This window comes from Mytilus edulis, chromosome 7 (assembly GCF_963676685.1).
Source record: "Mytilus edulis chromosome 7, xbMytEdul2.2, whole genome shotgun sequence".
NCBI classification, from domain to species: domain Eukaryota; kingdom Metazoa; phylum Mollusca; class Bivalvia; order Mytilida; family Mytilidae; genus Mytilus; species Mytilus edulis.
Window position 1 is genome coordinate 32503271 of NC_092350.1, and position 144179 is coordinate 32647449.

Consider the following 144179-nt stretch of genomic DNA (forward strand, 5'->3'; position numbering starts at 1 on the left):
CATGTATTACATGTATTAAGCGTGAAATGAATCTTTTATTGAAAATAATATCCTTGTCCTCCACAGGTGTATTCCTTGTGAATTTTAAACAAACATGAATATGACCTCTGTACTTTATACTTACTTGCTTAAGCTGGGGTCACACATTCACGATTTTTACTGTCGTCCTTGACAGGACCATTCCCGATTAAAATTTATCAAAAGTCTGATCAAGATCCTGTGAATCGTGGATGGAAATTCAAATTTTAATTAAAATTTGTAAAACAAATAATTTAATCAGGACAACAATTAGACAGTGTTCAGGAAGAGTCGATATTCAACCGTTTCCAAGCGAATTTATCCCGATAATCCCGTTCTCAATCCGCTTCTAATCCAATTTGTATCTTTCGCCAGGTAAATTTCGACCGAGTCTGTTACGACTGCGTCCCGATTCTACCAAATGTAATCCGACAGAGATCAGACAGTGACCAGACAGTGAACCGACGCTGACGGAAGTTATCCGTTCGAAAACTGTCGGCATAATCGGGATTAGCAGGTACTGTCGGAACGTAATCCTATCACGGACCGCTCTATCGCATTGCAAACGGCTTTGTCTGGTCTTAGTCGTATTGTATTCTGTAATTGTCGGGACTCTGACGTGGGTATTATTGACGAATTTCGTATTAATAACGGGACTGATCCGGAACGGTTTCGGCAAAAACGGTTTGCAATCGACAAGATCTGGAAGCAATCTGGACTCAATCGGCAGAAAAAAAGCAGCAATGAAAAACTTCCCCAGATCATTCCCGTTCCACAGGACACCGTCCAGAATACACAGAACATTTTTAGGATACAGCAGAATCTGTCACGACATAGGCACGATTGTAATCCGACTAGACTAAATCGGCTGAGTTTCCCCGAATGTTATGGGACGTACCTAACTGTCGGGGTACTTCGTCGAACTATTCGGACCCTTCCCGACCCGTAGGAATCTGTCACGAACTCAAACGACTGCGTTCAGACAATGATAGGACATTCCAGATAATTGAGGATAGTAATCCGACTTTTTCACTTTTCGTTTCGTATTGCTGTCTGATCTCAAACGGGTAAAATAATCGGCAATGTGTGAACCCCGCATTAAAGGTCCATTAAAACGTTGTTGTTTCTAAGACGAGATATGCTACAGCATATATCATAAAATAGCTGGTCTGCCAATTCTCACACGTCGTCGTGAGCGTAATAAAAAAAATATAGTCTTATCCTGTGGTGATGTGATTCAAATATTCAATTATAAAAAAACAACGATCTGTTGGAGTTATTCTAATTTTTGGCACTATTTTCGATATAAAAAGATATCCATAGCTATCTCTTGCATAGGTAAAATTATTCTTGGTTTTTCTTTATTCATTGATTGAAATAAACATTATAAAGTAACGAACTAAGAACCTTTGTATTTTCATTTTTGTTAAAGACAAAAAAAAAAAACCCAAAGAAAATGCTTGTTAAAGAAATGGATTGGTAACGTTATCAAAACAATCTGTTCGTATAGAGTGTAAAAACTAATCATGTTACAGAAACCATCATGGTTAAGTTGTAAAAGATTTAAAAGATAAATGGCAAAAAAATTGTTTTTCATTGATTGTAACCAAATTCCTTCACTTTCTTCTTAGATATCGATACTTTGTCGAAACTGACAAAGAATTAACTGCTCTCTATTCCAAAGTCAGCGAGTACATCTCTGTATTCATGTGTTTCGTATAATATATTTTTTTTATTTTCTATCTTAATTAAATTTCTCTTTTTTTTCATTTGTCTACTTTTAATATAGTTCTTAAACCATAATTTTGTTCAAGCTTCCTTGACCAATGTCAATTGGTACATTCTAATTTACATGTTGCATAATTCTTTATTCAAAACAAGATGCAACAGCTAGCTTCCTTGACCAATGTCAATTGGTACATTCTTAATAACATGTTGAACAATTTTTTGTTCAAAACCAGACGTAACAGCTTTAATAGCATACCACGCAATAAGTGGCTTGTGCATATAAATACACAGTTGACAATTAGTTTAATCCATTCATTCGAAAGGAGAAAAACTGAACATCATAAATTTTGATTTGAACAGAGGTAAGTAATTTTATGCATTGTTTGTTAAATTTTAACCGATTCGATTTAAAAAAATCTTCAATATTAAGTGCTAAAGATTAAATAGTTATCAAAGGTACCACGATTATAATTCTAATACGCCAGACGCGCGTTTCGTCTACATAAGACTAATCAGTGACGCTCAAATGTTTTGCTAAATGAATTGAAATACTCATGTATCTACAAAATTACTATGTGTCTTAGAATCATAAATGATTTATCAGATCATTTTTTTAATTTATTATCAAAACATTATGTTTTAATCGAACTGTCGTTCCGTTCTTTCTTTTAAAAAATCATTAAATATATTGGTTTTAAGTTCAACGAGTCAACATTGCGATTACACAGTCAAGCTCTAAAACATCTTCGAAATACCCTGTTACAATATTGATGATTTTTTTAAATAGTTTATGAGATTGTCAGTCTATTAGATTTCTTTCTGTATGACTGTTCCTTAAATATTTTGTTATCTCCTTTTCCTTTTTTTCTTTGGGGGGCTTTATTGTGCAAAGTCAGGAATATGGCAGTTGTTTAAAACTTGTTCCGTTGATTCTGTCTGTTTTGATTCTATTTCACACGCTAATATAATTGTTTAATTATCAAAAATAATTATGTCTTGATAATGAAAGATTTGTTATATCTGTTCTTCATCTAAAGGTGACAGACCTTGAACCCTGTTTCAGGAGGCCCTTATGTTCCATAGTAATATTTGCAATTTCCTAGTACCCAATATGCAATACAATACTGACAAGTACTGAATATTTTTGAAAATAAATGATCATTTGATTGAATGGCGAACAATTATAGAAAAAACATTGAGATATTTTTTGTTTTTGTTTTATTCACGCCTACCGTTTTTATTTCAGCTGTGTTTGGTTGCTTGTCGATAATTGTAAGATGCATCGAGTGCTCTGGTTGTGCGTATTTGTTGGTAAGTTCACATTATATGTTATTTACAAATTTTCTTATTGTTTGAAATAAGTAAACACTACAAAAATACCGAACTCTGCAGAAAAGATCTTTATCAAATCGCATCAAATATGTCGAACGAATGAAAAATAACTGTCATACTGACTTGGTACAAGACTTTTCTTATGATGATAATAGTTGAGTAAACCTGTTTTTAATTAGGCCTAACCTTTCACTTGTTTTACAGACGCATAGAATTTTCTATGCTATATTTTTGCATAAAATTTTGATTTTACTTAAAATAAAATATATTTTAAGTTTGGTAAATTGATTCATTGAAATATGAATTGTAAAGATTTATTAGTTTCAGCTAAACAATAACACCTTTTTTTATAATAATAGAAATATTTATAATAATTGCATATGTTTAATTATCTATAGTGTTCTGCATGACTGCAGTAAGTACAAAATTTTGTTATTAATGATGGGATAATAATAAAATTGTAATTTTCTTAACATTTTAAGCTTGTTGGTCATAATTTTGTTGATTCAACACATAATCGTTGTGGTCAATGTTGGATTCGTATAAAGTGCTTCGGGTGCTTTATGTTATATAATGTTATACTGGTAGTGATTGAATTACAGTATTTCATTGTTTAAAATCGAGAAACCTTGCAGGTTCTGTCTTTGTTGTAATCATATTACATTTTACTTAGCAAGCACTCGCTTTATATCAGAAATATGTTTATATTCTTATTGATAAAATATTGCATTTGTTTTATAACTGATTATTGAAAAGCTATTAAATGTTGTTAACTGCGGGTGTTATCAAATATTTGGAAAGGTGAATATAAGTCCACATAACATATGCTCTCAAATAGCCTTCGTCAGAAATGCTATCAACCTTTTTTTTTTAAATACGATATCGTTTTTATTGTTGTACGGTCAAGCGGAAGTTGATTAACTATGAGTGGTTGCCAAAAAATATCATTTGACCCGTTTCTTGCCATAATGTAAGGACTCCGCTAACAAATGTAAATAAATGAATACTGAATAAGTATCCTTGTATTCTTAAATTCACCTAGGATAATTAGGCAATATTACGGTCACAATGGTCTTATTTCAACTAGCAGTTAAACCCTTGCTAAAGTTGCCGTCCGTTTGGCTGTGAAGGATGTACCATGTACAAGTAAGCAACCACGTCTGGTCAGAATGGGGTCTTGAGAACCGATGCCTATTGGTGAGAGAGTGTTACTCGTAAGAACTCTTGCAACAACTCTTTGAGGGATCATTGGTGGCCTGTTGAAATGCAAAATATGCTCCCTTGTCCAATATACCCTAATTCTACAATGTCAGTCCCAATTTCAACGACTTTCGTCCCGAACGGACTCTATTCAAGGAATAAGCCGGTGTATTTATTGTTAGATTTGTTTCGTCCTCAGTACGCATAAAGTATTTGCTATACCGGAAGTTTTGAAACCAACAATCGATAAATTAATCCCTAATGTAAGTGACGAGCTTTAGTTTTTCAACTGTTATTGTTTTCTTATTAAATCTTTTGATATCTTGTCAACAATTGTGAAAAAATGTATGATATTTATGTTTATTTATACCTTTTTTTAACAAAAGTTAGAGTCTTCCCAAGACTATACTTTTTTAATAGAATATTTAATGTTCTGCTAACTTGTTTAGTTTCAAATAGTTTTCTGAAAATGATTTTAAGCATTTTTTAATTATTTTGTTGTGAATTATTGATATAGTGAGTACGGTTTGTATTTATTTTTCATTTTTTTTTGTTCGACGATTGTCAATGAGAAAAAGCCCATACTACATAGTCGAAAGAACAATTACAGTTGAACATGTTCAATTGGTTAATCTTTGTCAAGCAAAGGAGACAGCAATTGACAAGATGCATTTTGGCTTTTGATGTTTCAAAACTTTATGCACAGTGGTAATTTCAAATAAACTATACACAATAAAGAAGATTGAATATACAACAAAAGTATTTTATTCTGATTGAAATTAAAAGAAAAGATAACAAAATGTTCATCTTCCGAGTTGTTCATTCAAATTTGTTTGCACAAAAGATAAGTTAGTTGAAGTAGGGTCAAAGTTGCTTTAGTTGTGTTCTTTTATGTATGTGCATTGCGAATATCATTTGTTTACACGTTCGTTATTTTCAGTTAAACTTATTTATTGTACTCCAAATTACGCTCTGCTATACGTTTTAAAACAATTTTTTGGAATATTTAACAAAACGAATAACTTAATAACTGTACTTCCTTATACTGTTACATCATTCTCCAGGTTGGTAGAGCAGGTGATGTGAGTACTAAAATTTTTAATGGTGATAATGCTAACATAGAAGACTGTCCATGGCAAGTATCTGTTCAAGTGAAAGATGAAGGAAAATTTATTCATGACTGTGGGGGGTCAATTATTGACAACAGATGGATTCTTACAGCTGCACATTGTTTTAGAAAGACCCTACCGTAAGCTGTTTTATTTATATGTCTTTGATTTTTATCAACAGATAAATATTTTTTATTATTCAGGTTGTCTGTTATAATAACACATAATCATTTTCTTTCTATGAAATCAATCTTTTTAAATCATTAAAAATAAACTTTGAAAAACTGTTTTGTTGCAATTCATAAAACTTTATTATTCACCCCTTATGTTATTGATTTGTATTTACATTACATCATAGATCAAATTTATTCGATCAGTGCAAATTCACTTGTGTTAATATGTCTTTTGATTAAGTTAAGCCATTTCAATTGATATTTTACAATGTGTCTTTCTATGGTGTGATGTTACACTATTGTCTCAGATAAGGATAAAGGTTTGGTACCATTAAAACCAGTTTGACTTATTAATTATCTTTACTAAATTGAAACCTTTTGGACATTTCTCCTCATAACTCAATGTATTTCATATAAACCAGTCCACTTGTAACTCAGTTTTGTTTGGAAGAATAGTTTTGTTTTTGCAATATTCAATGTATATAAACTCATCATAGATTCTAGGATAACATTTTGCATTTTCGCCAGACGCTCGTTAACGTTTCGTGTACAAAAGACTCATCACTGACACTCGAATCAAAAAAGTTTTAAAAGCCAAGTAAAGTACGATGTTTCCCCTAAGACAATATGTTTTGTATATACGACAGCACTCTGCAAAATTCGACAAACTTGAAACAACTTGGAAATAAAACAAAATTTGATATTATCCCAAGTTTAACTAGAGATTTTATGATATCTAATATCAAATAAGAGCAGGAAAGTTGATACCGAGATTGTTAAAATATTTTATAGAATTAATCTTTAAAGTTTATTGTTTTTGTTTGTAAGACCCATTATGCTTACATTTAAGTTTCTTCCTATTGTATTTGAAACAACATCTTTCAATACTTAAGATTATTTTTTGGAAATTTACTCGAAGCAGCCAAAAAAAAAAGACTTTTTTGGTGATGTTAAAGATCTAATTATCAATATTTTCCCATCCTTTGTTAGTTTTCTTTTTTCCAATGTTTTAATTAAGGATTTTATGTTCACTATTTTATGTTCCCAATTTAACTTTTCCCGTTCGTGACTGGCATGACGAAAATAAATGCCTACATGTAAAGCTTTAATGAATGTGTCCGTCACGCGTTTAACCTCAGTTTTATCAAAATTTTTGTTCCATCTGTTCATTTGTTCAATAACATAGATATTGACGCTGCCATATTTGTTCAGCAAGTTAAATTGATAACCTTACACCAAAATTGATCAACGTTTTACGATCACAGATGTGGAATTTTAACATGACACTACTAAATTCAGAAAATAAACGGCATATAGTATACTAGTTTAAAAACAATTTACGAAAGACATTAACAAACGACCATCACTGAATTTCAGTATCTGACTTGGCACAGAAATATAGAGTTTGGTTGGGTTAAAATGTTTCTGAGCGCTGGGTGAGGAAATTGATAATTTCCTACAAAAATTCGTCTTGTTTGTCATAGATTCTGGTACTGAGAAGGATGGGGAGTTGTCTTATAATGGTGAATGTCTAGAAATAAGATTCAGGAAGCTGTGGGGTTTCTTCAATCCGTAGTTCAAGCAATATGTCAATGAGATAAAATCGGACGCAATCGGATCGTTAATGGAAAATTTAACGTCTTCAATAAATTTGTAAAGGAATTTAAATTATCATCTTGTTTGAAAGAAGTTATCAAAGGTACCAGGATTATGATTTAATACGGCAGACACGCGTTTCGTATCAGTGCCGCTCGGGTCAAAATATGTATAAAGCCAAACTTATACAAAGTTGAAGAGCATTGAGGGCCCAAAATTCCAAAAAGTTGTGCCAAATACGGCTAAGGTATAAAATTGAGAATGGAAATGGGGAATGTGCCAAAGAGACAACAACCCGACCATAGAAAAAACCACAACAGCAGAAGGTCACCAACAGGTCTTCAATGTAGCGAGAAATTCGCGCACTATTTTCTGGGATAAGAACTCAAATTATATGATTATAAGGGAAAGTATATACAATGTATTAAACTTAGTCTTGCGTGCACTTTTTTCTTTAAATGCACATATTTAACGAATTATCGACAAATATTATTCCATGCAGTGGTTGTTGATCGCAAGCTAATTTACTTTCGAGTTTTTGACGAACTTTACCGCATTGATAAACAATAAAACAGAGCACGTGAAAAAGATGCCAAACTAGTGAATTGAAAAAGCTATGACAATGTGTTCATATTTCCTTTTTGTTAATTAAACTATTCTTTGATTATTTGTTGTATAAAATCTGTTCTTTAATAATCTGTTGGTTCTATTTACCTTCAAGAGCAGGTTTATACTCTTTAATCCTGGCTTGTACCCACTCACTTGCGATGTGCGATAGCCGAAGTTATTACGTGAGGTCTAGTAGTTAAGGTCGCTGCGTGCAGGAAAATATCGGCGAATTGGAGTCTGGGAAGTCAATAATTCAATATCGGTACATTTCTATGAAGATTTTCATACCATAAAGGATTTTCTTTGAAAAAAGTTTACGTTCACTTTTTTAAAGTCAAATGAAACAAGTGAATGTTCAAAAATAATGTAAATCTATTCTGGAACTCGTGTTCTCATTGACCTTAGTCTGTGTTCTGTTAGTGTAACTCACACGTAAACTTAACACAATTAAAAACCAATTCTTCAAAGAACAATTGAAGGTCTTTCCACCTCGATAATAAGAATGAAATTTAAAAAAACGATGTTTGAAAATGTCACTCCTTGTTGATGTAATTTGGTTCTTCAAATTGATATAAAAAAATAAGATTAATAGGTATATGCAGAAAACTTAATTGTTTTATTATGAACAGAAACTAATTTTTAGCAAAGGTCAGATCTAGAATGTCAAATTGACCTTTGACCCTGACCTCAATTTAAAGGTCACATGTCAGTGATCTCAAATCAAAAGACCGCAGGTCAATCATTTGTATGGTTGTGGATAAATACTGATTTCAAATACATAAGGGGAGAAAACTCCTATAAGGGTTAACTAAAACACTTCGACTGAAATAGGTTGAAGTTGCGCCTTTTTGTAAACAGTAATTTGCCAAACAAATCATATCATTAACTGTTACAGTTTCTTTTGAATAACGATAACAAGCAAAATTCAAAATTTAGAACATGACCTTGACCTTCGACCTTGATCTCAATTTCAAGGTCATTGAACTCAAAACGAAAGACCGGAGGTCAATCACTTCTATGGTTGTTGATAAATACTGATTTGAAATACATAAGGGGAGAAAACTATTATAAGGGTTAACCAAAACACTTGACTGAAATAGGTTGAAGTTGCGCTTTATTGTAAACAGTAATTTGGCAAACAATTCATATCATTAACTGTAACAGTTTCTTTTAAATAACGATAACTAGCAAAATTCAAAATTTAGAACTTGACCTTGACCTTCGACCTTGATCTCAATTTCAAGTTCATAGGTCAGTGAACTCAAAACGCAAGACCCGAGGTCAATCACTTGTATGGTTGTGGAGAAATACTGATTTGAAATACATAAGGGGAAAAAACTCACATAAGGGTTAACCAAAACACTTTGACTGAAATAGGTTGAAGTTGCGCCTTATTGTAAACAGTTATTTGGCAAACACATCATATCATTTATTGTCAAAGTTTCAGTGGAATAACGATAACAATCAAAATTCAAAATTTAGAACATGACCTTGACCTTTGACCTTGACCTCAATTTCCTTCAAATGGACCAAGGACTTCATATCAAAAGACTGTAGGCCTCTACGACTTATAACGTATGAATTTATCCAACAAATCGCCTATCTTAAATTATCAAAGGGAAATAACTCTCATAAGCTGTCTTCCGATCACTCAAGTCAAAATGAACCAAATCATTCTCAAGAATAGACGAACAATTTGATGAAAACAGCTTGCTAAAATCTTTTACGGTTTTAGAGATATAACGATAACAAGAAAAAGGGGACGCGGGGAGATAACTCCTATAAGAATAAGTTTTCGGTCACACAGGGTGAGTTTTGAAACCCCCATTACTGTACAACATCATTGGCCAAAATATCGATTCGATATGCTGTAAGATAAAAAAAAAAGCAACTAAGACGACAAAAAAAAAAAAAAAAAAATAATAATCAGAAGAAAAACAAAAGGTCTTTCCACGAAAAGTGGAAAGACCTAATTACGTTCCCATTGATAAAACTCAATGTTTATGATTAGTTTAAATCATGTTTTGTCTACATGCAGTCGATAGTCAATGTAAGCCTTGTGTAGGTTTAGTGTACACAAAACTAGACATTTAGAACATTAATTGTACCATGTATATTTAAGGAAGAAACGAGTTTTGAATAAAATTGATATTTATAACAATAATTAATAAAGAAATAACTTTCAATCCAGGTGTTCTCATCGAAGTCCGCGTTCATTTTCCAATTCAATAAACAATATGAAGACCAGTACGGTAAAAAAAAAAACAATTTTAGACTCTACGATGTCCGATTAAACTAGAATTTAGAAAAATAACACTTTTACGATACTTCCAACACATCAAAAGTATCTATCTTTTTCGCCGGTGAAAATTATTACTATTTATTTTAGAGCAAGGATTTATATACTATGCAATTTATTGAAACAGTTACATTAATATATCTGTTCGCACCCTTTAATTCAAGGTAATTGAATCTAAATAACTAAATAAAATTAATTGTATATTTAATTAGGTAAACTAAAACAATTGCTTCGATATTTCTATTAATCTATCAATAAATTGCAGGACTAAATGGAATAGAACATAAATAAATTAAAAAAAAAAACCCACAGAAAACTAAAAGTATTCTTTAACAACATAATGCGGATGCATGAAATTTATAAAGTGTCGTTATGTTAGGGGATCGTGAATAATTTTTTTTTATATGTGCAATACTTCCGGCCTTCTGACTTTAGTGCATATGAATGTATGCGGAAAGTCTAGATTCAGAATGTATAAGGTGAAATTACTGTTGTTTTTATAAATAGATCGGACTAATGTTTGCTTATTATTAATCAACAAAGCGTATATAATGTTGATAAATAAATTCTCATTAATTCGGGACGTCAGGAGCGGTTTCGATGATTTATTATCCTCTGAACGGGTTTACAACAATCTTTCCAAGGCAGTCAAACTCACTCATGTGCAATCACCTGCAAATATGCGAAGCAATTTAATGGAAAGGAAGCTTTGCATAACCAAATGTATCTAAGGTCTACTTTAATAGAATTAAATAAAACGTTTCCTAAAATTTCTCATTTGTTTTAGAAATAATCTTATAGAGTTTTCTATGATACTTCTTATTAAATTGACCGTTTTCATTTTTGTTTTAGATTGAGTGATTTTAGAGTGGGAGCAGGAAATTCTAACTTAGATGAGCTAGAATTCAGAAGTGTAAAAAAGTTTTATCCGGTACGCAGTTTTATTTTTTATTTTTTCATTTGAATATCAGCGGTTTGTGGTGTAAAATTTTGAAAATTAAAAAAAAGATAAATTTTACACAGCTGAGCTATAAATCATAATTTTAGAGATATTATCTTAATACAAGATGATGAAATGCGAAAAACAACAAACGGTCATTCTGACTCATAGGTCGAAAATAAACAAAAACATGACTAAATAAATAAAAACAAAAGAATGATAAACAGTTTATAGTTTGATAAGAATTTAAACAATTGATAGTTTGATAAAAAGTCAAACAATTGATAGTTTGATAAAAAGTCAAACAAGTGATAGTTTGATAAAAAGTCAAACAATTGATAGTTTGATAAAAAGTCAAACAAGTGATAGTTTGATAAAAAGTCAAACAAGTGATAGTTTGATAAAAAGTCAAACAAGTGATAGTTTGATAGAAATTCAGACAATAAACAGTTTGATAAAAAGTTAACCAATTGAAAGTTTGATAAAACATTAAACAATTGACAGTTACATATGAAATATTACGAATTGTATCAAACAATCCTGATGTTGAGGAACAACAAACTGAAATTAAACTCAGTCAAACTACATTCAAACTGAAAATACAACGAAACAAATTAGAAAAACTGTGTCCAAACAGCAATTATCTGAAGACAGTCTCAGAAGGTAAACGTTAGACAGCAAACATATATATTTTTGCAAAGTAAAATGCATGCCATTCGTTGTGAGCCAAGACGACTTTTAATAGTTTTAGGTAACAAATTGTGACTCATATCAAATCTTCTAACATATATGAACAAATGCAAAGCAAATTTAAGGAAAAGATGAAAAGCAACTAAGAACAAAACATAATTAGAAATTATTCACGTTACTATATTAGAAAATACATACGCAACTCGCAACTGTTTCCCGCCATTTTTTTAATTTGACACATTCCCCATTTCCATTTTCCATTTTATATGATATGTAGTTACTCAATTTTATATGATAATTAGTTTCATGGACAATTGTATCGTCTAAAAGAGTAGCTGAGATGAAAATAGTAATCACAATTACCCTGCTGTGAAAGTAAAATAAATCTCTCCAATACAGTATTTATTCTTGTGTCCCTCAGAGTTTACAGTGTTCATACAAGATACATTTCGTAGTGATATATTAGCCCCTTAATGTATCATTAAAATCATTTCTACATAAACTAGTATCCAACAAAATTGGTTAGACTATTTTTTTTTTCAGCACGAAAACTACAATCAACAATTAGAAATCTCTGATATTATGTTGATCGAACTACGGAGACCGTTTAGGTTTGGGTCTACTATTAATAAGATCAGCATGGACACTAATGTAGACCAAGATTACACAGGAGAAAGTTGTAAAGTATCAGGTTGGGGGAATATAAATGGGACTGGTGGTATGTATAATTTAAGAATAAGATTAAATATTAAAAATTAATTTCAATAATTTCATAAATTGCATTAATTTAATTAATTACGTGCAATGGATATGAACTATACTACACAACAATTAGATACATCTTATTCATCTAAATAAGCTATGAATTAACCTTTCAGAAATTTGCCTACATCTTCCACTTTGTATTCAGCACTTTTGATTTGTTTCCATCATGCGTGAGCTAGATGATATCTGCAACACTTTACAATGATATTTTGGAAAAACACTTTTATAACTTTCATCATTGTTTGCCTCAAAGTCCACATGTACTTTTTTTGGCTGGAACCTGTAGCACCTTATGTCAAACTCGAGGTATAAATGCGTAGGAGAAAACCGTGTTTGTTTTATCATTAATTTCTAGTTATGGAGGATATTGTAACGGAACATTAACAGAAAACTTCGGTCAAATTGATCTGATTTTAACATGATTACATGTAAGATTTCTTATTTTAAATTTTGAATGTGATTTTTCTTAATTATCATAAATTTCAAAGTAAATTGCATATACTATATAATTATATAGAAGCAATGCGTTTTCCACTGTTGACTTATCGTCTAAGGAACAGATGTAAAATGAAATTCGGTTCCAGTTGACTCAACCAAAAAAGAAATTAGATTTAGACAAATGACTTCTTCCTTTTTGTTTAGATAAAGCAATTTGTGAAGTTAAATATATTATAACACCACATCGTAAGGGAGCGACTAATTTTCATTTTTATTTTTGCTGTCTACTTAACTTTATTTTATTTCAGGTATTACGAACACGAAACTTCTAAAATCTACAGAACTAACTGTTATCAGCAATGAATCCTGTTCGAAGCAGTGGGAAGAGCCAAACTTAAAAACTGACAACACAAAACTATGTGCTCAGGACTTAGGAAGAGATGTCTGTAATGTATGTTTTTCTACATTTTATGTATTCTAGAATATATTTGTTGTGTGTGCATGTGTTACTGTTTTAGTTCTGCAAGATTATCGGCTAACGAAAACCAGCTTACGTTGTTTGATTCCGATTTTATATATTGCAAATGTGCCTTATTTATTTCATTTTATATTTGCAGCAGTTTTCATACAGTGGTGCCCTGATCTTAGTTTATTGTCTAACTGAAGGATGTTCGCTACTCTGTTTCAAAATAAAAAGCTTTTTAAAACACTGTTATAGATTGATAGTATATAAATAAAGGAACTAAAAAGCATGAACAAATAAAGTGTCCGTGTGCTTGTTTTCAAGAAAATAGATATTGCAAAATTGGCGGGAATTATTCTCTCTAGACTTTTCTTATATTTAACACTGACACACTTTTCCTTAACAAATTATGATTTTTTTTTTCAATATAGCTTAATATACCAAAAATTTAGTCTGATCTGTAACTTAACCGATTGTGCACTTTGTCTAATTGTGAAATAATTGGAAAGTGTAAATTTACATCGTGGACGTTATTCATTCAAAACAGGAGATAAAACATTTTGGGATATGCTCCCATTATTTTGTTTCTCATATCTTCTTTAGAGTGTATCTTTTTTCAGGTTTAATGATATTTAAACATTTGTCAACTGGTAGTTACTCATATTTAGCATGCCCTTTTAAGAAAATGAATTTAAAGAAGAATACAAATGTATGTTAAGCTAGTTTAATATTATGTTGGTAAGCTGATAATTGTTTTTTTGTGTTTATGACTTGCATTAACAACTGATCATCAGGAATCCTATTTCGTTAAATAATGTGTTGGTGTAAACGTCATTAATTTGTCTTTAAAACATCGTTTAACTTTATCACGTAGAATTTTAATTGAACCTCTAGTTCATCTGCATGCTAATTAGCAGCAGGAATAAATTAATAAATCGAGATCTTAGGAACACATGCCACAATTTTGCGCCTGTCACAAGTAAAGAGCCCTTGGCCTTTGTTCGTATTGTATGATTTTAATTTCATTTATATGTAATGGAGTTCAGTATCGCGTTTATTTTCACTGAACTAGTACAATTTATGGTTCGGGGACATCTGAAACCCGCCCCTGGGTGCGAGATTGTCTTGCTGTGTTAAAGACCCGATGGGGGACTGTGGCTTTTTTCTACGTTTGTTCAAGTTGTAGTCTCTTTGAACCATTCACAATTTCCAATCTCAATCTTATGACACAACAGAATCAAACGAAACAAACATTTTTTAAAGAAATTTAAGTAAATACTTTCCACATATAAAGTGTCTATTCAGTTTGTTATATTCTTGCAACTTCAAACGGGGAAATAAGCACATTGTTCAGATCACAATCATCAATCAACAATAAAAAGTTATAAAGGAAAAACAAGACAACCAGGGGCGTTATCCTTGTACGCTTTTAAAACGACTTATTAAACAATCAGTGAAAGATCCTAAAACTATCTTTTGATTTAAAAAACGTTTTATTTATCTAGGGAGATAGTGGTGGAGCTTTAGCTTGTGGCAACGCTGATGATTCTGCATTAAAAGTTGTTGGTATAGTATCATATGGGGTGGCAGTTTGTAATGGAACAATGCCAGATATTTATGTCCGAGTTTCTGCATTCCAAGATTGGATTAAAAAGACGAAGAGTAAAAAAGGAAAAAACAATACGAAGGGGAAGAAAGATAAGAAAAACAACAAAAACAACAAGAACAAGAAGAATAAGAAGAACAATCGAAATAAATAAGTGATTGAAAATAAAATTCAGAGCATTTATTACCTTATGTCATGGTTATGAAGCCCACTTCCAGATACATCATAGTACAAAAAAAAACACAAAACAAATCAAATTTATATCACAATGTTTGGGCAGCATGTGTTCGCAAACGTTATCAGTCCTTAAAAGGATCTAATGTGTAACATGTTGATTCTGATACGCTAACCCTTCTCGTTTATAAGTTATAAGTGGCATTGAACTTCGAGTATTTTCAGATCTATACTTATGGTTTTTGTGTTGCTGGGATGTACAAGTACATTGTACCTGGCCACGTCCACTTGTTTTTGCAGTTTTTGTGTTTTTTTCATCTGATGAGTAAAGCCTTTTTTTTATAGTTCGTTCTTATGTTGTACTGTTACACCACTGGACAAGGTTAGGGGAATCCTGCTAACATGTTTGACTCCGACATGCATTCTGTATAGATGTTCCTGTACCAAGTCAGGATCCTGTATTTCAGTGGTTGTCGTTTGTTTATGTGTTACATATTTGTTTTGCGATCATTTTTTGAACATACATTAGGCCGTTAGTTTGCTCGTTTGAATTGTTTCATATTGTCATTCCGGGCCTTTTATAGCTGACTATGCGGTAGGGGTTTTGTGCATTGATGATGGCTGTACGGTGACCTATTATTGTTAATTACTGTGTCATTTGCTCTTTTGTGGGGAGTTGTCTTATTTGCAATTATACCAATTATAGCCTTAGCATTTGGTTCGTTTTTGTATATTAGTGACTCAATGAAAGATTAACTACAGCCAACTTACATAAAGATTATTTGATGAGCATTTTAAACTAAATTAATATATATTTGACAGAAGACAACTATGCTTATAGATAAAATATCGTAAGTGTTTAGAATGCTTGAACATTCTGTTAGATGTTTGTTATGTTCACAGATATCTTGGCTGCTGGATTCCAATTATTGTTACATTATCATTTAATGTTTATTTTGTTGCTTCCTCAATGTTGTCAATGTAACTGAACGGTAACAACAACTATTATACGAGTGGAAGGTAAAACAAGAAATTCACAAAAATAATGAAAATTCAAAAATGCAAAGTTCATATTCAAATGGCAAAATCAAAAGTTCAAACACATCAACCGAATAGATAACAACTGTCATATTTCTGACCAAGTAAAGGCATGTTCTTATGTAGAAAATTGTGGGTAAAAACTGGTTTTAAAGCTAACTTAACCTATGAACAAAGCGCCCTTTGATACCTTACGTAAAAGAAGCGACTGTATCTCCTCTTTAAGACGAATATAGTCATACCCCGTGACACCCCTCATTATTTTTCTCTAGCAGCCCTGGAATAGGCCGACCCTTTTTTTTTTTACCTTTTTTTTTTTTCAAATTCAGACCTCTAGTTTCCGATTTTTGAACATAACGCCCTTCGATACCTTGCGCAAAAGAAGCGCCTGTTTCTCCTCTACAAGAACTATGTAGTCATACCTCTTTACATTCCTCATTATTTTTCTCTAGAAGCCCTGGAATAGTACGACCCCCAATTTTTTTTAACATTTTGTTTTCAAATTTAGAGCTCTAGTTTCAGATTTTTGAACATAGCGCCCTTCGATACTATGCACAAACGAAGCGCCTGTTTCTCTTCTACCAGACCTACATAGTCATACGCCGTGACACCTCTCATTATTTTTCTCTAGAAGCCACTCCCTGTTTTTTACCTTTTTTTTCAAATTTTGTGCTCTAGTTTCAGATTTTTAAACATAACGCCCTTCGATACCTTGCGCAAAAGAAGCGCCTGTTTCTCCTCTACAAGAACTATGTAGTCATACCTCTTTACATTTCTCATTATTTTTCTCAACAGCCCTGGAATAGTACGACCCCCAATTTTTGTAACATTTTTTTTTCAAATTTATAGCTCTAGTTTCAGATTTTTGAACATAGCGCCCTTCGATACCTAGTGCAAAAGAAGCGTTGTTCTCTCTATAAAAACTATATAGTCAAACCCCGTGACACCCCTCATTGTTTTTCTCTAGAAGCCCTGGAATAGGCCAACCCCCCTGTTTTTTACCATTTTTTTTTTAACATAGCGCCTTTCGATACTATGCACAAACGAAGCGCCTGTTTCTCTTCTACAAGACCTACATAGTCATACGCCGTGACACCCCTCATTATTTTTCTGTAGAAGCCACTCCCTGTTTTTTACCTTTTTTTCAAATTTTGTGCTCTAGTTTCAGATTATTGAACATAGCATCCTTTGATACATTGCGCCAAAAAAGTGCCTGTTTCTCTTCGTGAAGACGTATATAGTCATACCCCGTGACACCCCTCATTATTTTTCTCTAGAAGCCCTGGAATAGGCCGACCCCCTTTTTTTACCATTTTTTTCAAATTTAAAGCTCTAGTTTCCGATTTTTGAACATAGCACCCTTCGATACCTAGCGCAAAAGAAGCGCATGTTTCTCCTCCACAAGACCTATATAGTCATAACCCGTGACACTCCTTATTCTTTTTCTCTAGAAGCCCTGCAATAGGCCGACCCCCTGTTTTGTACAATTTTTTTCAAATTTAAAGCTCTAGTTTCAGATTTTTTAGCATAGTGCCCTTCGATACCTTGCGCAAAAGAAGCGTTGTTCTCTCTATAAGAACTATATAGTCAAACCCCGTGACACCCCTCATTGTTTTTCTCTAGAAGCCCTGGAATAGGCCAACCCCCCTGTTTTTAACCATTTTTTTAAAATTTTGTGCTCTAGTTTCAGATTTTTAAACATAGCGCCCTTTGATGCCTTACGCAAAAGAAGCGACTGTTTCTCCTCTACAAGACCTATATAGTCATACCTCTTGACACTCCCCATTTTTGTTTCTCTAGAATCCATGGAATAGGCCAACCCCCCTATTTTTTACCATTTTTTTTCAAATTTTGTGCTTTAGTTTCAGATTTTTAACATAGCGCCCTTTGATACCTTGCGCAAAAGAAGCGACTGTTTTTATTCATCGAATTGGTTAATATTTACACTTCTTTTAACCAATATCTAAATTTATAAACTTGGTGTAGGGAAATCATTGCTGGCACTGCATGCAATAATCCTTAATCTATCAAACATCGAAATGCCAAATATGAGAGTACAAGGGGAAAGGCTTGTGGATTTTCTATAAAATTTCAATATGTTAGCATTAAATGAACACAAGGGTACATAACCCTTTACCACTATACATGTTTGAAACAAATAATTTACCGCCAAACACGAAGACAGCTACCTATAACATCAGTTGTATTGTCGAAACACTCTTGGAGATATTTTGTACATGCAAAACATTTCTTCATAGTTACGAAAATGTTTTAAATTGGTAGGAAAAAACAATTAATCGACAAGTGCAAATATCAATGACTAGCCTCAGCATACGGATACACGCTGCCGATTTCTAGTTTGGAAGCATTTTTTAAAAGTGTTTACATACAACATTAAATGTACGGTTGCACCACTGTCCCAGTGTAAGAAGGCAGCTGGGTGACCTCTATCATGTTTAACCCCACCATATTATGTATGTGCCTGTCCGATACCAGGTGCTTGCAATCAGTGGTTATATATTTTTATTTCGTTCACTATTTTGTGCATAAGTTAGGCTGTTAGTTTTCTCGTTTGAATTGTTTTACATTTGTCATTGCCTTTTATAGCTGAGGGTTTTACTGTCGATCAGGAGAAGACCAAAGGGACCATATTTATATTCCCAAGTTACCCTTGGTGTCATCGGTAAATTATTCGGTTGTGAGCAAAGCATAAATCATCTACCTAAAATTAGACATTTGCTTTGTTACATCTTTTATGTCTTTATAGTTAGCAAAACAAAAGTAAATGTTTAAAAGTTGGTACCCCTTTATTTGTTAAAGACACTCGCACGTAATTGCTGATTGTTGGTTGCCTAACGTTCACTTGCAAATGTTTCATGCATGTTCAGGATGAGCACAAAGTACCAACACATGCTACATGCAGGTCCTGGAAGGAGGAATCAAGTCAGGAAGGTTTGGACTGCCTCAGGATACAATGAGGTATACACAACGCATTGGATCTAATATTCTCCTTCTGACTGGACGTGACTGCGAACTTGTACACCTCACACAGCTTAATGGGTGACATATTTCAGCCAGGGTTTTACTTCCGGTCGGAAAAAGACCATATTGACCATATCTATATTTCCCAGTCGCCCTATACAAAATATTTCATAGTTTTTGGCTTTAATGTAGAAAGTTTTGCTGTTGAATTCTTACTGAAACGATATATCATATCAAAATTTTGACGGTGATGTTGTTTAAATAGCTATTGGTTGTCGTCTATTTATGTAGTTCATAAGTGTTTCTCTTTTCTCGTTTTTATATACTAGTAGACTTGACCGTTGGTTTTCCCTTTTGAATTGTTCACACTAGTAATTTTTTGGTGCTTTGTGGTTTCTGTTTGGTGTGAGCCATGTCTCCGTGTTGAAGGCCGTACCTTGACCTGAAATGGTTTACTTTTATAAACTGTTATTTGGATGTATGTCTTATTGGCACTCATAATACATCTTCATATATCTATTAAATTTGTTGTTGAAAAATCAAAACATCACTAAACATAATTACAATATATGCACACTTATCAGAACTTACGTTATGGTTATGGTTAGCCGCAAATCGGAGTCAACTCTAGGGATAAGTTTTTCTTTTCCAATTTTCTTGTGCATTAATTGCATTAACATTAACGGTATCAATTTTCCTGCACCAGATGCGCATTTCGTCAATACATGTCTCTTCAGTGATGCTCGTGGCCGAAATATTTGAAATCCAAAGCGTATATAAAAGATGAAGAGCTATAATCCAAAAAGTTCAACAAATAAAGCCAAATCCGTGAAAGAAATCAGAGCTTTGTATGAGGGAGATACATTTCTAAATTTATAATAATTTCTAACATTTGGTAACTGCAAATCTAAATAACCAAATAAATCCGTATTTTCATGCCAGTACCAAAGGACTGGCTACTGGGCTGATGATACCCTCGGGGACTAACAGTCCACCAGCAGAGGCATCGACCGAGTGGTAGTAATAACATTAACGGTAGCAATTTTCCTGCACCAGATGCGCATTTCGACAATACATGTCTCTTCAGTGATGCTCGTGGACAAAATATTTGAAACCCAAAGCTTAAAAGGTATATTTAAGCCAAGCCGCTGGTCTCAAACACATTAATCGTGAGTGTGTTGATATTGAAACTAAATTTAATACATAAAATCTTCCCAATTTTCGTAAAATAGTAATTTAAAAATTTGAGTATGATGCATGGTCGTAACTTTAAATATGTGATGGTAGTAACATCAACTATTACAGTATTTTGGTTGATGGTCGTAACCAACACGAGATGGTCGTAACTTTTGAAAGATGATCGTAACTCGAATATTTAGACGAACATTGATCAAAATATTGTAAAAGTACTGTGCAAATAACCATGTTAATAAACTAGAATGTCATACATGGTTTACTATTAACAATATCATTTGTCACTCTGATAATGGTATGCAGAAATGAAGTTAAAGAATTATTAAACATAAACATTTCTGATGTATTCCAAACGCCTATCATTAAGGAGTAACAGTGAAAACTGATCAACTCGCAGTAAAAAGTAAAAACACACAAAATACTGAACTCCGAGGAAAATTCAAAAAGGAAAGTCCAAAATCAAATGACAAAATCAAAAGTTCAAACACATCAAACGAATGGTAACAACTGTCATATTCCTGACTTGGTACAGGCATTTTCTTATGTAGAAAATGGTGGATTGAACCTGGTTTTATAGCTAGCTAAACCTCTCACTTGTATGACAGTCAACGATGTGTGAACAAAACAAACAGAGCCACATAGTTTGTTAGGGTCGAGTATTAATACACTGTACGTTAAGGCATACAATTGTTCACTCACGTGTATTCCCTCATATTTGTTTTTAAATTTTTTTTGTTTACAACTTTTTTATTATCTGCAATCATATCGGCAGATGAAATTATTGAACGTACACTTTTGATCAATCCCTTTAACTTTTAATCAACTATTGCAGTACCTTTAAACCATTGGCCTTCAAATATTAAGCTTTTTGTCGTTCATGATGATGGCAAATCCACAAATGCGCTTCGGAGTCCTGCAGTTTTAAACGTGTTGATTTTAATTATTATCGATTGCATGACGATCATATATTGCGGAATGAAAACTGAGTCAATGGTGTCGCAATGAACATTGTGTTAACCTCGAAAGTAGGAATATTGGTATATACATTTTAAACTCTGAATTTAAGAGTAAAATAAAAAAAAAAAATGAGTAGCTTGTAGTCAGTATAATATTACAAGGTAGAACTAGTACTTTATGTACTGTGGCAACTATCACTTACATATGTAGGCTGAAAATAAGGTTTAACATGTTATATGTTCATGTTGTATGAATGTATTCAGCTTTAAAAGACTAGCACGCTGCTTCGAGGCATACATTTTCTATCTTTTAATAATATCCTGGCAACAGCCTTCTGATACATGTATTTGATTTCAATCTTATGTTCAGGGTGTATAGCGGATATCAGTGTAGAATATATAACAACAACCTCCTACGTTCGAAGCTAACACAACGTTAATTGCAAACCCATGGATTCAGTTGTCCTTCCCATGTCAATAAATCCTCGCTCAAACTCAAACGGCACCCATAAGTAGTTAACGATTTGATTTCATTCAACAAATTAATTTATGACCTGCATGTACGTGGCTATGCTATTAATCATAAACGTGTTATTTGTTCTATAGGATGTTTGCATAATTTCAACGGAGGCAATTTAGTATGGTACCAATAGGCGTATTCAGGATTTGCTATAACCACGGGTTATAATCATACCTGAAATTCGTCATTGTACAGGAAATAACTGTGACATTATAATCAGCTTGACTTCACCAAAATGACAATACAACTTTTAAACATCCAGGCTAAAAATAAGGCGTATGTTCTTAAATTCAGATACGGACCCGCGAGGTCGCAGCTATGTTCTAGTCTCGATAACCAAATTCATAACCTATCAATAAAATAAAATAAAAATTCAAAAAAAGCAGGAGACTGTTATTTCATGTGATCTCCAATTTAGTTAAAAACGTCTTCTTTAAAATCATTTATTTTGTAGACAAAAATGCTATGATACATTTCGTGCTTTTTTATTCCTAGCTAAGACTGATCATAACCAGAGCTGTGCTTCTTGTTTAAAAATGAATTCTCCACTTTTGAGAATTTATTCGTGTTATTGAATTAAACTGCTTACAACTATTTGCCTCTTGGTTTATTTTATACATTATATTTTAAGTAACAGTGACTGTTCATTTCATTTTGTATTGTTTCATGTGGTTCGTTCCACTTTTCCTCCGTTTGCACTAAACAGGTACCCGTATCTTAACCTCTTTTAGTTTTTAATAATTTGTGAAAATTTCAAAACATTTAAAAAAATAGGAATTTTGATATTTCATAACTTTAAAGTCATGTGAAACGAGTGACCGTTGAAAACTAATGTTAATCAAATTCTTGAATCAATGCATTCATACATCATACTCTTGGTCTTCTGTGCACAATTTTGTCATTTTTTGCATAAATTTCGTATAATCGTTAATTGTTTCTTCAATCGGTCAGTGTTGCTGTGAAAAAATGGAAGCTTGTTAATGGTCGTGTTTTGAAGCAGAAGTTTAACGATTGTCACCCGTTTGTGAACAATCAACAAAGAAGCATGGATATTTAGGTAAGAACGTTTCTAACAGGTACGATACGATATAGTTTATTTTGATTACGGAGCGATTTTTTCGTTTGGTTTTCGATTCCCACTGGCGTATTGCGATCTTTTGATATTTCATAACTTAATTTACGAAAAATCACGCTGCAAACGGAAAACATGTCGGCAAATTGTTTGTTGGAAGCAGCAGTTAAGAATAGGTAAACGTCTGCTAAATAATGACAAATTAGAGAATTTGCTAGAGAAAAAAAAATATATGTACATTAGTTTTATAATATAAACTAGCCATTAAGAAACAAATGCATATTTTTTATTTTATTTGAAGTTTCATTTGACCTTTATCAAAATTCCAAAATACTACAATTTGAAATTTTTTTTAAATTTTGAAATATTAAGTGTTACACGGACCGTAATTGCTTAAGGTTTATGTACCCTTCTGTAGCCATTTTTGTACGAACTTTTCAAACTTCAATTGTATCAAAACTACAGATATAATGAATAATAGAGATAGGCCATTTTGTACATATTCCAAGGGGAAACTGATGCAAAGCATTATTTTTTACTGTTCCATTGCATTTAATAGAAAAAGAGGACTTTGTGGCAAATAAATCACGATTTTTATAGAAAATCTACAGCCTTTATCCTTGTACTCTCAAATTTGGCAATTTGATAACTGATAGATATAGGATTATTGCATGTAGTGCTAGCATTAATTTCCTTAAAACAAGTTTATAAATGTAGTTATTGGTTAAGACAAGTATAAATATGGCCAAAATCAAGTACACCTTTTAGGGTGCGCTCGACTTTAGTGACTCAACACGAGGTGTTTAGGAATTTACAGGTTACTTAGAACTTTTGGTAAAAAATAAACACTACCACATCATAGAAAATCAAGTGAGTAATTTATGTTTCAAATTTTATAACAAAAAACTCTGTATTAAAGGCTGTGTATTTTCTATAAAAATCTTGATTTATTTGCCACAAAGTCCTCTTTTTCTATCAAATGCAATGAAACAGTAAAAAATAATGCTTTGCATCAAGTTTCCCCTTGGAACATGTACTAAATGGCCTATCTCTATTATTTATTATATCTTTAGTTTTGATACAATTGAGGTTTGAAAAATTCGTACAAAAATGGCTACAGAAGGGTACATAAACCTTAATCAAACGTTGTATGTAAAAAGAAACAATTAGCAAAACTTAACAAATATATCATATAATACAATCATATAAAAACACGTTTAAAAACCTTGACTTGCCTTATTCGGTCCGATTAAATAAAAAGTTACGACCATAATAATTAACGTTACGACCATCCTAAACATTTTTTGTTGTTTCAGTTACGACCATCATGCTCGAATTTTTAAATGACTATTTTACGAAAATAAGCATGTTTTTATTATCAAATTTTGTTTCAATTTTAACGCACTGACGATTAGTATGTATGAGACAAGCGGTTTGGCTCAAATAAACCTTTTACTGCACGAAAATCGGAAAAATAAAAACTAACCTCCTGAGTTGTCTTCCATTTTCGGCTAACCGTAACTTTACGTTATGATCATCCGCTTACCACCAGCGATACAAGTGAGAGGTTAAGTTAGCTTTAACCAGGTTTTATCCATAATTTTCTACATAAGAAAATGCATGTACTTGGTCAGGAATATGAGAGTTATCATCTATTCGTTTGATGTGTTTGAACTTTTTATTTTGCCATTTGATTATGATCTTTCCTTTTTGAATATTCTTCGGAGTTCCGTATTTTTGTGATTTTACTTGTTTTACCTTCCACTCGTATAATAGTTGTTTACAGTTCCGTTACATTGGCAACATAGGGGAAGCAACAAAATAAACATTATAGGATAATGTGACAATAATTGGGATCAAGCAGCCAAAACATATGTATACATAACAAACTTCTTACAGAATGTTCAAGAATTCTAAAAGTTAACGATGTTTTATCTGCAGGCATAGAAAAACCATGGTTGACTTCGGTCACATAGTCAGCTATATGAGGCCCCGACATGACAATGTAAAACAATTCAAACGAGTAAACTACTGGCCTTATGTATGTTCAAAAAATGAAAGAAAAACAAATAAGTAACACATAAACAATCGACAACCACTGAAATACAGGCTCCTGACTTGGGACAGGCACATACATACAGAATGTTGCGGAGTTCAAACACGTTAGCAAGACCCCCTTACCTGGTTCATTGGAATAACAGTAGAACAAAAGAACAAACTATAAAAATCAGTTGAAAAAGGCTTAACTCAACAGATGGATAACAATACAAAAACTACAAATAACAAGTGGACATGGCCGGGTACTAGTGCATCCCAGCAACAAAAAAGACAAAAAGTACAGATCTGAAAGTACTAGTACTCGAAGTTCAAAGCCACTTACAACTAATTAATTAGAAGGGTTAGCGTATCAGGATCAACATCTTACACATTATACCCTTTTAAGAACTGATTGCGTTTGCGAACACATGCTGCCAAAAAATTGTGATATACATTTAATTTGTTCTGTGTTTTTTGTTTTACTATGATGTGGGCTTCAAGACCATGACATAAGGCAATAAATGCTCTAAATTTTATTTTCAATTACGTATTAATTTTTATTCTTCTTGTTATTGTTGTTTTTGTTGTTTTTGTTGTTTTTCTGATCTTTCTTCCCTTTCTTCCCTTTCGTGTTATTTTTTCCTTTTCCTTTTTTACTCTTCGTCTTTTCAATCCAATCGATGTATGCAGAAACTCGGGTATAAACACCTGGCAATGTTCCATTGCAAACCTTCGGCCCATATGATGTTGCCCCGACAAGTATATATGTTAAATCAGCACCCTGGCAAGCTAAAGGTCCACCACTATCTGCCTAGATAAACAAAAAGTGATTTACATCAAAAGATAGTTACGAAATGCATACTCACGACCTGCAACTGATTGTTTAATGTGTCGTTTTTTAAAGCTTACAAGGATAACACCCCTCGTTATGTTGCTTTTCTTTCTGAAATGTTATTGTTGAATGCTGATTGTGTCTAGAAAATGTGTTTATTTCACAGTTTGGAAAGAATATAGTAAACTGAATAGACACTTTATGCGTGGAAAGTATTTACTTTAATCTCTAAATACTTTTCTATGTTTTCGTTTGGTTTGATTTTGTTGTCTCACAAAATAAAAACAAAATAATAAGAGCATATCTTTTGCGTCAAAAGTTGTATCTCCTGTTTGCATGAATAACGCTCGCGATGCAAATTAACACTTACCCACAATTTCACAATCAGATAAAATGCATAATCGGTTTAGTGACCGATGGACTACCTTTTTGGTATCAACAGATTTAATATCGCAAAAGCATTACATAACACTTTTTCTGTATAGAAATTATTGCCAAAAATTTATTTCTTATTGTGAATGTTGCTTCTTTTGTGTAATCAATTGTATAACGATTTCTTATGTCACATGTGGTATGACAGTTCGTTATTTAACACGAATCATTTTAAAGAAATGCCAGTAGAAATAAAAATTTGTTTTCAGTTAAAAAAGAAGGACGAAAGATACCAAAGGGACATTCAAACTCATAAATCGAAAATAAACTGACAACGCCAAGGCTCAAAATGGAAAGGACAAACAGATGGTTATTAAGATGGTTAATAAACTAAGACCAGAGCAACACTGCATAAACACTGTTGAAAATATAGATTAGAATAAATAATGCACGTTTGCAACATATTAAATCAGATTTAAACAATGTTAGACTGTTTTTGTTAGCCGATAATCTTGTAGAACTAAAACACACATAAATGCGCGCACACACACACACATATATTCTAGAATACATAAAATGTGGTAAAACATACATCACAGACATCTCTTCTATACTCCTGACCACACAGTTTGGTGTTGTCAGAACTTAAATCGTCGTCGCCCCATTGGAAAGCACAGGATTCTCTGCTGATAACAGTTAATTCTGTAGCTTGTAGACGATCCGGATACGTATGACCTGAAATCAAATAAAGTTCAGTAGACAGCAAATAATAACAATAAAAAATATTTGCTCCCTATTAATGTCTTGTGTGTCTTTCTCTGATACAGCCCGTAACAGAGAAGTGATCGAATTGATGTTTCTTTACCGTCAAAATTAGCTACGTTATCGACAAACTTAATTGAGTAGTGACCGAACTATTGGTACTTTAACGTTAAAAAGATTGACAATGCTGACTAACTTTCATGTAACGATAATCAAGTTTAATATCGATAATATTGAAAATAATTCTAATAATATGAAACAAAATATGTCCATGCACCATTTCGATTGGGCGAAGAGTAGTCATTTCTTTAGTCAGAACAGAAAAAAAAGATTTATGGAAGGACGTCTTGATAGTATTATTTCCTTTACAATTTTACCCCAAACTAAAAGAAATATAGTGATGAACAATTAAAAAGGTGTTTGATAGGAATGAAGTCCTTTATTTTTCGGACTACAGGTGTTTGATAGGAATGAAGTCCTTTATTTTTTCGGACTACAGGTGTTTGATAGGAATGAAGTCCTTTATTTTTTCGGACTACAGGTGTTTGATCGGAATGAAGTCCTTTATTTTTTCGGACTACAATGTGTACCGTTTGTGTGATGGATTTGAATGTAATCAATAACTTTGAAATGTTTTCTCAAATGTATACACAAAAGGGAGGACTGGTATTTTTACTTCTGTTAGAATATGTCTTCGTCCGTTTCACATGCCAAACTTTTTTCTAGTACAGTTTATTCAGGAAAATTTTGTTGAGAGTATTTTTTTATATGACAAAATAACGAGCAAAACTATTTCTTGCAATGGCACACACAGAGAATAATTTGTTTAGTAAAAATCAGTAAAAAAAAATTCTCCAAAATATACCATGGCTAGGACCTGACCGTTTTTAGCAGTGTACAAATGAAAATCGTCCGGAAAACTCCGCTTGCTGTCATTTTGAGGGATCATGCAACATTTCACCTATTACCCATAAACAACATAGGTTCGCAATTACTAAAAAAGTTCTAAAAGATAATTTCAAATCAGAGTTAACATATTAACTTCCTTATATACAGTCGAATTTGTCTAAAGGTTACACAAAACTGGTTCTTCAAACGTTTGTATCGGGGAAAACATTTTTCTTTGACTTTTGAAGCATGTAGGGGAAACGGAATTCACATATAACATTCCGTATTTCTGACTTTTTTGTGAACTTGTGCCATTTATTTTTGCTGGTCTTTAGGAAGACAATTTACAATTGTGCAGTGAACGGAGGCACTTATACATAACCTAATAATTCTGTTTGGAAGCAAAAATAAATTCCCAATATATAAATATACATGTATGAATATACAGGTGTTATATGTTGTGTTCATAATTGGATTTTGTAGATATAACTACCGCACAGAAAAAGTATCATGGATTTCGAGGCTTTCATATTCAAGGTTTTCAACCCTTGTTGAAAACCTGTGGAGACCTCTACAGTTCCTTAAAACATCAATTATTTTTTTGTAAATTGAGTGCCGTATCCCTGAACATGCTAACACTTAAGTCATATCTTTTCATTTTCATATTTTTTCCCCTGTTTGTCTCTGTTGTATTGATTGTTGGAACGATTAGTGGTATCTAACAATATTTACGAAACATTTCTGAGAATTATGAATATTTCTTCTCTGTCAGATATGGATCATTACCAATGATAAAATGAAATGCCGTACATCACATTTTATAGAGGTTTAAATTTCAAATATTCGTTAATAACTTAAGATTTAGAGCAATTTTGTCTTCAACATTTCAAATGTTAAAGGGTACATTTATATATTTTTACTTCGATTTGAAGGAAATTTATTTCAGTTTTTTTCTGCGACAAAGTACAAGCATGTCGGTATTGCAACAATGTATGATTGGGATAATCCCGGGGACATAATAAACAGTGAAGTATGAAAAAGAAAAGATATGGGGTATTCTGTATTAGACGAAAGAAAAAACTATTACAGTGTTGAATCCCATAAATATTCAGAGTGCAAGCAGTATATAATATCTACATTGAGAAACATTATCTTTACCGTTAAAATGAAAATGCCAATGACAGAGGTTGATTATAAAAAATGTTTTACTGTGTTAAAAGAACTTCGACTTAAACAATGAAATCTTACACTATAGGTTTTTCAAATATTCTTAATCACATTCAGTATTTTCACTGTAAGTTACAAACATAGATTGAACGTGAACTAATATAGCTAACATGAGAAATTGAACATCTTGTGAAGACATAAATAACTTGTTAAACATCAAATATGACGAACAGTTCTGAATTTTGCCAAGTGCTTGGCCTTTGTTGGGTAGGAAAGATTTATTTTATTGCATCTTTCCTGGTGGCTTAGTTGAGCCCTTCCTAGGCAAAGCAATTGTATTCTGTATTATTTTATTATCGTTTTATGTTTTGCATTCATTATTATCAGAGACATATAATACATTATATGTCTCTGTTATTATCTTGTTGGAAAATGTATATGTATATATTATATATTGTTTATTTTTGTATGAGAAACATTTTTACTCTGAATAAGTAAAATTATTGCAATTCAACTTCTTGTTTCTCTTTTCATTTATGCATTGCCCAAATGGTCCAATAAATGTCCAATACATGAGATACTCGCCGATTCATTCAAGTGAAAGGTAAACCTCTCGTTGTTTGTTTGGGTTGAAGGAGGAAAGCATAAAATATGTGAATTTGATGAAAATCAGTGAACATGAATTTGACAGGTAGTGCCCCTTTAATAGATGCAAATAAAAATCCAAAAAAGTAGGAGACTGTTATTTTATGTGATGTCCAATTTGTTAAAAACGTATTCTTTAAAATCATTTGTTTTGTAGATAAAAATGATATGATACATTTTGTGCTTTTTTATTCCTAACTATGACTGATCATAACCAGAGCTGCGCTTCTTGTTTTAAAATGAATTCTCCACTTTTGAGAATGTGTTATTGTTATTGAATTAAACCGCTTACAACTTTTTGCCACTTGGTTTATTTTATACATTATATTTTAAGTAACACATGTAACAGTGACTGTTCATTTCATTTTGTATTGTTTCGTGCGGTTCGTTTCACTTTTCCTCCGTTTCTCACTAAACAGGTACTCGTAGCTTAACCTCCTTTAGTTTTTAATAACTTGTGAACATTTCAAAACATTAAAAAAAATAGGAAATTGATATTTCATAACTTTAAAGTCATGTGAAACGAGGGACCGTTGAAAACTAATGTTAATCAAATTCTTGAATCTATGCATACATACATCATACACTTCTGTGCACGATTTTGTCATTTTTCGCATAAATTTCGTATAATCGTTAATTGTTTCTTCAATCGGTCAGTGTTGCTGTAAAAAAATGGAAGCTTGTTAATGGTCATGTTTGATGCCGAAGTTAAACAATTGTCACCCGTTTGTGAACAATCAACAAAGAAGCATGTATATTTAGGTAAGAACGTTTCTAACAGGTACGATGATATAGTTTATTTTGATTACGGAGCGATGTTTACGTTTGGTTTTCGATTCGCACTGGCGTATTGCGATCTTTTGATATTTCATAACTTAATCTTTTTACGAAAAATCACGCTGCAAACGGAAAACATGTCGGCAAATTGTTTGTTGGAAGCAGCAATTAAGAATAGGTAAACGTTTGCTAAATTTTGACAAATGAGAGAATTTTTCTAGAGAAAATAAAATATATGTACATAAGTTTTATAGTATTTACCAGCTATTAAGAAACAAATGCATATTTTTTTATTTTATTTGAAGTTGCATGTGACCTTTTTCAAAATCCCAAAATACTACAATTTGAAAACTTTTTAAATTTTGAAATATTAAGTGTTACACGGACCGTAATTACTTAATCAAACGTTGTATGTAAAAATCACCAACTAACAAAACTTAACAAATATATCATATAATACAATCATATAAAAACCTTGACTTGCCTTCGGTCCGAATAAATAAAGAGTTACGAACATAATAATTAATGTAACGACCATCCTCAACATTTTTTGTTGTTTTAGTTACGACCATCATGCTCGAATTTTTAAATGACTATTTTACGAAAATAAGCATGTTTTTATAATCAATTTTTTTTAAAATTTTAACGCACTGATCATTAGGATGTATGAGACAAGCGGTTTGGCTCAAATAAACCTTTTACTCCCCGAAAATCGGAAAATAAAAACTAACCTCCAGAGTTGTCTCCAATTTTCGGCTAACCGTAACTTTACGTTATGATCATCCGCTTACCACCAGCGATACAAGTGAGAGGTTAAGTTAGCTTTAAAACCAGGTTTTATCCACAATTTTCTACATAAGAAAATGCATGTACTTGGTCAGGAATATGACAGTTATTATCTATTCGTTTGATGTGTTTGAACTTTTGATTTTGCCATTTGATTATGATCTTTCCTTTTTGAATATTCCTCGGAGTTCCGTATTTTTGTGATTTTACTTGTTTTACCTTCCACTCGTATAATAGTTGTGTCGATGCCACTGCTGGTGGACGTTTCGTCCCCGAGGGTTTCACCAGCCCAGTAGTCAACACTTCAGTGTTGACATGAATATCAATAATGTGGTCATTTTTTATAAATTTCCTGTCAACAAAAGTTTTAATTTTTTTGAAAAACTAAGGATTTTCTTATTCCAGGCATAGATTTCCTTAGCCGTATTTGGCACAACTTTTTGGAATTTTGGATCCTCAATGCTCTTCAACTTTGTTATTGTTTGGCTTTATAAATATTTTGATATGAACGTCACTGATGAGTCTTATGTAGACGAAACGCGCGTCTCGCGTACTTAATTATAATCCTGGTACCTTTGATAACTATTTACACCACTGGGTCGATGCCGCTGCTGGTGGACGTTTGGTCCCCGAGGGTATCACCAGCCCAGTAGTCAACACTTCGGTGTTGACATGTATATCAATAATGTGGTCATTTTTTTATAAATTTCCTGTCAACAAAAGTTTAAATTTTTCGAAAAACTAAGGATTGTCTTATTCCAGGCATAGATTTCCTTAGCCGTATTTGGCACAACGTTTTGAAATTTTGGATCCTCAATGCTCTTTAACTTTGTTATTGTTTGGCTTTATAAATAGTTTGATATGAGCGTCACTGATGAGTCTTATGTAGACGAAACGCGCGTCTGGCGTACTAAATTATAATCCTGGTACCTTTGAAAACTATTTACACCACTGGGTCGATGCCACTGCTGGTGGACGTTTCGTCCCCGAGGGTATCACTAGCCCAGTAGTCAACACTTCGGTGTTGACATGAATATCAATAGTGTGGTCATTTTTTATAAATTTCCTGTCAACAAAAGTTTTAATTTTCGAAAAACTATGGATTTTCTTATTCCAGGCATAGATTTCCTTAGCCGTATTTGGCACAACTTTTTGGAATTTTGGATCCTCAATGCTGTCCAACTTTGTTATTATTTGGCTTTATAAATATTTTGATATGAGCGTCACTGATGAGTCTTATGTAGACGAAACGCGCGTCTGCCGTATTAAATCATAATCCTGGTACCTTTGATAACTATTTACAGTTCCTTTACTTGGCAACATAGGGGAAGCAACAAAATAAACATTATAGGATAATGTGACAATAAATGGGATCAAGCAGCAAAAACATATGTATACATAACAAACTTCTTACAGAATGTTTAAGAATTCTAAAAGTTAACGAGGTTTTATCTTCAGGCATAGAAAAATCATGGTTGATTTCGGTCAACCATATATTAACTTAGTTTTAAATGCTCTTCAAATTAGACTTTATGTAAGTTGGCTGTAGTTAGTCTTACATTGAGTCACAAGTATACAAAAATAACCAAATGCTAGGGCTATAAAAAGAAGATGTGGTATAATTGCAAATGAGACAACTCTCCACACAAGAACAAATGACACAGAAATTAACAACTAAAGATCACCTTACGGCCTTCAACAATGAATAAAGCCCATGCCAGACAGTCAGCTATAACAGGCCCCGAAATGACAATGTCAAACAATTCAAACGAGTAAACTACTGGCCTTATGTATGTTCAAAAAATGAAAGAAAAACAAATAAATAACACATAAACAATCGACAACCACTGAAATACAGGCTCCTGACTTGGGACAGGCACATACTACAAAATGTTGCGGAGTTAAACACGTTAGCAAGACCCCCTAACCTGGTTCATTGGTATAACAGTAGAACAAAAGAACAAACTATAAAAATCAGCTAAAAAAGGATTAACTCAACAGATGGATAACAATACAAAAACTACAAAAAACAAGTGGACATGGCCGGGTACTAGTGCATCCCAGCAACAAAAAAGGACAAAAAGTACAGATCTGAAAGTACGAGTACTCGAAGTACAAAGCCACTTACAACTAATAAATTAGAAGGGTTAGCGTATCAGGATCAACATGTTAAACATTAGATCCTTTTAAGGACTGATTACGTTTGCCAACACATGCTGCCAAAACATTGTGATATACATTTAATTTGTTCTGTATTTTTTGTTTTACTATGATGTGGGCTTCAAGATCATGACATAAGGCAATAAATGCTCTAAATTTTATTTTCAATTACTTATTAATTTTTATTCTTCTTGTTATTGTTGTTTTTGTTGTTTTTCTTATCTTTCTTCCCTTTCTTCCCTTTCGTATTATTTTTTCCTTTTCCTTTTTTACTCTTCGTCTTTTCAATCCAATCGGTGTATGCAGAAACTCGGGTATAAACACCTGGCAATGTTCCATTGCAAACCTCCGGCCCATATGATGTTGCCCCGACAAGTATATATGTAGAATCAGCAGCCTTGCAAGCTAAAGGTCCACCACTATCTCCCTAGATAAACAAAAAGTGATTTACATCAAAAGATAGTTACGAAATGCATACTCACGACCTGCAACTGATTGTTTAATGTGTCGTGTTTTTCTTTCTGAAATTTTATTGTTGAATGCTGATTGTGTCTAGAAAATGTGTTTATTTCACAGTTTGGAGTTGCAAGAATATGGCAAACTGAATAGACACTTTATATGTGGAAAGTATTTACTTTAATCTCTAAATACTTTTCCATGTTTTCGTTTGGTTTGATTTTGTTGTCTCACAAAATAAAAACAAAATAATTAAGAGCATATCGTTTGCGTCAAAAGTTTTATCTCCTGTTTTGCATGAATAACGCTCGCGATGCAAATTCACACTTACCCATAATTTCACAATCAGACAAAATGCATAATCGGTTTAGTGACCGATAGACTACCTTTTTGGTATAAAGAGATTTAATATCGCAAAAGCATTACATAACACTTTTTCTGTATAGAAATTATTGCCAAAAAATTATTTCTTATTGTGTATGTTGCTTCTTTTGTGTATTCAATTGTATGACGATTTCTGATGTGACATGTGGTATGACAGTTCGTTATTAAACACGAATCATATTAAAGAAATGCCAGTAGAAATACATTTGATTTCAGCATGTTCAGTTAAAAAAGAAGGACGAAAGATACCAAAGGGACATTCAAACTCATAAATCGAAAATAAACTGACAACGAAAATAAACTGACAACGCCAAGGCTCAAAATGGAAAGGACAAACAGATGGTTATTAAGATGGTTAATAAACTAAGACCAGAGCAACACTGTATAAACACTGTTGAAAATATAGATTAGAATAAATAATGCACGTTTGCAACATATTAAATCAGATTCAAACAATGTTAAACCGTTTGTGTTAGCCGATAATCTTGTAGATCTAAAACACACATAAATGCGCAAACAAACACATATATATTCTAGAATACATGAAATGTGGTAAAACATACATCACAGGTATCTCTTCTATACTCCTGAGCACACAGTTTGGTGTTGTCAGAACTTAAATCGTCGTCGCCCCATTGGGAAGCACAGGATTCTCTGCTGATAACAGTTAATTCTGTAGCTTGTAGACGATCCGTTAACGTACTACCTGAAATCAAATAAAGTTCAGTAGACAGCAAATAATAACAATAAAAAATATTTGCTCCCTATTAATGTCTTTTGTGTCTTTCTCTGATATAATGGGTCTAAAAGCAGAAATCGCTTCATTTATACGAAAAGAAGTCATTTGTCTTCACTTAAATTCTATTTTTGTTGGGCTGTATGATCCTCTACAAATTATGATAATACAAACATTTGCACAACATCCATTACCATCTAAGAGCAAACATTCAAAAACAAGAATGTGTCCATAGTACACGAATGCCCTACTCGCACTATCTTTTTCTATGTTTAGTGAAATTGGGGTCAAAACCCTTATTCTCCATTGAAATTAGAACGATCATACTATAGGAAACAACTGTAATAAGTATTCAAGTTGATTGGACTTCAACTTCATTGGGAAATCTTACATGTAATTATGTTAAAATCAGATAAATCTTACCAAACATTTCTGATAAGGTTCCGAAACAATATCCTAATATCCTCCAGAACTAGAAATTAATGATAAAACAGACACGGTTTCCTCCTCCTCATTTCTAGACTTATACCTCGAATTTGACATAAGCTGTCCTCTAAGTACCAGAATCCATGACAATAGACATTATTTCACTATAGATTTTTTGGTTAGTTTATCTTGTCGGTCAATCTTAAGTAGTCTGTTTTCTTTCGAAGACTGATGTTTGTTTTTTGTTTGTTTGCTATGTTAATAGTTTTCGAATTCAATCTCTCTGTAACTTCTACTATGAAATATATTTTATGTCAAAAAAATTGTTCTAACAAAATGTATTAATCAGCCATAAGTAAGACGCTTTCTAAAAAGTGCCTTTTCTGCTTATTCTGATAATATTTAAGAAACTTATTCTGTACAGATTGTAGTTTGTTCTTATATTTGGAATGAGTTTGAAATTGTGTTCTTCGAAGGCAACTCCTAAGAATCATGGTATAATCTATTTCTTTTTTGAAATTTAACTGTTTTTTTACAATTGTTGTGCGTCCGAAATTATATTCGTCGATTTACATTCATCAGGAACGTTTTCTGTGAGTTAAAAAAAATATAAACCAATCAGGAACGCTCAAACATAACCAATTGACCACCAGTGCTGCATTACTATGTAGAATCGTTAGCTATATAATCAATAAACTCTTTATAGATACATGGTAAACATTTCGTATGCTTTACGCGCTTTTCATCTACCAAAGACTCATCAGTAACGCTCGAATAAAGAAGTTAAGAAGGCCAAATAAAGTACGAAGGCGATGTGTAGATTAAGTAAGGCAGACCGCAACCAAATAGCCAACGACCAAACAAAATGATGTCATCTGGCTAACTGACATGAAGAAAATACTTGTTTTAAATCATTTTAAAGAGAACATTTTCAAATTGTTTCTCATACGTTTGAATATTCATACGCAATTTTGAATACTAGTTTTCCTGAGGGTTATTAATTTTATAGTGGTTTATACTGGTTTTTCATTGATTTACGTTTATTTGGAAAGTCATAATTAATGAAATTAATTATCAATATTTTATCTTATTCTATAATAATACATACCACCAAACTCATTTGTATTTCCCCAACCTGATACTTTACAACTTTCTCCTGTATAATCACTATTTACATCATTTTCCAAGCTGATCTTATTAATAGTAGAACCAAACCTAAACGGTCTCCGTAGTTCGATCAACATAATATCATTGTAATTAGCTTGGCTGTCGTAACTTTCGTGCTGAAAATATTAGTATAAATAGTTTTGTTGTATATATGTAAAACTTTAACACAATTGGTGGCTAATATATCACTACAAAATATATCGTGTAAGAACACTGTATACTCTGAGTGAACACGAGTAATAATATTATATTGGAGAGCTATAATTTCCGTTCACAGCTGGGTAATTGTGATTACCATCATTTCTAAACCTTGATATTGTCAGCAAAGGTCTGAGAGCCAACACTTTACCAAGTCCTGTACCAAATCAGGAATATGGCAGTTGTTATCAAATAGTCCGGTTCTATGTATGTTGGCGTTTGTTTTTGTTGCACTTTAGTGTTGCTGTTGTTCCGTTGTTTTCCTCTCGTAGTTGATGTGATTCTCTCGGTTTTAGTTTGTAATCCGGATTTGTTTTCTCTCTGACGATTTATGACTTTTGTCTAGCGGTATACTCCAATTCATGCTTCCTTAGCCTGTATATCACTTTCAGTAAATGAGAAGCAAAAGAAAAAAGGTACATTCCAACTCAAGTCGAAAAGAAACTAGCAAAGCCACGGCAATTAAAAAATATGGAGGCAAAGACCAAAAAAAACCAAACAACAGTTCGCTAAACACAACATAGAAACACTAGAAACTTAGCATCACGATGTCTCAATGAATCAAGATAATCTCTCTCAAATTATGATTTATAACTCAGCTGTGTAATTTATTTCGTACTTTCAATATTTTGGTCTTTCATGTTTCATGAAATTGTCCCTTCAATCAGCACAAACCGCAGATATTTAAATGAATTATTAATTTAATAAAACTGCATACTTGATGAAACTTTTTCACACTTCTGAATTCTGTCATCTCACTTAGGGAAGAACTTCCTGCTCCCACTCTAGTTTCGCTTAATCTAAAACAAAAAATGTAAAACGCCTATTTAGCTATATCATAGAAAACTGTAAAAGATATTTGTTTTGAAAATTAGAAATTTTAAGAAACTTAGTACCCAACTCCCTTATGTTAAGTTGACTTTAGATTAATTTGGTTATGCATAGCTTCCTTATAATTACAATGCCTCTCGTGTTTGCAGGTAATTGTACATGATTGAATTTGATAGCTTGCAAAGATTTGTGTAAACTCGTTCAGAGGATGATAAATCCAGAAAACCACTTTAAACGTCCCGAATTATTGAGTATTATTCTCATCACAATTATACACGCTTTGTTGATTAATACTGAGCATAAAGTGGTTCGATCTGTTTATAAAAACGATCAGCAATCTAAAATAATTTCACCTCAACCCGATATTTCTTAAAGACATCTTGTAATGTAGAAAAAGTAGTGACCAGAACTTAAGACAAATGTCTATTCGAAAAATTAAAGTCATATGAAACTTGAAAATTTAAAACAAAGTTGAACATGTTTTATATACTTTTATATACAGACGTTTTTTTCATTTATTATTTGTCGATAATACGTTATAGATGGGCAATAAAAATTAAAAAAAAAAACGTCCATGCAAGACTTAGTTTTATACATTGTATATGCTTGCATTGGTTCAATAATTTCGATAACATTAAAATTACAAGAGTCTCGTTTCAGATGACGTTAAAGGGAAATATCGTTCTTTTCACTATTTTTGTGTTTATTTGTTCAAGTATGTTTTTATATTTTTATATAAGCAGCAATGTCCCACCTTCACCCGCATATGGAGTAAACACGTTTCACTTTTTTGTGAACCACATCTGTTTTCAAATATTGTATACATGATACAAAGTGGTCATGATCGCAAGTAAACTTAGATTGAAAAAGACATCACACAAGCTAATTGAAGTTGTCCGATTTAATTGGAGATGGCTATCCCAATGTTAACTGTTATTCACAACTGGTTTCGAACGTATCTTCAGCAGTGGATCCGTTTACATTTAAATTTTTCGGCAATCAAAATACCACGTCTGACTTTTAAACGTTGACCAGTCCAGATGTAAAGTTTTTAAGTTTACTTAATTTGCTGTATATATACGACAGCGTCAATATTTATGTTATCGAACAAATGAAGAAGCAGCACAAAAATATATATATAATTGAGGATATACGCTTGATGAAAAAACCTATTAAGTTAAATTGGAAACATAAAAAAGTTAACATAAAATCCTCAATCAAAATATAGGAAAAGAGAAAACCAACAAAGGTAGGGAAAATATTGATAATGAGGTCTTCAACACTACCAAAAATTACATTTTTGGCTACTTCGTGTAAAGTTCCAACCAAATACCTTAAAGAAATTAAAAGATACTGTTCAAATATATAAACAACCAATCCTTAAAGATTATTTCTATACAATATTTTAACAATCTCGGTATCAACTTTCCTGCCTTTATTATGCATTTAGATAACATAAAATAACTAATTAACTTTAGAAATTACCATTTTATTTCAGGTTTGGTGAAAACAGGAGGAGGTCTGACAAAATTAACAGATTACTTTCGGATATTAAAAAAACAGATTGTCTCTGTGGAAACATATACATGAAATATTTCAAAAAACTTATTCTTCCAAAACTGAGTTACACGTGGATTGGTTTATATGAATTACATATTGGATCATTAGGGAATATTTAAAAAAAGTTTCATTGTAGTAAAGTTAATCAATAAGTCAAACTGGATTGCAGAATTTAAGATGTTAAAATTGTTCATCCGACCTGAATCACTGTGTCTAAACCACACCGGCAAAAATTGTTTGGACTTGACGGCATCCAATATCCGACACAATGACGGAACATCAAAAGACAGAAGAAAGATAGGTTTCTCTTTATTTTCTGATTTTTTTTATGATATCGGAGAATACATATACATATACAACTATTTTCTATTGTGAGATGCAATATTTTCTATAACCGTTCTATATTAACGGAAAACAAGGAGAAACCTATCTTTCTTATGTTTATTGATGCCGGATGTTAGATACCATCGAGTCCGCACAATTTTTGCCAGTGTGGTTTAGACACAGTGTGAATGGCGGCAAGTTTTAAAAACAAAAGAATACTCCATTGAGAATAAATTAATATATGTAAAGATAAATTAAGATGAGAAAATGAACAAACTGAAACAAAAGATATTAAAAATAAAATACTATAAGATATGTTAGTAAACAAACTGTATCAATATTTGGACAAGATTATAAAAAAAGTAATACACACTACATATATCATCTGTAAACAATTTTATATTTTTATTTTCTTAAGGAAAACAAGTTCAAAAGTTTCAACTAGAAATTGCTTCAGTGTGTAATTTCTACAGTTACTAATTCAGCAGGGGTATAGTTACGATACTGCTGTCGAGTAATTAATGATGGCATTGGAATTAACACATGATACTAAACCCCTTACGGGAGGTACAGGACTTGATTTTCATATGATGAAGATATAATCTATCAACTAATTAGTTGAGGTCTGGAGCTGGAATGTCAGTAACTGCTAGTAGTCCTTTATTAATGTATGTTCATCATATGTTCATCATTGTCATTTTGCATTTAAACAGAAGGAGAAGATTACCTGCATGTCTTTGTAACACGTTCATGTTTTGAAACCTTTTTTCTTAGATTTTAGCAAAAATCTATTTTCAACAGATATTAACAAACCATATATTATTAGGATACAAAATATCAGATCATGAATATTATGGTTTTAACTACTTTTTGACAGTTTTAGGCTTTCGCGTCTACAAGTTCTACCATGTTTCCGGGAAAATTTTGAATTTTGCAGTTGTGTATGAATTGTTTATAATAGAAATATGAAGGGTTATGAATGGGAACAAAACAGTATCTCAAAATGTTCTTTTCATAAATTTAAAAAGTTTGATATGATAGAAAAAAAAGTTTAAATTTATTATATTTATTATAACAGGCAATCTGAATAATAAAGCATTTTATTTGTTGTTAAAAAAAAACCCAAAGACATATAAATAAAACAGCTTACGGTCTAGGATGGGTCTTGTTATAACAATGTGCAGCTGTTAGAATCCATCTATTGTCAATAATTGACCCACCACAGTTTTGACCAAATTGTCCGTCCCTCATCACTTGAATAGAGACTTGCCATGGACAGTCTTCTATGTTAGCATCCTCACCATTAACAATCTTTGTACTCACATCAGCTGCTCTGGCAATCTGACGAATGATTTTACAGTATGAAGAAGTACGGTTATTAATTGATTCGTTTGGTTTCCAAAATTTGTTAAACAAAACAAATCAAAAAGCATAATTTGGAAAACAAATGATAATTGCGATGCAAATACCAGAAAGAATACAACTAAGGCAACTTTGAACCTACTTCAACTAACTTATTAGGTGCAGATAAATTTGGAATGAGCAACACGGAAAGTGTAACGTGTGATTAAATATCTGCTTACCCTTCCAGGGCACCTTGACTATGCAGTATGATTTTTTTCTCATTGACAATCCTCGAACAACAAAATGGAACAATATACTTACAAATGTACTCACTTTATCAAGAATACATAACAAAATAATGAAAAAGTACTAAAATGTTTTTTTAAGATATATATTAAATCCTAAATTAATCTAGCAGAACATTAGATACTCTATTTGATCAAAAAAAATGTAGTCTTTGGAAGACTTTTATTTCTGTAATAAAAGGTATAAATGAACATAAATATCATACATTTTTTTCACAATTGTTGACAAGATATCAAAAGATTAAATAAAAAACATTAAAAGTTGAAAAAACTAAGGCTCGTTACTGACATGTAGGGATTAATTTATCGATTGTTGGTTTCAAAACGTCCGGTAGCAAATACGTTATGCGTACTGAGGACGAAAACAAACAATATCTTATTCCTTAGAATTGAGCCCGTTCGGGACGAAATACTGAAAAATTAAGACTGACACTGTAAAATTAGGGTTTATTGGACATGGGAACAAATTTTGCCTTTCATTGGGTCGCAAACGATCCCCCAAAGAGTTGTTCCTAACGTGCAAAGAGTTTATCAATCTCTCAACACTGGGCATGTGGACTTGTACAATGCACATCCTGCAGAGCTAAACAGACGCCAACTTTAGCAAGGGTTTAACTGCTGGTCGAAAGAAGACAATTGTGATCGTAATATTGCCTAATTATCCAAGGTGAATTTAAGGATACCTGGATACTTATTCAGTCTTGTTTTACCTACATTTATTAGCTGAGTCTTTACATTATGGCAATAAACGGGTCATATGATATTTTTGGCAACCACTTATAATTAACCAACCTTAACTTGACCAAAAAACAATAAAAACGGTATCTTATTTAAAAAAAATAGGTTTATAGTATTTCTGATGAAGTTATTCCAGAGCATATGTCATGTGAATTTATATTCATCTTTCTAAATTTTTCATAACACCCGCAGTAAACAACATTTGAGTGAGTTTTTCGATAATCACTGATAAAACAAACACCATATTTCATCAATAAGAATATATACATGTTTCTAATTAAAAACTTGTGCTTGCCAACTAATATGATTACAACAAATACAGACCTTTAAGGTTTCTGCATTTAAATCATGAAATACTATTCGGCTTTAATTAAAACCCAATGCACTTTACACTTATCTATGATTGACCACAACGGATTTATGTTGATCCAACAAGTTTGAAATGTAAGGAAAATTACAATTTGATTTTTTTTTTATATAACATCTTAAATAATAAAATATTGTACATACTGCAGCCATGCAGAACACTATAAAAAATTAAACATATGTAATAATTATTAATATTTATATTATCATAATAATTTTTGTTTTAATTTGGATGAATCCATTTTTTCTTTTAGATTGATATTTCAATAAATCAATTCACCAAACCAAGTGAAATCGAACTTTTATGAAAAATATAGCATAGAAATTTCTTTGCGACTGTAAAACAAGTGCGAGGTAAAGCTCACTATAAAAACCAGATTTAAAATACTATTTTCATCACAAGGAAATGCCTAAACCAAGTCAGTATGCCAGTCATTTACATTCGTTTGACGTATTTGAACGTTTTAATATGCGATTTGATAAAGATCTCCTCTCCAGAGTTCGGTATTTTGTAGTTTTTACTTATTTCAAATGAGAAGAAATTTTGTAAATAGCATATACTGTGATTGTCAACTTACCAGCAAATACGCACAACAGGAATCCTCGATACATCTTACAATTATCGATAAGCAACCAAACACAGCTGAAATAAATACAAAAGGCGTGAATAAAACAAAAAAAATTTGTCAATGTTTTTATAACTGTTTTTCAATCAATTAATCAACTATTTTCAAACAAAATTCAGTACTTGTCAGTATTTTATTGCATATTGGGTACTAAGAAATTGCAAATATTACTATCGAACATCAGGACCTCCTTAAACAGGGTGCAAGGCCTATCACTTTTAGATGAAGAACAGAGATAACAAATCTTTTATAATTAAGAAATACTTATTTACTACAACAATTATATTAGTGTGTGAAATAGAATTGCCTATCATACCCATACTTGATGTTACTCTAAAGTAAATGCAGTCTTAAACAATACTCTTATATTGACTGATAAGTTGATGATTGTGAAGACGGTTCCGCAACGTAAGGTGACATTTGGAAATGACAATGTGATAGGTAGGGCAGACTTTTTAATTATAATATGTTGATAACGGACTCCTTCAATATTATTTATCAATTAGATTCATCTTGCCGACGGAACATCCGATTGATCGTTTCAATTTGTACATACAACCATGCAATTATTTAATATGCCAAATAATGATTTTCTCGGTAATTTATTTAGAAAACATACATTAAAAGTTCTTTTCCCTTTTACCTTACATTTTAATAATAAGAAAATTAACAATATATGTAAAGAACAAATATAATCTATTAAAAGTAAAAAAAAGAACACATTCTTTCTTTTATAAAACTCCAAAATCTAAATTGATTCCTTATTTATTTCTATAGTATATCAACCATGAGTATTTTTCACTCGTTTTTTTGAATTGTTAGCAATTATCTGAAAATGAATCTAATGCACAAAACTCAATGATAAAAATAGGCATTTAATCTACAAGTTTAACAAAAAACGTATATAAAAACCGAACCCTTAGGCAACTCTTAAAGGGAAACTCTATCAAAACAGACAAAATCAACGGAACAAGTTTTAAACAACTGCTATATTCCTGCACAATAAATCCCCCCCCCATAAAAAAAAAAGAAGGAAAAAGAGATAACAAAATATTTAAGGAACAGTAATACAGAAAGAAATCCTATCAAATAGACTGACAATCTCAAAAACTAAAAAAAAAAAATCATCTATCGTAACAGGGTATTTCGAAGATGTTTTAGAGCTTGACTGTGTTGCCTCGTTAAAACCAATATATTCCATGACTATTAAAAAAAAACACAAACGGAAAGAATTTGTAGACACATGAGAGTTTCAATTTATTTAGTAACACATTTGAATTTATTCTATAGCACTTAATATTGAAGATTTTATTCAACCGACTCGGTTAAAATTAAAGAAACAATGTATAAAATTATTTACCTCTTTTCAAATCAAAATTTATTATTTTCAGTTTTCCTCCTTTCGAATGAATGGATTAAACTAATTGTCAACTGTGTATTTATATGCACAAGCCACTTATTGCGTGGTATGCTATTAAAGCTGTTACGTCTGGTTTTGAACAAAGAATTGTTCAACATGCTAATTAAAATGTACCAATTGACATTGGTCAAGGAAGCTAGCTGTTACATCTGGTTTTGAACAAAGAATTATTCAACATGTTTATAGGAATGTACCAATTGACATTAGTCAAGGAAGCTAGCTGTTACATCTTGTTTTGAAGAAAGAATTGTTCAACATGTTAATAAGAATGTACCAATTGACACTGGTCAAGGAAGCCTGAACAAAATTATGGTTTAAGAACTATGTGTGTACAATTATCAATGAAAAAGAAAGGATCGAAGGATATTCAAAGTATATTAAAAGTAGACAAATGAAAAAAAAAAGAGAAATTTAATTAAAAAAAAAATATATATATATTATACGAAACACATGAATACAGAGATGTACTCGCTGACTCTGGAATAGAGAGCAGTTAATTCTTTGTCAGTTTCTACAAAATATCGATAGCTAAGAAGGAAGTGAAGAGATTTTGTTTGCAATCAATGAAAAAAAATTTCTGCCATCTATCTTTTAAATCTTTCAAAACTTAACTATGATGGTTTCTGTTACATGCTTAGCTTTTACATTCTATACGAAAAAGAATGTTTTGATAGAGTTACCAGTCCCTTTCTATAGCAAGCGTTAACATTGTTTTTTATAGTCAAAAAATAGAATTACTCCAACAGATCGTTGACTTTTATAACTGAATATTTGAATGACATCACCACAGGATTAGGTTATATTTTTTTTTACGTTCACGACGATGTATGATAATTCGCAGACCAGCTATTTTATGATATATTCTGTAGCATATCTGACCTTTACGCAAGTAGGTATAAAAAATGTAGAGGTCATATTCATGTTTGTTTAAAATTCACAAGGAACATACACCTGTGGAGGACAAGGATATTATGTTCAATAAAAGATTCATTTCAAGCTTAATACATAGGGACTTCCGAACAGGGGGAGAGGGGATGGGGGGGGGGGGGGAGGGTCGTTAGCATCCTAAGTTTTTCCTTTAACATTTTAAATTGTCGTCATCAGCTTTTTTCAAATATGTTGGTATAAAGCATTATTTGAGATCGATTCGCTTTTGAGTAAGACACCCCTGTTATCTTAAAAATGTATGAAAGAGACATTCTACAAAGATTGTGATACTCTGTGGTCGAAATGCATTAATTTTGAGAAAACTATAAACAAATTATTACACCAATTGAAAATAAAATGCCTTATTTCTGTCAATCATATTCTTTATTATCCCAAAAATATCACAAAATGCATTTCAGCATGTGAAAGTTTGTTAATTTATCTTGAACAACGTTGTACTTTAGCAATACAATAAATGTTTTAATATTGAGTAATCAAAATACGAAAATATTTCCTTGTAATATTCAAATACACGCAAGATGTCACAATGATTTCGTTTTCGTAAAAATATATACATGAAAAAATTCTAATAACTTTTCATCGAATAATTTGTCTACGTGTTTTACTTATCAGTTCAATTGGTAAACTTTTGTACCTTGCGCATCGTTCCTTGCCACAAGAGGCAAAGCAAAGCTGTATGCATGGTCATAGCTTATATTTGTCACATACAGTTCTTTAAATGTCACCCGGTGGTATAAATATGATTATAAAACTTAAAATCAAAGTAATCTAAGCGAGCCAAATCATATTTTTTAATGATTTACCAGTTTTGATAATAAAATAATAAATAAACCACAAACATTATATTAGTATTGAAATGATACCCTTTTATATACATGCTATATAGATATCAGACGATGTTGTATGAGTGTCAATTAGACAACTCATTGTCCAAGTCACAATTTAAAAAAAAAACACACGTCATTGTCGCTCAACACGAAGCCTTGGCTAACACCGAACATCAAGCTAAAACAAGCACAGAAAATGGCTAGTATAAAACCATTCTAACGGGAAAACTGACGCTCTTTTCTATATAATAAACGAGAAACGATAAATACTTATCAACCACATCAACAAAAGATAACTACTGAACATCAGGTTCCTGACTTAGGACAAGTGCAAACATATGCAGCGGGTTTAAACTTTTTAATAGGTAGCATTCACCCTTACATGAAACAATGTATTCCATCACAACAAAGACACACTATAGAATATTAATAGAAATGGCTTAACTCAATCAAATGACATGTAAACAGAAGTTAACACACACTGAACGAATAAATGTGATCTATAACACAATGTAAATACAAAATCAGTGAAATAATTATACTGTATTAGGATTGCATAAAAAAAGCAGTTTTCTCGTTTAAATTGTTTTACATTGTCTTATCGGGGCCTTTTATAGCTGACTATGGGGTATGGGCTTTGCTCATTGTTGAAGGTCGTACGGTGACCTAGAGTTGTTAATGTCTGTGTCATTTTTGGTCTCTTGTGGACAGTTGTCTCATTTGCAATCATACCACATCTTCTTTTTATATTAGTAGTATACCGCTGTTAGATGGTTACTATTTTCTGAAAGTCAACCATAACCTTGAACAAATAACCTTTCTGCTCAAAAGAATATTGTTTGAAACAGTAAAAATTAAAAACGGAAATATATTTTACAAAATAAACAATTTTGTAGTTCATAGTACGAGAAACAGAACTGAAAATTTATAGTCATACTCAACACTTATCAACACTTGTACATATAAAATTTGGAGACGCAATATAGCCCTAAAAAACATGAAACTTATTTAAACAGGTGAAATGAACACGATAGTACGATTTGACAGAAATAGCAGTTACTTAAAGCTAGTTAAAAGTCAAAATCAATTATTAATCAAAAGAATCATACATCAGAGACTGAAATAGTTTTATACTTTCCCCTGGATTTCCTTTGTATATATATCGCCATCGATACATCTGATCAGAATTTTATATCATGGTGTACTGACAGATATTTGTTTCAATTAACCAGTTTGAACACTACATTGTGTATGCATATCATCTTAACCAAATAAAACTAAATCATTTAATTTTAAAATTTCACACAGGGACACCGGACAATTACCCACTAATTAATTTAAAATTTCTTTGGTCGAAATACATTAAATTAGAAAAAACGGATAGCAAACTCTTTGACCTTTTGCAATTGGTATGCAGTGTTCTTGTCATAATTATTCATTAACAAACATTCACAAAATGCTTACATAAAATGTAGCAAATAGTATGCAAACGTCATCAACCTACCGTGAACAACGTTGTACTTTAATAATGCAATTAATGTTTTAATGTTGAGTTACATAATAAAAAAAGAAAAAAGTTTTCATGTTATATTAATTTACAGTACATACATGTACAAGATGTCACGATAATTTGATTTTCATATCAAAATATTTCAAACAATGTATACATTTAAAAATTACTGTTATATTCAATCGAATGTTTTGTCTACGTAATATTCAATTACAAGTTTCAATGGAGCATTTGTACTCGTCTGAAGAGGCAAAGCAAGGCTGTATATATGAACAATTATATCTTACATCTAAATAAATGGTTCTTTTAATTAAAATCGTTGGTACAATCTGCCTAGAACCACTAAAATCAAATAAAATGCTTCATGTGAGCAAAATTATATGTTTTAATTATCAATTATATTTGGTGTGTTTCTCTACCATATCATATTAACAAAATGTCAGCAAGATATTCATAGATAATCTAATGTTTAATATGGGAACTTTCTTCTTTTATATTTTTCATCTAAAAGATTTCTACGGCATACTGTTATATACCGCTAGATAAAAATCACGCCAAATTCGACGAAATCATTCTTTAACAATGGTAGCACTTGAACTGTATTCGGTGTAGAGGGGTTGAAATTGCTGTGTCTAGTATTTATCAATATTGTAAAGCAGGAACAGAAAATGTATGTTTACATTCCAACATTTGCGAGAGAAACATACCAAGGAACTTCTATTAGTTAACTAAGAACTTTATGTCGTTAATTACAAATATCGTTCTACGTTTTGGTAAAAAAAGAATTGTTGCACAATAAGCACATGGTAATTGTTTATTAACATTTTCTACAATTACACGTGCTCACTTCAAATGATTTGTTTTTTGGATGCAGTCAGTTACAATAGCGATCAAAATTCATCATTAACCCGTGTCCCCAAAATTTCATCTTAAGCCACCAAGGGTAGAGCTCGAGAAAGGCTCTGTATCGTAAACCTTGGCTAGTGGAGAGGAAGTTTTATTTGAATTCATATTGATGTTGGCTGGTGTAGTTTTAAATATTGTTTTTGTTTATCCCAAAAGTTCAGCATAATGCCTAACTAAAATGGTCAAAATGACGGACAATTTTCCTTCTCAGTATGTTTACTGCTTAAGAGCGATACTTTTTAAAGTACCGGTCATTAGTTGATCGTGTGAATTCTTTTATCACTACCCGGACTTCCAAAGATTTTAAATCGAAAGAAAAACAAATGCAGCAAGAGAGCTAATTGGTGCATGAACCACATTTTTGGGCCGGAAATATAGAGATTGTTGTTGTAAAAAGAGTGCAAAATATCATATAAACAATCTGTATATTGAGTTCATTTAAATCCTCAATAGACAGAACTTGTCAAACTCGATTAGTTATTATGGTGCGCATGCTATAAGATATAACTCAAGTGTGCAGTTTGAAATCGAATATCTTTTGAGTGCAATTGATGAAGTGGAATATCCTCTAATTCATTTCAAGAATACATTTTGAAAACCGTGACTATCAACGTTGCATCTACTGACAATATATTTGTATTCGTCATTTCAGATATAGACTTCAACGCAGTATTGTTTTTATTGGTATAAATATTGATTTTGTTATCAGGTAACTAAAAGTAAACTAAATATTACTAGTATGTTATATATACACATTCAAGGATCTACAATCTGTCGATACCTTTAACTGGCATTGCACAAGATCGTGTTTTTTTCTGACTGTTTATGACGTCTTTACACTAAATCTATTGGATGTTGGATGTGTACGGATTGATAGTTAAAAGGTAAAATCACAAAAATACTGAACTCAGAGGAAAATCAATTTGAAAAGTCCATAATCACATGGCAAAATCAAAAAACAAAACGCATCAAAAACGAATGGACAAGAACTGTCATATTCCTGACTTGGTACAGGCATTTTCAAATGTAAGTCTAAGATGCATGATTTTTTTTATTTGTTATTAGTGGCCTTGAAATAACTGTCAGATAACTGCGAGTACTCTCAGATATGTTCCTATTGTCTTTGTGTTGTCGGGATGTACAAGTACACGTCCAATTGTATTTTTGTCAATCTGAAGATTTAAGCCTTTTCAACTGATTTTTATAGTTTGTTCTTATGTTGTACTGTTAATCCACTGTCCCAGGTTAAGGGAGGGTTGGGTCCCGCTAACAGGCTTAAACTCCGCCACATTATTTATGTAAGTGCCTGTCCAAAGTCAGGAGCCAGTAATTCAGTGGTTGTCGTTTGTTTATGTGTTACATATTTATTTTTCGTTAATTTCTTTATTTAAATAAGGTCGTTAGTTTTCTCGTTTAAATTGTTTTACATTGTCATGTCGGGGCCTTTTATAGCTGACTATGCGGTATGATGACCTATAGTTGTTAATGTCTGCATCAGTTTGGTCTCTTGTAGACAGTTGTCTCATTGGCAATCATACCATATCTTCTTTTTTTTATATTTTCACCTCATTTACCCACCAATAAAGTTTATGTCAAGATGAAATATTTGTAGGATCCTTAATTCTGACTATTACAGACGCATCTACTGACAAACTATTTTTTCTCACAAATGGACTCTAACGCAAAATTTAATCAGTCACTTTATGTAAAATGTAGGTCAAGATAACCTCGGTTATTCAAGACGCATCTATGAACAAAAGCTCATGAATAAAATCTCATGAATTATAAATTTTACTTCCTCAGATAGATGGAAAACCGTAGTGAAATGGTTAGTGCATCGGACTACTAACACAAAGGTTCCGTGTCCGATCTCCGTTCCGTGGTAAACATTTTAGGTACCGATTGTTTGGCTTTCATTTGACTATATTTGCGAGTGTGATCTTGAGAAACGATGATAGTCCGTCGGGAGGGAACGATAAATGGCTCACCGGTGTTAAGAGAGAGTATTATCTCTGCATGTTATTAAAGACACCCTTGTAGATTTCAAATAAGAGAAAACTAATTCCGCTACAAGGCAGCATTTGCACCCGCAAAGTGGAAATGGATTAATAGAAGTTGCAATAACTTGTTTCCCAATCCACTATGAAAAAATATGTTCTAACTAAAGATGGATGGACTATTACTTTGTGATGGACAGGTAAAACATTACATCCCCTCCCCAACTTCGTTTGACAAAAGATATGAAAATCTGAAAGCAAACAAATATCAAATTAATCTTCTCAGTAAAAGTTGAGAAATCCTTGACATAATGTTTTCATTTCTATTCACTTTTGGTAAAATTTAAATGTATCAACAAACAGTTATAACATTAGGAATGTAGCTTTGTATGATATTTAACCATGAATTCTGCTCAAACCAATGCGAAGGGTCAACTTGAATTAAGTACCAGTTATAAGAAATATTTATCATTCTCAAATGCCTGATGGTGACCGGAAGATGAAGTACAACAGTAAAAACGTTCCATATTTGGGTTTTACCATGTTTTGCTATTAATTTTGTCTCATGTATATTTACTCCATATCCCCTTCATATATTCATTGGGTTTACAAAAGACTAAAAAACTGCGTCATACTACAACTAAAAATATGAAAGCTTTAGACAGTGTAGCAAATACTTCTCTTCGTAACGACTGTAAAATATTGACAAAATGTTTTCATTTCATGAGATGGGCGAAAGATACCAGAAGGACAGTAAAAGTCATAAATCGAAAATAAACTGACAACGCCATGGCTAAAAATGCAAAACGATAAACAGACAAACAATAGTACACACGGCACAACGTAGAAAACTAAAAAATAAGCAACAAGAACCCCACCAAAACTGGGAGTGATCTGTTTGTCAATCTATCAGGTTGCAGTAAAATTGCAAAGTATTAACAAACACCAAGTGGATATTTGAGAGGTTTGAAAATCACTTTCAGTTACTGAAACATATTATGTTTCCTATAAAACTCCCGAGATCGTTTACGTTCAAAATAAAGTTAATTTTATTATGATTATTTTTTAAATGAGGAAAACTGTATATATAATAATAAAAATAGAATATATAAAACGAGAAAATAACGCAAACTATAATCATTTCCCCTTCTCCGACGACGTCCCGAGTTGTTGTAAGAACATGATACCTTGTAAGAATTTCTACAAATAACCTTGTTTTGGAAATCCCCAAATACGGGTCACGCATTCTGTGCATAAACATTGTTGTAAACATTTGGCATCTTCTTCTTACATGAAAATTAATAAAAACAAATATTTATTTCAATTGCCTAATACCTTCTTTAATTTTCATATACCGCAGAAAATAATAATGTAGTTCCGCAGAATCTCATGTAACAACCTGAAACCCATATCATATAACAGACAGGCTAAGTGCCGTCCCATATTAAATGTAAAGTTTTCAGTTTTGAAAGCAAAAACATTGTAAAATTTTTTTTGCAGGATAAAGAAATGTCTTTAACTATCCGCTAAAATTGTGTTCGCATTGTTTATAGTACGGTGACCAAGTAAGGAAAAGTCGCTTATTTAAGGAGTTTAATCGTCATTCGGACTATACGGCTGTAAATCACAGTATTGGTAGTTCAAAGGTTACACTTTACATTTTGACTTGTCGTCAAAAAATCGTACGGTGCAATTTTTGTAAAATGGGCTTTGAAGTTCGTTCCCTTACTTTAAAGAAAAAAATACTTTCAAAAGATTTTTGGCCTACATTCTAAAAGAACATTCAGGATATACTTTTTGTTATTATATACATTGTTGTAACACATTATTTTAACGATTTCAAACAAAGTTTAGCAAAATTAATCCGTTATTGAGGAGTTTTTGTAAAAATTGAATACTACGAATATTTTGCATTTAATAGAGTACGTTTCAATTCATTTTCATCATTTATTTTTACCCAAAATGTAAAATAAACAACATTTATATGATATTTCAAACCTTTATTAAACAACACTTTCAAAATCATTTATCTCAGAAGCATTATTTAAACTTGTGCATTGAAACAAAATATACACTACAAATTGAAGATACAGGTTTTCCACTTGAAATTCGACTTGTAAAAAAAATTGAACCGGACCGATACTATTATTTTAATCTATAAATTATATTTTGTATCACAACGATTTTTCATTGCTAACATTTGTTCATTTCGATTTTTTTTGGATAGTTTATGGTCCCATTTCGTGTTGGTTATCGTGTTTTTTTTATGTCTTTTTAAAAGATTTCATATTTTCGTATGTTTATTTGATATGGGTTTTTTTTCTTTTTATACATTTCAAAAATTAAGAACCAAGTCTGAATTTGGACATATAGTTATCTGGAAAATGTTTGAACTAGGAAGTCCTTTACGATTAGGTTCTAGTAGTTTAAAAAAGGCAACACATGGCTTTTAATTTTGAAAACTGTATCGTATGACAGAGAATAAGTACTGAATCAGTCACCTCCTTTACTGTAAAGAGTAAACGTTACTTCTTAAGTTCTGTTGAAAGACTAAAAGATGGAATCTGCCAGCAATGTGTTGTAGAGTATTGGTCGTTTGTTGAACCTGATTTGGTGAACCAATTCAATTCTGATGCCTCGTGTGCACTTTCCCTACCTTCCTTTGGCCCATCACTCACAACTTACACCAGTCTGAGAGGTGGTATGGCATTGCTTAAATGTATTGATGATAACAAAAAAGCAAAAGAAATAGTGACCTTGCAGGCGACTATTATAAAAATATGACCCAATGCTTTTCGCTATCGCACACTGTAGCAGACATAGTTTTACCGCTACGATATGAAAAGCTCAATAAAGTTGTCTGTTGAAAAGGATTTAGCATCACAAAGAGTACACCTTCAACCAAAGTGAATCAGATTATTGAAGGGAGAAGGATACTGACTGGAAGAATTTTCTTTCTGTTAAAGAAAACCAACAGGCTCTCCCTAATTTCTTTGGTAGTTTTTCTTTTTTTAAAACTATGACAAATCTCCTATGATTCCACCTTATAGTGAGCTTTACTCAGCTGGTACGTTTGTAAATCCGAAATTGTCGAAGTTATTTCAGACAATAATATTAATGACTGTTGTAACTTGCTTAGCACTCACCAAGGGCCAATACTCGCATGATAATTAGTGCCTTATACTTTGACATGAAGTTAACAGAAAAGGGAAAGAGCGACAGAATAATCCTAAGGACCTCTGATACGGGTTTGATTGTTCTGTGTGTTCACTACTGCAAACAAATGACACATGCATGCGAGTTGTATGCGCAGTTGGATGTGTACGGATTGCTAGTTTAGTCTTACATGAATGATTTATTAGTTGTTGGTGGCTTTGAACTAGTTGTCAGATAACTGCGAGTACTCTCAGATCTGTTCCTAGTGTCTTTTTGTTGTTTGGATGTACAAGTAACCAACTACGTCCAATTGTATTTTTGTCCATCTGATGAGTTAAGCCTTTTCCAACTGATTTTTATAGTTCGTTCTTATATTGTCCTGTTATACCACTGTCCCAGGTTAGGGGGAAGGGTTGGGATCCCGCTAATATGTTTAACCCCGCCACATTATTTATGTATGTTCCTGCCCCAAGTCAGGCGCCTGTAATTCAATGGTTGTCGTTTGTTTATGTGTTACATATTTGTTTTTCGTTCATTTTTTTTATATAAATGAGGCCGTTAGTTTTCTCGTTTGAGTTGTTTTTACAAAAGACTTGAAAGGACACACACGACTATTGTAGTTACAGAGTTTTGGGAGTACTGACGAAGATGAAGCCCTTGTTTGTGTAAGAATTTAGTTTCGAAGATGTATGATCTGAGGAATGATCTCTTTAAATCATTCCATCACGATATTAACAAAATTCGCGTCAAGCTTGCCACCAGTAAAAAAGTATGTTTAGTCAGGTTACCTCTCTGTGAAGCGTAAATTTTGACCGCATAAAACAATGCTAAACCCCCTGTCTCGTCACCTTTAGAATACGGTTGGCGAAAATTAATTATTTTATTACACCCCGTTTATTTTAAAGGGCATAGAAATTCCTTGACAGATGAATCAGAAGATACTCCTGGATGAAATCTGTTTTCTGATAATTTTGATTGGATTTTTTAATGTTCGTCGAGCTAATTAGTGGTTTTTAGTTGCAATGAATTACATGCATGAGCTTTTTCAAAATAAACATTCAGAGTAGAAGGCTTTACTTGAAAACAACATTTATCTTTTATTGCTGAGGATGAATGTCACCCGGCTAGGTAACTACTGTAACTTTAACGGAATTTGTATTGATCTTGTATAATAGAACAAGTGTTGAAAAACGCCAATTTTCAGAATTAACCGATTACTAAGTAATATTTTCCTTTTTTTTTTTACATTTTCGAGATAATTCATTTTCAATTGATTTGAAATTTAACACAAAATGCTGCTGATATCTTTCAATTGTTAAGATACAAAAAGAAAAAAAAAAAACAGTATGTTGATCTTTGACTTTAATTTATGCAAAACTGTTACCACATTTCTTTTTGACGACATAGATATTCCAAAAGTACTAATTTTTCTGAATCCAATGATATATGATATAGCCATATAGTATGTTTGACGATTAAATTTTAAAAATATTGGGTCTGGTCACCGTACTATTATAAATAACGACCTGTTTTCCTTTTTTCCTTTTTTTTTATTGCATTAAATGCACCATGCATTATTTATAAAGTGTAAATGATAATGGTACCAGGATTATAATGTTACATGCTAGACGCATGAGTAAAGATACCTAACTGTTTGTTTGTATTTAATACAAGTGCAATTATTTCTTTAACATGTACTCATTGGACAGTATTTTTTCTTGAAATTCAAAATATAAAAGAAAAAAAAATCAATCGCATTGTTCACAAATGAATTCGGCTAACAAATTGTCGAGTAATTGCGGTAAAATCGAACGGTAACGACACAAATATATCTTGTCCATTTAAACATTATGAACATTGATATTTGAATTTATTATTCTATTTGAATTATCATTCTGCAGATTCTCTAGGTTTTCACCATCAGAAAGCCGTCTTCAACATCAAAAAATCTTTTTCACAGAAATACATGGTCGGAAAATGTTGTAAGATTATACACAATAAGTGAGAGTATATTCGGGTAAAAAGATAATTGACCTAATGGATGGTCCATAACCCTGATTTTATTCGCACCACAAAATGTAAAATCCTTGGCAAGCAAACTTTTTGTTAGTATTTTAGTAGGCTTAAGATAACGAGACACGTTTCAGACTATAGCAGTTTTTATTGTTAGCATTATCATTACTGTGGATTCATTGTTATTCGTTCGATACCAACTATCATGGGATTCGTGGGCACAGTGGAACCTGTAAATACCACCATTCAGACATGCTATGTGTACTAACATGGAAGTTTACTCTCAACTAAGCTATATAATATGACTTGTAGATTGAAAAACAAATTTTTGTTTCAGACTGTACATCAAATATTTCCGGTAGTATAACTGATGGAACACTCGAAGCGAGTGCTACAAAGAGCCATGTAATTATGTGTGATATTGATAACCCAGGAGACGTCTAAGTCATTATAATACTTGTAGAATTGATCATTATGCAGAAACCCACCTTTTTATCTCTACGGTAGACAAAAATATCGAAATGGAAGGAAAACAAATATGACTTTGAGATGAAGAACTGCAATAAAAGCCCTGTTCTTTTACTTTTTGTGTGAATTGTTATTGTGCATGTATTAACTGTGTGTCATTGATAGATACCCCATATCCTTTGTTTTTCTATCATATAGGTAAAAAAAAACTTATCATGTAAAAGAAGGGCGAAAGATACCAGAGGGAAAGTCAAACTTATATATGAAAAATAAACTGACAACGCCTATTTTTTCAGCTATATATCTTACTGGCAAACATACATGCACTTACTTTTTTATAAGTAAACAGATGTGTACTTTTTGTGTATAGCAATTCCAGTTGCGCACATTAGAAGTAACTGTGCCATTCCTTAGTTTACTTTTTTTTGTACAAATAACCTGACTAAAAAGACCTACCTCAGATTAATAGGGTTAAAGTACAGTCAACTAAGGATATCTTTATGGAATAAAATGGTCAAAGATATTTTTGATTTTAAGCTTTCATTGGATAACAATGACCATTACACGGAAATATTTGAAATGAGAAATACATGTAAAGGCAACAGTAGTGTTCTGCTGTTCAATAGTCATGAATCGACTAAGCGAGAACACTTTTTCGCACGATAACGAGGTAGATGAACCAAACCTTTATTAACTCAATACACTTATTTTTATATCCCACGTGTTTAATTTTTTTGTGTTGGTATTTAACTACCAAAGTTGGAAACTTAGTACGATACATGTAATATCATAAGAAAAATCTGACTTAACAAATTTACCATTTTTTTCTTTAAAATGTCCTGTACAAAGTCAGGAATGTGACATTTGTAATCAATTAGTTCGTTTCTATGTGTCCTGGCGTTTGTTTTTGTTGCACTTCGGTATTCATGTTGTTACTTTTTTTCTCTTATAGTAGAAGTGTTTCCCTCGGTATTAATGTGTGAACCGGATTTCTTCTTCTTAATCGATTTATGCCCTTTAAACACCGGTATACTTCTGTTGCCTTTATTTAGATGAGAGAAAGTATATTTATATATATAATTACTTTAGTTCGCATATCAAACTTGTCCCCTAAAGTATTAAAAGAGATCGACTAACCAGTTGTTTTAGGGCCTTGTTCTACTCCTAATGACCTTGATAAAAAAAAGCCACCAAAATGTCCACAGATGCGCAATTTGTGCTTATAAATTATTATCAGTTTATAAAATAAATCTTCATCAATATATAAAAGAATAAAGGTGCTAAAACCTTTATAGTGTAATCTGATAGTTTTAATTATTTATGTGTTTTTTATTAGTGGTCTTATCAATTTCCTTTTGAAAAAATGAAAAAATCTTGGAGAATCAAACGCAACAAAATGAATTATTTTCTTTTTTTATTTAACCTTATTGCAGTTACAATGTTAATTTCTATTATTCTTTTGCTTTTTCTTTCCCTTTCCTTTCGTATTTGATGAGCCTTTCTTGTTTTTCTTGTCTTTCTTATTTTTCGCATTCATTTTGCCTTTTATCCAATCTAAGTAAGCCGAAATTCTGGAATGCACACTTGGATAAGATCCATCACAAGGGCTATTATTACCATATGATAGTGTTCCTACAAGTTTATTATTGCAAATCACGGGTCCACCACTATCACCCTGAAATAATAAAAGTAACTTGAAATAAAACACGTTAGAGTGTGCATTGCCACAATCTTAAATTAATGCTCCTTTTATCAGTTGCAACACTTACTTTTATCGATGAATATAAGAAGACTCTGAGTGGACGATTTGACACAGATAATATCAAAGGTACCAGGATTACAATTAAGTACGCCAGACGCGCGTTTCGTCTACATAAGACTCAACAGTAACGCACATGTCAAAATATAATATGTTAAGATCACCACTGTTTATTCATTGGGAATCATAAAAGAGAGGCAAAGTATACCAGAGGGAAATTCAAACTTGTTATTAAAAAAAACAAATGACAAGACCATGGATAAAAACACAAAATCATCAACAGACAAACAAAAGTTTACAAATCACAACATAAAAAATAAAGATGGAGAATCACGAGCCCAACCAAAAACTGGTTTATAAAAAAATGCCTGATTACACCTCCGTTTTGCTAAAAGAAATGTGATTATTGTATTGTATTGGTTATGATATAATAGTTTCAACTGATTTTCCTTGCTTCTTAGTGTATTGTTGTCTAGATTATCATCCAGATAACGACATTCTATTCACTGGTTTTTGTCTCTGGTCTTTTTACGTTTTTACCATGGTGTTGTCATTTTTTTCAACTTAAGAGTTTGAATATTGGTATATTTTGCCTCATTTTTATCTAAGTAGAAACAATACCTTTACAAATTATTTATAATACATCCATTTATGTATTTTCACAAGAAATAAGAGGTGTTGTTATGCTATGATGATATTGGAGATTTCAAGCGATATATATTATATATCTAAAGATTATCGTTGATCATTTCAAAGAGACTGATTTTCTCGCTTGAGGCGGGACGGTTTTGACATCCTTTGTAATAGTGAAGAAACCCTTACAGTATTATTAATCAAGTAGTTCTTTGCCTGACATTTATCAGAACAATGTTAAATTTGAAATTCTCGTTAATCACAAGAAATGTAAGGTATGAGTCAAATAACATGCAATTACCCTACAAGAATCCTTATCCTTATCTTGTAGACAAATCATGTTGTTCCAAAACGTCTGTGGTATACGCCAAGCAATTCCACAATGTTCATTTGTGACAACATGCAAATTCAGTACTTGTAAACGATCCGGCATATTGCCTCCTGTAACCAGATAAAGTTTAATAGTCATAATTATTAATTACGTAGAAATGATAGGTCGTGTCATTCACTTATTTCTTGTACGAATAATTCCGAGATTGTTCTAAAAGACCATTGTCTTAGGTAAGGTTATCGTGGAATGATGAAATACATGTTTCACCTCACAACATCTTCATTGAACTGTATTTCATAAGTTATTTTATGTCTGTCATATTTGTCTTTAGCAATTCAAACTGTTGAAAGATTATACCGTATTTTGTTCTCTCGTTTGAATTGTATCACATTTTTCATGTCGGGTTTTTAAGAGCTGACTTTAAGGTGTTGTTTTTATTCTCATTGTTTAAGACCGAAAGAAGACCTTCATAATTTGTTTTTTATTTTCGAGCCATTTTCACAACAGTCGGGGCACTTAGCGAACTCCATAATATTATGGAATTGGCTAAATTTGACTGCTTTATGAAAAGCCATAATATTATGAGATTAAATAATATTTCCCGTAATATTATGCGTGTCCATAATTTTGAATATTATTGAATTTCATAATTATGCATGAAAATATAAAATTTGATGTGTCGAAAATCAATGTTTTGGGTACTGCTAACAAGTTCCGTTATTTATTAATCTTAAAATGCTATTTTTATGATCATCTATTGATTATATTCATCCGACAATCGTCGCCTTTCTCGCGTCATAATTAAAATTCTTCCGTCTTCAATGTCTTTTATCTGGAACAGTTTTTGTACAAGGGAGACAAATCGTGTCGTCTTATAAGCCATATTTTTGTTAAATGTATTATCGTTCCTTAAACAATGAATCTATCGTGTTGTAGAAAATAAATGTAGAAAATGAGTGAGTCAGTTGACCTCGTTTACAATACATTAGTTTTATCAGGGGGAAATGTTATAAAAATAATAGTACAGATCCTTCAGACGTCTTTTTAAATTATAAATGACTATGTAAACAATAGGTATAGAAACACATTACTTTCTTGGTTTATACGTCTTGATTTGACGAAATTTAATTAATGGTCAGATCCACAAAAACTCATTACATACAATTGTTATTGTTTCAAATTCAGTTTATGTTGCAGACTGTTTTAATGTTGCTTATATGTATTTGTGTATATTGGGTAAGGTGGGTACATTAATTCGAATACACATACAACCTATTTTTTCTGTCACCATCAAATTTGAAATGTTTCTTTTCAAATCCTTTAAAATTAAAATTGTGTCTGTAAAAGAAAAGTATCTTGTGTTGTCTTACATGTAAATAAAAATTACATCTTAAAATAAAAATCGAGACATCAAGACAGAATTTAAAAAAAAAAATCATAATCTATAAACATAGGCAGGTAGAAATTAGATATTCATTTTGATGTATTATCAATAAATATTTATTTCGACGTCGGTCAATATTTGATGATAGATACACCTGAGTATTTAAAAGAGCACTATGACATGTATGATTGTTGTTTTCCTACATAACACGTTGCATATCAAAATTCAGCTATTGTCCATTTGACTTCTATATATCTGCAGTAAAAAATTCTTAAAAAATTAAGATAACATATTGGTTCTTGAGAACCACAAAATTAATTTATATACAAGTATAAAAACAGCAGAAGAAATAAATTGTAAATATTAAACTATATTTCAATGCGAAGCAAGGTCATGTAATACAATATTATTTAGTTCAGCAGTATGATTAATTGGTAAGAAACAGATGACATAATTTACGTTTGATATGAAAATTTATACACATTGCAGAATGAACTCATAATATTAATGCCTAGTTGAAATTATATCACAACGTACTAATGGGAGTGCAATCTGTCAAAATAATCTTTTAGGAATAAGGATATAAGTACTGTATGAAATGTGGATGGTGACTTATGCATGACGACATTTATAGTAGACTTTTATTTTTATTTGTTAATATATAATATTAAAATCGAAAAAAAAATATTCTATTTCTATTTATCCAAATTTATTCGTTGACTTCTTTGCACATCATACTAGTCAAAACACGAAGTTTGTTAGTCAAAATATAATATAGAATAATATAAATAAATATATTAAATATTTATAATATAGAGATTTGAACACTCTAAAGGAAAACAAATATCAATCACTACGTGTTAATCGCAATTCATTGAATGGTAAATCAGTTGATTCAAACAATAAAATATAATATAAAAGCTACGAGAAATGTTGTATAAAGGTTTAAAAATTGTTCTATTATCTCGGCTAAAATTCTTAAACTATAACACCTGTATTCCTTAATATCCGAATTAAGTAGTATTTTTTTATTGAGAGTAATGACTTATTGCTCCGGATTCACAATAATATGTCCGAGTAGGACGTCATGTCTAATTATATAAAATTGAGATCGAAAGAGGGAATATATGTTGTAAAAGAGACAACACTCCAGCCAGAGAGTAGACAACAGACTGACACTTTGTGAACTAGCAAGACTTGAATCCTGGTCAACATTTCAGACTAGTAAAAAAGCCGGGTTGATATGGTATTATCGCGTTTTGTCGTAAGGAAACTGTTTTTCTCCAATTTAAGTTCAAACGAGTGAATTCATATAAGATATATGACGTCCCATTGAATTGCTTTAAACTAATACAATAATAAATTACATATATGAATGTTACTACCTATTAAGTTTACAAAAATGTCGCGCTTACAAAATACTAAAAGAATATAACTACTCTCTGTGAAAGATGGGCGACAGATTCCAGAGGGACAGTCAAAACTTATAAATCGAAAATAAACTGACAAGGCTATGGCTAAAAACGAAAAGACAAACATTCAAATAATAGAACCTAATACACAACACAGAAAGGTAAAAATTGAGCAACACGTACCCCAACGAAAACTGTGGATGATATCAGGTGCTCCGGAAGGGTATGCTGATCCTGATCCACATGGGCACCCGTCGTGTTGCTCATGTTATTACAAACCCGGTAAATACTTTAATTCGGTATGTCATATACGTGAAAAGGAAAGGGGATTTTAGTTATGAAATAAGGAACATATCCGATATCATCTGTAAAACGGTTAATCCATAACTATCATTTATCATCTACAAAATACCACATTTAATAACCATACTATATCGACACCATTCAAACTCTCGTTAATGGTCATCTTTGAAAAACTAAAGCTAATGATTGAAGAGTTTTGAAGAAGGCTTATTTTCTTTGGTAAAGTGCTAGTTACATTACACCATAACGAATATTATGGTACACCATAATTTAAGATATATTATAAAAATCAATAATATTATAAGATAGCATAATGTGTGGATTAATATTATGAAATCAAATAATTTTGAAAATGCTTATAATGCATCAAGATATTAAAAAATCGATCATATCGTGATAACGATTTTATTGGAATATGTTTTTGTTTCGGTAGACATGTCTATCATTTGGTGCTCTCATAAGATAAACACTGGCAATGTTTTCAATTTGACATAGGTAACAATTTTTTTTTAAATAAACAATTTATCCGCCATTTCCTTTACTTTAAAAAAATCATAACTAAAAAACAGGCAAAGGATACCCAGAGGACATAAAAACCCACAAGTCGAAAATAAACTGACTAAGCCATGGCTAAAAAAGAAAACAAAAAACACTCTGAAAACAGTAAACATTACAGAAGAATAAAAAAACGTAGACAATTTCATCTAACATTTACAACATACCAAATTTAATAACCATACTCTATCGATGTACTCTTCGATTCTATTATATAAGTGCATTAATTTTAAAGCTGAGCAATGCACTGATTCGGTCATTCAAATAAAGCAGTCAATATAAAAGTTTCGACACCATTCAAACTCTGGTTCATGGACATTTTTGAAAAACTAAAGCTTATGATCGGAGAGATTGGAAGAAGGCTTATTCTCTTTGGTAAAGTGCTACCCAAAGTATTTTTTCGTGAAAGCAGCATACCATCTGTATATACATTGGACATCCGTTCTGTCCGGACATCTTTTTTTTCATCCGTTAGGCGTCCGTTCGTGCTATCCGGTGAGGTGTGACCGAAGCACGAACGGACGCCTAACGAATAAAAATAAAAGTTGTCCGTTGACAGAATTGTTATCCGTTGGGAGTCCGTTGATGTACTGACCTAACAACGGACGTGTAACGGATGCCTTACGGACACATACCGGATATGCAAAGTACGAGAAACAGAAACGTACCGGACAGAACGGATGTCGAACGTACATCCAACGGAAGAGTACCGCATAAAACGCACACCTAACGGAAGCGTACCGGATAAAACGGATGAACAATATATACGGAAAAATAAAAGGCAACAATAATAATACATGTACATCGCATAAATATTCAAAATGTTTAGGTGTAACTGTTTTTGGTTTATTCTTCAAAATACCGCAAAAGGTCAGTGTCTTAAATAAGAGCTGCTTGATTGTGAAGAATCGCCCTTACTCTAAGGCTGATTATGAATAATAAGAATTCATGAACCTTAAGAAATCTGACATACCAATAATTGGCATTTCTGACGCAAAATTTTCAATTGGCATATATCCGTTTCAGATCCGTTGATCATCCGTTTTATCCGTTATACGTCCGGTAGAAGTCCGTTTCTCCTTCGTTCAACATCCGTTTTATCCGTTATACGTCCGGTTGAAGTCCGTTGGTGAGTTTATCATCCAGACCACCAACGGATGTATAACGGACACGTAACGTATACAAAAAGGAAACGAAACAGACGAGTACCGTACAAACCGGACGCCTAACGGACGTTCAACGGACATTTTATCCGTTGGACGTCCGTTCAACGTTTTGAATATGCTCAAAATTTGCCACCGGACAGAACGGACGTCGACGGATAAAACGTACGCCGCTTAACGGACATGCAACGGATATGGACGGACGTCTTACGAATAAGAACGGACGTCTAACGGACATGAACGGATTGAAAAAGGTTTTCCGTTAGGCGTCCGTTCGAGCTATCCGGTAAAATGTGACCGAGGCTTTTCTTGCATCCTTATTTGCAACACACTATAAAACACGATTTTACATTTCTAGCGATAGACTTTACATCTACAGCGCTTGAATTTACATCTTCAGTGCTACACTTTATACGGATTTGGCTATACTTTTTGGACCTTTTGTATTATAGCTCTTCATCTTTTTTATAAGCTTTGGATTTCAAATATTTTGGCCACGAGCATCACTGAAGAGACATGTTTGTCGAATTGCGCATCTGGTGCAAGCAAATTGATACCGTTAATTTTATTACTACCACTGGGTTGATGCCTCTGCTGATGGACTATTAGTCCCCGAGGGTATCACCAGTCCAGTAGCCAGTACTTCGGTACTGGAATGAAAATACGGATTTTTTATGTGTTATTAAAATTTGCTGTTACAAAATGATAGAAATTGTTATAAATTAAGGAATGTATCTCCCTTATGTAAAGCTCTGATTCCTTTCACGGATTTGGCTATACTTTTTGGACCTTTTGGATTATAGCTCTTCATCTTTTTTATAAGCTTTTGATTTTAAAAATTTTGGCCACGAGCATCACTGAAGAGTCATGTATTGTCGAAATGCGCATCTGGTGCAAGAAAATTGATACCGTTAATTTTATTATATCTTCAGCGCTAGACTTTACATCTTCAATGCTGGACTTTACATCTCCAACGCTGGACTTTACATCTCCAGCGTTGGACTTTACATCTCCAGCGCTGGACTTTACATTTCCAGCGCTTGACTTTACATCTCCAGCGCTAGACTTTATATCTCCAGCGCTTGACTTTACATCTAGATCTCCAGCGCTTAACTTTACATCTCCAGCGCTTGATTTTATATCTTCAGCGTTAGACTTTACATCTCCAGCGCTTGCTTTTACATCTCCAGCGCTTGACTGTACATTTTGAGCGCTAGACTTTGCTTATCTCTAGCGCTAGATATTACACATCTCCAGCGCTAGACTTTACATCCCCAGCGCTAGACTTTACATCTACAGCGCTTGACTTTACATATCCAGCGTTAGACTTTAGATCTCCAGCGCTGGACTTTACATTTCCAGCGCTTGACTTTACATCTCCAGCGCTATACTTTATATCTCCAGCGCTTGACTTTACATCTAGATCTCCAGCGCTTGATAGTATATCTTCAGCGCTAGACTTTACATATAAAGCGCTAGACTTTAGATCTCCAGCGCTGGACTTTACATCTCCAGCGCTAGACATTACATCTTCAGCGCTGGACTTTACATATCCAGCGCAAGACTTTACATCTCTAGCGCTTGACTTTATATCTCCAGCGCTAGACTTTACACATCTTCAGCGCAGGACTTTAAAAGACACTTTATAATCTGTGTGAGACCAACAGGGCTTCGTACTTTAGAGCCTCTAGATATTTATTATAAAGAAATCGCATGTATAGGCGCACCTGTATTCTGGTTGATATTCGCATGTGTTACGGAGAATATATCTCCCAATTGAAACTATATTCCGCGCTTGTATGACAGTTATAAATATTTTTATATTTTTCTCATAGTATTTGTTATATGATATATTTTATAACAATTGCATTAGGATTTTTTGTAATTTCACATTTAAATTTGCAAAAGTATCATCTCCTCTAAAGCAGTGACATCGAATGTTTGCTTATAACTAATTTTTTTATCCAATATTTACAACATTTATTATAATTTCACAACATTGTTTTCGCTGTAATAAACAGCGAACTGTTTACGTCTGCGACATTAGACATAAAATTTCACACTAAGTTAACCTGATTCCCAGAGATGATAAAAACAATGTAATGAATATCCACCAGCTGCATTTGCAGACGACTATTATTTGAACTCTTAATGACTAGACTGACCTACTGAAGGTGTCATAACATTTAGGAATCCCATTAAGATTAACGTTCAACTTTCTACACTGTAATAAACTATTTAAAAAATACTGTTATTTTTAAACGAAATTGTAACTTTGTTTCAACATAATTCATATTGTACTGAAAAATAACGATTAAATTAATTTAACTTGCAAAATTATATAAGTAAAACTATAAAAACGAGTTCTACTCTACTTAAATTCAATCATATTCCTTGAAACTATTTAAAACTATTAACTATTGTTTTTCAATAATTTAAAACTACTTAAGTTAAGATATCTAATCGGATCCTACTAAAAAGCGTCGGGAGCGCCCGGATAAAGAAAAAGCGCCAGGGAAAAAAATTAGCGCCTTGGGAAAATATATAGAGATGAATGTTTCAATTTTAACAATAATATATGAATACTATTTCGAAAAGATAATAATGGATCCCAGTTTATGCTGAAGATTTATAAATCGTTAAACACCGACAGATACGTTTCTCAAATTTCCCAGATAAATATTAATTTTATAAAATTAAAAGAGCTGCACATTATTTAAGAACGGTAAAAGTAATTGAACAAGTGTTCACCATGCAGTTGCGAATATTAGACCTCGGGCACTGATTTTTGTAAACTAACTAAATATACGTTTTGATCGAGAACAATATCATTCGTGATTCTTCTATATACTTATATTTACCAACTTACATTGTATATACAATTTTTAAATCTAAAATGTAAAAGTGAAACAACACTATCTACACACTTTAGATTTAGCATCGTAAATATCCCCATTTATACAGGTGAAACACGCAATGTTTGTTTTTTTTTTCATTCAGGAAATCACTTATTCTCCCGGGCCTTTTTTTTTCTTTCTCGGGCGCTTTTTCTTTTCTCGGTCGCTCTCGGGCGTTCCCAAGCGCCTTTTAGTAGGACAGATCTTATCGTATTATTTATTTATCGTAGGACATGTAGAAAAAAATCCGTCCCTTCGGATAAGTAGTTTTATACATATCAGCTCACGGTTATCCTAGTAACGTGTCGAGTAACGAGTAGCAGCACAAAAACAATTAAATGGTGGTGTCAAACTGTCAAATCCAAATGTATCTGTGTTTCCCCCCGAAATGTTTTTATACGGAGCACTCAGGGGAGGACTAGATAACTTCTTTAACACGGAAAAATATATTAGAAAAAAAAATGAATAAATGATATGTTTTAGAAATTGTAATCACAATGACTGACATGCTTGAAATCCTAAATTGGATGCGCAGTTGCTTATTATTATTTTTTCTTCAATTTTACCCCACCCCCTTTTTTTTAAGAAATGAATATATTTCATAGATTAGACTACATCCATTTTTTTGGGTAAAATATGGTTCTTTAACTCCTAACATTGGTAGAGCCTTCAAACACCAAACCCTGGATCAGTGCATTTAGTCTGTTATGATTATGACAGAAGACATGCAAAGAAATGACTAATGACCAGTTCATAATAGGATTTACATTTTTCCTTTTGGTCAATCATCTTGCAGGGTCCACACGAGTTCACCTGTATGTGTGCCATTTGTTTTCTTAATTTCTTTATCAGCTATTGACTTGGTATCTTCTTATCAAATAATGTGTGTGAAATTTAAATCTCATTTAGATATACATTAGTTAGTTTCTTACCCTTTCTACTTAAAAAAAGCCATTTGCCAATGTAATAAAAAGAATAACTAATCAAAGAATTCAAATAGGCTGCGCGCATTAGCAAATTCATGTGTTGTCCGGTCACTCGTTGAATATTTTTCTTTTTGGATTCTTCGATAATTTATTCTATAAATCTCATTTTAATTTCAATTGTACGTACATGTACTTATGTATATATGTTTGTTAACTGAAACATATTTCCCGGTCTAAAAATCAATTATACGTATACTTTTCTATGTTAAACTTAATATATAGTTAGGCACTTTTGTTGTATGTTTATATCATTCGTGGTTTTTTTAGACATTTATTTCTTCCATTAGTTCACTGTTGTAGCCTAAACATATATTCAAAAGGCTAAGTCTAAGAAATCAAGTTGAACCCCATCATGAGTTGAAACATCAATATATATAGTCTTAGATCTCTACTTTTTATATTTTGTTGTAAGAGATGTATTATAAATACTCTGTCACGTCCGGTCTATGTTTTAGTTAGTTTTTTTTTCTGTTTGTATCGATCTGATGAGATAAGCCATTTTCAACTGGTTTCTATAGTTTGTTCATATGTTTAGAAGGTTGAGCGCTCACAAACATGTTTAAACCCGCCACATTATGTATGCGCCTGTCTTTTGTATAGAACCTGCAATTTAGTGGTTGTAATGGTTCATGTCATTAATTTTTGTTTTTCCCAATTGATTTGTGAATTATGCCGTTATTTTTCTCAATTTAATTGTTTCACTTTTTATTTATGTCGTGGCCTTTCATAATTGACTATATTGATATACAAATGGATGAAATATAAAAAAAGAAGATGTGCATGGTATGATTGCCAATGATACAACTATCCACAAAAGACCAAAATGACACAAACATTAACAACTATAGGTCACCGTACGGCCTTCAACAATGACCAAAGCCCATACCGCGTAAACAGCTATAAAAGGCCCCGATAAGACAATGTAAAACAATTCAAACGAGAAAACTAACGGCCTTATTTATGTTAAAAAAAATGAACGAAAAACAAATTTGTAACACTTGAACAAACGACAACCACTGAATTACAGGCTCCTGACTTGGGACAGGCATATACATAAATAATGTGGCAATTATATATACAGCCCTTGGATGGTGTAAACTTTCCAAAAAAAGTGTATAGTGTACTGGTGTAATGGTGTAATGGTGTAAGGTGTATGGTGCTGTGGTGTATGGTGTAAGGGGAATGGTGTAATGGTGTTTGAGGAATGGTGTGATTGTGTAACGTGCGATCGGGAATGGTGTGAATGATGGTGTACGACATCTCATTGGTTGAAAAGAATTTCTTTCTATTTTATTTTTTCGAATTGTAAACATAAACAATAATAATAATCTTAATATTTGAAATTTAATTGCATTATGGGTAATTTTGGATCGTGTAGATAGAATGGGGAATGGTCCATGGTGTAATGTGTAAGGTATATAGTGCAAAGGTGTAACGTGTATAGTGTAATGGTACAAGGTGTATGGTGTAATGCTGTATGGTGTATGGTGTAATGGTGTAATGGTGTATGGTGTTAGTGGTAAGTTTACACCATCCAAGGACTGTACATGTAACTGTTATATTAATAATAAAATAACAACAAACCAGTGCATACTCTGTGACGTTTATTATATTAGTATAATAGTCCCAGGTATACTGATTTGTATCTCAACAATATAATAGTTATTACGGTGCGGTTGAATTTCATGTCATTTATTCATCATCCGCGCAAGAACTTGTCTCAGAAAAAAATATACTCTGTACATTTAACTCAGTTTCAGGTATAGCAAATGTACAGAGGTGTGATCTTTTTCTGTGACATCTTCTTTTGACCATCCACAAGAACTTGAGTCATCCGATGTTCAGTACTTCAGTACTTTGATTAAGTTGGAAGTTTTCAGTTCAAAATCGATTCATGAATTTTTTTGGTGAAAATAAGATTTTTGAAATATCAATTATTGCAACAACAGAAATCGCGTATTTGTCTTCAATAGTTTTAATAAGAACATAACACTTTGTAAATATAGGACCAATTGGCCTATTATTTTCCTTATTACAGTGTATCCAATTTAATGGTATACATTGCCTTATATTGTTTCTTGTGTTCGTCCGGAACCATTCATGAACTTATTTGCCACTGGAGTCCAATCAAATCGTTTCCTTTGTTGACTAGTATATATTAATCGATTGAAGCTTGTTTATATCAAGTGACTTATTACATGTAATATTGTTTTTATAAACTGTAGTATCAAAGCTCCTCTATGCACACAAGACGTAATTTATTATTAATTATGGACTTCTTCCAGTAGTTATTTTATATCTATGTTAATCTTTGGTACACCATTCTTACATGTCAGTCCTCTCCCACCATAACACCACTCGATTTTGGTTAATAAGTTGAAAAGTTAAATTTCGTTTATCGTAAGTGTAATGTATCAAGAAAACAAAGACGGGTTAAAACAGAAAGGTTTTGAAATCAAAGATAACTGTGCACCTTAAGATCAGCATGGGTTTATTAGTCGTCAATACGTGTACTTAAAGGCCAGTCTAAAAATAAGCATACTAGGTACTTTGATTCAAGGAAGAAACCACGATGTCTAGTCTTACTAAAAAATATAATCAATATGTTCAAACTCTACTTATGAAGATTAGAACAGATTATACCCATGTCATATCTTTTACCACTTAATCATAAAAGAATCGAGTCTTCTCATTGCCAGTGGCGATCTATGATAGGGCGTGTGCAAGATGTTCACCCCCTCCTTTCATCGAAATAGACAGAAAATAGTATGGTTCTCACAGTTATATGTATCTAAAGGATAAAGTAGTCCTTCACCTAGCTCCTCTCGCCAGTATGAATTGCCTTTTTGGGATTTACACTCCCTTTTCACATTTCATGGATTCTCCCTGATTGTACTAACTATTGTACAGAAATGAGTTAAATCAGTCTAGAAAATACTTAAGGTGGTATGGGAGTCTAAAATAAAAATGATAGAATTTGTTCGTTACTTTGCCAAAACGTAGTATCTATAATTGATACATGTCGAAAAATATAATAAAAATGATAAGTCAACACGCATTTTCTCAAGCTACAGGACGGGACAAAATGACACATTTTGTTTTGATTATACAGGAAAAAACACCATTTTGTGATTAGAAACTAAACAAAATGATAAAATTATTAAATACTTCAGGAAATATAGTTTTCAGACACTGCTTTGAGAATATCAAAAGAAAAGATAGGGTCACCGTACTTTTTTCCGGCTAAAATACAAAATAGGAAAATTCCATGAATCCTTCAGAAAATGCACTGTTTTAAAGATATCTCCCCCTAAAATGGCAATTAAAAAAACCTAAAAACAAGCCAAAATAGTTAACATTTGCAAAAATATTAATATTTATAATTTCTATTCCTATAAATTGGCTCTTATAAATGAAAATTCACATTAAATATCTGCATTCCTTCATCAAATTTTGCTATCTTGATGGAAAATCTGGATCTTTGGTTCTCTGTTTTTTACAATCCAAGATGGAGGAAGACACTAATAATTTTCTAAACTTGTAATTTTTTAAGAAAAATATGTATTAAGTTTTCAATCATATTAGTATTATCACAACTGCATGTGACCATGATGACTTTGTGTACTTTTGAAAATATTACAATTACTGTTACACAGTAGCATATCAGATTCCTAACCATATATATAATTATCTATAGATGAAGGCTATTCATTGGGGAACCGTCGTGTAATGCATTAAATTTTTGCTCGCGTAATTAACATAATTTAAAAAAGGATGTGATATTGTAATCAATGAGTCAATTTTTCACAACAGACCAAGTGACACAAAAATTAACAACTTAAGGTCACCGTACGGTCTTCACTAATAAAAAAAATACCAAACTGCAAAATCAGTTACAAAGCCTCTAAATGATAGGTAAAACAATTCAAACAAGTTAACAAACAGCCTGACTTAATTATAGTTTAATTGGTGAACGACAAAAAAAGAATTATACTTCATATGAAAATGCAATATTTTGATGGCTGATGCGAGGGTGTTTATTTACTCTATCACATGGCCGAGAGGGTGACAATTTTTTTTAATGTTACCTTTTCGTCTAGAAAATCGATAGTTTAAAGGACAATGGGTTGAATATACATCAAGTAAATAAAAACAAGGCTAAAGTTCCGCTACGTTTTGGCTCAGATTTTATCATTTGACTGTCAACCCCCCCCCCCCCCCCCCAAAAAAAAAAAAAAAACCAAGACCGTTCCTGTTTGTATGGTTTAACACTAGTAATTTTTAGGACACTTTATAGCTTGTTGTCCGGTGTTAGCTAAGGCTCCGTGTTGAAGGTCGTACCTTGACCTATAATGGTTTACTTTTATAAATTGATACTTGGATAGAGAGTTGTCTCATTGGCACTAGCACATGCCACATCTTCCTATATATATGTATACTATATAAATAGAAAAACTGATTACCAAAACAAGATGAATAAAAAATATCAAACAAGAATTACAAATACATCATTTAGTGAAATATTCCATGTGGAACACCTAATAAAATTATTATTTAGCGAAACAATATTTGGCAGGAACATATATTAATTTGCATATAGGAAAACACATCAACTTAACATTGAATACAATGTTTCTTTGAGGATTTTATATTAAATGGTCTTCAAGTGAAATGTGCCAATTTTCACCATTGAAGTGTTCTGTTAGGGAAACATACAAATATTACACTAAGAACACATTTACATTGTACAAGTTACAGTTTGGTAAATAATTATCTAGGGAACCCACATACCTTTTAAAAGACACATATTTATGGTAAACACATACATGTATCACTTAAATATGAAGCGACCCCACATAACCCGTTTTTTCCTGAGAGACGGACTGAGGTAAAGGAACATGGGAAGGGAAGCGGGGGTTAGCGGGCGGGCAGTTGGGGCCAAGGGATTAGGAACTGGATGAAGAGAAGAGGTAAAAGATGAGATATTCTGGTGAAAATGATTTGACGGATTTTCGTATAGGGGTTAAGAAAATTGAAAGTAGGAATACTCCCTCTTTTCTGTAACGCCAAACGTATTTTTTATAAATAATTTAACGACCGAAAATAGCAGATTTTATATAAACATGTACATACATGTATGTTATAAACATAAACATGTTTACCCCCACCACATTTTTTGCGCCTGTCCCAAGTCAGCAGCCTCTGGCCTTTGTTAGTCTTGTATTATTTTTAATTTTAGTTTCTTGTGTACAATTTGGAGTTTAGTATGGCGTTCATTATCACTGAACTAGTATATATATTTGTTTAGGGACCAGGACCAGGTGCGGGAATTTCTCGCTACGTTGAAGACATGTTGGTGACCTTCTGCTGTTGTCTTTTCTATGGTCGGGTAGTTGTCTCTTTGACAAATTCCACATTTCCTTTCTCAATTTTATGACTTCCTCAAGTTTTATATTAAACAAAATGGAAACAATTTTCATGCGAGTAACTTTTGTAGATTTGTAAATTAAAATTTTACTACAGTTTGGGGATTCCAGAGTGGAGGTGGGTGCATGAGGTTCTGGGATTTGAAACCCCCCCTTTTTTTTAAAACTATTATTGCATTTGAATTGGGACATATGTTTGGACCCCCCTTTTTAAATGGCTGGATCCGCCAGTCAAGTTTATTGTGTAGCATTTTAAAACAACATATTTTATAAAACCTTGAAAATATATGTCAAAGTTCAACAATATTTACCGCAGATAGAAAAAGGCGCGTTGTTGAAACAATCAAATGTGATTATCAAACAAGATAGGAATGTTAAAGTTAGGCTTGTTGCTAATTAGAATAAACAGGCTGGGAGTTCCGATAATAAATCTCAGACGAACGCTCCAACTAGACTGTCAACAATTGAGATTTCCTGTCGAAATAATTATCCGCTATACTATTAAAAGAAGAAATGCATGTGTTGGACGTTATAAAATGCGAGTTTAATTTTAGTATACTAGCTTTATACATTTTTTTTCTAAAACATTATTATATTACTACATATTACTTTTAACTGATTCGCTGTAATTGATTGTTATTTTCTTTACGTCCAGTCACAAATATTTCGAACATGTTCAAGACGAGAACAGATAAATCATAAGTACAACATGTACAACAAATGTAGGTCCTTTAAACATCACGCATGATTTTAGTTGTTGTGAAATAATTCTGACTCTGACCATTTAGATATTGACAAATATAATGTCTATCAATATTAGAATAGTATAAAGCATGACATTATTCTCATTGGAAACTTTAGAACTTAAAATTGAGAATGAAAATTGGGAATGTGTCAAAGAGACAATAACCCGTCCAAAGAGCAGAAAACAACACAGGGCCACCAATTAGTCTTCAACACAGTGAGGAAATCCCACAAGTGAGGTTTTGCTTGCATCTAAACAGTATGTTTGTATCAAAGTTCAGCAAATATGAAATTTAATAAAAAAAAATCTCCGAAACATAAAGGAACCAAAATAAGTAGTAAAAAAACCATACTAAACTAACATAGGCCAGAGAATCCCGACTTAGAATAGCCGCACAAATGCGGCATGTATATATATAATGGCAGTCAGCAGGGTTAAAGAACATCAGTTGTTCGACCTGTTAGTCAAATGCGTATTGTTTAAATATACTTTTTCACTATTTTGGTCTTTTGGAAAATGTTGTTTGTGCTGTTTTTAGACCCTTCTACAACGAAATTTAGTTTACATGCACACGTATAAAAAATGCGTTTTTTATCCAACGCAATCATAGGTTTGAACGTAGTTTTCAATTTAGACTCGTATAAATATATATATATATATATATAAAACTCGTCTGAACATCAACCCAACAATGTTAGATCTGTAAACTTGCTTTCGCAAGGGACACCAAATCGCCTGCACTGCAGCCGTCCTGCTAGACCTCAATTTATATATAACTTGTTTAGTGAAATCTGACCCCCCCCACCATGTATACATCTATCCTATGTGGAATCAACAAACACACAGCAATATGCATAGTAAAAAGAAGTCCGGAACCGATCTTAGAATAGGTAACACAAGAATATTTTAAGACACGTTCGAAAGGCGGCTATTGTGATTGTGTCAGCTCGACAGGGACACATTTAAATGTCTGAATGTGTTGCAAAACTGCACGAAAAACGTATCGCAGGTAACACACCCACGAAGAGGCTGCTCATGACAACGGAAATACACCCTAGTACTGAAATGTTTTAAAACTACAAAAAGACAAAGAGTACACAAAACAACATTAAATACTGAGTAACAAAACACCTACAAAAAACAACAGAAAAGTAAACAGATGAATGCATCTCTCACAAAAAAAATAATTGTTTAGCTCTACCAAGATTTATTCTGAAAGTTATAGATTTTTTGGGGGGAAAAAGATCGTGGATTTAAGACTTGTGCCTGATCAAACATATAAATTGAAAATCAGTATTTGCTGCTTTTCCGCTTGACAGGTGTAAAAGAAAATCTTGTCTGCCAGGAGTCAGAATAATGTATTCGAGTAGAAACTCTTCAATTTCGAACTTTATTCGATCGTCACTGATGAGGCTTTTGTAGACGAAACGCGCGTCTGGCTCAAATACAAAATTTAAATCCTTGTATCTACGATGAGTTTATTGGGCTTACTGCGAGTACTCTCATATTTGTACTTAGTGTCTATTTGGTTGTTTTTTTTTTGGATGTACAAGTACCCGGACACGTCCACGTGTATTTTCATGTAGTATTTGTATCTTTAATCATCTGTCGAGTTAAGACTTTCAACTGATTTTTATAGATCATTCTTATGTTGTACTATTACACCACTGTCTCATGTATGGGAGTGTGTTGGGGTCACGCAAACATGTTTGACCCCGCCACATTCAGTATGTATGTGTCTCCCAAATCAGGAGCCTGTAATTCAGTGGCTGTACTCGTTTGTTTCTGTTACATATTTGTTTTTCGTTCATTTTTTGGTACACAAATTAGGCCGTTATTTTTCTCGTTTAAATTGTTTTACTTTATCATTTTGAGGTCTTTTATAGCTGACTTTGCGGTATGTTGACCTATAGTTGTTAATTTCTGTGCCATTTTGGTCGTTTGTGAAGAGTTGATGCATTGGCAATCATACCATTTCTTCTTTTTTTATGTTTGCCTGGTGAACTAGCACGCTCAATAAACTGACCCAGTGCGTCATTGTAGTACAAAGTTTTGAAAATTTTCAAATCTCATATATCAATTTCCGTCATAAGACGGCATGCTGGACTCAGTCGTATCTTGGACTGTTCGCATTCGGGATGCAATCTGGACTCAATCGGCAAAAAAACAGCAATGGTAAATCTTTCTAGATCATGCCCGTTCCACATGACACTGTCCAGAAAATAGTTATCAAAGACACCAGGATTATAGTTTTTTTAAGGCAGACGCGCGTTTCGTCTACATAAGACTGATCAGTGACGTTCAGTTCCAAATAGTTATAAAGCCAAACAAGTACAAAGACGAAACGCATTGAGGACCAACAATTCCAAAAAGTTGTGCTAAATACGGCTAAGGTGATCAATTCCTGGGATAATGAAATTCTTAGTCACAGATCATTGTTACGATTTTGATCATCGCGATACTAGAGAATTTGTCACGACATAAAAACGATTGTAGTTCGACTAGACAAAATTGATTGAGACTTCCCGAATGTTAAAGGACGCACCTAACTGTCGGGGTGCTTGTCCAAACTCTCCGATCAGTAGGAGTCTGAGTGTTATGAACGTATACTACAGCGTTCAGACAATAACAGGACATTCCATATCATTGAGGATAGTAATCCGACTTTTTAACTTTTCGAGTCTTAGCGCAGTCTGATCTCAAACGGGAGCAATAATCGGCACTGTGTAAACCCCGCTTTAAAGATCATAGAACGATTCTAGCACGCATATATATGTCGTCCTAATCACGCACGTCTTACGACCTTACTACGTTTATACTACGACCATTTTTACTTATAGCCATGCTCGGGCGCATTCTCATTGTCAAATAAAGCATGTAAAAGCTCTCCAGGTTTTGTTCGTCAGTATATAATTTGGACCTAATGTCGCTAGTCTCCAACAGCTCGGCCATGCTTGACACATTTGTATCATCGCACTATTAATTGTTCAATAAAATATCTTCATTTGATCTTGATAAATCAGCAATATACGTTGTGATAGGTTAATCCGACATCTCATCTGGATCAGGATTCGTATCAGAGGCCCCACTAACTCTACCTCTATCCGTATCATGCACAAATACAAAATATTGTAGATTTTGATGGCCTGTCTGTGTTGTTATCGAGAATTCTACGTATAAATAAAAATAAGGAGGAATGGAACAGTATTTATATTGACTCCGACAACATGATATTGACGTTATTACCGAGGCGTAGTAAAATCGCCATATGAGCAAGGTAAGATCGTAGAATGATCGTGATAAAATCGTTCCTTTAATCGCAGAAGAAACGTGCTACGATCGTTTTTAAATCGGATAAAGTGTGGTATAATTGTAGTAAGAACGTGATGAGCGTAGCAAGATCGTGATTATCGTAGTGAGGTCGCAGAATAAGCGTGGTGAAAACGGGGTATACTCTTGGTGGAATCGTTGTAGAAAAGTAATGAGGTCGTAGAAGCATCGTGAACACATCCAAAATTTACATTTTCATGCCGCCCATACCGCGACCTCAACACGATCTGAATACTTTTTAGATCGTGCTGATCGTGGTGCGATCGTGGTCTTGTGTGACTTGTTCATAATACCCCAGTCCCACTAGGCCACGATCGCAGTACGATCTGTGAAAAAAATGCAAATTTTGATGATCGTGGTACGATCGTGTAGGTCGCAATAAGGTCGTACCACGGTCGTGGTGATGTCTTCAAGATCGTGAAGAGCGTGGCCAACTTTGACCATGTTCAAAACAATCGTGGTGCGGTCGTGGCAAAATTAGGTCGTAGTAGAAGCGTAGTGAAATCGCACTAAGATCGTAGTAAGATCGCAAAGGTCGCTGTACAATCGTAGCGAGAGCGTATAGCGTTTACTTTTCGTCATTGGCTAGAGGTATAGAGGGAGGGTTGAGATCTCACAAACATGTTTAACCCCACTATTTTTGCCCCTGTCCCAAGTCAGGAGCCTCTGGCCTTTGTTAGTCTTGTACTATTTTTAATTTTAGTTTCTTGTGTACTATTTGGAGTTTAGTATGGCATTCATACTTTGCTCCCTCTGGCTCTACATCAACCCCTACCACCACGCCCATGTATTCTAGTAGATTTTGGTGGCATGACTGTATTGTTTCCGAGAAATCTCCGTTTTAATCAGAAATAGAAGGAATGGAACTATATTGATATGAAACACGATATTGACGGTATTGCTGAGAACGTAGTAAGATCGCGGTATGAACGTAGTATAATCGTGGTAAGAACGTGCTATAATCGCAGTAAGATCGTGTTGCAATCGGATAACTCGTGGTATGGTCGTAGTGAGAACGTGAAGAGCGTAGAAAGATCTTTATAAGCGTAGTGAGGTCGCAGAATAAGCGCGATGAGAACGTTGTTTAATCGTAGCGGGATCGTTGTAGAAGCGTAATTAGGACGTAGTAGCATCGTGAAAGCAACTAAAATTAACATTTTCATGCCGCTCATACCGCGACCTCACCACGATCTAAATTTATTTTAGATCGCGGTGAGCGTGGTGCGATCGTGGTCTAGCGGGACTGGGGCTTAAGATAACAGCGGGCAAGCTAAAGAGATGCCGTGCATTTACATTGATCCATGTATACATTGTATTTTTAGTATTGACCATTTACTGAAATAACTATCTATTCTGTCTTTTTGGAACATTACCATTGAACTTTCATTGTAATTCTTTTGCACTATTGAGGAAGTTATATAATATAAAACGTCGTAAAGCTTAACTTATAGCTGTTTTGACTTTAGCCAGTGGCGTTATCTCCGAAATCTAAAAATAACAGGAAAGACGAAAACACCTGTTATATTTACCTGAATGTGTGATCTTGGATTGGGTATTAAATAAAAAGACACTTTTCTATTATTACTGTTACTATTACAAAATAGAAAAGAAATGAATTTCATCTTCAAATTGGTTGCAGTTTTTGCTTAATCTTTCTTCTATATATATTGGCATTCTAAGATATCTTCCTTTTTCTATTAATAAATTATAATATCTTATTCTAGTTTTGCTATTAGTTTTCTAAATTAAAATTTTGAGTAAGTTAAATATTTTTCATTTGTATTATTTAGTCTTACACGATTATAAATAGTGAGTTTGCTGTTATCCTTCATATCTTATCATTCACAATCTTTTCATAAAAATCCTTCAATTTTAATTTTATTTGTTCTCCAATAGTTTTAGTTATCTTATGAGAGGAATATTTCTTGAAAGTGTCTAAATCTATACCAGTTTCTTCTGATACATGTTTTACATATGAGAACCAACTGAAGAATAAATTCGCACAGAGTCTAAGCTTTGAGACAAAATAAATTATTCCTTTACAAGAGGATAAATGGCATGAGAATATAAACGTATACCATACAATATAGATTGAAATTTATTATGTAGTTCCAGGGGAAGTCTCTTAAGATCAGCTCTTAGATATAGGAAGATGTGGTGTGCAGTGCCAATGAGACAACTCTCCATCCAAATAACAATTTAAAAAAAAGTAAACCATTATAGGTCAATGTACGGCCTTCAACACGGAGCCTTGGCTCACACCGAACAACAAGCTATAAAGGGCTCCAAAATTACTAGTGTAAAACCATTCAAACGGGAAAACCAACGGTATAAATTTGATGAAACTATGCTTAAGCCACGTGTATATTTACAAAATTGTAAGTGTGACATCATTATACTTGTATTGATTTTCCTGATTAAATAAAAACTTGAAACTTGAAACTTGACTTTTTAAAAGGTGGTTTGACATGAAGTGAATAAAATTATCAGAGGGTATCAAATAGTTGCAGGGGCGGATCCAGCCATTTTAAAAAAAGGGGGAAGGGGGTCCTAACCCAGGATAAAAGGGGGGGTTCCAATGACATGTCCCCATTCAAATGCATTGATCGTCCAACAAAAAAGGGGTTCCAACCCCCGGACCCCCCTCCCCCCTCTGGAACTAAAGCATTTATAGCAACTCTTATGTTCGTTCAGTCAAAAGTTATCTGCCAATGCATTAGACAACCCGTTGTTGTGTTGTTTCCCCTTGAACTGATAGTTGAAAGAAAATTTTGCAGTTTTTGGCTATCATCCTGAATATTACAATGCATGATGAAAAACTGTTGACAGCAAACTTTTTCAGCAAAACAAGGTCTACAAAAAGTAGTAATGGCCTTTTACAGTTAATTTCCCACAATTTGTCTTATATTTCGGTAATCCTTTGTAAAAAAATTCTCCTCTGAAACTACTTGTCCAAATAAAAAACAAACTTTGCATAAACAATCCCTTGGGTATCTGGTTCAAAAAAATGTATCCAATGACCAAATATCAACCAAGATGGCAGAATGGCTAAATAGTAAATAAGCGAGGATGCAGTGTTTGATTTATATCTCTGAAACTTAAGCATTTAGTCCTAAATAAGATATAAATGAGAGAAACTGAACAGACTTAAATGACCGCCAATATAAGATAAAAAAAAAACATAATTATCTGTTTTTGTCATTAATACTTTTCTCGTCTACAATGTTGAAGTGTGTCTTTGTCTAATATGATATAGACCAAGATGAGCAACACAGGCTATTTTGAGCCTCCAGTTATTATTAAACTGGCGTTTCTTTGTGTTGTTTTAACTCGCACAATATTCCGGGACAGTAGTGAAAATAGAGGTAATTCGAATCTTTCATTACAGTGCAGACAATGAATGAATAAATAAAATTGAAAGACTTTGTCTAGCTGCAATATTCCTTTTTTCCTCTTTCAGATTGTGATTACTATGACGAAAAAATTATCTACGACACACAATCAGTACATGCAATGCTAAACTATCGAAAAAGCACATGAACCGCGCTTGATATATTAGTTAGGACTTCGATATGGGGAAAATATCACTCACCTCAAGTTCAAGAAAAACAATTTTCACTGTGTAAGTGATTCTTGATGTTGAAAGATTTCAGAAAATCATGAGCTAAACTTTATCTTATAAAAATATGTTGTATGATTGCCAATGAGACAACTCTCCACAAGAGACCAAATGACATAGAAACTAACAATTATAGGTCACCGTACGGTCTTCAACAATGAACAAAACCCATACCACATAGTCAGCTATACTAGGTTCCGAAATGACAAATATAAAACAATGCAAACCTAAATTACGTACAAAAATGAACGAAAAACAAATATGTAATACATCAACAAACGACAACCACTGAATAACATGATCCTGACTTGGGACATCTTGTTTGTAGTTCTTTTGTGTGATGAATGCAATAATATTGAAGGTCGACTTGTTACTCATTTTTTTTCCTGCAGGAAATATTAATTCTCTACCGAATTATTAGAATATAATTAAGCAAAAACTCCTAGAAAAGTTTAATAAATTAATTGAACATATGAACAATACTGCTTATGTTAAAAGAAAGATTACAATAAATGTATTGCAATACAATTAAATGTGTCATGTCATGTTCAAACCGACCCGTCAGTTTCGTGCTAGCATAGACATCTTTCGTATGAGTGATATTTTTCGAGGCAATTAATAAGAACTATTACATTAGCGGATCCAGGGGAGGGGTCCGGGTGTTTGAGCCCTCCTCTTTTTGTCCGATCAATGCATTTGAATGGGAACATATAGTTGGACCCCCCCCCCTTTTAATATGGCTAGATCCGCCCCAGTATTATATGTCAGAGGAAAGACTGTGGTGCTCGCGGATTCATATTAAGTTTTGTTGACTATTTAAATCTACATGTACATTAGCACGTAAACAAAATACAGCGCTGCTTCCCAGTTTAGTTGAATATGCCATAACATTAGTCATATAATTCAAACAAACGCGAGAAGAAAAGAGTTCTAGTATTTCACAAGCTTTTAGCATTTATTATAAATTTAATTTAAATTCCAGCAACATTTCACGTTGAAGTCCGTGAAAGTAAGAACCTACGAAAAAAAAAATCAAACGAATTTAACATTCAAACAAACTCATAAATTTATTGTGAGTGTTTTTCTATTAAATAGACTTTTTCAAATGATTAATTTAGTTCTATTTTATTTTGTGTCGTCGATTAGTTTGTTTTCCTTCAGAAGCATATTAACAATTAAAGTTAAAACAAAAATAATAATTTATAACTAATATCTACGCTTGTGTATTGTGATGCGTTGGCGAATAATCTCTAAACTTTTATCACAAAATATTATTTATTAAAGTGGCAAGTGCAATTTGAGGGATCAGCGTACCAATATGACCTCTGAGAAATGTCTAATCGTTGAACTATCACTAGTTATAATGAGGTTTCCTGATGCACTTGAGCCATTAAAATTCAAATACCTTACACTACATAGATGTATTAGTATCATATTTCACTTCATTGATAAAACACAATATTTTGTAGCTTAGACGATTTATAATTACACAGTTTATATATCTCTGCAGATTATAATGTATTTATAGCACACATATGGAACCAAATACGCATACGTCAATGTGATTGCATCAACAATTTGTCAATAGTTGTATTTATGTCCTGCAATTATACTATCTAATATTTTCGATAATTAAAATACGAATCGAATATTTCCGCTTAGGTCTCATTTAAAATTCTCCCAAACAGAGGTATGCCATGATCAAGATCAGTTTTCAAAATCTTACACTTTAAGCTAATCTAAGTCATTCCCTCACCATTTATACCGTCAGAGCATATATTTTCATCAGCAGGACTGTTAGTTACAAATAAAGTTGAGAATTAGCCTCATCCCAGGCACAGTTGTCAAGATACTACTTTTAGATCAGACAAATTCAATGCACCTTATGTCGACCCTCAGAAAATTATTAAGGTCATCAGTGATCATCAGTTAGTTCAAACATCACCCCTTTGTTGATTATTTTAAAAATGTGTTTTTTACGGTCCTTTAATACTGTTGTTTGAGTAATAATTTTTCTATAGATATCACTTAATTACTGGATTACATAATTATCAGTTTACATAATAAAATAAGAACATGTATGTCATGTATTAAATAAGCTTTTAATTATGATTTATATGGTATATAATTCATATTATCTAGTCCATTGTTATAATGTTGAGGGTTTTACGTTTATAAGTCCTTAAATTCTTTATTGAAAAGCACTTTACGCCCATATGAGCCAATGGCTTAAAACATTATACATAATATACAGTTTACATATATAAAACAATGAAAAAGACAACGACCCACAATACATAAAATGGATATAATTTTGTGTTTCCATTTTGTAAATGTTTTACCGAGCGAGTACTCTTCACCGAGGTAACATCCCTTCATGTTATTATACATTTTGTTCCATTGTATTTAAGAAAACAATAAATATATTTCATTTGTCTCCCTTTTTTTTTTTAGAGAATCAGTTTCAAAATATAGTTATCTCCCATCTTAAATTTAGCCTGTTAGTCAAAGGGAGACAACTTTAATTTTCCACAAAAATTACGGAATTCCATAATATTATGGAGTTCGCTAAGTGCCCCGACTGCACAATGGTGGATTGTTGTTACATTGGCAATCATACCACATCTTCCTTTGATTCTAATGATTGCCTATTGGAAATTATTTCAAAATACAATTAGGTTTATTTTAGAATCAGTATTCAAAAGTTACTATAAGTAGTGTTTTGTCATACATAAACTAATCCGGCTCGTGTCGTTTTATCTAACTCGTATGCCAATTGTGAAGAATTCATATTGCATGACATAGTATTTTATATTTATCCTTAGATGTGTGATTTTGTCTCTTGTGGAGAGTTGTCTTTTTGGCAATCAAACCACATCTTCTTTTTAATATTTTGGCGACGAATAGCAAAAACCTTAAAAAAAATATCCCTTTACAGGATTGAAGTTAAGCCGTTGAAAGGGCCAACAAGAAACTGCATCCTTATTTCAATTATTAAATCTTTATCAATTCAGAAATAAAATTTAACAGTGAATCAGAGAAATGTGTTTTTAAGTCCATACATATAATCATTTGCTATGTAACTTTTCATAAAAATATGTCAAAAGAGCAACTTAACTTACTGTTTTGTATTATATGTAATTATAAAACGCGTTACTGAGATATTTTGAATTGACATTATTTGTATGTTGAAAGGTTATTTCATTTATAGTTTTTAGAATATAGTAAAGAGTTCTCAAACAATGTTATTTAGAATTCAATTTTCGTAGTAAGGGATTAACCTTTTGATTATGCCTACGTACAGTAAGAATGTCTATAAATATGTTACAATTGCCTGATCAGCTTGAAATAATGAATCATTGCAATTACCTTGAAGTTAAATGAAGTTAAAAAAAGTTTCTTGTGATATCTTTCGCTTTTCTCTTTTAAGTTTCAATGTTTTATACGACATACCTGCGTTGACATCTGTATCTCCCCATCCTGTTATTGTGCACAATTCTCCTGTATAATTTTTGCCTATTTCAGTGTCAAGGTCGATTTTATTGATTGTAGACCCGAATCTAAGTGGTTTCCGAAGCTGTAGTAGCATTAGGTCGTTATCGAGTTGGCCAGTAACAAAAGGTTTAAATTGTTCGTGCTAAAAGAAATTGCATACACTTCAGTTAATCAGTATGTGTTACCGATGTAATTGCAAGTTTACACTATATAACTAAAATAATTAAGAAGTGTCTTTATTGCGATATTATGAACATACAATTGGCATTAACCCTTCAAATTCTTAGTATTACATCTTTATGTAGTACTCTCAAAATGGAGGCAGATCCATTGACGGAGAGAAATAAATATTATAATGTCCTCCGAAAAAACATAACTATTCTACCGTTGTTATATTTTTGAATTCACAAGTGAATGAACGCATTGAAAGAGTTTGCCAATGAAACTTCGTCTGAGCTAGATGGAGTGCATCCTGATTCGATTCAGATCTTTCCAATCCATTCAGTATCATATCTATAGATGATAAACATATAATATAAAACTAGGAGGATTAACAACTTTTCTGCAATTTATATCGGACTGTTTTAAATTTCGAAGTTTGCTGCCTCTTTATAATTCAATGGACATGTCAGAGAAACCAAGTAGCCATGCAAATTGATAAGTTGGAGAGAAACCAACATAATAATGACAAAACAAAGCAAAAGAAATAAAATGATCCAATAAACAATCAACATTAACTAAGTGAAACGAAATCAGTTTGAGCCACAAAAAAAAACCAGACTCATTTCAGATGTTTAAAAATTGGTCCTTGTAATCAGAATCTGTTTTGACTATCATTTAGAAATAATGTTTGAGTTATCATTCTTATATTAAATCAAATATTTCAGTGGTTTTATTTTTTGACTTACACAACAAAATATATAATTGACCTAATTTGGGAACACTTCTGTCAGTTCACATAATTGTTTGTTTTTATATGATAAAATAGTTTAAAACTAATATCATAACTTATAACTTTTGTAGAACAAATAATCGGATTTTCAAAAAAATCGTCTATCTTATTTAAAGATGTTACTTTACTTAGTACAATCTACACGGATATACGACGGTTAGAATGCGCCGACTATAGAGTAAGTTATGTTTCCGCTCGTAAGCTAACTTGTAAAAAGTAGAAAATTCATGTGCTAAAATATTCGCATTATCCATGTCAAGCTACCTGAAATGTGTCTTAACTTAGACTGAATAGATCTTACTTGACTATAAGCGTAAATATTGTCTGAACAGTTCTGAATTCACAACGTTGGATACGTATCAAATTAACCGAAAATGATAACCAAGTATTTGTTGCTATGATATTTAACAGCTCTTCATATCAATATGACTATGTCAAACCAATATTGATTTACTATCTATATATTAAGTGTATGAAGTAGGTCTGTTTAGTAGAACATAAGAACAAATGACCAAAATGTATGTTTTAAGACTGGACGAGAGGAGAGACGGAAAAGTAAGATACATGCAGTAATGACCTAATTCTTATAAATAGCGGGGTATAATATTTACTACTAAAAGTGCATACCTCGTAATACTTTTTCACTGGTATTTTTACTTTCATCTGACTCAAAAATGAACTTCCAGCTTGTATTCTTATATCGTTTGCCCTAAAATTAAAAAGATCCTAAATGAAAAGTTATATAGAAAACTATTATCTTATATGAGTTTTTTTTTAAAGGGGGTTGCACCATTGACCTTTTGATATCAATAAAAAAATACGCAATACTATTTTTTGTTTATAAAATGTATAGAGCAATCTTCTCAAATCAAATTTTTTTAATGACGAAAGACTGTTTTCCTATCCAAATTATGTTAGTATCAAGTAACCGAGTCTTCCATCATTATCAGAAGCATTGTTTTGTCTTTAAGAAGACTAAATTTCAGTTTTAGCACATTTTTGGATAATTTTTGATACCCTTTTCTAAACCCTCCAGTACCCCTATTAAAAATTAGAATCTGCCATAGATTGTTGAATTTTACAGTTTGTAGTACGGTTGTTTTAAATGGTAACCTAAAGTTTAGTTTTCTTTTATCCAAAAATATATAGCTATATTAACCTTTGACATGAGTGATAAACTATGATTATAGAAAAAGCTACTGCTGTGTCGTATGTCTGGATAAGGAAAACGAGGAGTGTTCTTATCCCAGGCATATATTACCTTAGCCGTATTTAGCATAACTTAATGGAATTCTGGATTCTCAATGCTCTTCAACTTTTTACTTGTTTGGCTTTATAAATATTTTTATATGAGCGTCACTGATGAGTTTTATGTGGACGAAACGCGCGTCTGGCGTACTAAATTGTACTAAATTATGATCCTGGTACCTATGATAGCTATTAGGAAAACGAGGGGGTGTTCTTCAAATTTTTATTCTTTGATTTTTATATTTTTTCTTTCTCAATATTTGTTTGATTTTGCCCATTTATTCTATTCTTTTAATTAAGCATTTTACTTATCTGCATTCCTTAATTGTTGGTGTATTTTTTCTTGTTTTCAATTTTACTGCAGTATTTGAACATGTATCTCTAATCTTGATACCCAATCAAGAGCCTCGTATATATGTTTTAATTTGATCAAATCGGTTAGTACCATTTCATTAAAATGATCTGATAAATTCTGTCTCTTGTCAAAACAAATGACAACAATTTAATTCGTCAATATTTGAATAATATTAACGTACATACGTTGATATATGTATAAAATACTTATACATGTTATATCGGAGGTAAAAAATAAACAGTAAGCACATTTTATCGATACCAGATTGAAAAAAGTAAAATCACAAAAATACTGAACTTAGAGGAAAATCAATTCGGACAGTCCATAATCACATTGCAAAATCAAATAACAAAACTCATCAAAAACGAATGGACAAGAACTGTCATGTTCCTGACTTGGAACAGGCATTTTCAAATTCACAAAATGGTTGATTAAATCTAGTTTTATAGCGCTAACCCTCTCACTTTGATGACAGTCTCATCAATTTCCGTTATATTTACAATCATGCGTTAGCTAAACAGACACAATAAATAAAATAGTCAAAATATGGGTACAGCAGTTATCATCGTGTAACAATTTTAAAAGGAACAAATTAACAGAACACAAAAACATCTACAAACACATTCATTGATTTGCGTGTCTGACGTCAGAATTGTTTTTATGCGTCACATATATTTGTCGTTCAATGTACATAAAACAATTTTAAAATTTCACATAGGCAATGTTAGCATACAAGAAAAGAATATAAGCGTTCAAATAAATTATTGAAAATCAATTTATTTACATACAATTTGCATACATATGTACTCTTAATTAATATGGATGGTGTGATCTACCAAAGTGTTTGGTACAATGGTATCCCTTTCGCAGGTAGAACGACTGTCTGATTCAATATACCAAACACATGACAAACATCTTTCTAACAAACAAACAAACTGAGCAAAATCACATCTTGCGGAAGAAAACAAAAATTATCCTGACAAATTCAAAGGACTTTATATGAAAAAGTTGATATATCTAATAACTTACTTAAAAAATGAATATTGATCGCACAAGGTTTGAAAATAGAATCTTAACAGAATCAAAAACATGGAATGATCATATCTCCGGTAGGACACACATACATTATTATTTAGGTATACAGATCAACCAACTAATTCATCATCCACTGTATCGTCAATTATAAGCGATACTGCACAGATTAATAAATGAATAAAAAAGTCTTAACTTCATGTATAAAGACCTTATAGTTTAAATTAACAATGTCCTAGTAATTTCACCTTTCAAATCATATTATTAACACAGATTTGATTTTAAATTCATCTTTCTAAAAAATTTTAACCATTTTAATCGTCCACGACCATGAATGAGCATGTGTAGACCAAAATGTTAATCACTTCACAAGATCCAATCTTCAAATGAAGAAGTTTTTTTAAAGTTTAAGCTTTGCTTGTCAAGAAAAAAACTCATTATTACTCCCTTCAATTACATTCAATAAATCGGTGAAGAACGGTGCCTTCATAACTATGATCTTAATCCTCCTCAGACATATGGATCTAAATATAATTTATGTTTAAATTAAAAGACAATTTTTAATTGTATTAATAGATTATATGCTCTGATAGTGTATGCATTCAACATACTCATATGATGTCAAAAGGTTTGCCAAACGATGAAAGGGTTAACACATTATAATATTTAATGACACAATAGTTGAACTAATTGACATAGTAATTCATATCTCTCGAAAGACGAACTTACAACCATATTTTTGCCACCTCCGACGACCAGCATGTTAAGATATAAAACTGAAAATCATAAAACTTACGGTCTGCCAGGATTATCAATATTACAATGTGCCGCTGTAAGAATCCAACTTTTGTCAAGAATTGCTCCTCCACATTTATGGGTAAAACTATCATTTTCGTTTATTCTGAATTGAATAGAGACCATCCATGGATAATCCTCTATGTTGGCATTGTCACCATTAACAATCTTTACGCTTGTATCAGCCGAAACAACCTAGACATAATTATATACAATTTGTTAAAACATATTTATTATCTAATACCAAATACATACATTTATTTTCTTTAAGAAATGCTACAGTGTTTAATCATATATCTCCAAGTAAAACAATTTTCTTATAACAATTAAATATTACCATTGAATTACTATTTTTGATAGTTAGAAGGGAATTTCGCAAAAAAAAACACGTCATGATAAGGTGTTTCGTGTTAAATTGTTTTCGAAAATCTAATTTGTTCATTGTCCTCTAATGATACATTTATCCAAATAAATCCGTTGCTTTCCTGATTTGATCAGTTGCAGGGCTGAATGAATATATTCCTTTTGTCACCTTTGTTCGTTTAACTTATTATGTTTCAAGAATTAAATACATCATTGCCCACGAATCGTTTTGTTATATAGTTTCGTCATACAGGCAGGCGTATTTTATTAATTGTTACTTACAATTGTATAAGCCTACTAGATTTGATGAAATCATTTAACATTTGGTTTCAATCAAAATTGATAGAAATTATTATAGAAATAAAAAAAAAAAACACGGTCATCATTCATAATCACATTTGCCTATATTTTATTAATTATTCTTATTTAAGTAAATACATCCGTTCTCCAAGTATTTTCCGTTAACTTTGTTTAATCTTCATTTTGATAACCATTAGACTGTTGCTACATGTATAAGGTATGAAAGTAGAATAATCGTTGTTACTCAGTTATTGAGAATGTTACTATTTTGCGCAAAAGACCTTGCTGTTTGATAAACCACATGATTTTAATCGATAAGGAACAGCCTTAGTTACTGCTGCAATTCGATCATATTCATCATATATCCTAAAAGCATGTTCATATACGTACTGTAGCCATGAAAAACCCTACAATACATAAGAGAGTATCTGTATTATTACTATCATTATTATAATTCTTACAAAGTATTATTTTCAAAATGAAAACGACAAAATATTTGAAAAAAGTAAAATAAAAAATACTTTGTACTTGCAGGAGAATCATGCACGCTCTACGGGTGGAAAATGATCTGCTTAAACCCCCTAAGCAACTAATATCAGCCATGGGTTTTGATGAGGTATGGTTTGTTTAGTTATACGTTTTAAATGCTCTGTATATTGATGTAAGTCTTTTGGTTTTTGTATTTGTCATGGCGTTGTCAGTACGTTTTCGACTTATTTACTGTAGAAATATTATATTTGTATAATTACAGTTAACACTGTGAAAATTAATTGAAAGGGACTGTCTGAACATTTCTGAATTTAACGCAGTGAATGTTTTCTAAAATTAGTTGAAAGGCAGATCATAACTGGATAATTAATTGTTCCGACTTCAAAAAGATATTAAGATAAAAATGGCCTAACATTGTAACTACTTGTTTGAAGTATGCATGGTATTTGATGCTTGTCCTATCGACTCACGCAGATTTGCTCTTGTTTAAGTTCATTTGAATTCATTTTACGATATGTGACTATTGGAAAACTATTGTCGACTTTATTAATGAGTAACTACACTATTAACCTACCGACTAATGCACTGACAATGAACGCTCGATACATTTGTAGATTTCAAAAACAACCACACTTCTGAAATTGAAAATAAAACGTACAATACCCATTACATGCCTTTTATTACTTATTTACCCTAGACATGAGGCCATCAATTGAGTTTGTTATATCTCACAGAAATGATCATTTAAAACAGCAAAAAATTGACAGATGCCATATACTTCTGCCATTGACACAAACTATAATTAAAGTTGGAAAACGAATGAACCTTGTACAATACTGCAGATTTTGGCATATTTTGATAATATATATCAAGTACAATATCTATATACATGTTTCAAATATTTGTGTTTTGCTTTGTAGTTATTCCAATTACTGGCATATATCAAAGTGAAACACGCCATAACCTGACATTTAGGGAAGTGTAACTAGTGATAATACCCTTTGAGACAATAGGTTGAACAAACTAAATGATAAGGAGATAAATGAACAGTCACAAAAATGTTATCATTAGAAAAGATATAAAAAAAAATGTAAGTGAAAACATTTAGCTGAAAATATATTGATAAAGTCTTTAAAATTTATCGGTTAAAATGATTGCCTTTCAATGGGGACCTGTTTTTAGTATGACAGTGAGGTTATGATTTCTAAATGACGGCCTCTTATTCCACTCAATTTTCTTATTAAATAAATACATAATGAGAAATAAAAAAAAAATTATATAGAAGAATATTAAAAGAATATATATAGTAGTTATTTTTTAGTGGAATTCAGACGGCGACATATGTTTGCTTGGTTATATTTAAAGCGCTTGTTTTGACTCTAATTAAATTTTGGATGATAGATATAATTTTCATTTTTTTTATAACTGAATTTGTAAATATAGATTTGTTGTAAAATTATAAAGTTTATAATCTGGACAGTTTTGTATAGAAATTAACATCAAATTCCATACGATCTGCCTATACCTTATTTTAATTTGCGATCGAAATGTATATCAAAATTTATTGTTAAAGCTAACATCTATCATCAAAACAATTTTTTCATGTTTTCTATAATTGAAGCCATCGACAAATTGTTGTGTATGTAATTCAATTTTAACATCAAAAGATGACATTTTTAAAGACAAAGTTTTTTAAAATAAAAAAAAAAATATATTGTTAATCAACAAACCTGTATTGAAATTGAAATTTTCGTTATTGTATCTACCTCTTACATAATGTAATATGATTATATGAATAACCATGTATATATACACCTACGTAGTGCGTGGTATGTTGTTGAAGCTGTTACATCTTGTTTTGAACATAACATTTCCAACACGTCGATAACAATTTACCAATTGACATTGGTTAAAGAAACTAAAAAAGATAAAACTCTATTGTAATATTTATTTGACTCTATGGTTCATTAATGAAGACGAAAAGGCATTGTTTAGACAATATTCTACACAAAAAGAGTTAACAAAGATTGAATTACAAGAAAAAAAACAAACATCAAAGATGCATTTTGGTACTCTTTGATGGTGTAAAAATGTCGGATTGACTAGAAGCACACATCATTGCATGTTTAAAATTAGTATGAGGTAGCATGAAATAACTATAAAGGAAACGAAAAGGATATCACAACCACATGAAATTCGTCATAGTTTTTGTTTTATGATACCTAGGATAATGTTTCAAATTTAAAACAATTATTTAGAATAATGAGAATGCAAAAATGTCTTTTTAAGGATTCAAATGATATTTTGTGGTATGATTGTCATTCTAAACTATAACAGAAAATCTATAAGCATTACGCATTTCATAAAATGTTCCCAATATTATCAGAACACCAAAGACACCTTTGACACTCCAACATCTGCTAAAAAGCTTAGATTTGAAGACGTCTTGAAAACAGGTCTATTTGATACTGTAAATTTGTTGACTCTTATCTTGGTTTCGGATTTGTACCGCACATCGCTATAAATTTGAATAAGTGAATAAGAAATTTGGTGAAATAGTTACATGTATGCATACAGTATTCATAATACGGCTTTTACATGAAATCATTCACGCTTTTGTATGTTGGTTGACTTGTTTAAAACATATCTTGTATAGATAAGAAGGACTCAGGAACTTAAGTCTCAAATACCAAATTCTTTTACTGAGGATTCGTTGCATAGATCAAATAATTTATGTTGATCTATGCAACGATACACATGAAATTCAGTCATTGAAATTGCTTGCTGTATATATCAGATGCTATTCAAACACGTTTTGTACGTTTATCTAAAAAAAAACTGTTAAACATGTAAGTTTTCTTTATTGAACTTTATTGTAAATGTTAATTAACCAAAGAATTACATGTTTGTACTTTTATAATTTAAATTATGTAAATATATATACTTTTCTCTCAGTTAATTGTAATCATATCTTCCTTGTTAGCTCACCTGGCCTACAGGGCCAAGTGAGTTTTCCTCTCAATTGGCGTCCGTCGTTCGTCGTCCTCAAATCTAAATGTACAGTAATGTGTATGTTACAATGAATTCTGTTTGGTAGTAAATTGTTAAAACTGAATCTTTTTAGTTGAATATCTTTTTTTCCTTGGACAATGTTGGACATGTTAATACAATATATTGTTCTATAACTGTTCAAAACTAAACTGTTAAACAACAAAGCAGATAATGTAAGTATCAATTTATGTTTATTTATTAATTCTAGAATTCTTTTTTGAAACACAATTATTTCCCATTTTAAAGCAATGTAAACAATATTATTAGGCTTTTAAGGGGGCTGGCGGGTCTAAATAATTTATTTTTTTTCTTAAATACTAAATATAGGATTTTGCTATTTTTTTCTATAAATAAATTTAATCCTATACTTCATGGAAAAATTTACTAAAAATATGGGGTCACCGTTCAGTTAAGCCGACAATCTGCCTTTGAAAAAAGCATGCATATTTGTTAAGGTAGTTTTTACTGTTGAACTACCCCGTAATAGGAGAAAAAAAGTAAAATAAAAATAAAAAAAGAACTAAATGGCAGAAATTTTTAGTTTTAGATCAGTTCAAATAATAAAAATTTCGGTCACCTATGAGTTAAAAAAGTTATTTTAATTTTTATGCAAAATCAAATTGATTTTTTTTATTGATTTTTGTACCATATCATAAAGTAACAACTAATTGTGCAATAAATAAAATTTTTGTAATGAAATGATTTGTTTATACCCTCAAGCCTCCTTAAACAGTTTTGGCAGTTTATTACATAAATCTAGTTTCCCCCCCCAGATAACCCTTACAAATCAATAGCTTCTTATCATCCAGCGTTGTGTGATCGTTATGTAAAGTCTACTTTTTGGTTATTCAACGCAAAACATTGTCATTAGTGTTGTTTTAATACCTTTTGGTATTTTAAAATAGAACTTTAATTCATTGACTGAGTGATGACAATAATTACTGATGAAACTTTTGTCTTTGAATTTATTCTGGTCTTGTTTCTGTGTTTTCTCCATTTATTCTAAGAAATGGATTTCAATCCTTCTGAAAAAAAGAACCAATAAAATATGAAGTTATGGATAATACAAAATTGTTTGCAAATAGTTATCAAAGGTACCAGGATTATAATTTAGTACGCCAGACGCGCGTTTCGTCTACATAAGACTCATCAGTGACACTCATATCAAAATATTTATAAAGCCAAACAAGAACAAAGTTGAAGAGCATTGAGGATCCAAAATTCCAAAAAGTTGTGCAAAATACATCTAAGGTAATCTATGTCTGGGATAAGAAACTCCTTAGTTTTTCGAAAAATTCCAAGTTTTGTAAACAGGAAATTTATAAAAATGACCACATTATTGATATTCATGTCAACACCGAAGTGTTGACTACTGGGCTGGTGATGCCCTCGGGGACGAAACGTCAACCAGCAGTGGCATCGACCCAGTGGTGTGAATAGTTATCAAAGGTACCAGGATTATAATTTAGCACGCCAGACGCGCGATTCGTCTCCATAAGACTCATCAGTGACGCTCATATTAAAATATTTATAAAGCCAAACAAGTACAAAGTTGAAGAGCATTGAGGATCCAAAATTCCAAAAAGTTTTGCCAAATACATCTAAGGTAATCTATGCCTGGGATAAGAAAATCCTTAGTTTTTCGAAAAATTCCAAGTTTTGTAAATAGGAAATTTATAAAAATGACCACATTATTGATATTCATGTCAACACCGAAGTGTTGACTACTGGGCTGGTGATGCCCTCGGGGACGAAACGTCCACCAGCAGTGGCATCGACCCAGTGGTGTAAATAGTTATCAAAGGTACATGGATTATAATTTAGTACGCCAGACGCGCGTTTCGTCTACATAAGACTCATCAGTGAAGCTCATATTAAAATATTTATAAAGCCAAACAAGTACAAAGTTGAAGAGCATTGAGGATCCAAAATTCCAAAAAGTTGTGCCAAATACATCTAAGGTAATCTATGCCTGGGATAAGAAAATCCTTAGTTTTTCGAAAAATTCCAAGTTTTGTAAACAGGAAATTTATAAAAATGACCACATTATTGATATTCATGTCAACACCGAAGTGTTGACTACTGGGCTGGTGATGCCCTCGGGGACGAAACGTCCACCAGCAGTGGCATCGACCCAGTGGTGTAAATAGTTATCAAAGGTACCAGGATTATAATTTAGTACGCCAGACGCGCGTTTCGTCTACATAAGACTCATCAGTGACGCTCATATTAAAATATTTATAAAGCCAAACAAGTACAAAGTTGAAGAGCATTGAGGATCCAAAATTCCAAAAAATTGTGCCAAATACATCTAAGGTAATCTATGCCTGGGATAAGAAAATCCTTAGTTTTTCGAAAAATTCCAAGTTTTGTAAACAGGGAATTTATAAAAATGACCACATTATTGATATTCATGTCAACACCGAAGAGTTGACTACTGTGCTGGTGATGCCCTCGGAGACGAAACGTCCACCAGCAGTGGCATCGACCCAGTGGTGTAAATAGTTATCAAAGGTACCAGGATTATAACTTAGTACGCCAGACGCGCGTTTCGTCTACATAAGACTCATCAGTGACGCTCATATCAAAATATTTATAAAGCCAAACAAGTACAAAGTTGAAGAGCATTTGGGATCCAAATTTCCAAAAAGTTGTGCCAAATACATCTAAGGTAATCTATGCCTGGGATAAGAAAATCCTTAGTTTTTCGAAATATTCAAGGTTTTGTAAACAGGAAATTTATAAAAATGACCACATTATTGATATTCATGTCAACACCGAAGTGTTGACTACTGGGCTGGTGATGCCCTCGGGGACGAAGCTTCCACCAGCAGTGGCAACGACCCAGTGGTGTAAATAGTTATCAAAGGTACCAGGATTATAATTTAGTACGCCAGACGCGCGTTTCGTCTACATAAGACTCATCAGAGACGCTCATATTAAAATATTTATAAAGCCAAACAAGTACAAAGTTGAAGAGCATTGAGGATCCAAAATTCCAAAAAGTTGTGCAAAATACATCTGAATTAATCTATGCCTCGGATAAGAAAATCCTTAGTTTTTCGAAAAATTCCAAGTTTTGTAAACAGGAAATTTATAATAATGACCACATTATTGATATTCATGTCAACACTTCGTACTGGGCTGGTGATGCCCTCGGGGACGAAACGACCACCAGCAGTGGCATCGACCCAGTGGTGTAAATAGTTATCAAAGGTACCAGGATTATAATTTAGTACGCCAGACGCGCGTTTCGTCTACATAAGACTCATCAGTGACGCTCATATCAAAATATTTATAAAGCCAAACAAGTACAAAGTTGAAGAGCATTGAGGATCCAAAATTCCAAAAAGTTGTGCCAAATACATCTAAGGTAATCTATGCCTGGGATAAGAAAATCCTTAGTTTTTCGAAATATTCAAGGTTTTGTAAACAGGAAATTTATAAAAATGACCACATTATTGATATTCATGTCAACACCGAAGTGTTGACTACTGGGCTGGTGATGCCCTCGGGGACGAAACGTCCACCAGCAGTGGCAACGACCCAGTGGTGTAAATAGTTATCAAAGGAACCAGGATTATAATTTAGTACGCCAGACGCGCGTTTCGTCTACATAAGACTCATCAGTGACGCTCGTATTAAAATATTTATAAAGCCAAACAAGTACAAAGTTGAAGAGCATTTGGGATCCAAAATTCCAAAAAGTTGTGCCAAATACATCTAAGGTAATCTATGCCTGGGATAAGAAAATCCTTAGTTTTTCGAAAAATTCCAAGTTTTGTAAACAGGAAATTTATAAAAATGACCACATTATTGATATTCATGTCAACACCGAAGAGTTGACTACTGGGCTGGTGATGCCCTCGGGGACGAAACGTCCACCAGCAGTGGCATCGACCCAGTGGTGTAAATAGTTATCAAAGGTACCAGGATTATAATTTAGTACGACAGACGCGCGTTTCGTCTACATAAGACTCATCAGTGACGCTTATATCAAAATATTTATAAAGCCAAACAAGTACAAAGTTGAAGAGCATTGAGGATCCAAAATTCCAAAAAGTTGTGCCAAATACATCTAAGGTAATCTATGCCTGGGATAAGAAAATCCTTAGTTTTTTTGAAAAATTCAAAGTTTTGTAATCAGGAAATTTATAAAAATGACCACATTATTGATATTCATGTCAACACCGAAGTGTTGACTACTGGGCTGGTGATGCCCTCGAGGATGAAACGTCCACCAGCAGTGGCATCGACCCAGTGGTGTAAATAGTTATCAAAGGTACCAGGATTATAATTTAGTACGCCAGACGCGTGTTTCGTCTACATAAGACTTATCAGTGACGCTCATATCAAAATATTTATAAAGCCAAACAAGTACAAAGTTGAAGAGCATTGAGGATCCAAAATTCCAAAAAGTTGTGCCAAACATGAAGCAAAAACATATGATTTTCAATGATTTTCAATAAAATTAGCTATGTGGTATGGACGTTACTGATTGTTGAAAGTTGTCCAGTGTCATCAGTTGCTAACCTCCTACATCCTCTGATGGATAGTTGTCGAATAATCAATTTTACCACATCTTATGGAACGCCACAGCTGCCTTATGATTACAATAACCATATCATTAATGGTAGAGATATATCATGAAGAAAATGTTCTATACTATAACGGCATTTGACTATAATACTCTGTCAATTTGCTTTATCACTAACGTAAATTTATATACTATAACGGTATTTGACTATAATACTCTTTCAATTTGCTATATCACTAAGATAGATTTATATTATATAACGGCATTTGACTATAATACTCTGTCAATTTGCTATATCACTAAGATAAATTTATATTCTGTAAAGACACTTTGATACAACATGGAGTTAGCTTTTCATATTATTCTGTCATTTCACTTTGTTGTAAAGATAATATTTCATACTTTGAAGACATCTTTATATAATATGGAGCTACATTTTCATATTGATTTGTCATTTTAATAAACTATTATTTGATATTGCTACGTCATAAAAATACATTTCACACTATATATATAAATACATTTTAATATAACATAAAGCAACTTTTTCATACTACTTTGTCACCTCAGTATATTATAACAATGCATTTGTATACTATACAATCACCTCGATATAACATGGAACAACTTATCATACTATTATGTCGATTGTAATTATTAAAAAAAAGACCGTGAAGGAAATCGTTTTGCGGACCTTATGGAATCGCTTTCAAGATGAAGGAATTAATCGACTCTAATGTTGAATTTGCCATAGTCGGATCCAGGGGGACTGGAGGGGGGGGGCTATTTTGATGAGAAAAAAAATGGTTGCTTATATAGGGAATCACTGAAGCATGACTGGAGCGGCCCCTCCTTAGCTCAAATGGCCCCCTTACAAAAAGTTGTGAATCCGCCACTCTTTGTCCTCAGCGAGTCGGAGTTGAAAAGACTAAGAGCGACACGAAAGGCAACGCATAAAGGTTGGTAACCCTAACAAATTAACAAACAAAAACTAAATAACATATAAAAAAGAAGATGTGGTATGATTGACAATGAGACAACTATCCACAAAAAGACCAAAATGACACAAACATTAACAATTATAGGTCACCGTACGGCCTTCAACAATGAGCAAAGCCCATACCGCATATAGTCAGCTATAAAAGGCCCCGATAAGACAATGTAAAACAATTCAAACGAGAAAACTAACGGCCTTATTTATGTAAAAAAATGAACGCAAAACAAATATGTAACACATAAACAAACGACAACCACTGAATTACAGGCTCCTGACTTGGGACAGGCACATACATAAATAATGTGGCGGGGTTAAACATGTTAGCGGGATCCCAACCCTCCCCCTTACCTGGGACAGTTGTATAACAGTACAACATAAGAACGAACTATAAAAATCAGTTGAAAAAGGCTCAACTCATTAGATAGACAAAATATAAAAGTGAACGTGGCCGGGTACTTATACATCCCGACACAAAAAGGCACAATGAACAGATCTGAGAGTACTCGCAGTTATCTGACAGCTAGTTCAAAGCCATTAACAACTAATAAAAAAATCATGCCTCTAAGACTAAGCAATCAATCCGTACACATCCAACATACAATGAATTTAGCGTAAAGACGTCATAAACAGCCAGAGAAAAACATGACCTTGTGCAATGCCAAGTTACAGGTATCAACAGATTGTAAATCCATGAAAATGTATATGTATATAACATACTAGTAATATTTAGTTAGCTTTTAACATACAAGCTTAAAACAAAAAGATGCAGGCTTATATTCTTTTCGCCAAATTTTAACTATCATGAAAGCAACCTTTTGTTTAAGATAGTTTACTTAAAGCATTTGTTTGCAAATCATGTTGAAAGGTACGGTGAAAAATGTGTAATCCGTAACTTGTACCAATTTTCCCTGTACCTATGATAATTTAGCCGTATTCTTGAATATTAATATTACTAACTAAAAGCTGAGAGATAGTCCAGATAGGTAGAGGTTTGAAATGACATTATTGTTAAAATCATAATTGGATCTGTAAAATGAAGTTTACAAATCAATGCTGAAAGTCGATTAAACTTTTCTATTTACATTTAACGAATTTTCCTAGCGTTTTACAAAGACATCGTCGGGCCAGAAAGGGGGTGGGGTGCACTTCAATGCTCAATTGATAAGGGGTGCCGCTGGGGTTCATGTACGCTACCCTTTCCGTATAATCATGGTTTTTAAAATGTATAGCATTTAAACATTTGCGTATGTGAAATTATAACCTTTTTACATTTTGGTTGGTTTCATCTGGTGTGTTAAAAAAAGTGTCGAAGAGGGACTTTTTGTGGATAGAAACATTGCCATGCAATTTCGGCTGTGAAAAAAATACCGGGCTTTTTAAATAACAAGTAATGGGAACTTTTTTGTGTCACATCATATATTTCTGATATAATCTACCTATTCACATATTATTTAGCTGACAAAATGTAACCTTTTCAGCTGAAATAAAATTGAGAACTAAAATGGGGAATGTGTCAGAGACAACAACCCGACCATAGAGCAGACAACAGAGAAACTCCCGCACCCGGAGGAATTTATGTCTCGAATTTTTATTATTTGAAGTTGTTTCAAAAAAGAAGTGTTCAGGTTTTTAATCTTTGATTTACGTACCCAAACCGAACGATAATCCCCGCACCAACATTAGACATGAACGATACTATCGGGAACCTGTAAAGGTTGAAACGAAATAGAAACGAACGAAAGAAAGAAACCGAAATAAAAGAAACAAAATAAAAATTAATCAAATATATAATATTAAACATCGATGAGAAACATATATGTATCCCGTTGAATTTTAAGTTTAAGACTGGATTGTTAATTGAAAAAAATATGGATGAAAATGATGAGCTAGTGTTTAAGGTCCAGTAAAAAATGTTACATTCATATCGGAACAGGAGTAAGTTATGAAGACATCTTTATAAAATATGGAGCTATATTTTCATATTAATTTGTCATTTTGATAAACTATTATGTGATATTGCTACGTCATAAAGATACATTTCACACTATCAAGACATTGTAATATAGCATAAAGAAATTGTTCATACTACTTTGTCACCTCAGTATGTTATAATAATACATTTGTATACTATACAATCATCTCGATATAGCATGGACCAATTTTGTCATACTATTATGTCATAAACTATCTTATAAAGACAAATTTTAAAATCAAGCTTTTAATTCTTATATCACGAGATGTCATCTATATACCAGTAGACTATTTCATTACGCTATAAGACCACTTCACCATACCATAAGACCATTTCATCATACCATAAGACAAATCTATTAATAGCGGCAAAAATTCCCCGCGAAATTCATCAGCAACATCGATTGTAAAAATAAAAAAAAGACCGTGAAGGAAATTGTTTTGCGGACCCTAGGAAATCGCTTTCAAGATGAATGAAATCGACTTTAGCGAAGCGGAGTTGAAAATACACGAAAGGCGACACATACAGTAATAATATAATAAATTCTCTTTTTAAAGAGGGTAACTCAAGCCAGGAATTTCGTTACCACAATTTTCTTAAAACTTTTACTAATTTCTTCCATAGCTATAATTAAAGATTTGGTTTTGAAGTTTGGTTGTGCCTTTAGAAAACTTATTTCAAATGGGATAGCACATCCTCATCTATACGAATGTTGTTTATCGTGCCTTGAAATTTTGAAACGATTCTGGTAAACTTATCGATCCTTTAAATACTAGTAAACTTATTCTAAAAGGTTACCAATTCAAAACTGTAATTAGATTGATAAATATTGTTTTTTATTGGTATTATTAATAATGATTTTGTTATCAGTAAATTAAAAGCAAACTAAATATTTCTATAATGTTATATACATATACACATTCATGGATCTATGTACAATCTGTCGATACCTTTATCATGGCATTGTACAAGTTCATGTTTTCTCTGGTTGTGTATGACGTCTTTACACCGGCTAAATTTATTGGATGATAGATGTGTACTGATTGATAATTTAGTCTTGGATGCATGATTTTTTTATAGGTTGTTAGTGACTTTGACCTAGCTGTTAGTTACTACTCAGTACTCCCAGATCTGTGCTTGGCGTATTTTTGTTGTTGGGATGTACAAGTACCCGGCCACGTCCACTTGTATTTGTAGTATTTGTATTTCTTCAAAAGACCAAAATGACACAAACATTAACAACTATAGGTCACCATACGGCCTTCAACAATGAGCAAAGCCCATACCGCACAGTCAGCTATAAAAGGCCCATTTTATTGGTTCTCAAAGATTATGGATGCTCTCTCGATTATATTAATAACTTTTGTAGTTGTGAAATTGTTTTGTATAAAAAGCACTTCTTATTTCTGTATATAGCATATTTCAAAAAAGTGTTTGCGGAAAATGAAGAAAAAATTTAGAATTGCATCTTCAGCTTTGATAAATGCTGATGTAATTTTTTAATCTCATATTGAATACCTCAAAGATTGGACGCTGTTTTCCAATTATATTTAGATGCTGACTTCCCATCACATTGGAATTATGACATTATATCAGTTTGGATGCTAGTATGCAAAAATATTGGGATTCTGGCATCCGAACATATCGGGATGCCGTAGCATCCAAAATTATCTGGATGCTGACATCCCAAAAAATCTATCAAAAGTTTCCAGCACTTTAATAATCGTCTTTCTCATTGCTAGTATCACAGTGTGGGAACGGAACTGTACGGTGTTTTAATGTTTTGGTCATTCGGGAGACTGTCAAGCGGGGCTTCGACATTCGAGAGCATTTTCAGCTACGGAGAAGGTAAGTGTTTTATATAATTACTATCTCTGAGCTCACTTTTAATGCATATGAGAAAAGCATTGCATATGTCAATAATATTCAAACATTCCAGGGGTCAGAAAATATTCTAGAGGCAAGAAAACAGGGAAAAAAATGGAATAAAAGTAAGTGCTCCGACCCAAATTATGCAAATGATTGTCTTCATTCAGCTGAAAATCTGACTTTACAAGGTTTTTTTAACAAAATTTAAGTTGTGTAAGAAGAATTATTATATATTTTTCCATCATATACAACTTCACCATGTTTACACTAAAAAATAGTTCTAAATCTTTGAAAACAGAAGTCACTAAATATTTTTCACTGTACGGTCGCTCGTTGGTAAACAACTTTCGACTCTATTATCACTTGGAGCAGTTCTGTAATGTCGCCTTGGAGCAGAGTAATGATTTTGGCTACAGTATTCATGAGAAACCTCGATTTTAGTACAAATGTATATAGAAAAAGGAAATTTACAAATCAAATATCTTTAAATAAAAACTCGGATTATATTTTATAGCCAATAGGATATTTATAAATATATACATTGACCTGATAAACTTCTTTATATATCTATATTAATATCATCAGCTGTAGTGTTCCTATAAACTATTGAATTGACTCCAAAGTAAGTAGTAATCGAGACGTCCTTATCATTTACATTCACAGAATTGAGCACGGTCACACACGTAAGATCTATATTATTATTAACGAACTAGCTGACAAATACAAACACAAGATAAAAAAATGTACATTTTGGAATTTGTTTGTTTATTAATGGAGAAAACATAAAATAAACTTCATTGTTAAAACTTCGTGTTTCATTTCTGCAATGCATAGCGCGGTTTGTTCGACTTGCTATGGCATTGTTAATTCTTTTTTAAAAACGATTTATGATGATACAAAGCATGTAAAAGCATCAATCAATTTGGAGTTCCATTTTTAACCGGATTTTTGTGACAAAAATGTCGGTTATTAATTTGGGGATGTACGGTGCGCGGGCGGGCGGGCGGGATGGCGGCAATCAAATGCTGTCCGTGCATTAACTCATGAACCATTCAACCAAAGCTTTTAAAATTTTAATATGTTGTTACTGACAACTAAATGAAGGTCAAGTTCAATATAAATGGCGATTTTGACTTTTACCGTTCAGGAGTTATGGTTCATGAAAGATCATAAAATGGCGTTTCCATTCACTTTATTGCATTTACTCTTGAACCATTCAATCTAAGCTTTTCAAAATTTAATATGTTGATACTGATGACAAAATGATGTCAAATTTGATATTGACGATTTTCACTTTCACCATTCATCAGTAATGATTCTTGTGATATTGCCAGGACACAAATAAATGTTAATAAATCCGGTTTGCTGTCGTTGTGACAGCCTCTTGTTCATATAATAAGATACGTAGACTTGTTCCAAAATTTATCAATAAAAAGTAAACAGAGAACCCGTCGATATGAAAACAAACAAAAAAAAACCTCCCTTATCAACTTTAAACATGGTATTTAATTTCTATCCCAATAATTTTGGGATTGCTTCCTACTGAGAGTGGTTTTTGAAATCAAGCGCTGGAGATTAAAAAAAAATCCAGAGCCATTAGTTTTAATTCCAGCGCTGCAGATTTCAAATCCATCCACTGCTAAAGATTTAAAATCAAGCAATTGAGATACAAAGTCGTGCGCTGTGTAGATATAAAGTCGACCACTGGATTTGTTACATCCCGATGGCTTGAGCTGAAATGTTAAAAGATGTGGACTTTAGATCTTCAGCGCTCGACTTTAAATCTTTGAATCTGTACGAACTCTTTTCACTAAAAATATTAAGTGTTACATGCATCTTACATGTATAGTAAGTCTAACATATTCCTTAACAATTCAACTAAACATTTTTGTCGTAAGATTAATTCTACACTTAAGACTTTTTGTGAAAAGAGCTACTTTAAGATTTATGACGCTTGACTTCAAAACCACAACCTTTTTTGTATGATATAAATATCATAAATGCATCTCTTAATTATTAGGAACGAAATCAAATAAAATTAAAAAACTAAGTTTCTTTAAGTTTAAAGCGCGAGTATGTCTCTTTCTCCTTTTCAGCACTTTAGATTAGTATATAAAATGTATTAGCGTTAAGCGCTAGATATATATATATATATAAGTATTGTACTTTAAATATACAGCGCTTGAATTGACATTGACAGCGGCAAACTTCACATTTCCACCGTTGTACTGTTTATATATCTACAACATTAAACTTTAGATCTGAAGCGATCGTGTTTATATCTTCAGCACTGGACTGTTTTCAATGCAGGACATGACACCTCTACCGATGGACTTTGCTCTACATCGCTTTATTGACATCTACAGTGCCAAAATTCACATCTCCAGCGTTTAACGTTTTCCTTCTTAAAATCTTAAACAGACCTCATTATTTGTTGTGTATGGTAGTATTCTATTGTATAAGGCGTTGGAAACTTGCATGTTCAGTATGTACAGGCGATACATAAAATAGAAGATGTGGTATAATTGTAATTGCAATAACTGACACAGAAATATACAGCTGCAGGTCACCGTATGGCCTTCAACAATGAACAAACGTTTAACATGTAAACAGGAGTGCATAGTACACCTAATTTACATAATTGACAATCAAGATTATTTAAACTTTAAAGTTGATTTTTTTTCATAAATTCAAATCTTCTTGAAACGCAAAACATCATACCTACCTATTTGATTTCACAACACAAAACTATGCAATAAAAATAATGTTTCGTTTCTTTCAATTTTCAGAAATTGACCATGGATGAATCATTCGAAGTAGAAGGAATTAATGAATCGTTAGTAACCATTGAGGTGGAGACAAAAAACCTAAATGAATTCAAATGCAACCTTTGTCCATTTTCGAGTAATTATAAAAGAAATTTGACACGCCACATGAACAGAAAACATGCAGCCCCAGGACATGAAGTAACAACCAAACCACATCTCTGTAGCATTTGTGGGAAACTGTACCAAACTGCTCACGGACTCGCACTTCATGTAAAAACAATACACGAGAAGGTGTTTAGATATCAATGTTACGTTTGCCAAAAGGGATTTGCTACCCTTTGGAACTATAAGGGTCATGTTGCATCCCATGATACTGCCCTTAAGGAAAGGTGCAGTATCTGTAATGCAACATACCAATACAAGAAATCTTTACTTCAACATCACAAAACCTGCCATGGAAGCAAAGAGGAGAAAACCACCTATGAGTGTTCTGTGTGTCAACAAGTTGTGTCATCAAAATCCTCTCTAACAGAACACACCAAAGCCATGCATAATGGCAGATTTGTTGCTTGTACAAAATGTGGCAAACAGTTCAAGTGGCGGTCTAACTTAGCTTATCATAACAAAATGTGCATCTAAGATAGTAACTGAAAGATAATACAAAAATTACAGCTATTTTCCAAATGCTTGGAAAGTAAAACTTTAGTTGGCTTGCTTCAATTGTTTGTATTATTGTGTAAACAAGCTTTGTTAATAAGATTGACATCTTCAAACAATTTATATAGGCAAAGTATAACCTGTATATATCATATTTTAATTCAATTGGGTGTTATCTTTACGATTGTACAATATACAAACAAAGCAAGCAAGCTAACCAAAGTTGTGTTGTACATGCAGTAGTAAATCAGCTGTAATTACGAAAAAATCGTTTCCTTGTAACTCTTCAGAATTGGGCATAGTAATTTGGTAATATATTGATATGTAAATTTTGTTTATTTTTCAATTTGATATTGAGGTCTTCTTTTGAGACTTTGTTCTGTATTTTTCAATTCTTTATTTATTATACAGTATATAATTTTACATATATACAATACAAAAAAATTCTAGCATATTACACGCAAAGGAATAGGCACAAATATTATAACATATATTACGACTCAAACCATTCACAAAACCTTTACCTTTTTTATCGGATTAAAGTTTTTCCATCTATATTTTGAATAAAAATGTTTGTATGATATAAAAAAAAAATCAATTTAATTATTCAGAAAATACATTTTTTAGATATAAATGATATACTCTTTTTACAAATCATTATATTTTGACATTTCATTCAGCTTTTTACCAGTTGTTGATGATTCGTTTGTTATTATTTATATTTTATTTTATGTTTACCGTTACATTAATAAATGCACATAGGACATGTTTGTTTGCTTTTTTATTTATATTATAAACGATATGATGACGGAATAAAATCTAAACTGTTAACTGTTATTAAAATATCTTAATGAATATTAAAATTCAGCATTGTGTTTTAAAATAATGGTAACAATTTAAAAACATCATTCATAGATAAACAGTGGTAACAAAATCAAAAGCAAGTGAAATGTTATTGGTTGATTTCATTCACCGAAAGTCCCATTCTAACATGAGGAAGTATCTTCGTTTCATCACAGCGATGGTGCTCCCTAACTGGCTTTATACCTCTGCTTGGCATACCTGGTCTGCTTATTTCTCCCGACTTTCTCTTTGGGTGTTGCCTTTTGCCACGTTCAGATAAGTCGAACATGTGATCTCTGTAACACAAATTGAAACATGAGAAAATGCCAGTACTCGCTTTTAAGATTACGATGACTCCATATTGATAGTTGCCATCATGATTCAAGTCTAAGCAACACGCCAATATAATTACTTTTCGAAAAATTCATAAACAATCTATATTTTATGGTCTTTCGTCGATTTAGAAGTTGCACTTTATGTCGTTTCCATTTAGTCGATCGTTTTACGTGTTATATGAGGCAAATGATAACATAAAAGTAAAGTTTGATATTGACCCTTAATTTGTAATGTTTTCTGTCATGAGTAATGGTCCTGAATTGCTATTTTTAATAATTTGAATGGCAAAAATTAATGAATTAAACTGTAAACTGGTTCCATTTTGAAAATAATTTTTTTAATAATACATGTATACCTTGTATTTATCATATTCACTTGGTGGGGTGAAACGTAGTTGCGAGTATCTAAATGTTCTGAGTTCGTCTCCAACTCTTTCACTGGATATACTTTTGCACGACTTGTATTCATGTAAAATACCCTGAAATTAATATGAAACACAATAAGAAAAACATTTTTTTTAAAGAATTTAAAGCATACCTCTTATATATGATTGAATTTTGTATCTGTAAATTATATTTGATTTAAATAACAAAGAGAAAAAAGCTCATTATGCTTATAACCTTCCAATATTTTGAGGCTGAGGTCACTGGTGAGATTAAATTGTTATTTGGTTGGTTGGTTGGTTGGTTGGCAACTTAATGAGTTGTCACAGTAACCTTTCTCTTGTTATGTTTGATAAATTCTAATTGAAGAGATAGAAAAGATACAAAAGGAACATTCAAACTTCTAAGTTGAAATAAACTGATAACAACAAGGCTGTAAAACAAAATATTTGCAGACAAACTATAGTATACCAAACAATAAAGGGTCGAGTGCTTTGTTACCCTTGCAAAGTACCTTCTGTTATTTCATTTATAGGTTAATATGTTCTGTTTTGAGACTACTTAATGAATTTAACTGAAATTCCAAATACCAATACAGCATACCAAATTTATAGCCTGATACTAGTAGCTTTGATGAAGTTTTTCTATGTACAGACAAAATAAACATTCCAAATTACAAGTACCTGTTTGGGTCAAATCTGGCTTGAGTCAGTTCACATGCTGTACTGATAGCAGTTGAAACATCGTCAGGTCTCAATACACCACTTCCTTTTGGGTCTAAATCCTGGAACTGGCCAAAAACAAATTTCCGATTCAAGACTGCCAAGAGCTCGTACATTGTATGCTCCACTCTTAATGAACGGGAAAAGCTGAATTCTTCTCTCAATATTAGTCATTAAACCTTCAAACATCACTATAGGAATCCCTTTCACATGTCGCCCTGGAGGGGGGAATTTGCCAATATCAATCTTGTCCAAAAGCCAAGTTCGTAAGTTAAGTCGCCTCTCACACCGTTCTAAAGCTGCAATTCCAGGTTCGTCTTCAGCTTGGTACCATTCTCTGATAAGTTTACAAAAAATGGCTTCCTCTAAATCTCCATTTTCTGTCATTGCTGTCTCAACTTCGTTGGAGAATGTTTTTTGAACGTAAACATTTCTTTGTATGTCTATAAGATCGTCAACGAGTGCGCTACTAATGATTTCTTTTCCATCTTTTGATGTTTGCCTTGCAACCTTTGACCAAGCATTACTATGTATGCCTGCTTCCACGATTCCAGTGCTGCAACATTTTATTCGGGCATTTGTTAATAGATGATGACAGTCCAATAAACTGAAAAGATGCATAAAACGATTCGAAACGTATTCTGGTTTAGAATACCATTGAATGTTTGTATTCAATCCTTCAATATGTGTTGATTCATCAAACGGCATGTTATTTCTCCATTTCAGTTCTTCAGTGGGATAAATGTGTTCTGCATAGACAATATTCAAAACGTCCTTTGGAAATTTAGAAATAGACATCAAACAAAGAGTTTTTAAGCAATACAGTTTTTTCATAGATCTTGATCTTGTCATAAGGACTTCAGGTTGATTGACAAGGTTGAACATCAAGTCTGATAGTTTATATTTTGTCCACGAAACAGCAAACCTAATGTGTTGAGCCTTTAAAAAATCAGTTATTGATATCATACAAACTTGAATTTCAACTCTGTAGAAATGTTTTCTTATTTCTTCAATACTTTGGAATATAGTTTTAAACTCTGACAAACTAATTGATTCCCATTTCTTTTTTTTAACTTTGCTGTCAGTTTGAAGTGCTGACAACATCTTGATAAATTCTTCATCTTCGATTGTTCTTTTTTCTTGATTTTCAGGACTTTGGGTGCTATTCTCCACACTTTCATCATTTCGTGAGTTATTCTCTATATGTCTCTGTATCGCAGAAGCTTCATTTAAAAGTAAATGTGAGTCATCGTCTTGAAAAATAGTCCTTAATTCAGCTGAAATATCTGTATGAAACATGTTATCGACTTGATGAGAAGATATATCTTGTTCATTTGTTACCTGCTCAAGTATGTCATTTTCTATAAGGGGTGCAATATTTTCCGGAAGATTATCAAGGAATTCTGTTCTTGAATTTTCATGTTCCTCAGTTATTTCTTTATTTTCAACTGTGCTGTTATTAAACAATAATGCTGCAACAGTACTTGACGTGTGTAAAAGGTAAGGGGTCTCCTTTTTCTTCAATAATGTATAAATTGTTGTCTTCACGTCTTTACCATTAAGTATTGTTATTTTGTCTTCCACTTGATTGTCTATCAATTCAAAGACTTCTTCCCGGTTACTAAGCTTGGGTACTAAATTAATCTGTTTCATGTGTTTCAACATATCAGATTTCTTTATACTTCGAGCTTGTTTATACACATCTTTCATCAGCTGAAGTATTGTAAGTGGTTCGTTGTTTGCTGAACGAACGGCAATTGTATACCATTGGCCATCAAAAGATATGACAGGAACATACAATCCTCCGTGATAACATTTTTCCAGTATGTCATTTACCATGTTTCGCATTACATCTGTTGTCATACTGTACCCTTTCATGGCATATCCGATTGGGACGGAATGTTGCCTTTCTGGTATGTGTGATCGGTTGAGATCGGATATGAGATAAACTACAACTTCGGTTGCTATGTGCCGTGTTAAACCATATGCTTCTTTGACAGTTTCCATAACTTCATAAACAGTCTTATTTAAATTTGAAACTGTACAACTTTCAGCGGAAATTTGCTGCAATGATTTATGTTGATTATATTTTGCGTCATTTTTATCAGATGATACTACATCATGACCACACGTTTTGGCAACTACTGATGGTACTTCTGCAATTAACCGAACATTGTCTTTACAATACTGTTTCATTTTTTCTTGAAATTCCTTTAAATCACTGGGAAGCTTCGTTGGACACTTACTGTCTGCTTTTCCATAACATTGAATAAGTCTCGACATTATCTGATCCCATAACATACTGTCAAAGTCTGCCTCAAAAACTATTGTACTTTCCAAGCTATAGCAGAGAAAAATTATGCAGTTAGTTTCTAAAACTGACATCTCACTAAGAATCTGCGGAACATAATAATGCGGCAATTCATAGTAAACCTTCGGTTTGTACACGTTACCAGGGTATGGGCATTTTATCTCCACAGCAAAGCAAGGCTTATTACCTCCAAATTCACATGATGATGTCAAACTACCATCGGGACTCACAAGTAGCATGAAATTATTATCAAGATAGTCTACTTTACATCCTTCTTCGAAATATGATTGTGTAGGATAAAAAACGGGAAGAACTTTTGACACCAGAGTCGCTACACAATTTATTTCATTAACAGTACCATGTTGCATGTATTTTTTAACCTCTGGACTAGGTTCTGTCTTTTCCTTACCCGAAAATACATATTCAAAATGTTCTTTTTGTTTCTTAAGTCCACCTAAACCCAATGCATCAAAACATGTGCTCCCTGTAACTTTGGCGAATGAGCGTATAGTTTTCCATGCTGTAGATTTCTGTTTAACAAATGTTGTATCTAATGAAGACACATCATCTCTTTTGATTGTATTATTCTGAATTCCTGTTATACATACATAGTTTTGTTGCTCGGACAAATAACATATTTTACCTCTGCAGTATAAAAAAGATACATCATTGATAACGGATAATGCATACCCTAACGTATCAACTAAGTTTAGTAGTCTATCAATGCATGCACCAATTCTGTAGATGAAAGTTCTGATAACGCTAATGGCATAAGAATATTTTGCATTCATTTCCGGAGTTGTGCATACTTTTTTAATCTTCTCAAGTGAGATTTCCTTCTTCTGTTTCACTTTACGCACGGCTGACAATCGTTCACTTATGACTGTTAAAACATTTTTACCGGTTTCAGTAATACCATCTTTGCAAGATTCAGGCACATATGCCAAATCTGTTATGTGGCGAATATCAAGAGTAGAAATGGCCCTTTCTAACGATGAAATGCATTTTAAATCATTCTCATACATATTTTCAACCTTTTGAAGTGATGGAGGGCCTTCATATCCCCAAAGATTTATGTCTCCACTTTTTTGACCATCGACGCCAGCATTTAATTTCTTTCCATCAAAACAAATTTTGTATGTCTGATAAATAAAGGCAACAGTAGTATACCGCTGTTCAAAACTCATAAATCCATGGACAAAAAACAAAATCGGGATAACAAACTAAAACCGAGGGAAACGCATTAAATATAAGAGGAGAACAACGACATAACACTAAAATGTAACACATATAGACAAAATCCCACAAGAATAACAAATATAACATATATATATAACATCAAAACCAAATACATGAATTTGGGATAGACAAGTACCGTGACACGTCTTATCGCAATGTGAATTTACACTCAAAAATAAGAGAAAACAAACGACACAACGTTATAATGTAATACACACAGCAACGAACTATAATATAACAATGACCATATTCCTGACTTGGTACAGGGCATTTTTAAAGGAAAAAATGGTGGGTTGAACCTGGTCGTGTTCGTGTAGCATATCGATCATTTCATGGAAAATTCTTGGTGTCAAGTTTTTAAGAGTTTCTGATATATCTGACCCATCCAATGATTTACGATCTGGTACTGCAAAGTTAATTGCTGAATCTTCGGGATTCAAATGTCTCTGAATATCTTGACCTTGATTTTTCATTCCACTCATAAATCTCAGAAACCTTCCCTTAAAAAGTTTAAGGCCTACTCGCCAAAACTGTTTCACCTCCGGGGAATAACGCATTTTATGAGAGTCGTCCAACGAATACCACGAAACCACATCCTTAAATAGCAAGAACGCAATATTTTTTAGAGGCAGTTTATTCCCGGCCAGAAGCCTATTGAACTTCACGTAAGAGTCCATTTCCCCTTCATTCTTAAGGGTTTGGATAACTGAAGGTAAAAGTTCATATAACTCTGTTGAATTATCAGTATCTAAAAAATGTTCTCCGTGCGTCTCCATAACGTTTCCTTCCTGTTCATCCTGCAAATCAGATTGTGGTATTGGTAAATCTTGTATTTGTTTGAAAAGAAATTCTGGTGCTCTTTCAGAAATATCTGTTTCTAAAGGTAGTTCCATTTTAGACTTTTTATTTTCTTGAAAGTGCAAAAATGGATCATTTTCCTCGGGAAGTCTAGAAAGTTTTATAGTCATTGTCTCTTTATTTGGAATTATGATTTTTCCATTCCTCAAAATTTCGTTTGAAATAATATTGTAGTTTTTAGTTCTTTCCTGTGTGGCTGTTTGCAAAGTGTTAACAATTCTAATTTTTAACAAAACATCACCATGGTTAATTATATTATGATCTATAATCTCCCCGAAATCTCGTGTCGTTAGTTGGCAATATATACATTTGAAAATTTCGTTTCCGTCCATGATGTGTATCCTAGTGAAAAATTAAAGATTGAACGCTAAATTGTATTCCATTTAAAGTAGTATAATATGTGTTTTTAAATAAATATTATTTGATTGATTGGTGCTTAATTATTGTCCAGTGACAATTAGTTCGTGCATAATCAGGCCGTAATATTAATAAACTAGTGTATAAGCTGTCACAGAAAACAGAGGAAATCCCCGCTTTTTCATATTGTGACCAAAGTTGAAATCAAGTCCCAAAACTTGAAAGTAAATTCATCATTTTTTTATATGGAAAATATTGGAATACTTGAAATAATTACTTTATTGACTGAATTTTGTGTGAAGAGCTTATTATTCTTAATCGATATTTATTATGATGTGTGCTTTACGTTTTTGTCTTGTATACTGATTTTCGATTTATGTGTCTCTGGTATAGAAAAACTACGTGTGCGTTAGAATGGTGTACTCGATTGAAACTTAATTGGAAAACGAGGAGAAAATTAATGTTCACTCTTATTTATATATTTAATACATCAATATTGAGTGAAGAAATAGAAAACAATGAATTAAATATGCAATCTATTTTATTATTTTTTGGACTTCCGGTAGCATGGCGATTGCATGAAGTGGTGTTTTTCTACTCTCCGCCTTTTTTATTAAAAAAACAGTTAGTAAATGTATGTGAGTTATGTGAAGGTCGTAAACTAAAAACAATAGATGATCCACAAAATTATAGCAAGTTTTAAATGACATAAACCTGATACAAAAGTCTTTAATTGTTACAAACATTATCTTGGAAATATTATTCGAGTGGACCGAACTTCGTTATTCGTGTAAACAGAGGTCAGTGGTCGGAGTCAGAATCGATAATCGTTATTTAAAGTACATTTTGACGGAAATATACGGAGACAACTGATAACCATGGACCCCAGGGAACAAGAAAGGTATGAGACATTAAAAAAAATGTACGAATCTAAATCTGTGTCCGAATGCTTTGCAAGTTTGCACCTCAAATTAGAGGGGGATGTTGAATTTCTGAAAACAGAGGTCAAGGTACTAAGGGACAATGTAGAAAACCTTGAATCTCATGCTAAACTCATGGATGACAGTATTAAAGACATACATAACACACTCCTTCCTGATATTGACGAAAAAATATCAACAGAAGAAAAAGAAAGACTAAAGCTAGAGTATTGGGGCAGAAAATGGAACCTGGTGGTAAGTGGTGTGAGAGGAACCCCCTTGGCCGAGATGCCTAAAGCAACTGATTTGTATGTCCGACACTTCTTTGAAAAAACTTTAGAAATACCCAAGGAGCGCATCGAAAAAATGCTGTTCCAGGCCGTGCATACATGTAGGCTACCAGGAAAAGAGGGAGACAAAGAGAAAAGAAAGATTATTGTGCGTTTTAATAGTCTGATAGATCGAGACGACGTTCTGGCCGCTGGGATGAAGCTACAACGTGGAAGTGGGTATAGTGTTGTGCCCGATGTGCCACCGTCTGTTGCAAAACTTCGATTTAATCTTTTAAATGAAAGACGTGCACTGTCTTCAACTGAACAGAGGAAAGTCCATCTTGTATACATTAAAGAGTATCCGTTTGTCATGCTGAAAAAGAAGAGATCATCATAGACCTTTCAGCAGACCTTCTCATGTAAAATAAATAACTTTTAACTGATTTGAACGAAAAAATATTTAAACAAATCGCATTGGAATACTCACAGTAACATTCTGTTTATTATTATTGTATTTTATTACTACGTTCCTGTTTTGGGGTTTTTTTTTTTTTTTACATTGTGTATTCTAAAACTCTCTCTAATTGTTAGGTTTTTTTTTTCTATGTTGATAGATTGTATGTCCCGGCTCATCCGCACATGGCTAATTTGCATATAAGTTTGCTCAGGTGGGCATGCGCAACCTGTACCGGATGTTTTGGCTCACGATACAGACAAAAACACGGAGAATAATAAAACCCTCTCTAAACTAAAGAAATACATAATATGTGCCTTTCAAGAGTACTTATGTAAACATTATTCCAAATATACACCCTTATTGAACTCGTCTAGTAGGTGTTAATAGTTTTTATTAAGTTTTGAACGTGGTCAGACTTAATTAGTAGCGGTCCATCATATAAAACGCACATGGCTATAATTCCTCATACTGGCTACTTTTATGTCTTTTAAAGAACCCCACATATAAATAGAATGTCACTTAACAGTTGTTCAAAACTGTATCACCTTTAAAAAACAACAAACCAACCTGAGAGACATGGCATTCTCAAATAAAAGCAGAATTATCTGCTTTCAGCAAAAAGGGGGCACCCCGGACAACAATAACAAACAGTTGAACTTCTGATCCTCAAAATTAAAAACATTACAAAACTTGAAATGGGAAAAGACTTACAGAGATTTGCACCATAATTCTTTTTTTTTTTTTAGAGGTATAAAGAAAGGGGAAAACAGTTATTTTTGTTTTTGTTATAAAAACTATATTTTGTTTTTATACATAAAGGGCTGGGGAAGAGAGACACCCACTGTATTTTAGTAATTTAATTTACTTAATTAGAATTGTATTACCATGAAACGGGAGACCTCAGGTTGTTATGGGTTAAACGGTTCGAAAAAAACATTTTTATGTCACTTTCATTTCTCTCTACTTACTTGTACTTTATTTTTTTGTATTGCTCTGAATATGTTTATTGACTGTATAATCTTAGATCATTCATCCGTTACAATTGTAAGTGATATAAAATATGGGTAGTTTGAAAATTGGTTGCATAAATTGTAGAGGCCTGTCTTCTGATAAAATTAAAAGAAGAGATATCTTCTTCTTCTTCTTCCAGGTAAGGAACCGGATTCATTGCTGAATGTTAATGGTTCCGCGCGAAAACTTTACGCAGTGTCGGGCAACACAGAAAGATTTCTCTTGGCTATTTACAAATTACATTTAAAACGTTCGCAAAAAATATACAATTAAAATTATTTACAACTGGTTTTCCTACTTCCTTTCAGAGCATGCCTTCAGGGCAGCTCTGAATCCCTCAACGGTGTTGGTCGCTGTAACTGTTGTTGGTAGGTTGTTCCAGTCCCTGATTGTCCTCGGGAAGAAAGATTGGCCATAGGTGTCTGTACTTGTTCTTTCTTGGAAGAAGCGGTTTTTACCTCTGGTCCGGTTATCATTCGGGGTCAAATATTGGTGACGGTCTATATCTATAAGTTCATGCTGGATCTTGAATAGCATGCACAATCTATTTGTTTTCCTCCGTTCTTCGAGGCTTTCCCACTTTAGATTTTTAACCATATTTGTGACACAGCCAGGTGTTCGGTCTGTGTAGTTGTTATTCACAAATCGTGCTGCTCTTTTCTGCACCTGTTCAATTGCCTTGATTTTATTTTGGGCGGTTGGGTCCCATACTGTGCTTGCATATTCCACTGCAGGTCTTACCATGGACACATATGCAGCTGCTTTTACAGGTTTTGTACAGCCTTTGAGGTTTCTACGTATAAACCCCAACGTTCTGTTTCCTTTGCCTACTGTATTGTCTATGTGTTTATCCCATGTTAGGTTGTTGCTGATGGTTACTCCAAGATATTTACTTGCTTCCTCTGTGTCTAGAGTATGACCGTGAAGATGGTACGATGTTTGTATCACTGGTCTATTTTTGGGGGATATTCTAATGACAAGGCATTTTTTGGCATTAAAACCCATCTGCCATTTGTTTTCCCAGTCTTCCAATGCTGTTAAGTCCTTTTGTAGAAGTTCACTGCCAGCTTGGTTGGTGATGGTACGAAAGAGAAGGCTGTCATCCGCGAACAATTTGGTCTCTGATGTAGTTGCTGTTTCTGGCATGTCATTCGTTCGTGTTGTTTATTCTTTAGTTTTCTATGTTGTGTCGTGTGTACTATTGTTTTTCTGTTTGTCTTTTTTATTTTTAGCCATGGCGTTGTCAGTTTGTTTTAGATTTATGAGTTTGACTGTCCCTTTGGTATCTTTCGTCCCTCTTTCATTAATGTAGGCCAGGAACAGTAATGGACCAAGGACTGTGCCTTGGGGTACACCAGAGAGTACTGGTACTTGTGAAGAGACGGCACCCTCTAATATCACGCTCTGTTTTCTGTTATGTAGGAAGGAGCGAATCCATTTATTGGTTTTGGGGTTGACGCCGTAGTATTCCAACTTGTGTAGGAGGCGGTGATGTGGTACCTTGTCAAATGCTTTTGCAAAGTCAAGCAGGATGATGTCTACTTGGCCGCTACTTTTTGATTTCGATGCAATGTCGTTGATGGTTACGATTAGTTGGGATTCGCATGATCGTCTTTTGCGGAATCCGTGTTGTGCATCAGTTAGTATTTTATTTTTGTCAAAGTGGTCCATGATGTTGCTATGTACAATATGTTCTAAGACCTTACATGTGATGGAAGTTAGAGATACTGGTCTGTAGTTAGATGCTAGGTGCCTTTCGTCTTTTTTAAAAAGTGGAACTACATTGGCATCTCTCCAATCTTGCGGGACTTCACCAGTGTTCAATGATGTTTGATATAGGTCTGTGAGTATAGGAGCAAGTTGTTCTGCTGCTGCTTTCAGTATAAAGGCTGGTATTGAATCGGGACCAGTAGCTTTATGCGGTTTCAGGTTTTTTAATAATTTGTGGACTCCGTTGGTACTAATTTTTATGTCCTTCATGGTGGAGTATGGACTTTTACCTTTATCTGGAAAGTTATTTAGGTTTTCTTTGGTAAATACTGACTGGAATTGGTCGTTTAAAATGTCAGCTTTACTCTTGTTATCACTTTGCAGAAATCCCATTTTGTTTTTTAGCGGTGCCACTCCTGTCCATTCCTGACCTTTGCTCTTGATATAAGACCAGAATTTCTTTGCATTATCTCTATAGTCTGAACTGACCTCTTCCATATACTTCTTGTTGGCTTGACGGACCTCCCACTGCACTTCTTGTTGTAGTCTTTTATACCTATCCTTGTCTCTTTTCTTTTTAGTTTTTCTCGCCTTCTTGTGTGCTTTCTGCTTTTGGTTTATTTTGCGTCTAATGGTTGTATTGATCCATGGATGAGTGTTTCTTCCAAGGGTCATTTTCGTTGGTACTCTTTTCTCTATGGTGGTTTGTACAGCTGTTTTAAATGCCTGCCATAAAGACTCAACGCTTCTATCTTTGATGTTTTTGAAGGTAGTTATAAAGTTTTGTAGATCTTCCTTTATATTATGTATTTCCGCTTTTTTCCATAGAAATATTTTTCTTCTGACTGGTTTAGGTTTAAGTGGTTTACAAGCCATATCTAGGAGGACGATGTCATGGTTGCTGTTTCCTATTGATGGTAATGGTTTGCATCTTAATTTAAATGAAGGATGAGATGTAAGCAATAAATCTAGGGTATTCTCTTTTCGTGTTGGGAAGTCCACAATATATTTAGTAAATATATTTAGTAAATGTAGAGAAAAATATGATATGGTCTTCTTGGTAGATACTCACTGTAAAAAAGAACTTGAAAAGTATTGGCAGGCAGAATGGGGTTATAAAATAATATTTGGGTCGCATACCACGAGCAGTAGAGGCGTGGCTATCTTGTTTAGAAGCACTTTTTCTTTTGAAATTTTTGGACAGAAAGTGGATAAACGGGAACTATGCAATTCTAGATATAAAAATTTTCAATCATAGAATGACAATAGCAGTGGTATATGGACCCAATGAGGACAAACCAGTTTTTTATGAAATGCTCCAAAGAGATATTGAAAATTTTGGTAATACTTCAGTAATAGTGGGGGGTGATTGGAATTTACCACAAAATTATGATATGGATACTTTAAACTATTTGCATAAAAATAATCCTAAAGCTCAAAAAAAGGTTAATGAAATGATGTCAGAAATAGATCTGGTTGATGTTTATAGGGAATTATACCCAGAAAAAAAGAGGTTTTCCTGGAGAGGACCTAACAAGAAGCAGGCAAGACTGGACTACTTCCTTGTCTCATCTGATTTTCAACCACTGATAACCTCGTGTGATATTGGTGTTGCATATAGGTCTGATCACTCACCCATATCTCTGTCCATTCAATTTAATACAAATGAAAAAGGCAAAGGGACGTGGAAATTTAACAATGCTTTATTATACGACAAAGAATTTATTACTAATACTAAAACTTGTATTGCTGATTGTATTGATCAATATAAAATAGTTGATTCTGAAAATAGGGAAGAAATAGAATTTTCCATTTCCGACCAACTGTTTTGGGAAACTTTAAAACTGATGATACGAGGAAAAACAATTTCTTATTCATCTTTTAAAAAGAAAGAACGCAGTAGGGAAGAACAAGAACTAGAAAGTCAATTGAACAATTTGAACAATAATGAAAATATCAATGATAAAAGGGAAGAAATTACACGTATTGAACTTCAGTTAAGGTCGCTCAGAGAATCTAGAATAAAAGGAGCAATAATGAGAGCAAAGGCTAAATGGCGAATTGAAGGGGAGAGAAGTACAAAATATTTCTGTAATCTAGAGAAAAGAAATTATATTGACAAAGTAATTCAAAAATTAACTTTAGATAATGGTGAATTTATCACTGATCAAGCAAAAATTCGTGCGGAACAAAAGTTATATTATGAGAATCTATATTCATCTAAGAAAACACTTATAAATAATACACACCGAGCTAATTTCTTTTCTCTTGAAAACCCATTTATCAAAATTCTCTCTGATGAACAAAATATTAATTTAGAGGGGGAACTAAAAAGCTCAGAAATTCATAATGCATTAAAAAATATGAAAAATGGAAAATCTCCTGGTCTGGATGGTTTTACAACTGAGTTTTATAAAAAATTTTGGCACGACATTAATCCTTTCCTACTGCGTTCTTTCAAAGAAGCATTTCAAGAAGGTAAATTATCAATTTCACAAACACAAGGTGTTATCACCTGTCTACCCAAAGATGGTAAACCAAAACATTTTCCAAAAAATTGGCGACCTATTTCACTACTTAATGTAGACTATAAAATAGTATCAACATGTATTGCAAATAGAATTAAAAAAGTCCTTGATCACCTGATTAGTGAAACTCAAACTGGCTTTATGAAAGGCAGATATATTGGTGAGTGTACAAGACTTATATATGACCTCTTGAAAAAAGTAGATGACGAAGATATTCCTGGCTTGCTTGTCTTGTTGGACTTTGAAAAAGCCTTCGACTCTCTTGAGTGGAACTTTATATGTAAAACCTTGAATTTTCTAGGTTTTGGAGACACAATAGTGAAATGGTTCACAACCCTTTACTACAATTCAAAAAGCTGCATTCAAAATAATGGCTATCTATCTGATTTTTTTGTAATGTTTGGAACTGCTGTGCATCAATAAAATATGACAACAACATAAATGGTATAAAGATTAAAAATTCTGAATTTTTACTCAGTCAGTATGCTGATGATTCGACTTTGATCCTGGATGATAGTGAAGAATCTCTCAACAGTGCTCTAAATAAGATAGACTTGTTTTACTCATGCTCTGGTTTGAAGGCTAATTTTGAAAAAAACCAAGTTATATGGATTGGGGCAAAAAGGGGCTGTGGTGAGGAGCTAAACACAAATAAAACAATAATATGGAACCATTCAGGAAATTTCAAACTCCTAGGCATTCAATATTGTTTGTCAAAAGCTGATATATGTGTTGATAATTATTTAGAAAAAATTCAAAAAGTAAAAAATCTTTTAAGTGACTGGTCATTCAGAAATATTACTATATATGGGAAAATTGTAGTTGTGAAAACTCTCGCCCTACCAATTCTAATTCAATGTTTTACTGTTTTACCAGATCCATCCCCAGATATATTAAAGCAGATACAATCTATGCTATACAGATTTGTGTGGGATGGTAAAGGGGACAAAATTAAAAGAAATATACTTATCTCAAATTACGAGGATGGTGGTGTAAAAATGCCACATATTGAATCATTTATAAAATCACTTAAGTTATCCTGGGTTAAAAAAGTTTTAGACCCCACAAATTATTCCTCATGGAAGGTTCTATTGGCAGATCACCTTGAAATGAATGGTGGTGAAAATATGTGGCATTTATCAAAATCAGCACTCAATGAAATTAAAAAAGAATTTAACCCTTTTTGGCAAAATGTAATTTCATCATGGGCCTCATTGTGTGAGCCTCTGACCACAGCCCCAAGTGATATCTTGTCTCAACCATTGTTTTTAAATAAAAATATTATGATTGATGGAAAAACAGCTTTTTATAAAAATTGGATACAGAATAATGTATTTTTCATAAATGATCTCATTAAGGAAAATGGAGAATTTTACAATTATGATGAATTTATTAGAAATTATAATATAAAAACAACTTTCTTAGATTTCTATGGACTAATCTTGGCACTGCCAAAGGAATGGAAGAATGTTATTCATTCTCAAGTATTTATCAAACTAAATACTGTCAGTCACAAAATTGTTACCGCCATTAAAACAGTTGATAAAGTATCAAAACATTTGTATAAATTTTTTCTAGATAAAATAAAGGAAACCCCATCACGCATACAAGAGAAATGGAAAATGAAATTGGGAATAGATATTGTGGCCGAAGAATGGAATTATTTTTTTAGTCTTCCTTTAATTATAACTGAAGATCCCACATTAAGGGCATTTCAATACAGATTACTCCATAGAATTCTAGGAACAAATACTTTACTTATGAAGTGTAAATATAGTGAAACAGAACTGTGCACTTTTTGTACCGAAACTAAAGAAACATGCATACACCTCTTTTTTGAATGTAGTTATGTTCGAACATTCTGGCTTAATTTTTTTCAAAAGTTAGAAGATGTATGTAATGTAAGCTTTCTCCCAACCTTATCAAGTATAATCTTGGGTGTTAAACATCATCTATTTAAAGATATTCTTAATACATGTATTCTGATATTGAAGAGATATGTTTATTTATGTAGAGTTAGATTTACAGTCCCATCTGTTGCTGAAGCAATTGAATGGCTAAACTATTATTATAGGGTTGACATGGTCTCTATGAACGTGTGCTCTACCAGTAAAGCAATAAGATTAAAAGAAAAATGGTCAAGCATTGATAATATTATTAAGAAATAGAGCTCAATGCAGATGTACTCTGTATTCTGTTACTGACTTTGTATTTTATAATTTGTAACAAGTATGGTTAACTATATGTTTAGGATTTATAGCAGAATAATTTGTTTGTGCATCTTTATTTGTAGATGAGATTTGAAAATGATATGAAAATAATAAAAATATATATTACAAAAAAAAATATTTTATTATTTTGCCCGAGTGATTGTACAGAAAGGCTCCGAGCGAGAATACAGCCGTCGAGCGAGTGATTGTACAGTCAATAATATCAACCAACATCAAGAAAATTGATTTATTTAATTTTCTACTGAAACAATCGTTATAGAACTTTCAGAATGGTTAGACTATATATCACCAAAGGCTTAATTGTAAAAAAGGATGTAGTTATGAATATCCTTTTGAATTATTTTTTAACTTTTATTCGATGTTGATGACGAATTTTGAGCGATTTACTCGGAGCTCAACCGTTTGTTAGAAAACGTCTGGTTGTATATGTCGCTTACAGCATTTGATTGGTCTATTATATTGTGTAGAATGTTTTCGTTACAAAATCTTTAAGCAGAAACTTAATATTATAATGTTTGCGTTAACCAAAACTTACATTCATCAACTTGTTGTTTTTCGAATGTCGGAGCACCGCTTGACAGTCTCCCGAATGACCAAAATATTAAAACACCGCACAGTTCCGTTCCCACACTGTGTAGTATAGTAATAATTAATGTCCCGTAAGTTCATTATCGTGATTACCGTACGACTGAGAGGTGTAAACATCCTTTTTTGATTTTAATTACCCAAATATTTTGTGCAGTATAAAATAAAACTTATTCATCCGTTTGCTCTTGCATGTGTTGGAAATTTCTATGCATACATTTTGTCACGTGGTGATGGAAGTCACATGCCAGATTCATCTGAAAACCGTATCCCGGAACTGGCCTATTGAGTGAAAGGGGGTAGTTCTAGGGGTTGAACCCCCCTTTTTGGGGGATGATCAATACATTTCAATGGGGACATTTAGTTGAGTCAGACCCCATAGGCACTTCCTCTTTTTTTAAATTGGCTGGATCAGCTGCTGAAATGTGTATTAAATAAAACTTTACCCTAGAAAAGTTATGGATAGTTACTGATTTGGGGAAGTTTCAAATTCACTGTCACAGCTTGCCGGTGTCTGTGTTCAAAGTCAATGAAAGTGGTCGGTTTTCCCTCGTTGTATAATTGTGACTGAGGAATGCAGGGAAACAAATTTTTAAGACAAAAATAAGCCGACGTGAAATGAACCGTGTCTAGAAGGATACTGACAGGGTCATCCCTCGAGAACATTAACTTGTACCTTGATATTTTACAGTGTGCAGTTTCCCCGATTAAAAACGTATGGATGCAAAAGGCTAAGCTGACTAATAATTTATTATACATCATGTGCATGTTGTCTCAAAATATCCCGACAGCGTTAAATACCAGATGAAGTCAGTAGCCCTTTTTACAAACAATCTTAAATGTAAAATTAATCTTACGATAAAAATATTTAGTTGAAGTTGAATTGTTAATGAATATTTTAGGCTTCTTTTTTTCTTGTCTTCTTTAATATTTTAGCTATATATCTACAAACTTGCACTTTTTGCTCATTGCCTCTTTTCCTCATATTTAAGCATTGCATAGTTCTTCACTCTTTATTTTTTGCCAGTTATTCTCTAAACTGTTAACCCCTATGATTCATAACCTCTTATGTGCCCTTAACCTTTCGGTCGTTCATTTTATCCTGTTTCTGTTTACATGATAACATGCATGGACTATGTGAATGTAAATACATTATTTATCACACAACTTATTATTTTTTTTTTTAATGAATACCCTCATATATCGGAAAGATGATTGATTTGTAACAGTTGTTAGGAAAATAGTTCATGATGCATGCATTTTCCAGAGGATGCAAGCTGTATATGCCAAGCAGCTATATATATATATAAACCGATTTAACATGGTCATTATTGGTATCAATAAAATGTTTTACCTTTGACTTATTTATTTTCTTTCTTTCAAATTTCAAGATATGTATACTTTGACTGTGACGTTAAACCAAGGAGTTGTATATATAAATGCATCCACTATTTTCCGAACAACAAATCAATTATCTTTCAAAAATGGAAAGGACCTTAGTAAATAGTTAAACCTCATAGATTTAATCATATTGACTTTATTTTGTTTTCAGTTTTGCTATTATCCTGACACGGTGCAAATTGGACATAACTGCTATACCTCAAATTAAACATCATGGTGCTTTTTTGGGTATATAATTAAGTAAAAATAATTCGGCTTGGGAGGTGGGTTGCATTTGAGATTAATAAAATGAATATTTTTCACATTTACATATATTAAGATTTAAAATAAAACACTTCGAATTCAATATTGTAAATCTTTCATTTTATACGGAGATTTTTTTTTCTAAACGCTAACATTGTCTCGCTGTTTTATACGGCTAATAGTTTCATGCGATGGTAAAGGCACCTCTATATCTTTGGGAAGAAAGTGGGGGGATTAATCATCGCACGAAAAAGATGCAATTGTTGCTCCTTGTTGGCGGCCTCACTGATTTTTTTATAGAAAAATAGCGCTGTCCATTTGTTTGTATATGCGTGTAGTGATTAATCCGAAAAAATAGAGAAAAAGTAAAATATGACAATGATGACCACGAAGACAGAGTGGAAACTAAATTTGAAATTGATAGAAAATAACAAATGCAAGTTATTTGTAGTATATTTTATTTCATATGACATAGAAAAACGGGAAAATTTAGAAAGTTTTAGGTCTGACATAACCAAATGAATAAAAATTAAAAAAGGAAAGACCAACGGAAGAATGAATGACAAAATAATCAACGAGAAAACATGCAGCTCACCTTAGCAAATGGCATACACAATCGTGCTGTAGAATATTACAATTTTGCACACATAAGAGCAGGAGTCTGGACCTCTCTTACTATGGAGCATACACATTCTGCAAGTCATATCATCATTGATAAGTTCAAAGATTAAAATTATTAAAAATTGTTGCTGGAACAAATAAGAAAACCACACCATTGTCATTTGTCAGCCATTTTTAAAGATGAAGATCAATGCATGTGTAACGTGTAACCAGGCGTTGATATCCCAAACGTCCGTTCCAGTCAATACTTGGATCCAAGTTGTCCACAAACAATACGATAAAACTAAAAACTACAACTATCTATGTTATGCACAATGAACTAAAATATACACACTGACTCTTTGTCGAAATAAAGCTACAACAGACAAATATATATACAACTATAATACAATAGAACAGCCTGTCCTCAAGATTGGACGATGTGTCACTAAAAGACAGTATGGCTGGTACAGTCTGTCTGTATCAGACAGTGTGTGCTGGTACAGCCTGTCTTCCGAATGGGACAGTCTGTCACTTCCAGACAGTGCGAGCTGGTACAACTTGTCCTCCGAGTGGGACAGTCAATCACTACCAGACAGTGCGGGCTGGTACAGCCTGTCCGAGTAGGACAGTCTGCTATGTCAATCCTATCAACGTGTACGTCCACTTTGTACCCAGTACAAAGTGTCCTCTGAATATCAAGGCTCTTCCAGCACTTAATATATCCGACGTACGCTCTGTTGAAGAATGTCAGCTCATCGACAGCCAACTGACAGCCTCGAGTGCCGTTTCTCACTCTCTTATATACCCCAGGGCGACTATACTATTTACTTGATAGGGGTGTTCTATAAATGTTCCCGATATCGAACACAAGAGTACCTCTCAAACACCCCATACCAATGGACCGAACCACTGACTCTCCCGCCAAACGTCTAAATCTGTCTAACTCTTTCTCTAGCGTAAACCATGCATTGCTACAATAAGATCCTACTTATTAGTAACCTTAACGACCAATAAACATTACATAACCCATGCCTCAATCTACATGCGTCCCGCATGTTATATTTTAAATTACAAAATTTAATTCAACAACATTTATACATAGTCCGAATTTTACTTATTTACATTATAAGCCATACAGGCTGGTCTCTTACTCTCGTGACGACCATTGTCCTCTAATCTCCACGAGACACGTTTCCTTTTCATTGAGCGTTTTCTAATAGTACACTGATTGCAACCAGCAACATACGTCCTAATGTCGGATTGCAAACCAGGCCAATAGAAAGACTGACGTATTTTCTCTATAGTTTTATGTATACCTAGGTGACTTGAAAACTTTGTCTCATGACATCATTGTAAAACTTGCTTGCGCTCAGACATTGGAATTACCGCTTGTAATTTCACAACGTTAAATTCACAGTCCATGTGGCGTCTAACTGCTACATCACCATGGACTTCTAAACAGCCAAACTGACTCCATAATGACCTAATAAAGTATCCCCTACCGGATACCTCACTGTACTGTGGCCTTTGACCCTCTGTCAACCAGCGCTTAACAAGTTTAAGGTCCGAGTCATTTGATTGTAACTCTATTAAAGCCAAGTCTTTACTTTTGTGCTGCATCTGACTTGTGACTGTGTTGACCGGACTTTGTTCTCTCTTTGAACAATCACGGTCCGTTTTTGACTGTCTATCTGATGTTAACAGACAAGGTTTTCTACAAACATTAGTATTTCTCGTTTTTGCACCTTCTAAGAGCAGGGGAACACTAACGTTATCAATATGTAATAGGTTAGCAGGCACGTCAATCAGACACTTATTTTTCTTCATAAAGTCTAAACCTAGAATGCCATCGACTTGTAAGTCAGTAACAACAGCCACTGAAATAAACTTCTCATTACCAAACTCAAGTGTAAAACTACCCTTACCATTAAGGCTTAAATATTTATCACAAACTGACTTTATCTGGGACTTTGTTTCACCTAAATGTGGCCTACACAAGTCAGGTATTAAATCATACTCCCGTATCAACCACAAACTTTACTGGTACATCTTGAATACTCAACTCCACAAAAACACCTTTACCCTCTGAAGCTGAAACAACATCGCCTTTGTCATTGTTTGAAGACTTAACTTCAGACTTCAGTGTCTTGACCGTACCGTCTGTATATGTTCCGTTGTTATCTGGAGCACTTTGCTTCTGATTATTATTAGGACATTTTCTTGCAAAATTCCCTATTTCTCCACAACTAAAACAGGGACCACACCTTTTCCTTTTACTTTGTGTTTTATTTATCTTCTCCCTTTGTTGGAACTTTCTTTGGGACTTTAAATCTTTAATCTCTTTTGTTATGGTCAGTAAATTATTCTCAATCGTCTGCATCCATGTCGTCATTTGTCCTATAGATACAGTCGTAACAGGACTATAAGGTGTCTCTGTCTGTTTGTCACTAGTAGTATGTCGTACATGACCCATACTGTTCAGTGTTTTGCCCTCAGCCGTGTTATAAGCTTCAAGTTCAACTGCCAACCGTATACCATCGTTAAGACCTTTTGGACGAGACTGTTTAATCCTCAGTCTCATTTCAGAGTCTACTAACGCATCTATAAATTGTTCTTTGGCGAGCGTGTCCCTTAATTCTAACTGAGCAGTCGGGTATGCCAGATTAGAAAGTCTTCGAACTGACTGACCTAACCCCGGCAAAGTGTCACTTGCTTTTTGACAACATTCCTTAAATTGAACCCGGTGTAGTTCAGTTTAACTTGAAGGAGCAAATCGTTCCTCAAGTGCATTAACTAGGTCTGAAAATATTTGTCTCTTTTCCTTTGGTAAATCACCAAGGACTGCTTGAGCCTGTCCAATCAGTGACACGGCCAAGTACAAACCTTTTTGGTGTTCAGACCACTCATTTACTAGGGCACACATCTCAAAATGTGATAAGTAATCCATCCAAGGAGTAGTGCCATCATATTTTGAAGGTTTAATTTTTACATTATTCGAACCAGAGCAAACAGTATGAGCAGTACTTTGATTTTTCGTTAATCCCGGCATAGGATGAAAATATCGATCTTTATTTTCAACAACCTTCGGACGTACACCCTGATCTTTAGGTGTAGATATTAAACTTTGTCCATGTTGTATTGTGCTTTCGCTAAGAGACTGTATTTGCCTACTAATTACAGCAATCTGATCGTCAATATTCGACATATTTATTGCAATACAGTGTAATCAAAATGAAACAATTTTCATTAAATAATACACTCGTGTTACAACTCAGCCGTGACTTACAACTATGCCTCACAGTTGATTCAATTTAATCTTTTAAGTAAACATTGATGTTAACTGACAATAAATTAAATACCGATCAATCAATCAAATAGTATTTCATAGACAACTTAAATCCCAACCACTAGCCACAAAATATGTAACGTGTAACCAGGCGTTGATATCCCAAACGTCCGTTCCAGTCAATACTTGGATCCAAGTTGTCCACAAACAATACGATAAAACTAAAAACTACAACTATCTATGTTATGCACAATGAACTAAAATATACACACTGACTCTTTGTCGAAATAAAGCTACAACAGACAAATATATATACAACTATAATACAATAGAACAGCCTGTCCTCAAGATGGGACGATGTGTCACTAAAAGACAGTATGGCTGGTACAGTCTGTCTGTATCAGACAGTGTGTGTTGGTACAGCCTGTCTTCCGAATGGGACAGTCTGTCACTTCCAGACAGTGCGAGCTGGTACAACTTATCCTCCGAGTGGGACAGTCAGTCACTACCAGACAGTGCGGGCTGGTACAGCCTGTCCTCCGAGTAGGACAGTCTGCTATGTCAATCCTATCAACGTGTACGTCCACTTTGTACCCAGTACAAAGTGTCCTCTGAATATCAAGGCTCTTCCAGCACTTAATATATCCGACGTACGCTCTGTTGAAGAATGTCAGCTCATCGACAGCCAACTGACAGCCTCGAGTGCCGTTTCTCACTATCTTATATACCCCAGGGCGACTATACTATGTACTTGATAGGGGTGTTCTCTAAATGTTCCCGATATCGAACACAAGAGTACCTCTCAAACACCCCCATACCAATGGACCGAACCACTGACTCTCCCGCCAAACGTCTAAATCTGTCTAACTCTTTCTCTAGCGTAAACCATGCATTGCTACAATAAGATCCTACTTATTAGTAACCTTAACGACCAATAAACATTACACATGGAAGTATGGGACATGGACTTTGGGGGACTGCTCAGAATGTGAATTAGTATGAACATTGTAAAAGCAGTAGCGAATCCGGACCTCTTTTTTTTTTAGAACGATTCATTTGAAGCGGGACATCTGGGATCCGCCCCTCTAATGTGCATCTATAAAACAGTGCTTTTATTCATTTGGCATGAACTTGTTTTTATCCTATAGGTGGATTTCTGTAATATTTCTTGTTGCATAGTCATAAATTAAACTGTTAATGACATCTTTAAACTTAAAACTATTAAATGTGTTCTGATTGATACTTTAGTCTTTAGAAACAGATTTTTTTACAAGTTGTTTTTGACTTTGAACTAGACGTCAGTAACTGCCAGTAAATACAATACAAGTTCAGTCCTAATCAATTGATTTTCATAGTTCAACTTCATATATGGTACTGTTAAATCCTTGTCCCAGGTTAGAAGGGGGTTTGGCACTGGCCAACATGTTTAAGCCCACCACTATTGAATTCTGAATGTGCCTGTCCCAAGTCGAGAACCTGTACTAAAAGCCTGTATATCATATTTGTATTTAATTCATTTTTAACATAATTCAGACTGTTAGTTTTCTCTCTGGAATTGTTTTTCATTTTCTATTTTGTGGCCTTTATAGCTCACTATTCAATGTTGGCTTTTCTCATTGTTGAAAGCAATATGGTCACATTTAGTTGTTATTGTCCATGTCATTTGCTCTCTAGTGGAAAGTCGTCTCATTGGCAATTATAACCGCATCTTCTTAACTAAGTTATTTATGTATATAAAAATGTATTGACAATTATATGTAAATGTTCACTGCAAAAACTTAAAAAACTGCATAATGAAAAGATATATTTGTAAAGTTTGGTTCAAATTAATATCTTCCTTACACCCATTTTAAGCAAATCTGCCATCTACAATCTAGGACTGTTTGACTTAAAAAAAATTATGCATGAACCCAAAAATGCAATCTTCATGTTTATATAAAAATTGCAAAAGACTCAAGACCCTATCAGTACATGTATATCAATATAGCAACACGAAATAAAATATTCTGCACTGAATATGTTTGTTTTGCACCATTGAAAATATCTACAGCTTTTTCTTGTTCAAAGAATTAACTGTCATCGTTGTATGAATTTCATCAATCCATCCAAATTTGATTAAGTCATCATCCACAGCAAATTGCAGAAATCACTCTTAGTCCTGAATCTTTTTATTCTTCTGTTGATAGAAGAATTAGCAAGCAATAGTAGTGTAATGTAATCTTAAGGGCTATAGTTATAGCTCTGAAGAACATTGTTAATATCAGTATACACTTCATGAATGGTTCTCTGCATCTTATTTCCCTATAAAGATATGACACAAGTTCAGACAACTGCTTTATTAATTGGAGACAAACATTATGTATATAAAGAATTACTGCATGCATTTACTCTTTTAATTGCTTGGTATTTGACTGTAGGGAGCATTAGGTTTAATAAGACAGTTAAAAAAAGTATCTTGATATGTTCCTTTGGTTATTCTTGTAGTTGAGTTGCTGTCTCATTGGCATATACCCACATCTCTTCAAACGGTGTAAGCTCCAGGTAATGATCTTAAAAAAGGTTCATACGAAAGCTTAAATCAAAAAGGTTAGTGTGTATAAATTAAGTGCCTTATTTCTTCAAATTAAAGAAATTATAAAAATGCATTGAACAAAGTTAAAACGTTATATTTTTCTTAAAAATATGTCTAAATAAATATTTGCCCAACTCGAATGGTATCGTATCTTATTATATCATTTCTTCTGGATATTTTTGGAAATATTTTGCATCAATAAGCACAAAAAAAGGAAGGACTTTGTAATCATGTAAAATTTATAAGCCGGCAATGAAGATCACATGCCAAAATTGGGTCTCAAAGTTCCCTCAAAATTTGCTCCCAAAGCCCAGACGTAAAAAATGACCTCAGCGTTCAAACGCAGTACATATAGAAAGGCGTCCCAGAAAAAATAGCCTTGCAAGACGTCATAATTATTTGGACTAGTGTACACCTTGCAAGTTTTTCATGCCTGTCAGACAGTTTTCACTTTACCTCGACCTCATTTCATGAACCTGTGAACAAGGTTTAGTTTTAGTTGCTACTGTCATCTGACTTTGATCATATTTTCATGTTACAGTGGTCAAAGTTGTGTTTTGGTCTATTTCTAAGATAATGTAAGCATTTAGGAAGTACACCACTAATTCATGGTCCCATTGCTTTCTATGTTAAATTCCTCGATTTCTAGCAGGTACACCTCTTTCATTTTAAGTTCAAATAAAGTGGCAATCATTGCATGTCAAAGCAACACTTTTCGTGTCTTCTACTGAAAATATCAACATACCTTTAATGGCATATAAGAAAAAACTGGTTCCCAGAACTTCGGATGTACCAAAACAGGTACTTCAGATCTGACAAACAGACAAAATGTACCCTCTTTTAAAAATTTGGTGCATTTTTTTTAATAATTAAAATTAAAAGTCCAAAAGTGTTCTGCAAAGATCACCAGTCCTTCATCTTTCATTTGATGCCAAAAATACCTAAATATTCTACATATTTTGAAAGTTACACTCATGCGTAGGAACCATTTTGCGTTAAATATGTATTACTTTCTGGTATGTGCTTTCTGGCCGGGCCCGAATTAGTGGTGTTACACCTATAACAGAACCAAACTTGCTATATTGACTTGAGCATTACTTTATTTCATTCTATGACCTATTTCAAGCAATAAAAATCATATAAAGCTTTAGTCCTAATACTATTTTACTAATTTTTAAGCTCAAATTAGACTGGTAGTAATAGATGGGTTATTAAAAGAAAACTGCATACAGATATTATATTTTGGCCAATATACTTTTTTATTCTCAATATTATTGTTATATTTATTAATATCTTTTAGGAAGGCTATGTGCTTACCAATAGTCATATTTTTATCAGAGGTTCTTCATTAAATAAAAACATATTAGTCCATACTTCAGACATAATTGAGAATATTGTCCCCCCTTTTTTCTTCGAATTGGATAAGGGCATTTTTTTTTGTATAAGCCATACATCTGTGGTTAAACATAGATTATTAAGAGCAATTTATATATCACTCAGCTAGATCACTTGCTAAACTGGTTCAAAATTGCATGTACAGTAAGATTTTGGAATTCTTATATGAGTATATACCATTTGCTTAGATTGTAAAAGGCTACCATTAGAAAAACAATAAAACTTGAAAAATTATAGGATTATTTGACCAAGAGCCTTTTTGTACCATGCACAAGTCATAATATACATGTTATATTGATTTCAATCACAAATAATGCAAAAATATGAACTTGGAGTCAAGTCTTAACTGCATGCATGTTGTATGACCATAAAAGGCTAAACTACCTTAGTATGCCAATTTAAGAGCTGAAATTTCCCTGAAACAAAATTGTTCACCAAAAAAAGATGACTGAACATGATAACTATCATCAAATTTGACTTATTTTTATTGGAATTGGTACAACTTCTAAAAATTGGATTTCTGATGACTCTCTGTAATAAGAAGTATACCACTAATTCATGGTCCCATTGCTTTCTATGTTAAATTCCTCTATTTCAAGCAGGCACACCTCTTTCATTTTAAGTTCATATAAAGTGGCAATCATTGCATGTTAAAGCAACACTTTATGGTGTCTTCTACTAAAAAAATCAACATACCTTCAATGGCATATAAGAAAAAACTGGTTCCCGGAACTTCGGATGTACCAAAAACAGGTACTTCAGATCTGACAAACAGACAAAATGTACCCTCTTTTAAAATTTGGTGCATTTTTTTTTATATTTAAAATTAAAAGTCTTAAGTATTCTACAATGATCACTAGTCCTTCAGCTTTCATTTGATGGCAAAAATACCTAAATATCCTTCATCGTTTGAAAGTTACACTCATGCGTAGGAACTATTTTGCGTTAAATATGTATTACTTTCTGGTATGTGCTTTCAGGCCGGGCCCGTATTAGTGGTGTTACACCTATAACAGAACCAAACTTGCTATATTGACTTGAGCATTACTTTATTTCATTCTATGACCTATTTCAAGCAATAAAAATCATATAAAGCTTTAGTCCTAATACTATTTTACTAATTTTCAAGCTCAAATTAGACTGGTAGTAATATATGGGTTATTAAAAGAAAACTGCATACAGATATTATATTTTGGCCAATATACTTTTTTATTCCCAATATTCACTACAAAAGTCCAAAAGTCTGAAAAGACCAGTTTTTGTCTGAATTAGCATGAATTTTTACTCGACATTCTTAATTTGCCTGAATAATTTTTAAAAATTCTTGACATAGTGTGAATTTGTCTAATAAGGTTCTTGATTTTTCTTGACAAGTGTCTTGACAGTATGAACATTGTCTTATAATTTCTCGACACTTCCTTAATCATCTGATAAGAGTCCGGATCAGTCTCGACCAATTCTTGACTGTCTTAAATTTGTCTCGATATGTCTTGACATATTCTTGACATTCTTAATCATGTCTGAATATGTCTTGACATATTCTTGACATTCTAAATAATGTCTGAATATGTCTCGACACATTCTTGACAGTCTTAAATATGTCTTGACACTATCTCAACAGTATAAATTTCGCCTGAAATGTGAACAGACTTATTATTCCTGGAGTAGATAATAATTTATTTTTAATCTTTGGAAATTATTCAATTTGTTTGTTTTAATGAAGAAAATTCATTTTAATTCAATTTTTCATCATCAAAATAATGATTTTCATTTACATCAATCAACAAACTTTTTAAATTGTACTGGCATGGTCAGTCAACTGATAAGTTGTATGACTGCTTACAGGTAAATCAGTAATTTCTATTTGACAGTTGCGTGTACTCTGGGGGTGTAGAATACCTTAATTTTATGGGGAACATCCTGTCCATGTGTATTCCAACAGGTGACATTACACAAATTGTTCTTTTATTAAAGGAATGACTTGTATATCATCATGATTTGCTATTTATATAAACCTCATTTTGGTACAATAATTACCATTTAAACATTGAGTATTATGAATGTTTAATGAATATGTCTACAGTATGATTGTTTTTAATCATTTAATTTATAAGATTTAGGAATCAAAGTTTGTAATGATTTAAAAACCCACATTTAAATTATTTCATACTTTAGATTTCATAGCCATATTTGCATTTGTAAAAATATTTATATATCCAAATTTTCAATTATTTTACATGTCCAACTTTTATTTTTTTTGTAAGAAGTGTAACTTGAAACAACAGTATATCATATAAAAAGAAATAAAGATAAAGTTATATCATGTATATTGGTCATGATTTGTAGAGCTCAGAACTGTCAAGTAAATTTTAGACACAATTCAAAATGTTCAGAATATGTCAAGCCATACTGATAAAAAATAAGAATGTCAAGAATATGTCGAGAAATTTCAAGACGGTATTCAAATGTCAAGAATTTGTCAAGAAATTTTAAGACAATATTCAGAATGTCGAGAATATGTCGAGTAAATTTAATACAAATTTAATATAAATGAGAATTTGTCAAGAAAAATTAAGACACAAGTCATACTTTTGGAGAATGTCGAGTAAAAGTTCATGCAAATTAAGACAAAAACTGGTCTTTTCAGACTTTTAGACTTTTGTAGTGATTATTGTTTTATTTATTAATATCTTTTAGGAAGGCTATGTGCTTACCAATAGTCATATTTTTATCAGAGGTTCTTCATTAAATAAAAATATATTAGTCCATACTTCAGACATAATTGAGAATATTGTCCCCCCTTTTTTCTTCGAATTGGATAAGGGCATTTTTTTTTTGTATAAGCCATACATCTGTGGTTAAACATAGATTATTAAGAGCAATTTATATATCACTCAGCTAGATAACTTGCTAAACTGGTACAAAATTGAATGTACAGTAAGATTTTGGATTCTTATATGAGTATATACCATTTGCTTAGATTGTAAAAGGCTACCATAAGAAAAACAATAAAATTTGAAAAATCATAGGATTAGTTGACCTGACAAACAGACAAAATGTACCCTCTTTTAAAATTTGGTGCAATTTTTTTTTATATTTAAAATTAAAAGTCTTAAGTGTTCTACAAAGATCACCGGTCCTTCAGCTTTCATTTGATGCCAAAAATACTTAAATATCCTACATAGTTTGAAAGTTACACTCATGCGTAGGAACTATTTTGCGTTAAATATGTACTACTTTCTGGTATGTGCTTTCTGGCCGGGCTCGAATTAGTGGTGTTACACCTTTAGTCAGTTTTCTCTAACAGTAATGTCAAAGTCATCTCATTTTCTTAATTTTGCTATTCAATACACATTACTTCAGAAAGTCTTATTGATAACGATATTTGTTTTAACAAAAAAAAAAAACGACTTGTCAAATCTGAAAAAGGAAATAGAACGCGACATTTTCTTATAATGTTGGATAGTCTTTCTCTTAATTACTCCCATGTCATCAGTAGAATCAGAAAGTGGTGTTTTGAGAAAAAAAAACATCATTCATTTTTTTAATTAATTTGTTTGTTACAGTGGATAGAACAGGAGAGTAAAATGTGAAGAATTGAATAAAATATCATCTAAAACGGTTCATAAGCTTGACAGCCGGAATTTGAGACAACAATTAAATATTTGAACCATTTGATATTGTATTGTTATCTACTGTTGGGTCATTGTTATTGGTTATACACCAATTTTCGGGAATTTCGCTTAGTCACATTAAATTCAAATACTCAGCGAATTAAACATTTTCTATTGTATTAAGAGATTGGCAAAACCCGATCAAGAAATCAAATATCCACGAAAATGTAAAAGGAGTAGGTTCAGTAAGACCCCTTTTTGGCCTCAAAATATAGCAGTTTTAGAAAATTGTGAAAACGTAATCGTTTAGATATTTATTGCAAAGAAGAATGCTTCTGCTACATAAATATGGGCTGTTTTTGACAAAACAATGCACATATATTGGGTACTAGCATTATTAAGTCATGCTAAATTACTGAAATCTTCACAATTGTAGCATTTTAGTTAAATTTTAGACGGTTTCCGTCTGAAATGAAAGTGGCCGCATTCGTGTTCATTCATAATATTGAAATGTAAGTTGTATTTGATGATAATACATATTATATAATAAGTTTGAGGATGAACACGGATGCGGCCACTTTCATTTTTGACAAAAACCATCTGAAAAGTGACGATTTTTGGCATATTTGATAGATTTTTCATATTTAAGCTTGAATCGGGGCGTTTTAAATGACTTATTAGGTTAAAATCTTCCCCATTAACTAATTGAATCAATTGAAATAGACAATTAAGTGTTTAGAAAGTGTCTAAAATCTTTCGTTAGGTGAACTTGAAAATTGAGGCCGAAATCGGCCCTTACCGGACCTACTCCTTTCTTGAATCCACGAAAATTGATACCCATGAAAATAAATGAATCAACAGAACATTTAAATAAACTACTGGACATACCATGTATTAGCCTACTTGTCAGTATCCTGTTTCGCATATAAGTTGGTGAAGTGTATGTAAATGTTAAGTGGTCAGGTCATTATTAAGTGTTCTGGTAACTTGATGATTAGAACTATTTATAGTTGTTTACAATCTTGTTTGGGAATTCCATCATCAATACACTGGGTGTATACATGTACGGTTTTAGTGTTTATTTATTCTACATTGGGTAGAGGTATAGTGGGAGGGTTGAGACCTCACAAAACATGTTTAATCGCACTTTTGCGCCTGTCCCAAGTCAGGAGCCTCTGACCTTTGTTAGTCTTGTATTTTTTTTTAAATATTTAGTTCATTTATATGATTCGGATTTGAGTATGACGTTCATTTTCACTGAACTAGTCCACATTTTTATTTAGAGGTCAGCTGAAGCCCGCCTCCGGATGCGTTTTTTTTCCGCTGTGTTGAAGACCTATTGGTGGCCATCGGTTGTTTTCTGCTCTTTGGTCGGGTTGTTGTCTCCTTGACACATTCCCATTTCCATTCTCAATTTTATTTTAATTGAATTGTATTGTCTTGTAATACAAATTGACAGTATGTGAAACTTTGAATTAATTCTTCAACACTAAAAAAAAAACTGACTATAGAAAATTATGGTTTTGTCCCGAAATAGTCGTTCAGCAAACACGGAAATGTGACATTGTGATGAAGCACATGCTGTTGCGGTATTTTGTGACATTTTAAGGGATAATTACTTTTGAATAGATATTTGTTTTAAAGAAAAAAATGAAGGGATGACGTTAAATTAAATGAAACTTGTACGTGAGTCACACGTTCTCTGCACATTAAAACACTCTGGCAACAACTCTTTGAGGGGTTCGTAGTAGGCCTGTTCATATTTAACGTACTGATTTCTTCAGTGGCACTTCAAATTTTCTACCCCTAACCCAGAACGTTCCAACTACTGTTACGTTTAGCATTCACACAACAACACAATTAGTCATTATTTCAAAGCTATTGAATAATTCATTGATATCTTTTGCTTTCAACGTGTGTTTTGTTTTTACCTGATACCTGATACCTGCTTGTTTGAGATGCAAACATGCCTACAATATCTATTCATAGATTTTAAATATTTGTATATGGTATAAGGCGCATCAATGGCAAATGTATCATGCTCTTACAAACACAATATTGAGAGATGTCTACTTGAAAACTTAATTCAAATAATATTTTTGATACAAGCCACAGTGTCAACGTCAATGATTAAATTTCTGGGATTTTATCTGAAAAATAAATTAAATAAAACAAGGACATACCTTTAAAAAAACCAAAAGCATTTAAATGATGAGTAGTTATTTCTTTTCAAATTGATAAATCAACTTCGTATATACATGATTTACTTTAAAAAAGAGAAGGAATATCAAGTAACAATAAGAAATGTAACGCTATCTTAAATTTAAGTTAAACATAAACATAAATTGATAGAATTATAACTTGAATGTAATTCTTCATATTATTGTTCGTTTAGTGCCAACTGTTGATCTGCTGACATCATCTCCCATCTTTCATCTCTTGAATTGATATTCAAACTTTCAGTTCCAGAATTTTAAAGATAAAACAAATGACTTGTAATTAATCAAACAAAGTAGAAAATAAAATCTCGTTAAAATCTATGAAACGTAGTGTGTACACCTTCGCTATGTTATAAGCAAATTTACTTGGCAACTTACATCTAAATATATATTATACCTTCTGACGACAATTGTTGATGTTATTCTTTTCCTATTATTTGACACGGTTACATAAAATTGAGAATAGAAATAGGGAATGTGTCAAAGAGATAACAACCCGACCATAGAACAGACAACATCAGAAAGTCACCAATATGTCTTCAATGCAGCGAGGAACTACCGCATCGGAGGCGTCCTTCAGCTGTCCCCTAAACAAATATATATACCAGGTCAGTGATAATGGACGTCATACTAAACTCCAAATTATACACAAGAAACTAAAATAAAAAATCATACAAGACTAACAAAGGCCAGAGGCTCCTGTCTTGGGACGCGCAAAAATGCGGCGGGGTTAAACATATTTTGTTAAGATCTCAACCCTCCCCCTATACTTCTAGCCAATTTTGAAAAGTAAACGCATAACAATACGCACAGTAAAATTCAGTTCAAGAGAAGTCCGAGTCCGATGTTAGAAGAGGTAACAAAAGAAAATAAGCAAAATGGCAATAACACATAAATAACAACAGACTACTAGCAGTTACTGACATGCCAGCTCCACACCCCAATTAGACTGATTGAAAGATAATGTCTTCATCATATGAATACCAGGCAGAATCCATCCCGTTAGGAGATTAGTTTTACACCTTCATAAAATATATGAGAAAAACATAACCCGTATGATGCCAACAACTGGTTTTTAAATAAATGTGTTTAATTCCGATGCATATCCCCTATATAGGAATCAATAATAAAGTCAAAATATTCAATCTTTAATGACCTGACAACAGTATCGTAACTATATTCCTTCTTAATAAGTCTGTTTAAAGGTTTTACTACCTTGTAAGGTGAATACTGTCATGTTTGTGCTTTGTAAAGAATATTACAATAAAAGATTGGATGTTAATTACCGAACGAATAAGAAGTCTGATACAGTTTTCAGAACATCCTGCAAACAACTTGTTGTAGAATTTGATGAAACTACAAAATGTCAAAAGGATTAACTGTATTCTATGAATTGTATTATCTATTCTTTTATAATATTCAAATTTACATACATGTAGCATAACTTAGATAACATTCTGAAATTTAGAATATTAACGACATACTTTGAAAAAATATGTTGCAAAAGAAAGTATGCTAACAGAGGTATCAGCATTTATCCTTGACGTTTATTTTATATACACAAATCCTGCTCTAACAAATATCTTGATAGAAAAGTACGACTAATGACCCATTGATATATACATTTCTTCACATTGCTATATTACCTCTGCGAAATTACACCCCATTTACATATTGGATATTCTCAAAAGATGACACATACGTCTTTGCATATCTTTTCAGCTGAAGAGACCACCGTGTAAAAATGTATACATGGTTTTTTTCCCCAAATTGTTCATCCATTGACTTGGAATATTGGCGGTTATGATAACAATGCATTAAAAAAAACCTGTTATTAACATATATAAGTAACAAATTTTGTTTGCACAAATGTACCAATCTCTTTCTGTACCAAAGTAATACATATTCATCCCGACAGGTACAAACTGCTTGACATTTTAATGTTAGTGAGAACACTTATGTTTTAAATATATATCACATGATGCAATGCATCTGAGTGGATATATGATCTTAAGATCTATTTATAAAGTGAAATCAAAATGGAAATTTTAACAAAAGATAGTCCTATTAGTTTAATTTCAAGTGATGGTATGCTTAATTACCACAGTAAACGTAAGAGACAAACATTCGGATATTATATAATACACATACATTAGGCGATTGGACAGATATTTATAAGCATATTGCATAATTTAAACAGGTAAATGAATATTTTGATAGATAAAAAATCCCATACAAAAGGAAAACAAAGCAGAGCACAAAAGACAATTTTTCATGAACACAAACGCCAAGTTCAAAATTACCTCCATGTACAATTAATTTAATTATGCTACCTGAATAATCCGAATGTTGTTTAGGTGATTACTGTATCTTATATCATTTTGATGAATGTTTACCCTAACAAACAAAATAGTTTACTGCAGTTTATTGCAACCAATGAAATGTCTACAGAATCTTTAACTGAAGGGATAATTTAGCATTTTACAGAAAGGAAAGAAAATTTAAATTGACCTTCCTAAATTTTTAAGACTTTTTTTTAAAATGTAGCATATATAATGGATTTATAGACATTCCTGAACTGGTTTGTAGGTTATGAATTGTGTCTAGTTGGGTCTTTTTTCAAAAGGCATAGGAAAATAATAAATCTTAAACTGTTTGATAAATAATAAATAACAACAAAAAGTATGTATATTAAAGTTATTGCCATCAATAGGTGGTTGAAGCAATATACCTAGTTTAACATATGTGCTCTATGATTTTAGATTGTAGTACCTGGGAATAATGTTTTATTCAAACGAAAGCCAGAGCAGCATATACCTTGAAGAACTGAACAATGCTATGGTTACGTTATTAATACCAAATACTGTACTTTTATTTGTGCTTTTAATCGCCAGTCTCGTTGGTAATGGTTTAGTTGTGTACGTTTACACTTTCCAAATGAAATCAAAAACAGATGACAGATATTTCATTCCATGCTTAGCTGTTGTTGATATGATCGCATGCGGCCTTGGAGTATCATTTGGGATCTGTTTGAACTTTAATCCATTGAACTTTCGAAAGGGCGTAATATGTAAGCTGATCTGGAGTGCAAATCAATTTACTGCAACGAGTTCAGGTCTGATGCTATTAGCAATTGCTGTGCAACGGTATATTAAGGTCAGTCGACTATCGAACTCTTCTATGAGTCTACGAAGTAAACGATTGACAATTACAGCAATCATAATTGTATCTATTGTTATATCACTTCCGTGTTTTATCTTGTATGGCGAAACGGAGGTCCCATTGAAAAGTGAAAACACAACAATAACGGGATACAATTGTGGCGCTTTGCCTAACGTAAATCGAGATTTTCTATTTGGTTATTCAGTTACACTGTTACTATTATGTTTGGCTGGAATTGTTGCACTCATCGCACTTTACTGCGTATTACTTCGTATCATATATAAACAAGAATCTTTCAGAAAGAGAAATAGGTCAACCATACGTTTTTTAGGCGTCAGTGTACATCATGGTTTCGAGAACAAAATGATAAAAGATTCTGGCTCAACTAATTTTGCAGATGAGGATTATTCTGTTGACAAATCTGATTCCTACAACACGGACATTGTATTAAAGACGACAAGCAGACGAACAGAGGACACGAATGGAGGATTCGACATGCCGGGTCATATGTCTACTGCTCCTTCTGCAATTCATACAAGACGAAAGTCAAAACTAATCAACATTTTCAGTCGAATTAAACGCAAACATCGATTCTCTATAATGTTTTTCCTTATCACACTATTATTTTTCATCACCTATTTCCCTAGAATTGCATTGATGATTATAGAATCTGTGATAACAAGTTTCTGGGATACGTTAACAGACGCTCAATACGTCACAGTTTTGTGTATTTACAGAGGATATCTAATGAATAATGTTGTTAATCCTGTAATTTATTTAATATTTGATACAGTTTTCAGAACATCTTGCAAACAACTGTGTTGTAGAAATTGACGAGACTTCAAAATGTCAAAAGGATTAACACAACTTTATTCTTCGAATTGTTTTATCTATTCTTTTATAATATTTCAAATTTACACACATGTAGCATTACTTCAATAACATTCTGAATTTAAGAATATTTACGACATACTTTGAAAAAACTATGTTACAAAAGAAAGCATGCGAACCGAGGTTTCAGCATTTCTCCTTGACGTTTATTTTATATACACAAATCCTTCTGTAACAGATGTCTTAAAAGAAAAGTACGACTAATGACCCATTGACATATACATTTCTACACATTGCATACCTTTTCAGTGGAAGAGACCACCGTGTAAAACTAACCAAAATAAAAATCATGTAGTATTAAATACTAATTTGAAATAATTTCATTGCTATCATTTCAAATATTTAGATGATTCTATGTCCAGTGCATTTCATCTTCAGAGAGGACACTTACCATGCTTATCAATTGAAGCATATGTTCATGTATAAAACAACGACTTTGGTTGTTGAATTCTCAATATGAAGATGGAAAATAACTATAAATAATTATGATCATTAAGTTACCAGAACCTTCTTTAAGACGAACACTAAAATAGTTACAGCTACTTGACCACCCATGTACATCAAATATAAATAAGATGATATGATGCGAGTGCCATAGAGACAACTATCCCTTTGACGTTTAATTTGACCTGTGTACCTAGTATACATACGTGGGCAATGGTTTTGTATGTATTCTTCACTTTCCGAGTTGCATCATTCAACCATAAACAGAATTATGTCTATACCAGCTATGCTCACGAAGACCCAGTAGATTGAACTTTTTTATAATAAGTTTATTGATGGATAGAATGTATATACAATATGCGTTTGTCAACTTTAAATTGCAATTTCTAGATATCCGTCGCTATTCACATTTCTTTTTTTTTAACAATATGAATGTTATGAGATCACCGTTTTCATATATATTTCCTACATAATGCATCATGAAGTTATTTTTATTTTGTCGTTCTGACTTTCTTTACGCCGTACATAACTGATTTTGACTTTTAATTTTTCGTTGTGATGTTATAGTACTGTCCAGGATTAGAGATGAGTTTAACTCTCATAACTATATATGCAGCTCTATCAAATTTGTTCTATGCATGTCACAAATCAAGAGCTGGTAATTTAGTTGTCGTCTATAATATTTTCAAATTTGGGTAACTGCTTTGTCATAAATCAGACTGTTTGTTTTCTGTTTTTCAAAACACATGGACGGTCAAATCAAATATGTAGGTACTGATACCTGTTTAAGCTATTTCATGTTGTTGCAGTGGTAGACTTGTGACAGGTAAAGTACATGTGTATAGCAACTGATACATGCTACTAAAACTGATACCAGTATGATTGGAATACTATTGGGGCGGACACTAATGCTATTCTTGAATATATTACTTTTGTCGTTGACAGTTCTATACACTGTCAGCAGTTGTATGTGTATAATAACGTTCATTTTTATAGTTTTCCATTCATTTTAGCACACTACCTCAGACTAAAGGTGACTTGTGTCATATATAGAATGAAGCGATATAGTTGAAATAAGAAAGTTACAATTCATACAATTCTCAGTGATAACTGAACTAAAGTTCCCTTTATCTGGCTAAAACGTGAACCAGATCATACAGATGTACCTGTATTGTGTGTAACTTTTGTTTATACTGCATTTCTTTTTTTATTCAAGAATTGATTGCTTCTTTTTGTAACTTTATTGGGGTGTAAAAGTGTTGAACAAAGTACATTTTGTATGAAGCGCGAAAGGTTCTTCAGTCTAAAAATGTGAGCACGGTCAACGCTTTTACAACCCTATGAAGTTACAAAAAGAAGCATTCAATACTTATAATTACATTTTTAGCTAGGATCATAAAAACACGATTTACATCAAGTTTTTATTTAATTTACCTGTGCACTTTATTATGGGACCTCGTGTCATCATGAATGAAAAGTTTTTTTTTGTAATGCAATTGCTTATGGAATAACACATGATGTGCAGTTAGCCTATCATAATAACGTATTATAACGAAACATACATCTAATGTAATTATTTGCACATGAACATAATAGGAAGGTACATGTATACACTGTATGCACAATAATTATAATATATGAACAGAAGATATACAACATACTTTCCGCTCTAAATGATAAAAAACTTTGGTGACTATGTTGAACGAATCTTTCCCATCGAACAAGTGATAAAGGATACTACAAATACAGTTAAGTCTGCCTCATATCTTGACTTACGTCTAGAAATTGACAATGAGGGTCGGTTGAAAACAAAATGTTAGGACAAAAGAGATGATTTCAGCTTACTTATTGTGAACTTTCCATTTCTATGTAGCAACATTCCATCAGCGCCTGCATACGGAGTATATATCTCCCAATTGATACGATATTCCCGGGCTTGTATTTACTATAATGATTTTCATGATAGAGTATTGTTGCTCACACGGAAGCTATTACACCAAGAGTACCAGATGGTTAAGTTGAAATCAGTAAAAATATTTTACGGACGACATCACGAGTTGGTTGACCGTTATGGAATAACTGTTTCACAGATGATATCGGATATGTTCCTTATGTCGTAACTACAATAC

At 32.7% G+C, this 144179-nt stretch overlaps 4 protein-coding genes and 1 long non-coding RNA gene across 5 annotated transcripts; 2 read left to right on the forward strand and 3 right to left on the reverse strand.

Annotated features, from left to right (window-relative positions):
* The first annotated feature begins 1877 nt into the window (after positions 1-1877).
* On the forward strand, positions 1878-15149 carry LOC139481267 (chymotrypsinogen A-like). The gene is made up of 8 exons (XM_071264447.1): positions 1878-2108; positions 2993-3057; positions 3477-3493; positions 5343-5527; positions 10917-10995; positions 12238-12412; positions 13206-13348; positions 14866-15149. Exons 2-8 carry the CDS (start codon positions 3024-3026, stop codon positions 15118-15120), a joined length of 888 nt encoding a protein of 295 aa, XP_071120548.1. The 5' UTR covers positions 1878-2108; positions 2993-3023; the 3' UTR covers positions 15121-15149.
* Positions 15150-33473: 18324 nt separating this feature from the next.
* On the reverse strand, positions 33474-44228 carry LOC139481268 (chymotrypsinogen A-like). Its single transcript, XM_071264448.1, has 8 exons — positions 44150-44228; positions 42742-42806; positions 42308-42324; positions 40561-40751; positions 37414-37495; positions 36439-36613; positions 34732-34874; positions 33474-33755 (listed from the first exon to the last, which is right to left on the reverse strand). Exons 2-8 carry the CDS (start codon positions 42773-42775, stop codon positions 33504-33506), a joined length of 894 nt encoding a protein of 297 aa, XP_071120549.1. The 5' UTR covers positions 42776-42806; positions 44150-44228; the 3' UTR covers positions 33474-33503.
* Positions 44229-57435: 13207 nt separating this feature from the next.
* On the reverse strand, positions 57436-91519 carry LOC139481269 (chymotrypsin-1-like). Its single transcript, XM_071264449.1, has 8 exons — positions 91337-91519; positions 90181-90241; positions 89508-89524; positions 88456-88649; positions 85652-85733; positions 84031-84214; positions 58728-58867; positions 57436-57709 (listed from the first exon to the last, which is right to left on the reverse strand). Exons 2-8 carry the CDS (start codon positions 90212-90214, stop codon positions 57476-57478), a joined length of 885 nt encoding a protein of 294 aa, XP_071120550.1. The 5' UTR covers positions 90215-90241; positions 91337-91519; the 3' UTR covers positions 57436-57475.
* A 14739-nt stretch (positions 91520-106258) lies between these two features.
* Positions 106259-110228, reverse strand: LOC139481270 (uncharacterized). Its single transcript, XM_071264451.1, has 3 exons — positions 107703-110228; positions 106992-107114; positions 106259-106596 (listed from the first exon to the last, which is right to left on the reverse strand). The coding sequence occupies exon 1, from the start codon at positions 110124-110126 to the stop codon at positions 107766-107768; it is 2361 nt and encodes a 786-aa protein (XP_071120552.1). The 5' UTR covers positions 110127-110228; the 3' UTR covers positions 106259-106596; positions 106992-107114; positions 107703-107765.
* Positions 110229-139572: 29344 nt separating this feature from the next.
* LOC139481271 (uncharacterized) lies at positions 139573-141945 on the forward strand. The gene is made up of 2 exons (XR_011654586.1): positions 139573-139753; positions 140316-141945. It is a non-coding gene; the product is annotated as an uncharacterized lncRNA (long non-coding RNA).
* Positions 141946-144179: the final 2234 nt, after the last annotated feature.

Coding starts and splice junctions, on each gene's coding strand:
- LOC139481267 (XM_071264447.1), top strand. CDS start 3,024: ATGCATCGAGTGCTCTGGTTGTGCGTATTTGTTG. Junction 5,528..10,916: donor TGTTTTAGAAAGACCCTACC/GTAAGCTGTTTT, acceptor TTTTTGTTTTAG/ATTGAGTGATTTTAGAGTGG. Junction 10,996..12,237: donor GTGTAAAAAAGTTTTATCCG/GTACGCAGTTTT, acceptor TTTTTTTTTCAG/CACGAAAACTACAATCAACA.
- LOC139481268 (XM_071264448.1), bottom strand. CDS start 42,775: ATGTATCGAGGATTCCTGTTGTGCGTATTTGCTG. Junction 37,496..40,560: donor AACAAGACCCATCCTAGACC/GTAAGCTGTTTT, acceptor TTTTTGTTTTAG/ATTAAGCGAAACTAGAGTGG. Junction 36,614..37,413: donor GTGTGAAAAAGTTTCATCAA/GTATGCAGTTTT, acceptor TAATATTTTCAG/CACGAAAGTTACGACAGCCA.
- LOC139481269 (XM_071264449.1), bottom strand. CDS start 90,214: ATGTATCGAGCGTTCATTGTCAGTGCATTAGTCG. Junction 85,734..88,455: donor ATTGATAATCCTGGCAGACC/GTAAGTTTTATG, acceptor TTTTAATTTTAG/GGCAAACGATATAAGAATAC. Junction 58,868..84,030: donor AGATACAGATGTCAACGCAG/GTATGTCGTATA, acceptor ATCTGGTTACAG/GAGGCAATATGCCGGATCGT.
- LOC139481270 (XM_071264451.1), bottom strand. CDS start 110,126: ATGTCAGTTTTAGAAACTAACTGCATAATTTTTCTCTGCTATAGCTTG.